This window comes from Daucus carota, chromosome 4 (genome assembly GCF_001625215.2).
Source record: "Daucus carota subsp. sativus chromosome 4, DH1 v3.0, whole genome shotgun sequence".
NCBI classification, from domain to species: domain Eukaryota; kingdom Viridiplantae; phylum Streptophyta; class Magnoliopsida; order Apiales; family Apiaceae; genus Daucus; species Daucus carota.
The window spans coordinates 49484925-49608023 of record NC_030384.2 but is presented as its reverse complement, the minus strand read 5'-3'; the positions used below and the strand labels follow the sequence as shown (position 1 = coordinate 49608023).

The window sequence follows — 123099 nt, the reverse complement described above, 5'->3', positions numbered from 1 at the left end:
TACTGAAACCCCATGTGTTATGTTACAATTGTTACTTTCGAGAATGGTTCTGATAAATAAGAAAAGGCTAAAGTCACAAAACAGAGACTTCACGTGCTAACTTATCACTGCCTCCATTATGTAAATCTCAGTGTTCTAAAAATCACCGAGTCGGCCGAGTACTCATTCCGAGTACTCGTTTTTAACCCCTCGTCCGATCCGAGTTCCGAGTAATCGGGTTCAAAACCGATTTATTAAAAAATCGGTCAAACTTCGGTTTGACTTCGAGTACTCGAGGTCATATCCGAGTTTGACTTATCAATTTTTTATTGTTTTATTTGAAAATTATTTCAAAAGAGACTAAACGTAAATTTGTATGTTTTGATCTTTTTTTGGTAAAGTATTGACATTAATTAGAAAGTATATGTGTTTTATGATTAAAACTTGTGAAGGATTATTATGTCAAAAACTATCAAACAATTAACTTATATTTGAACTTCATTATTTCAAGTGTTTTATTAAAATATTAATATTATTAGATAGTTTTATTATTAATCAGTATATAACTATATATGAGAGAAAAAAATTAATTAAAAAAATACCCGATTAGTTATCCGATTACTCATTCCGAGTACTCACCCGAGTTCCGAGTACTCATTTTTCCGGAACCAAACCGAGTTGGACCGAGTTCCGATTTTTACAACCTTGGTAAATCTAGTTAGAGCAAGTCCAACAGCTTGATCCAACAATGTCCTAGTGATGCCCTATATCACTAAGACAACTCATTCAACTCTATTTTTGAGGCTCTCTCTCCTTGCCCTATCCCATATTTTATAATAAATTTTTATCAACACTCTCTTTCTCTCTGTTTTATATTATGTTTTAATGATGAAAAAGAACTTTTAATAATAAAATATTAAACATATAGTGAAAATAAGGCACATTGTTGGAGTTGAAGTTAGTAGAATATGTCATAAACTACTAGGACATAATTTTTTATATTATATTTAGGGCTCCAACTAGGACACTGTTGGACTTGCTCTTAGGAATATAAAATACAACAGTAATATATTCTCTCCGTTTCAATTTACATGTTCACTTTCAAGAAAATTTTTTGTTTCAAATTATTTGTCTTTCAATGCAAAATCATATTTCTAAAATCAATTCTCCTCCACATACTATCTCTTGTTTATATTTCCTAGATCAACCTCACTCCACATATTTTGATCATTTAATGCAATTAATTGGTGAACATCCATTTTTCTTAAACTGTGTGATTTTTTTAAAGTGGACATCTAATTTGAAACGGAGGGGGTAATTTGTAATCTACCTGGCAAGATATCAAAACAGATTATCAAGTTATACGGGGAGAGACAATTGTCAAATATTTTTTTTAGGTTTTTTGGTTTTCTATTTTGGATTTTTTGGTTTTCTATTTTTCACTTAACAATGATTAAATCAATCGCTTTCAAGGTATATCGATTTATGTGTATGATAATTAGGTCGGATTGGTTATGATATGATAAAATATGTGTCCAAATCTGAATTATCATCATATACGGATCTTATCCGCGTCCGAAAATTAATACAAATCCGCCCCAACGAATTTAGATATCTCCGATTGGATTAAATACCCGAAAGCTGAAATTTATAATATTATTATTTAACAATAGATATTACAATAATGTGTATATTAATATATGATATAAAATATGATACATATAAGTAATATATACTCCGTTATCCTCATTTTTTATAATTATTATTCATCGGCATGCATTTTATGGTGTTTCTATATAAATATTTAAATATAAAAAATTATTTCAAATAATTTATAAAGTTATATTTCATAACAATCTTAAAATGCATGTCAAACCCCCTCCCTAAGATAAACAATTTGGGAAGAAAGAGGATGTGATAGATATTATATCCGGATTATTTTTTTCAAATATTGTATTTGGATTCAAATTTGTATATATGTAGTTCATATTCGAATTCAAATTTTTTCGATTTAAAATTATATTTGTATCAAAATTCAAATTCAAAAAATTGAGATCACGAAAATTCATTCGACTTGGGATAAAAGGGATTTATCGGGTATCATAAGGGATCGGGTTAAAGGCCGTCCCTCGTATGTGCAGGGGCTAACGGGGAGGAGATTTATCAAATACTTTTGGTGAATTATTCCTGAAGCTGGTTTGGGCTTTGGGGTAGTCCAAATTTCAGCCCACAAGTATCGTTGCGGACGAAATTTATCAAAGTAGTTTGGGGTCTTCCAAACTCTGGGCCGAAGAATTCGACTGGTGCTAACTACTACGGTCTCGACCATACTCAATTTTGATTTGGCCAGACTTCGTTGAGTAACCCCATTTAATCCGCAGACCGAAGGACTATGGGCTCAGTTTCGTTTAATGATGATCAATTCATGATATTGGAGTCCATGGTCCTGCAAGTAACCAGGTAATTGTGGGCTACATTCAGCTTCATTAAAGCCCAAGATACAGCTTCACATGGTTAATCATTTTTAATATTTTTTAAATTAATTTTCTCCCTCTGTCCCCCTTACTTGGGGACGAGAGTTCGGCACGCTACTAATGCTCCTAGAAAATATGGTTCTGTATTTTATTTTTTTATTTTTTTATTGATAAAAATTTGATGTTTGAATTTTTAGATCAAAGAATATGAATATTCTATTTGTTAAGCGATCTGAAAACAAAACGACTATTTGTTTAGTTCGTTCTTTTTTTCACACTTAGATTGTAGTTAATAGTTCGGGGGTTTGTCCCAGCTGAGTTTGCTATTCGTATTAATAAAATTTTTTGTTTGTCCAAAAAAACAAACATATAGGCCATAGGCTTGGAGTTGTAGAGTGGCATGTACATGATTGTGGGGTTGGGTCCTGGCCTCCTGCTATACGTGTTCCAATGTTATTGTGAACACCAAGACCAGGATGTATCAACAGATATTTCATGTAATAAAAGACAGAAGGAGTTAAATGAAGTGCAATGCACCCGGGCTGGCATAATGGGCAAGACACAAACTGAGGTTGCTTTCTTGTAGGAATAATACGAGGCCTTTTCCATGCCAGTGTGGGCGTGTGTGGGGTTCAACAATAATGTTCGCCATGTCCTTTTCTTATGGGCCTCTATTCATTCACCACCTCTTCGCCCATACTCTCCCAACACTACTGTCCACCTACAAATTGCTACTTATAAGTCTCATAAAAAGTCTGCAGATGTGCTTATTTTTGTGAAATTACGAAACTCTTTGATTAGATTTGAAAATAGATCTGGATTATTTGTGGAGAATATTAACGGACTGTCTATTTTATGATATATGTACATCAACAGAACTAATCAAACTCTTCAAAATGTTTGGCAGAAACTTGTTCGAATAGGTTTGGTTGGTATATCGGGTTATTTAGCTTAAATTTGGTTGGTTATGGAGCATGCTGGTGTGCTTCTATTATTAATGTTTAGGTTTTCTTTTGTGTGATTCTCCAGGGGGTTATTTTGGTTGTTAAACCCTGCTAGAGCTATGGCTTCAGCCTTGTAATTTTCTTTATTAATCAAGGTTTACCAAAAAAAAAAACTCTTCAAAATGTCACGTTTGAAAAGAAATTTGATAGACGTATAACACTGCTCCTAATTTTGTAAGTGTGATTATTCGATTCAATTCAAATTTTCAGGTTACTGATAATTTATTTATTTTTTAAAAAAATTTTAGGAGATGTCTGACTTCCCTTATTTTCCATAGACATATCTAATCTAAAGGAAAGTATATCAATATGTATTATTTCTAAAAATAATTACTTAATTTTACTAATACGAAATATAAATCAACTTTCTAATATTTAGGTTTCAAAATAATATACTTATAACTTTTTTCATAAAAAAATCTTCTATTTTGCCAATAAAGCTCAATTGAACACTCCGCACAGCCCGAATCACTTTCCCGTCTCCTAATATGATCAAAATACTGTAATATTATACATGTTTTTGTTCCAAATTAAATTAGTTACTATACTTTGAACATACACCTATTATCATTATTTAACTTTCTAATTTTTTTTTCGTTCAAAGAAACTTTACTGATTTATTTTGTAAAAAAATGTCATGTTTAATTTTTTATCTATAACTGAAGAAGATACATAATAGGTGTTCTGATACAACCTAGATATCGTGCGAGTGCGTGTGGCTGTGTTCTCCTTCTGCGTGCTTTCATCGGTCAAACCAGCCCCTTATTCGTTTTAGGGAATTATTTTCTTCTATATTTAATCCATATATCATCTAAGAAATATTATAATTTACCACGTCTATGACATATTATAATGATAAAATTTTAGCAAACAGTATTAAAAGGGTGGTATTTAGTTGAAGGTCAAACCTATAAAATTAACCAGCCAACAACATTATAAAGTAACAAGATAGATTCTTATAATTTAGCTTGGTTTCTACCTCAATAATGCAATTCGATTAGCATTATTTAATTACATGAAAACCATAAGACCAGCTGCGTGCTGGGGGTTATTTGTGTCCAGCACCACTGACCTAGCTAGCGAGATACTCCCTCTTCCCATTTAATTGTATACGTTTCTTTTCAACTGCTCGACACGCATTTCAATGCTCTTATAAAATATAGTTCTGTAACTTATTTTTGAATTTTTTTTTCTGAATAAAAATATAACATCCAAACTTTAATTCAGAAAAAAAAAAATTTAAAAATAAATTACACAACTACATTTTACAGGAGCATTAAAATCCGTGCCACGTCCCCGTCCCCCAATGTATACTATTCAGGGGGACGGAGGGAGTAATATACATAAAATTATAATTATTATTTATAATTGTAAATAATTGCAAAACAAGTATCTTTAACTTCCCTCCAACCAAAGCTAATCAGCTTGTCTAGTATGTCTCCGGACAATAACAAGGATAATGGATTTTATCTTAATTTATATGCTTACATTTTTATACATTTATATGTCTCGTGTGATGTATTCAACACGCAAAATCTTAACAGTGTACTGTCTATTTGTGTTGTTTTATAATTTTGCGTGTTTATTGCATATTACGGTGTATCTTTTCAAATAAAAGTATATTCACATTTTTTTCTCCAAGGAAATATAAACTATATAAATATACATATCAGTTATTTGGGATATTTAAATCAATTTAAAAGTAATTATTCAATTACTAAATAACAAATTACTTCTAATATGTCTGTTTAGACAAATCTATTGAGATTTACAACTCATTACGTGTAAAACTCGTAATAAAAAAACTATCAATATCATTTAGAGTAATATAAAATACTATTTACGTAAAATTTATATGTAAGGATTTTTGTATTTTGATGGAACCGACAGAATCAGTAATATTCTAAAAACAATATTTTACTATTATTCAGATTTATTATAAAAAATATTATTTTAATATATTAAACGATGATGTACATTTTTTTTACAAGTCTCTAAATGCTCGATAAATAATAAAAAAAGGAGGTTGATATCAATAGTAATGTTTCATTGGAGTTAAGAATTTTCAAAACAATTCCTAGAGGAGTTATTAACCAAAAAACCCAATCAACTTGTCAAATTTTTGCCAAAAAATCTTTAAACTTCTGTTTTCTTTAACAACCCCAATAAACTTTATTAAAAGTATAAAAATAAATACAAAATAAACCATGGTTAAATCTACCAATGTGACTTGTCATGTATATTTCCTTGATTTGTATCTTTTTATACACGTGTGTGCCACATAGCACCTAGTCATTTACAGGAATAATTTATAATATGATATTTGTTAGTTTAGATTTTAAAATTAAAATGAAAACAAGTGAAAATGTGTGATATCGGCAGATTATTGTAAAGGCTAAGTTGATGTTCGAAATAAATTAATGGGGTTAACATTTTGACGTAATCAGATGGTATGTGAAAAGATTAGCATATGTGGTGTTATTTCTGACTCCATTCAATACAAAATTCAGGAGATATAACAGTTTTTTATGTTTTCCTGAGTTCACAGGTTTGGTTGGGGGTGTCTCACGCGACTAATTTTTATAGAGTTTTAGGGTGTGTTTGTTTGGAGTTGCTCGGGACTATTGATTGGACAGAGTATATGGTTGAGTAATTTATTTGTATTTTGGTGGATTGTTTGTGCTAAGTGGTTAAAATATGTCTTACTCAATTCAGAGTTCCCATTCTGCTGCTTGATGTGCTGCACGGCTGCACCTTGAGCTTGGTTAACTGTTTATGCTCGAGTAGCTAAGCAAGGATTTCACACATTAATATACACCATAAGATACATTTTTTCTATATAGAAAATCAACCACTTAGAAACGAGGTGGATGAAATGCCTCAGAACCTTCAGTCGCAATAACTATGGCGGCAGAGCGGTTCTCAGTCTGAATGAGAGCCTATTACTTCCCTGTCTTAATGAGCTGCTGAGCTGATTTTAGTGCTGCTAATTTTTCGATTATTTTTTTTTTAATTTACCACATAAGATATGTGATGATCATGGTTAGTCCACAACAGCTATAAGTAACTCTAGTTAAATGTTTTTCAAAGATTTAATAAAGTTTATTGGGGTTATTGATGAAAAAAAGGTTTATAGGTTTTTTGGCAAAAAAATGACAAGTTAGTTGGGTTTTTTGGTTAATAGCTCTTCCTAGAGAGTTTAGTTATTGTATTTTTTATCTGTTTCAATTAAAGATTTTATATGGCTTGGTGATGTTGTCCGATTAGTTAACAAATATGGTAGGGGCGGATCTAGGAAGAGGCACCGGGACACGTGCCTCTCTAATTTTTTTTTACATTTTTTCACGATTCTAAATTTTACAAAATTATAGAAGTGCCTTTAAAATTTGAAAATATATAATTATTTTCCAAAAATTTACTTAGTACCCTCTAAGATTTTGTGTCTAGATTTCTGGTAAATTAAATTATGAAAGCAACTTGAAGACTTGAGACTTGAAAGTATAAAAGACTCACATTTCAACAATAATATTCGTCTGGTCTCATGTTAGCTAAGCAGGGTTAGTTGTTACTCCATCGCTCATTATAAAACTGTTCAAATCAAAGTGTTTGGATCTCTTCTTATCTAAATTACACTAATTAATGGTGCAAGTGGGAGTTAGATTCTGTGGATGCCTCATTCGTGTAGCCACAATTATTAAACAAAGTTTAATTCACCCCTAATGCTAGTCACGTATGTGGGAATAACGAGACATGGCAGCTACATCAAGTGCTAGCTCAAACACACCCATCAGACATGGAAGTATGTACATAAGTTGATATATATACAGTCGTTGAACTCTAAAAAATAGGGTTTTGGTTCTCTTTTTGATTGATTGGTGGGGATTTAAATAATATATTATATTTTGTCATTGGATAAATTCTTATACTGAGGCTATAATTAATTTTTGATATTTGACGTTTTAAAACTGTTGGATAGTTAAAATGGCTCTGTTCACTATTTAAAAAGCGTTGGACATGTAAGTACCCGCTCATCAGTTCAAAAGTGCTGAATATTTTAGAAAAAATGATAAGTCTAAGAGCGCAACAACTCATTCAACGGTCAAAAACCAATATATGTCAATTAAAAAATTCTCAACAATCACTTGTTAGGATTAGAATCCTTAAAAATAAACCTTTTATTACATAATTATTTTGTTATGAACAAACATATTCACACATTCAACTTGTTGCTAAAGGGAAACGAAAACGAGAAAAATATCATCTAATTGATAAGTTATTACTTCCTCTGTCTCACAATATATGTCTTTTTTGGACGAAATTTTCGTCTCATAATACTTGTCCACTTCTACTTTCCAATGCAAATATATTGACATTATTCCAAAATTATCCTTCTTGAAAGTTATATAACGATTAGCAAGGTTTGAATAGGTGTCTGCATTCATTTATTTATTAGGAGTACAAGTGAGAAATATTTATCTAATTAATGTTTTTTAAAAAAATGCGTAATTTTTTCAAAACAGACATGTATTGTGGGGCGGGGGTGTAATGTTTTTGGTTCTTATATATTTTAAAAAGCGTTGTTCTTCGAAAATTGATTATATTAACCTGATTTGTTGAAGTAGATATTTTTATTTTTATTTTTGTCAGAAAGTAGATATTTGATAATTCGGATGGAGCCTAAATAAACGAATAATACGAGGAGCGAGGTGAACCTTATCAACTAGTTCTTCACCCTTGGACATTAGGACATAAATATAAAATAATTAAGTCAGAAGCTTAAGTTCCAGTGCCATTGTTTACAGGATTAGTATCTGGTTAAGATGCAAGTTGAGTGAATATTTATACATATGGTGACGCGTTAATTTTAGGTTTTCGATAGAATGACGAGATCGCACGTTCATCAATGTGGGTAACGGTAGATTAATTACGTTTGATAAACCAAGATTTACAATATAAATGCATCGAACAAGCATCTTGAATTGTTAACTACTGCGTTCATTGATCAGAGACAGCTTGTTAAACACCAGTAGTGACATAGAATGTCGCACTGTTTGCTTAAAAAATTAAAATTAAAATAATCTCACGTGATAATGATCGCTGTAAATAGGAGTAGTTTTCTGCTTTGGCCTTAGAGTATAACGAGCCTAATAAATAAAAATGGATTTCAGTGACTTATATCTTAACCCCATATCTTAGATTATTTTTTGAATAATTTTATATTCTAGATATTATTTAATAATAAAAATAAATTAATAGTTATTTATTTTCAAGGATAGCAATATAAAGTATACATATAAACCGTTCCAAAAAAAAGTATACATATAAACTTGTGATGCTCGAAGATAATCTGAAAAAAAAAAAAATACTCGAAGAATAATTATAAACAGGCCATTTGTAGAGAAACTTTGTTTAAAAATTTGCGTCCGGAGAAAAACACGTTAAATATTAAAAGTAATTATCTTCTTATCAGCAAGATTGTAGACTAAAATTTAAGAATTAATGTCATTTAGTGGAAAAATTATAAATCATATGCTACCAAAATTATACATTCGAAATCCAGACCCTTACAAATTTTCGGATGAAATGTTTTGAACTTCGATAAATATATGAGATGTAAATTTCTTAAATTATAATATTTAAAATATATCTTTTCATATTTTTATATTATAAATATATTTTAAATTTAACCAAACTAATCAAACCCAATTTTCCCATTTATAAGTTTATAGATAGGTTTTCAAGTGATTTAATTTGGATATCATAAATTTCAGATTGTTCCCGAAAACAGGACTATGAACCCGGCAAAATACATTACAGTACTTTTTTTTTTCTTACAAATTAGTATCTGTTCTAACGATTCTCGGGGTGAGCCAGAGTCGAACCCGGGTGTCCCGGGACAACAGAGGATAAACCCACCACTGGGCTATCCAATCGTGCTCCATTACAGTACTTCATTAAGAGCATCTCCACCCATACAAATCCTTTAGCTAAAAAATGAGTTAGCATTCCAAATACAAAAAATTTAGCCAACATGTTGAAAAAATCATGCTCCAACCATTTGAACCTGTTGTCTATAATTTTAGCCAACCTCTTATGAATGACTATATTTGTCGACCATTTACATGTTTTTAAGAAATTTATAGGATGATTGCACATTATTTATTAGCATATTAAAGTGATATATTCTATTTTAACAAACTAAAATAATAATAACATTCTATTTTTAAATTATAGCCAATACCATTGAAGTACAATGTCTTATGGGTTCAGCAAATTTTACATAATGTCTTACAGATTCAATTTAGCTAAATATTATAGTCAACCCGTTGGAGATGCTATAATAAATTACTCCCTTCATCCCAATTTAGATGAACCTTTTGCTCTTTTTCCATCTTTGTCCATATTTATTGTGTTAACTTCTTATTGTATATTAGTTTGTTGTACATTGGAATGATAAATAACAAAAGGGTAAAGATGTAAGATGATTGATAAATATGCATTGACAACTATTTTGGGATAAAAAAATTTCCCAAAAAGCTAATCTAATTTGGGATAAAAGGAGTATCTTAAAAAAAGCTAAAATATCTTAATAGCATTGCGATAAATCATAAAAGTAAAAATTTGAAAAGATAAGAGTTAATTGCACTTTGTAACCCTTAGATTTGCTCCAAACGCAGTTTAGTACCTGAACTTTAAAACGTAGCAATATTCACCCTAAACTTAACATTCTCGTGCAAGTTGTAACCTCGAGTCACTATTTCGTCCAAATCTGCCGTTAATTTTAACTATTTGAGAGGTAACAGTGTGTATATTAGTTTATAACAGTTATTTTACCCCCTGTGACCCCTCAAAGTTTATGTATTATATTTTGAAATTATTTCCGGACACACAACTATGTAAAAAATTAAAATAATTTTTAAAATATGTACTTATTTTAAAATTTTAAAATAAGTTATATCGTTTATTTAAAAATAAATAAATTTTCAGATTCTAAATCTAGATACATATTTTTAAAATTATTTTAAATTTTTGTTCCCAAAAACAGGACTATGAACCCGACAAAATACATTACAGTACTTCATTAATAAATCATCTTAAGAAAAGCTAAAATATCTGAATGATATTGCGATAAATCATAAAAGTAAAAATTTGAAAAGATAAAGAGAAAGTGAATGAGAGTGATTAAACACATGAGTAGAGTATGAAGGGCTCCTTCAAATTTGTAACCACCCTGAACATGATCTTTGCAAAAATAACCACCTAAATTTTCACTTCACAAAACTAACCACCCTAATTATTTCACCCCTCGGGCGAACACAACTACAGCCAAAAAATTTCCAACGCCCCACCAAGAGGCGGACACATAAAGGCAGTATAACTGTGTTCGCCACATCCAGAGGCGAACACATATTTCCACATATTTCACTTCACTTCCCTTAGAATTTGAAATTTGTTCCTTTTGCATGCTACACCTGTATATGCTGTAACCATATCTTGTTCATTGCTGTAAATGATGCTCAGTGTTTAAGTATGACTCAACACGCCCAAAATGCGAGAAATTTATATGATTTCTGTGATTTTCTTGGCGGGGTTTTTGGTTTTTAAAGGAGAGGCTACTTTTGTTAACAGCGATAAGAAAGCATTGCTCAATTTTTTGAGTAATGTGATAGTTTTTTATTTTTTTAAAAATCAAAAACAGCGTTTATTTGATTTATAAAAAAATCAAAAAAAAATAAAAAAAATGTGATTTTTTTATTCATAAAAAATCAGAAAAATTATAAATTAAATGTGTTGTTTCGTAAATATTGAATTGAGTATTAATTGTAAATTAAATTTTTATTGTAAGAATAGCGGAGAAGAAATTATGAATTTATATGGATCGAAAAAATAGTAAAATTATTCATATATTATAAAGTAAGGCATCTAATATTAATTAATATGTGATTTTTTCGGTAATATGAATATTTTTTGAGTAAAAATATTCATAATATGAATATTTTTACTCAAAAAATATTCATATTAATTCATGTTATGAATTAATAATATTAAAATAGTAAAAATATTAATATTCATTGTAATATGAATATTTTTACTCAAAATAATATACTCAAAATATTTACTCAAAATAAAATGAGTAAAAATATTTACTCAAATATTCATATTGCATGAATTAATTCATGAATTAATATGATTTAATATTAATATTATTTAATATTACAAATTTTTTTTTTTGTAAATGAGTAAAAATGAGTAAAAATATTTACTCAAATTAATATTAATTAATTTTGAATAATATACTCAAAATATTCATTAAAATATTTTTTATTAAAATATTTTGAGTAAATATTCATTTTTTGAGTGAATATTCATTGTAATGTAATATGAATATTTTTACTCAAAAAATATTCATATTACCGAAAGATCACATATTAATTAATATTAGATGCCTTACTTTATAATATATGAATAATTTTACTATTTTTTCGATCCATATAAATTCATAATTTCTTCTCCGCTATTCTTACAATAAAAATTTAATTTACAATTAATATTCAATTCAATATTTACGAAACAACACATTTAATTTATAGTTTTTCTGATTTTTTATAAATAAAATAATCACATTTCTTTAGTTTTGTTTGATTTTTTTATAAATCAAATAAATGCAGTTTTTAATTTTAAAAAAATAAAAAATTATCACATTACTCAAAAAATTGAGCAATGCTTTCTTATCGCTGTTAACAAAAGTAGCCTCTCCTTTAAAAACCAAAAACCCCGCCAAGAAAATCACAGAAACCATATAAATTTCTCGTATTTTGGGCGTGTTGAGTCATACTTAAACACTGAGCATCATTTACAGCAATGAACAAGATATGGTTGCAGCATATGTAGGTGTAGCATGCAAAAGGAAGAAATTTCAAATTCTGAGAGAAGTAAAGTGAAATATGTGGAAATATGTGTTCGCCTCTGCATGTGGCGAACACAGTTATACTGTCCTTACGTGTTCGTCTCTTGGTGGGGCGTTGGAAATTTTTTGGCTGCTATTGTGTTCGCCCGAGGGGTGAAACAATTAGGGTGGTTAGTTTTGTGAAGTGAAAATTTAGATGGTTATTTTTGCAAAGATCATGTTCAGGGTGGTTACAAATTTGAAGGAGCCGAGTATGAAGCTTAACAAGGACGATATGAAAAGTTAAGTAAAGAAGGAGTTGGTACGTCAAATTTGAAAAAAGGAGCAGAAGACGTGGCAGTGGTGGGTACAGTTGTCAGGTGATAGCTTGATACAACTGTCGCTCGCAACTCACGAGGTGTTTGTGCCCCCTCCCCCTCTTGCTTTCATTTACTTGTAGGAAACTTGTGTGCCTGAGAGAGACCAGGCGCCTCATTACACACCTCGGATTCTTTTACCCTCATTAAAAATTAAACAGAAATATTAAATATTACTCTCTCCGTCCTTTTTTATCTGTCCATTTTGGAAAAAAAAACACATACCAAGGAATAATTGATTGTATAAACTTTTTCATTAAATACCTCTAATTAATATCTTGAATATGGTGAAATACCCCTACTTTATGTCTTGAAAACATGAATTCAACCAAGTTTTAAATAAGTCAAGCCTTGAAAATTGAAATTATGGAGATATATTTGAAAAACTATCATTAAATTAGTTTTGAAAGTATAAATGGACAGATAAATAGGGACAAATTTTTACTTCCAAAGTGGACAAATAAATAGGGACGGAGGGAGTATGAAATATTTTTTCAAATATGTGAATATATTGGTGTTCGGATGGTGTGGAAAATGCAAAAAAGATGTATGAGAATGAAAGTTGTATAAAATTTTTGAAGATGTTGAAAACCGAGCTAGTCAATCAAGCTCAAGGAAAACGGGACAGAGGGAGTAATTAGAGGATGTGAAATGAATAATTTATTCATCAAAAGGAAACAGAACTCTCATTCCATATCACAAAATAATTAATATAAATACCATCATATTTGTTTTTTAAATTTCTGATTCCTGTTAAAATGGATTCTTTAACTGCAAATCAAACGTCCTCCGATACTGTTGAAAGTTGATCGAATTTCATAAGAACGGATTTGTAAACAATTTCTTTGGAAGAATTTTTGAAAATATGTCAATAATTATTAGTGTATGATATGAACTAAAAAAACCAACTTCTACCTACATGTTTCTATAGGAATTTCTTAGAAATAAAAAACACCCAAAAATTCCTGTCCAAAAAAGAAAAGCACCCAAAAAATGAGCAAGTTTTAAAGACAAAAGAGAAAAAAAGGACATAACTCTCAACGGGCAAAAAATGCTGGTACACAGCTGGAGTTGCATTTGTATCCCCGCGTTCTCCCAAAATTGATAACCATACAGGCTGGACCTACTGACTCCCCTTCCCTCCCCTAGTACTTTCTCCCCCTATCTATACCTCTGTCTATCTATACTTCTATCCCTATCCCAAGTCCACCCACATCTTAGACTAGATGTGAATCATGTGATAAGTTCAAATCTTCCACTCCACACCTCCCCCAATTTTGACAGCTCCACAAATAATAATAAGTCTTATTACTATACATTAATCAGTATTCTAAAAGAAGCAAGTTTATTTTTTATATTCCTTTTATCTCTCTCATTTTTTTTATTACTTACGTGCATTTTAAGATGCATATAAAATATAATTCTTCTGTTTTGAAATATAAGTTATTTGATTATTTGACACGTATTTATAAGTCATTTAAAATCATTATTTTTAATAAAAATATACGGTTAATATTTTAAAATTAAAAAAAAAAGAAAAAATATAATTTTAACTATACAGACAAAAAAATCAAGACATGTGTTTAAAGAATTTAAGGGACTTATATTTCAAAAAAGAACGTAATAGTTTCGTAACTAATTTTTAAATATCTTTATATAGATATTGAAACACTAATCCTTTATTAAATTTTTTTAATAAGTTATAAATATATAATTTATAAATTTTTAAAATACATATTAAGACAAATCCTGGGAGTAAAAATTTGTGTGAATCATGATAAAAAAGACAGTGAAGCCCAGCAAAACAAAAAGTCCAATCAGCTGTAACTAAGCTGGAAGTGGTCCGTTGTGCAAGCTGAAATAAAAGCATTTAAACCAAAAGAAACGAAACGCGTTGTATACGTTTCTCCTCTCTCTCTCTCCTCGATTTCACAAAATCTCACCTCATCCCTCCTATAAATAAACCCCCTTTCTCTCATTCCCTACTCATCCACTCCCCTTCTCATCTCTCTCCCCCACAATCTCTCTGCATCAGAAAACAAAACAAACACAATGGCGCTTCTACAGCTCCTCTTTCTCGTACTAATCTCTCTCTCTAGCTTCACATTCGCAACCAGAACTCTCAACGCACTCGTTGAGGACCCCTCCAGCCAGCTGCAGTACCACAACGGCCCACTCCTCGCCGGAAAAATATCCGTTAATTTGATCTGGTACGGCAAGTTCAAGCCGGCTCAGCGAGCGATCATTTCGGATTTCGTGACGTCACTCACCTCCGCTTCATCTTCCTCGATGGAGCCCGCGGTGTCGACGTGGTGGAAAACAACCGAGAAATACTACAATCTTGCAAAATCCAACAAGAAGTTCACAAACCCCGGCTTATCTCTGAAACTTGGGAAACAAGTCATCGATGAAAAGTACACTCTCGGAAAATCGTTGTCGCAGAAACAAATTATCACTCTCGCTTCGAAAGGCGAGGATCGAAACGCAATCAATGTCGTTTTAACGAGCTCCGATGTCGTAGTTCCCGGCTTCTGCTCAAACCGATGCGGAAGCCATGGGTCATCGTCTCTCAATCAATTAAATTCGAAAGTAAAAAACTCAAAAGCAAAGAGCTACAAGTTCGCTTACATCTGGGTCGGAAACTCCGAGACCCAATGCCCCGGCTACTGCGCCTGGCCGTTCCACCAGCCCATCTACGGCCCACAAGCCGCTCCCTTAGTTGCCCCCAACAACGACGTGGGCCTCGACGGAATGGTGATCAACTTAGCCGCTTTATTAGCCGGAACCGCCACGAATCCGTTTGGAAACGGGTTCTACCAGGGCACGGCGGAGGCGCCGCTCGAGGCGGCGTCGGCTTGCACCGGTGTCTACGCGAAGGGGGCGTATCCGGGGTACGCCGGGGACTTGTTGGTGGACGCGACGACGGGGGCGAGCTATAATGCGCATGGGGCGAATGGGAGGAAGTACTTGGTTCCGGCGTTGTTTGATCCGGCGACGGCGGTTTGTTCCACTATAGTTTGATGAAGATGAAGATGTAGAAGCGGGGGATAGATGGTCCAAATATTCGTTTATTTTTTTGTTGTTACTGTGATGATGTATGGTTCGAGATGGAATGAAAGAGTAAACTGGTTCGGTTTGCTTTTGTTAATTAAATGAGATAAGATTTATATATTGCTGCCATTGATATTTTGTTAAGAGTTGGTAATAATATCCACGGATGATTTGAATTTAAAAATGATTGGCTGGCTATATAGCATAACCAAAGAGAAATGTGGCTGGGCTTAGTTAGAAAGGAGTCGAACTCCAATGAAAAAGTGGCTTATTATTTAAAATAAAAAGGTGAAATAAAATAAGAACCAAATTAATACTTATAAATTATTAAAGTGTTCGAGAAAAAGTAGATATTCGGAAAGAAAAGCTAAGAGCAAGTCCAATAGGTGTGCTAAATCAAGTCTTAAATCCAAAAATAGGGAATATGGGATAAAATTGCACTCCAACACTATGCTAGTGATGTGCTAAATCACTAGCACAAGCCTCCCCTTCCCTATTTTTAGAATAAGCTAGCCACTTCTAAACTATTTTTATCATTAAAATATTCATTTCTCTCTCTCCTCCACATCATTTCCCTCTCTCTTTTTCCCTCTCTCCTCCACTATTTAATATTATTATAATAATAGGGAATGGATATAGGGAGTAGTATTGGAGCTCATGTGCTAAATCTTGTGCTAAATCACTAAGACATATTATTTTATAATATTTTTAGGGAAGCTCTTAGCATAGTGTTGGACTTGCCCTAAGAGAAGTGTTTTTATTTGTTAGCCAAACATGCCCCGTATTTGTCTAGGGCGGCTTCTGCTCGATTCTCATTATCAGTTTGTATTGCTCTGTATATCCTGTAAAGATTGTAAATTACTTGTTTTTCATTTGTTTTGGGAAGAACTTCAGGAGATTAAAAAAATTTTGAGTCTCACTTTTTTGTTCAGTATGATCAGTGTTACTTTCAATCTCGAGAATCAGACCTAATCGATTGCTTTATCGATTTAGGATCAATCGAAAATCAGGGATTAATCTGGATGAAGATCGGATGTATTTTGATATTAAAATATTATTTAATATTTAGTTATTATTATATTAGTTATATATTAACTAAATCATAAATTCACAAGTACTCATAATCACAATAATACGATATTTTAATTTCACTATTTTTTATATGTATTTTGATTAAGAAGTATTTATTAGAATTAATCGGATTTCAAAAATCGAACTGATTAAATCGAGAATTTTTAGAACAATTAGCATGACTAGTCACCATCTCTTTTCTCTTTTGTAGTAATTATATAATGTTTTATTTCCCAAGTGTAATTATACTACCTCCATCCCAATTAGATGTCCCCTTTGAATTTGGGCACGTAACTTTAGGTGCATTGACCGTCTACTTCCGAAATTTATTTTTTTATTTTTTCTTTTATAAATGAAAATTTCATATTTAAATTTTTATTTGCAAAAATAAAATTTTGAAAATAAATCACGTATCCATGCGGTCAATGAACCTTAAATTATGTGTCCAAAGTCAACGGGTCATCTAATTTGGGATGGAGGGAGTATTATTTTAATTAACGGTTTTAGAGATGCTATCCAGTTTAGATGTTGTATAGAAGATGAAGTTGGACAACAATCTTGTAAATGCGTTTTTGGGTCTCGATCTTGTAAATGAGCTATTCTGATTTGAGCCCATTAGTGTATGGGCCTTTACTCGTTCTACACGTCATAATGTATGCAGCAGCCAGCAAGCAGAAACTAGTGAATAGGGATAAGGCTGATGCATTTCCATACATGAGCGCAAATCAGAAGTTTATTGCAGGTACTGGTGACAATTATCTAAACTAGTTTCAGCTGCAAGAGTGCACGTATAACCAAATCAAACTTCATTTTGTTTTCCGGCATAAGGTGTTCATATTTACATTATGATTTTTAATTTCTCGAAAATTCATATTATAAACCGAACCACATTGATGATACTTGATTTGGCATAAGAAAATTAGTATACTTTGAACTGATTAAGTTTTGTTTTAGAGTCTGTTCAAATGCCAGACTCGATTTACAGAATTCGACTCGTGGGACTGAGTTGAATTGTAACCAAGTTTTAAGCTCTAAAATTATCCACCAATTAGAATGTCTAAATCTAATCCAGTCTCCAGACCCTGTAAAAAAAATCAAATCCATTTATATGTAAATAGTATTATCACATCAAGACAATACCTTGCTTCTGCAGTTCTGCCTATTCAAGCCTGCATTATCGAGCTCGAATTTGAACCAAACAAGTAGAGTTTATTTTATAATCGATCACAAGTAATTTTTAGTAACGACAGAATTCATGACCTTGTCACAAATAATTTCTTTTAACAATCGGCAACTAAGAATACTCTTTTGAGCGATTCTTGACATGAGAAATTTAAAAAAAGAAGCTAAACACTTTAGTGTTTGAGATAGTTATCTTGCACATCCAAACATTGACATACAAATGTGATCCCCCACTTTATGCTCTTGGTCTTCCACTCAATGATCATCAATGTTATGTTCATGTTAAGGATAAAGGTGTTTCCCATTAGATTTGTCTTTCATACGTTAATATCCCGGAGGGATCGACCTAATTCACGTGTTCTATCCCAATTCCACACACTCCTCAACTGTAATCATGTCTCTTGCAGAATTAACCAAGACAGCTTCATTTGTTTTATCTGCATTCCACAAACTCTGCAAATATTTATCGCGACAGTAGAAAAAACTACTGTGTTATACATAGTGGTTGAAAGTCGTCTTTCTAGGAGTTCTGGTAACATTATTTTCAATTTAGTTTAATTTCTGCCAGTAGGGGCGGAACCAGAATTTTGAATGGGTGTCGGGGTTAAAAAAATAGAACTTATAATTTTGTAGACTAGTCAGGTTCCCGTTGTGGTGATCACTGTTGTCCACACATATTTGCCCACACCACGATTGTTGAAATATAACATAATATTCATTTGAGACATTCCTCTGACACCTTAAGATTTTAGATGGAATAGTTCTCAACATGATATCAGAGCTCAGATTTGACGGAGGTCTCAAGTTCGACTTCCATTTGAGGACTTCCTCTGACAAATTAAGGTCTTAGATTGACTGAGATAGATTAAGAGAAACTGGAACAGGGTGATATTTTGATGTTTTTGTTATTTTTTGAACAAAATTGCGGTGTGTCAGCACTAAGTAATTTGTTTCGGTATTTGATAATCTACTTTATTCCCCTTGTCATTTTCAGCTTTGATGGAGAGAAAATAGAGATTTTTGGAGGGAATCAGTGATTAGCACTTGAACGGTCTACTTTATTAGGGGAAAAGATAATGCTTGCTGGGCTTCAATTCAAAAGCTACTTTAATTCCCTGTTGTTTATCTTTTAGTCCTCATTGTGGTTCCCATGCAGTTATTTTCATTACCATTGCTGTGCTAGTTCTGTGATCACATTAACATCATTACGTAATTAAAGACGGTTAAGATCATTTTCGCTAGAGATCATTTTCATGACATGGTAATATTCGCGTATGTGTTTTGATTGTTGATCGAGTTTTCACCATCTCTGAGACTCAGACATTACCTGAACGAAAGCTCTTCCTCTTTATCTGTTGATTAAGTGAAGATTCCTAGGAGGCCACTAATACGAGTGTATGACCTATCAGTAACTGTTGCGGACATAAATAAAGGGCTTGTTTGGTGATTAGTTGTTAGTAGATTGAATTAGTTGTTTTAACTGGCAGAATGAATTAACTGTTTTGGATGAAAATGTTTGATAAATAGCTATTTGATTAATTTTATATAATTTAACTAAACACAAGTTAATCATCTGATTGATAAAGCTCCTCCAATTAACTTTTTCAAAATAAATAATTTGATTCCAAATCGCTATTTCAATCCACTAACTACCAAACACCAATATTAGATCGGATGATATATCCACGTGATCAAACCTCTGACAAGGCCCAAATCTTTAACTACGGAAATGGCCAGAAGGTTGGAAAAAATGCAGTACTCTTTAGTTAATGAGTGCTTGTGCGCGAAAGTTTATGGAGCAGGGAGGCATAAACCGAGTCCTAGGATAAGGTTAGGCGAATCATGTTCAACCCCGAGTAATCATTAACTAATAGACTTATCGATAAATGATGATATTACATGTCAACGACCAAAAACTTGTAGGTTTCTGCTCTTTCGTGCATCATTGGACATTTCGCGTATGGTGCACTGAGAGTCGGTCATAGTTTTAGTACTGTTTGTGGTAGAATGTTCTCGATGTGAGAACTCTAGATTGTAGTTACCAGATTTTTGCGACTTCAGAGCCATTAGTATCCTGTTAAGACAACGACAATGGTTGACTCTGAAGTCTGATCCTCCTGTTCCACTTAATATGTTCCGAAACAAAACATGATTATACTTTTTCAGGACTCTCAGTTAGAACTTGGAATAAGAATAGTCCACCACTGAGAGTGGAGTGGCGAAAGCTAGTGCCGAACATTGCATGTGCTTAATTGGTTCTGATATGCAGAAAGTTTTTGTTGATAAAAGTACTGGCTGAGACTTTGTAAACAGTCAGCTCACTTGTAAGAGATGATGCAGCAAAAGGCAATTTCTGTTCACATGTTATCTGCAACTGCAAGTTTGCTGTTCGATCTCTGATGTGCTGAATAGTGATGCACACTTTCTCACGTAATTCTTCGCTGATTGGCCTCATTCCAGAATCGAGTCGAAGTTGAACACGAAAAATACTTGATCAAAGGATAAGAGATTGAGGTGATGGTAATCTTTAAAATTGAACGAGACTGAGACGGTTTTCTCATCTTCGAGGTCAGATTAAGAAGAGGAAATTACAGAACTGTGGCTTAACTTTACCCATTTTTTGCATTTTGGGGCCGTAATTTGAGATTTGCAATATAGTAGCCAAACATTGCTTTTTATTTCAGAATGGTGACTAAGTACTACTTTTTTCGGAAAAAAATACTAATTTTTGTTCTTAAAAAATGACTTTGAGCCACCTTTTCGAAGAGTTAAAGCAATATTTGGCCACCATATTGCAAATTTGAAATTTCGGCCACGAAAATATGAAAGCGGGTAAAATTCAGCCATTATTTTGCAATTTACTCAATTAAGAATTAACATCTGGTTTTAGTTTTTTCTTTCGATTGTCATTTTTAGTACTTTTCAAGCAGTCTGTGCATGAAAATTTGGGGAATCAGCAGCAACATAAGTATGATTCCTTCCAAATAAAAAGCAAAGTTATTCCTGCTATCCAGAAAACATGTGATTCTGGAGTTACCACCATTAAACGACAGACAACCTTTTTTATAACATTGATTTACTTGTTGCTGCAGTCGTGATGATTTGAGATTTATATATCAAACCAAGCTAAAAGCTTTACTGAATCTATACTTCCTCCACTAGAGATTAGACATGACAATAGTGTCTTGTTAGATTAAGGAAAACAAACCAATATGATGTGCAGTAGAAGAAATGCATATACATATTGTCTGTCAAAACATGTTGAAATATAGCATAAGATCCATTTGGGACCTTCCTCTGACACCGTAAAGTTTTAGATGTATCAGAGCTCTGGTATTTCGTGATTTCAGTGACAAACTTGACTGGTATATCCAAGCTATAAACTTCCCTTCAAATAAAAAACTTCTAATTATGCAGTACTGAAAATTAACCGCGATTTTGTCATCCTAACTACTACTTTTTCATCATTATTAGTTTCGAGACCATTTCTAATGTTCTCAGAGGCTTAAGCACAGTTTCTCGTCTGCTACTTGTTAGATTTATAATATGATTAGGCTCTTCTCCGAACACCGGAGGATTTAGGAAAGCATTAAACACTTTTCGGCATGATTAGTGATTTCTTTGCATGAAAGATTCCACCAAGAGCCAAATCTTCTCGACAAAAACCGAATGGACATTATCAGTAAAGTGCCATTATAGATTTAAATATGGATTACTCAGGAACGACAAGGTGACCCGAGCAATACAATTTTATTAAAGTTTACTATACATGCAAATAATGGACTCACTGAACAAGCAGGCTAATGTTAATCTTTCATGTATTTTATACTAGAATGATGATGAACAACACAATTACAGGATACAAAATTATTGGTCAGGCTAGATCCTAACCATTCAGTTGCCTGATTCTATACGAAGTAATCAGAAACACGAAAAAAAATTAAAACTCACCCCTGCTACTAATTTACATCAAGATGGCATAACGCATGCTGTCGCTCACCATGAGATGATTCATCTCTGAAATACGTGCAATATCACCCGAAACCCAGACTCCATCAGTCCCACTGATATGAGGGTGAGACAGGCAAGACAGAAGCGAGAGAGGCGCCAGAACTATGCTACACAAAACAGAGAATCCATTCCATCCATGCCGCGCTCTGCCTGCATTAACCACTCCATTCCCCTGATCACCAAACATACTCTCATCCGCCACACGCGGACTCTTCCTCATGTTCTGGAGGTTCTGCCTCATTGTCACCAACATATGCCTCATCTTTTCCACCAAATTAAAAACCCGAAACCCTGAACCCTGAACTCTGAGTTGCAACTCTGGACTGAAGAGCAAGGCTTGTAAAGCCAGGCTTTCTTTATACCCTGTAATTATAGCAGGTAGTGGTGGTGCACATAGTGCTTGTGCTTATCACAAAGGTTTATTGGTTGGTTTTAAGGACATTCATATATGTTGTTTTTCTATTTCTGTGGGGTCTTTTAAGCCAACTTGCAACAAAAGCTACCTAACCTTGCTAACACAAGCTCTTTATTTCTGAATTATTTGGTTATGCAAAACAGAATATAGCATAGTTGAATGCTTGAATTGCATGCTAAAAGGGCCTAAACAAGATCTTGCTGCCAAAAGGTTAAGCTGAGGATCTTTAGCAGATAAACAATGTAATTATGGGCTAATTCAGCAGGTCTCGCAATCCAAGACAGATTATTGATAGATTACACGTACAATTACGGTTGATTTAGCCTTGTGATACAAGATCAAGAATCTAAGGTTGTCAGGAACTCATAAGAGAATCAATCCCCATGATATTATTATGAAAAAGACTGAAAGTTGGTACCACAAATTATTGTTCTACTTATATTGTCTAGTCTACTATCAGCCAAATATGCCTGCAAAAATAAATATATTTGTTCGCAAATACACATGCAGGTACGTTCGGTGAACCAGGAATTGCTAGCTTAGACTAAAATCCGACTGAACAAGAAAAATTAATAAATGATTAAAAGAACAGATTCTGACCCGGTCTAGGTCATATCAATTCATGATTCCGCTATAATTTGGGTTGAGTGAGCCGAGTTTTGAGTCGGATGTAATTCCAACCGAGGTTAATCGAGTTAGACGAGGTAGCTTGTTTAACTTGATCGAGTCAGAACCTCACCCCAAATACGACTCATTTAATTTCATAAGTCAAGTTGAACCAGCTCTTTTAATTGATCAAATATGAAATTTTGTTCGATTTCGGCTCATATACAAACTCGAGCCTGTCAGGTTCTATTAAACGAATTCGAGATCGAGCTTCCAGCGGCCCTGCTAGAATTACCGCCTACATAAAGTTTGTGCACAAATCTTTAACTAATATAAACTAAGAAGACATTTTATAATATAGAACCATTCATAATCAATGTTGAATACAGTTACAGGTCTTTCCTTCTAGAAAAGTTAATTAAAGAATGATGAATGAAAGCTTAAGCTTATAGAGGAATAAGTTCAAATTACCCAGAGAACCCTGTTAGCAGCCAATCATCCTTCAAAGAACATAGTAAAACCAATAAAATAACGAAAACAGAAATGTAATTTTACCGAATCGATCTTTCATTGTATCCATTCAGATTTTTATAGATTATCTCTAAGATGCATGTTACAGAATTTAAAAACACAGAAGAAGACACTGGAATCAGGAGAGCACTACTGCATGATTAGCAGTTTGTTGTACGCATTATATATTGAATAATGATTTTTTAACCCAGATCAGCATAATAATGTCCTTTTCATCGGGACGGAACTGGAATTAATATTATCCGGACTTGAATCCGGAAATAACATTTATTTATTAATTATTCGAGATAAAGAAAATAAGAGGTGTTTATATAAGAAAAATCATCCCTTTCTTTTGGGAGGAAAAAAAATCATCCATTTTAAATATGAAACAGAATAAAATTAAAATTAACTGATTTTTCTCATTTTGATGAAACTTCAAACTAAGGGGGTGTTTGGCCCCCTTTTAGCCGGACTTCTCGACTTATAAGTTAGAAGCACTTATTTCGTACCGTTTGTGTAAGAAGTCAAGAAGCACTTAAAAAAAGTTAGGAATGCTAACTTTTGTTTCAGGATTTCTACTTATTTCCCAAACACTTTAATCACTTATAAGTCTTATCTAGTTTCTAACTTCTACTCCATTTATTTATTTTAAGCAATAAGCATTTATTTTAAACTCACCCAAACGGGCCCTAAGAGTAATTTTAAATTACAGGGTTAAAGCTGTTTCTGATCTGAAAATTATCTGTTTGCGTAAGAAGATAGAAACTGATTTAAAATTAGAATTAAGTCAAAATTTGACATAACCAGAAGTTAGTTTGAAATACAATTTTTTGTGATTTCCAATCATTTTAAATAAAATTATCTATAAATAATCTTATAAATTATTTTTATTTTTATTTCATACTTTTAAAAATTTAGAAATTAATAATAAATCAAAATTATCTGAATAAACATTTTAAAATCCCAGTCACAAGTCCAACGCGTTCTAAATCAGTACACCAAGGTTTTGGTTTCTTCCTACATTTCTGAAATGGATTTTGATGCAAAGCACTAGCCACAAATTTAATAATATTTTATTATTAAAATATATAGAAATAACCATTTCAGGACTTGCCTACCTCCAATAATTCTTGTACCTAGAAATGGGTAACAGCAGACGCTTAGAGCAACACCAATGCAATTCCCTATTTTCAACCCCTAAAATATTATATATTAATGGTTACTTAAAATATTGGGGATCAAAAAGCTATTTTGCTCCAACGGTGTTCCCTATTTGATTCCCTATATTTTAAATCTATATATACAACTCAAGGAGAGAGAAAGATTGTACTAATAAATAACAGAAAAATAAGAGGAAAATATGAGCTGGTGATGACATGGAGCATATAGGGGGTTGCTTTTTCATCCCTCAAATAAGGGGTTGAACTTTTTCTCACCTAAAATTAATAGGGGATAGGGAGTTGCGTTGGAGGAGCTCTTTTTGTTCTCAACCCTCAAATTTTGTCCATGTAGATCAAATATAGGTAAGGAATGGGTGCATTGGAGTTGCTCTTAGGTTATTAAATTGGATTAGCAGAAAACACGCTATGCTAATCACCTATCAGGCCTTGAAAAATGTTATAGTATTGTCTCAACCCGATTTAAACGGGATTAAGATGTTAAAAGTTGAGGAGATTAGCAATGATTACAGAAGAGATTCTGCGTACAAAAACACCAGAGTCACTCCGTGAAATTTATCTTTTAACAGACTGTAAAATGATCTGGGTGATTCCGGTACCTCTCTACTCAAGTATGAGATCATATTATTTTTAGTTTGTCCAGATTTGGCTCTGAGATCGTTTTATTCGGATATAAACCGATCGCGGGTATTTGAGATTCGGATCTGAACGGAGATCCAGTATCGTATTTTTTATATTTTAACCGGGTAGTTTATGATCCACTAACATCAAATATCATTATTATTTCAATTGTTCAAATAATTATCATTTACTCTAAGTAAACATAATATTGTAAAGTATAATAATTTTAAATTAAAACTTATAATTATATGTTGGTATATATCATTTATTAAATATATATGAAGATTATAAGCATGATTACATTAAATAAATCATATTTTATGAATATATAAAATTAAATAAGATATTATAATTTTATAAAATGATGACTGTTTACTTGCAAATATGATGGTGTTAAAATATAATATGTATATGAGTTTGAATCGAATATGAACCGTGGATCATATTCGGTTATTCGGGTAGGATCATATTATGAAAAATTATATTGGACCGAATCTGAGCGGGTATAGGTGTGCTCATATCCGGGATCATATATTATACGAGCTTAATTTTTCCGCCAGATTTGGATCATTTTCAAAACGGATATGAGACATGTATCATATTTTTGAGTCGGATATGAGCCGAGACACCGGATAGTCCGTATCAATTTACAGCCCTAATATTTAAATATATTTGTTATTTACCACTTACAGCTGTAAGGCTAGTCATATTTGTAAAAAAAATAATTGTTAAATGCACTATTTTACTATTTACTTCCCAGGAAATTTATATCTTTGAGTAGCGTTACAAGGACTAGGTACCAGCCACAAAATTGGATTTGAAATTGATTCAATAAGAGAGATTAACATAGCTATAATAATGATTATTTATTTAAATTATAATTAACAAATATTTGGATTTTAGAAATATAAATTATTATTTTAATTTTTGTAAAAACGCATTTTTATTTCAAATAATTGCAAAATATATTTGTCATTATGAGAAAATACATGTTATATGTATATGTTTATAATGTTTTATTCTAAACACATAATAAATAAATAATTTATTAATATATTTCAAAGAGCATGAAATAACAAGATTAAACGTTTAACAACGATAAAAAAAAATATATGGATAATATCTCTTTTACACCCACATGTGGGCCTTTTCAAGTAATGGACTGGCTTTTGGACCAACACAACATATTTTTTATCTCAAAACATTGCAGACAGAAGTGTAGAAAGCTAGAAAGCCCAAAAGTTGGACCCAAAAAAAGCCCAAAAGTTGGACCTAAAAAGCTGAGATTCGAGCTCAAGCTGGATTTTAAACTTCAGCAGAGATCTCTTTTTTTTTTTCATATGGTATCTTCATGTTAAAATGTATTGAAAATTTGTTTTAAGCCGCAGTTAATCTTCAAAGTTAGCTTAATAAATTTTGGCCTTGCTTTTTCGTAATCTTACTTGGTGTTACATGATACCATCTAAGTTGCTTCTTGTGAGCCACCGTTTTTACTCATGAGAACAAAAACCCATGGAGAGGCCTCTAAAATTGCTGCAATACCAATGTATGTTGTTTTCAATTTTTTAGCCTGCTCCAATATGTCTATCCCTTCAAAAATTCTTATCAACTATCACATCACGCTTAACTGAGTAGATGTTTAGTCTAGCTTATTTTTGAAATATATGTACTTATCTATGAGAAAAACATGCTTCCTGAGGACCTGAATCGCAAAATTATCAATGCAATATACCTTACAGTCTTACACACATGTTAATACAAATTATCTTACACAACACATTCTTCATTCTTGTGCTGTTCGAGCACAAGAACAAATTTATATTACAATTTACAAACCTTCCTATGAATACCTCTTATTGGCTCTAAGTTTCTAAAAATATATTATTAAGGAGTTGCTGTGACTTGCAAAGTAGATTGATCACAAGCTAATGTATACTTCTAAACCAACTCAGGTCATGTGAAGTTATTACTGAGAGAGCTGTATCACAACAGAAACAGATGCATTGCATGATTTATCTACACTCAACACAGTAATCTGCACTTTTACCTAGCTAACCTAACTTAGCACATTTTAAAAACCATATTTTGATCTCCATTGTTGTTTAGCACCTCCGCGTGTCATGGCTCTAAGCTCACCATTTGCTGTTACATTCTCCATCTTCGCTTCCCTTTTCATCTTGTCCTCTGCTCAAACCTGCAAAAACTACACCTTCACATCAAACAGAATGTTCAATTCCTGTCTTGATCTTCCTTATCATCATGCTCATCTCCACTGGAACTATTTTCCATCCACAGATAAACTTGCTATGGCATACAGAGCCAGACAGGACTCGAAGGGGTGGGTTGCCTGGGCTATTAACCCGACTAAGACAGGCATGGTGGGAGCACAAGCACTCGTGGCCTTTCACAACAGCAATGGAAGTATGACAGTGTACCCGACACCAGTAAAGGACTACAATCCTTCGATGCTTCCTGGAACTCTTACGTTCCAGGTGGCAAACATCTCCGCGGAATATAAAAACAATGAGATGATTATTTTTGCTGTTCTAGGCCCCCTTGTTAACATAACCAAAGTTAACCATGTCTGGCAATCAGGATTTGCAGTTTCTAATAATGTCCCACAAATGCATGAAATATCCTCAACTAATCTCAAGTCATTTGGGGATCTAGATTTTCTGGCAGTGTAGAGATTAGATTCATGAGTGCAATTGCTTTCCTCTCTAGTTATAATTCTTACATGAATCATATGCAATATAATCTTAAATCTTTTCAATGTACTCAATGGTTTTGCCAGCTGATGTCTGATATACATTTTGTACTTTTTCAATGTGATTCTTTTTGTTAACTTTCCCGTAATTCCTACCCCCACATCTTCAAGATTATATCCACCCTTGCCCGATTGGCCCCAAATCCTTCAGATAGGAGGAAGGCGAGTGCAAAAGAAAACAAGAAGTGTCGCTAAAACTTTAGGTCCTCCATCACATTCTCATCAGGTATCAGCATACAAATACAAATTTATCCGAACTAACAAGCTGTGAATGGTACTAGTATATAACTGAAGTCATCGGATTAATCACTCTAAATTGACATATACCCACCCACCATTAAATTGACACGGTGACGAAGATATATAGAAATCATTAGTAGATAATATGACAGATATAGGATCCTAAATGCTGCAATTTCTTATTGACCGGAGCCTAACTTACATTATAGTTTCTTTTGTGAAGAGCAGTCAAGTAAGGCTTACCCCTCTGAAAACTTAGCCAAATTCGTGAAGTTGAGATAGAGAGACAGACTAATGAAAGCTTCATCTGATTTTCCAATTTTTGCACAAAATCTCGACAACAAACACTGTCATCAATAATATCTGATAACAACATCCTCACAAGTCCTTTCTCGCGACTAAGATACCAAAATTAAACATCATAAGAATGTTAAGGACCATACTATCACATTAAACAAGTGTCATGATTTCTCAAAGTCAAGAAGCACATCAGGATGTGTTTAAATTTGTAATAAATAATTTTTGCCAGAATGTGATAATAAAAATTATGAAAATTTCTAAACTAAGTCACAGGTGCATGTCGTTTTGAGCTGTTATTATCACCAGATGTATATTATAATTATTTTTCTTTTACATTTGTGATGATCTTCCCATTAAAAATCATTTTTTTCCTTCTATAATATCATTTAAATAAATACATAAAAGAAAAAGGAAATGCATGTAGCATATTTACCTCTGATTCAATTTCGTGAAAATATAATAGGATTATTTTGAACTTAAGAATATTGAAATTTATATATTGTGAAAATAAAATGATGGAAGTTTTTAAAATTCAACGGGAAAATCATGAGAAGAGTGGGATGAACTGTTTATCACTACATCTGTAGCTGGACACATCATTTTTTAATTACCTTTTCTTTCACGTTCTTCTCATTATAAAAATAAAAACTTCATTTTATTTTTATATTGTAATATAAATAAATAGATAAAAGAAAACCCAAATGCCATATTTAACTCCCATTCAACTTTTAGTGCTCAACTAGGATACTTTAGAAAATTTTTGACATTAAAATGATAATATTTTTGAAACAATTATAATGATAATATTGAAATTTATACTCAATAACTTTTTATTTTTTTTTATTTTTTTTGCCACATAGTCACTAATTTTTAAGTGAATGAAAATCATGAAAAAGGTTTTGAAAAATAATATCTTGCGGATAGTAGGAGAGTACTAGGCAACATGAAAACAATAATAGTCTCTCAAACAAACTCCGGGTCCTCAATCACATTTGATTTGAGGCATGTATTGTATTAGCATACGTGATAAGTCCAAAACGTATACGCGCAGCTTCTTAAAACGCCTTTTCCACTATACGATATACAAATATAAACGAACAAATTAACAAGCTGTGACTGGTAGTAATATGTAACTGAAGTCATGAGATTAATCACTCTAGATTGACCTATACCCACCCACCCATGAACCACCAACCGACTCACACATATATCATGTAAGCATACATGTATTCACATGTTCACCAAGGTAAAGAAATTATATGTTGGTAGATATAATTTTTAGAATAAATAATTGTCATTAAAATTGAAAAATAAAACAATTTTAAAAATAAATAAATAAATTTATTATACAATTAAAATATTTAAAATAATATGTTCAAAACCAAAACATCAAATAAAGACTGTGGGGTAGTATGCTTAGTTGCGTCATGACTAAACTCATGAAGTCATGGGTCCATGAAACATGTCTACTGCATGTTGCAAGGGTTCAAGGATCCGACCCTATCGCGGATCAATGTCGGATTTTACATCAGTTGTTTCCTTTGATTTTTTTTATGTTGGGTTATTAACGATTGTGATTGATTAGATATGAAATTTATAATTCACAAATTTTGTGGGAATGAAATGATATAATTTTTGAAAATTCCAGAAAAAGCATGTAAGGGGTGATTTATAATTATGTCACGATATGTGCGGACAAGTAATTTCAAGTTAATTATCGCCACAAGATTAATCACTTATGTCTATGTTGTATTATTGTTAAAGGGTTAACGAATTCGATCTTGTTGTCGACGAAATGGTCGGATTTTTTATCCGTTGTTGTTTTATTGGTTTTTTATTTTTGAATTATTATACATTAATATATATGATTATTAGATTTTATGATCAATTGACAATGTGTTTGTTTAATTTTTCGCTAAATTTTGGAGGAAATGAAACCATTAACTTTTTTGAAAATCACGACCGGATGGGAGAGAGTTGTTATGATCCATTTTATCATTACGCGAGAACGTAAATCATTATTATACGTTTATCCCGCTGAAATTTATAAACACTAAATTTTATCGTAGCGAAAAAATAACAATTTTCAAAATTTAAGAGAAAATCGTGGCGGGAGTGAAAAGAGTGGTTACGAACTCCGTGTCATTAAGGCATGGCGGGAGCGAAAGGAGTCGTTACGAGCCATGTGTCATTAGGTCATGGCGGGAGCGGAATAGTTCGTTATGACTTACTTAACTAATTAACTATGATACGCCTTTTAGCATATAAATAAGATTAATTTCAAGAGAAACGCGGGAGCGCGATGAGCGTTTTAACCATATTTATTCTCATCAATAACTTTACTTTTATATTTTTCCAATATGAAACTTTTTCTTGATAATGTAATTTAAATAAATACATAAATACTCTATATACCGTATTCAACTTTTAGCCCTTAAAAGGGGAAATAAATTTTTGGCTGTCAATTTTTTGAAACTTTTACCTAATATAAGAATACTTTGTTGGAAAAATTGTCTTTTGAATAAAAAAACACAAATATCTTTTGATATCGCCAAAGAACATAAGGTGCACATTTTGTTCCATCAACGGAAAGATAATTTCAAAAAATACTCATTACATTCAATAGATACGTTATCAACCTAAAACAGAACAATAATCTGATTTTTTTGTAATAAAAGTTGCCTATATATACATGCAACAAGATCAATTTTGGAGCTCTACAGACTCCAGAGGGCAGAGGCTTACAGAACTGAAGAAATTTGACTCGCTGCGCACAATCACAAAAGGGTCACTCTGAAAAGTAAGATAAACAAACCCCATCTTATCTTTTTATGTTTTCACTTTATTTTCTTGATTTTCTTGAACCTTTCAATTATTTAAACTCATTCTCTTTTGTTTGTCTGCCATGATTTCTTGACATGTGTTACTATTATTGATCGAAAGTAGGTGCTTTTATGGGAAGTCGTGTATGATTTTGATTAAAAATCTTTGATGGGTCCATGATTGTTTTTCTTGGCAAAAATTATTAAGTGTTTTTGTTTGGCTTGATTCTTGCAAAAAGTCCACATTTTCACTGTTTTGCCATCTTGGGTTTTATAAAGTTTGTGTCTTTTTCTGTGTCCTTGATTGATTAATTGTTCTTCTAGTCTTTTGGGTGTTTGTATGATATACAAATAAGTTCAGAGCTCAATTCTTGCCTGGTAAGTGTTATTTTTTAAGGTTTGTGTTTCAGTTGTTAAAGATTTTTTACATTTGGATTTGGTTCTAGAATGTTCTTAGATTTGGGTATATGATTTGCTGCAGAATTTTGGGTTTTTGGGTTCAGGTTTGATTATTTAGTGATTCTGGGTTTTAGGTTGCCACATTTATAGATAAGCTTCAGAAAGTTCTTGAATTTGGGAATTTGTTGTCTTTGGATTTTTAAAGTTTGGGTTTTGGTTCTGGTCTGGTTGGTGGTTCTGGTCTGGTTGGTACTTTTGGTTGAATTGTTTGTGGGATTTTGATTATGTTTCAGTAAATTGCGAATTTGATTTGGTGTAAAATTGGCATATTTAGAACTGATTATTGAACTTATGTTAATGTGAAATATGCTCCGGTTGATCAACTTTTTAAAGAGCTAACTACTAGTAATTTTTAATGTGAAATCGCGTTGCTATTAGTTTGTGTATGTCTAAGTGTTTTACTAATCGTTGTAACTGATACACTGCAGGAAATCATGTCGCCAGGTTCTTCTGTTGTTTCAGGCCTTCTTGAACCCGAGATGAATTTAGCTTTCCAGAAAGTGGGAAATCCATCTGGGCATGGCTTGATGGAGGGAGGAGTTTTAGAGAACTCGAAAGGTGTCATTGGTGTTGTTGATGTTTACTTGCACCAAGCAAGAGATATCCAGAACATTTGCATTTATCATAAGCAAGATGTGTATGCAAAAATCTGTCTGACGGATGATCCGGAGAAAAGTGTTTTAACAGAAGTTGTTAATGGTGGAGGGAGGGATCCTGTTTTTAATGAGAATCTCCAAATTGATGTCCGAAGCATTGAGACGTCTTTGAAATGTGAGATATGGATGCTTAGTCGGATCAAGAATTATCTTCAAGATCAGTTATTGGGGTTTGCATTGGTTCCTCTAACTGACATAGTCATTGAAAATGGAAAGTTGACGAAAGAATTTGCGCTCACATCGGATGATATGTTTCATTCTCCTACTGGATGTGTCCTATTGACTCTGGCTTACAATGGTGCATCACCAGAAGTTCTTGAAATTCCTCCAACTCACTCCTCTTTGACTGTGAGTACAGATGAACAAGGAAGTAGGGCACTCCGCTCTGTTCCCCGGGAATTTGAAATGATTGAGTTCCTGGACCCAAAGATTGCAAAGGAGAATGAAATGATGGTTACGGAGTATTATGCTATCCCATGTGTGAACCTGGACTCTGAGGACCCGAAGAGTATTGACAACATTATTCCTGATAAAGGTATTCATCCAGAGATTGATGCTTCAGGTCTGGCAGTAGACAGTAACGAGGTTACTGAAATTTCAAAGGTTCAAGCATCCCTAAGCAGCGTGTCAATCAATGAGTCTCCTTCAGGCCCAGTAGTAACAAACTCTTCATCTCCTTCACTCTCAATTGTGACAAGCTCTGCATCTGCTTGTGACACTCCTGGAGTTTTGAAATACGTTAATCAGGAGGAGATTGCACCTGAGGAAAAGAGGGAGGATGCTGCAAAGGTTTCAGAATTTGTGAAGCGCAATGGCAATGTGGTTTCACCTGAAGAGATGACACAAGCAAAGTTTTCACAATCTGTGAACAAGGACGTGGTATCAACCGGTGAGAAGACTGAGGATGTTGCAAAAACTTCGGACTTTGTGAATCAGGATGTGGTTTCACTCAGTGAGAAGAAGACAGAGGATGTCGGAAAAGCACCTGTATTCGACTTTACCTTGCCTGTATTCGACTTTTCCAAGCCACTTATCAGCGTGAACATAAAACCAGAAGAGGTGGCGCAACAAGATTACATCGACCTATACATGAGCAGCATGCAGCAATTCACTGAATCTCTGGGACAAGGACAGATGAATCTGCCAATGCCAATGGTAGCTCTGCCAAAGGAGAAAGACGGGAAAGACCCAGCTAAGAAGGGACAAACATCAAAAAATAGTGGTCCAAGGCCGAAAGTATTTTATGGAAGCAGAGCATTTTTCTAAGTTGGTTGTGAAGCATAGTTCTTCTGAATTGCTATTTGATATGTTCAGCAGAAACTACCCCTACTTTGCTTAATATTTCTATGTTGGATGTTATGGTTTCAAACTTTTCGTACTACATAAAACTTTTAGTACCTGAGTATTTCATCCAGTTTATTTCAACTCATTTCGCTTAAATTTATCTTGGATAAGCCGTACAGGTTTTCGGGTTTTGCTAATTGTTTACTGCCATGGCCCATGGCCAATCTGAACTTTCATGCTTTCTGTTCAGCATTTACATCGAATATCATATGCTACTATCTTGTTTTTCTTTCCTCAGGTACCAAAATGATGAATGATCCAGCTTGACTTGCTGGTCAACGTTTTGAAATGTTGGTTTGTTTGATTTTTAGAAAGTAATTTTAAGTTTTTTTAAAATCATTATTTTTGAAAAAAGGAAATTCTAATTTATAATATCAATCATATATTTTTTTATCAAAAAAATAATTCAAACTAATGATTTTAATAATACATATTACCTATATTTTAAGAGTGGGGATAATGACATAATGTACGTGTTTCAATTGAATTGATATGATACTTCTAATAATTATTCCTTAAATAGTTTCAAAAGTTATTCTTCAATTTTTTTTCCTCAACTAAAATCTAGTATTTAAAATGTTATTTAGAAAAAAAATAATGAAGTTAATGAAATTATACAGTCATGCACACCATATAATATATGTGCAAATTCAAAATTAGAAAAAAAATAACGATAAAAACAATTTAACTCTAGTGTTGAGCCTAGAACAAATTCTGAGATAGCAACAAAAACAGAAAAGTAAAATCAAGTTTGTAATTTGGGTTGGGCTTCATATAACATAGAGAAACATGAAACCGCCTCATCACCTGGTCTGGGCCTTTATCTATATCCCACTGCCTATATACCTAAACACACAACCAGCTGGGCCTATATAAACATCCCCAAACCACATCTTAAAACCCATCTCTTCATTCTCTTGTATCCTAGGGTTTAGCTTTCTTTGCCTTGCCGCATCAATCAAAACAATCAAATTGTAATCTCTCTCTCGATATCAAACAAACAATTTCTATAATCTCTCTCCCTCTCTCTCTCTATCTCTCTCTGACGATGAAGCTTATGAAATTGGAGCGGATGACTCAATATCCGCAAAATCCAATGATTCCTCATCGTCACAAATCGAGCTTCCGCTTCTCAATCGCAGTCGAGTCTTCGATTCCTGCGATCGAATGTGCAATAGAAGCAATCTCATATCCTATCGCCTTGTGGTGTAGCAGCTTCTGCAATTACCATTTGGGACTTGCCATGAGATCTACATTCAATTTATTTTCAATCATTATTTATTTTTATTTTTATTTTGTTGAAATTGATTGCCGAGGAGGAAACAAGAATTAAAAGAACACCATCTTTCGGGACTGAACGGGCCTTCGGGCTCTTTGTTGACTAATTCTGCAATTCTGAGGCTTTATTTTATTTTATTTTTGATTTTTTGTTTGTTTTGTTTTTGATTTTGTGTTTGTTAGGGTGCTTATGGACGGTCCAGTGCTGTTTAGAAAAAAAACCGGCAGTACTTAACATATTTCATAAGCTACAATTTTGGCCACCATTGTCTTTCAAGTTGTTCTGTTTATTTTAATCGGAATGGCTATCCGAGTTGTGGCACAAATTAAATTTTATATCAACTTTACTTGTGATTGTTGTTAATAATAAAGTCAAGAATTTGATAAACAAATTAAGCGGTCCGGTTAAATTAAAATTGGATTATGACAGCGGATAACACAGTTTAAACTTTAATATATCATATTTCAATGATAAACTTTGTTGGATGAAAGAAATCCTTGTTGCAGCTATTGTATCATACCTACAACTCATTTACGAACTCATTTACGAGTATGTAGATACGGACAAAAAAAAAAGATTTCAACGAAGAAAAGTAATATTTCCAAATTCAATAAAACATTTTTTTTTCATTTATGGTTATTATTTGATTGAAATTGTTTGAAATCTATTAAAATTAATTTTAAAATATTTAATTGAAATTTTAAATTATGGTAGTATTCAATCATAATTTTAAATCATAATCTAAAATACGAATGATAGATTGTATTTCAAGTTTTTTGAAATTCCGTCGTTGTGCTTGAATCATATCAACTATGTTTTTCAAGAATTCGCACAAAATTAAAATTATATACAACTTATATAGAACAATCAATCAAAATAATAATTGAAACAGAAATAATTTAAATTAAAATCATATAAAACACATATAAAACAATCTATCAAAATTCCAATTAAAAGAGAATTTTTTTTTCAGAAATCTCTCATCAAATCTTTAGAAGTGTAAGGAACTTAGAACTCAAATTGTGTTAACTGTGCTCTTTTTAGCCTAGCTTTTATGATATGTCATTATTTTTTAATTAAAATTGTATACATTTGTAATTTTATGGTGATCCTTGTTAAGATTTCAAGCAGATAAAAATTGATGACTATGTTAAAAATAAATTATGAAAGTACTTTGTCAGAATGCTGAATGACGTTTTACATGTATTACTCTTTTTTTTCCACCCAATTCTTTACATTGGTTTTGAATACGGAAGTTAATAAATATGTATAAAGTAGTGGAAAAGAAAAAAAAAAGTCGGTGAAATGGTGAGACTTGTTAACTTTTAATATATAAAATAGAGATAGTGGAGTAAAAATAGTATGAAAGGATTAAAAAGTTAAGAAATATGTATGATTTTTAATAGGGTTTGTCTGGTGTGTGCTGTGCCCATGAGCACATACCAAGTACCAAAATTTATAATTTTGATGAATTTTGATTGGTGTGGTTGATGAATTTGTATAAAAAAGAGATAGTGGAGTAAAATTAGTGTGAAAAAAAAGAAAAAATGAGAAAGTGGAGAGACTCATTTATTATTTTAGGAAAGTTTTTGTAATGTAAATAAATGAGTGGGACGTTAGAAGCGTCCTGGTTCTGTTAAGTGGGTATCATTATTTTGTGACAAAAAAAAAAGGGCATTTTGAGAGCAAAAAAATGCCTTTTTTTTTTTTTTTTGTATTATTTGTATAATTGTATCAGGTTAATCAGAAAGAACGGGTGATCCGGACATATACGGAGGCTCTCTCATTTTGTCCTTGTATGGCTTAATTCATTTTTATATATTCTGTCCTTTTCAATTATTTCAATTAGAACTCTAATAATAAGATATAATTTAATAAATTATTTTACTCTTTTTTTCTGAATAAAAATTTAATCTTTATATATTTGAAATCTAATCAAGATCTAATTCAATTTTGAAATTATATTTAAATCTTAAATAATTTATCATCAACTTTATAACATTTTATCAAGAGGTTCGTCCAAAATTAAAATTAGAAATAATTCGTTAAAATTCATGAATTGAAAATAATTCATTAGAACTTCAATTGAGTATACCCATAAAATATAAAATCTACAACACCTCTTCTAGTTGGTAAAAATGTTTAAAATTATCGACTAAAATTGTTGATTAAGATTTTATAACCGGTTAATTTGATTATGTATGTTTTTTTTAAGAAATTTTGAGTATGTATATTAAATGGTGGGAATTGCCCGGATAAGTGCTCTCACAATAGTGTATGAAATATATTATATTATCATCATTCCAATTATGTTTTATTGATATCGTAATAAATCTCGAATAATTCGAAAGTATTTGCCAATATCAAGAAAACTATTAAGATTTTAGTCAAAAAAATCTCGATAAAATATAAAAAATTTTAGACACCTTATTTGATTTAATAACGAGATTTCATCCCGATTTTAAACTATAAAAAGAGTTTTTTCTGAATATGATCTGCTGATCCAGTCTCATACATCTCTTTTCTCCGAAACGGATATTCTCTTCCTGTCGGAACTTAACTGGGTCCATTATAAAAGGGTTTGGCTAGTGTGTGCCCATGGGCACATGCTAAGCATTAACATTTATAAAATTGGAGAGTTTTCATTGGTGTGGTTGTTGCAATTGCAGGGGGTCCACCATTATTAAAGAAGGTAAGCCAATAGAAACCATCCAAATTTATAAGTTTCGGTGCTTAGTGTGTGCCCATGAGCACACACAGAAAAACCGATTATAAAAAGGTTATCGATCTTAAAGTGAAGTTTCTCCATTTGGCAAAAGAAAAACTCTCCCCTTGACCAGGCCCCTTTAATTTGGATTGCAATTTTATAAACGGGCTTATCAGATGCTCTTTATTAATTAATAAAAGTATCTGCAAATACATAAGCCCAACTTAGCAAAAAGCCCATCATTGTTTGTGAAAGACACTGAAAGGTAATATGGGCTCGGTAGAGACTGTTTTTGTTTTCATAAATATTTTAATTAATATTTGGAAAAGTTAAATTAAATATAAATTAAAATTAATACAAATTTAGAATATGAAATTTAGGGTCAGGTTCCACATAGAACCTCTTAATTTTAGAACCTTAGAACCTTCATTAAATGACAATATTTAATTACATGATTAATGTAAACTTTCCAAAATTATATAATTCAATCATATAATTTATAGGCTTGTACTGCTGCAGAATATTTGTTAAAGATCTTCAATACAAATTACTACGTCATACTGCTGGGGAACATATATTAATATAATTAAAAATGATTTTATAATACAATATTTTTGTAGGAAAATACGTCATACTGCTGCGGAACATACATTAATATAATTAATAATTTTACAAATTGTAGGATAATACAAATTATGCATATACTGCTGCGGAACATATATTAATATAATAGAAAATGATTTTATAATGCAATACATTTGTAGTAAAATGGAAATTACTACGTCATACTGCTGCAGAACATATATTAACATAAAAAAAAACAATTTTATAATGCAATATTTTTATAGAAAAATATAAATTACTACGTCATACTGCTGCGGAACATATATTAATATAGTAGAAAATTATTTTATAATGCAATATTTGTGTGGAAAAATACAAATACTGTTATAGCACGTAAATATTATAGACTAATATAATTTAATAATTATACCGATACTGCTCTAGTATGTTATCAACTAATATAACAAACGATTTGATTAGAAGGTAATAATTAAATTTTAATACATGCAATTAGAGCATTTAATGCATTCATTAATTACCTATAATCAAGTGAAAAAAGATACTAAATAACTAACATTAAATGCAGCATTTGATCATAACCATTGATTTAACAATAATCTAATGATTCTATATGAGTTCTAAGTTCTAATTTAAAATGGGTTCTAATTTGAACCTCACCCAATTTATTTTAATATAAGAGTTGAAATTTATATTTAATGCGGCTTTTTCTCACTTGAAATATATCTTAAAAAATTAAATATCAATTAAAATGTAAACTGATATTTATATATTTTGTAAAGTGGTAACTTCTTATGAAATATAAAATATTAGTTAAGATCTCAAAATATAAAATTCTAAAATCAGCCTTATTTTTTTTGTCATATAAATCAGCCTTATTTAAAAAACTATACATTGCCTTCATTTATAATAAATGAAAATATTTGGTTAAAAGGAAAAAAGATCTCTGAGAGTTGTTTCCTGAATCCGAAAGAGAGTACTTGTTCTCCCAATAATTAAAAAGTGTAGCATGCCTGAATCTAACTGGGGTTCGCGGTGGTGGAGGAAAAGTAAAGTTCCAACTAAATTATCTCAATTGAAGTAATGAGCTACATTAAAATACTGATATAAATTTCATACTCTATGATCTGTAATATTTTAAATTTCATACTCTATGATTGTAATTTTTTTCGATTTTAACACATTCCATGACAACTGAGATTTTTCTAAATTATATGAACTCGGAAATACGCATAAGAATGTTTGCATGTATGGCCCACCTAGTCTACAGAATTTGTGCATACACGTGAGAGCTTACCGGGTCCCACCAAAAACCCAACAGAAAACAATCCGACGGTTAACACGTTACTCATCAAACTAACACCCCTCACCTCACTCACAGCATCTAAATGAACATAAATATTGCTAATTCATCTATATTGTAAATTTAATTTCTTTACAAATATCGAGATATATAAATTATTTTATCAACTTTAAAAAAATTCTAAAAAGAATCATTAAATAGATTTAATAATATTGCAAGAAATCAATATATTAATTATACAAACAAATTACCATAACTAATTAAATATAAAAAAATAAAGGGGGAGTTACATTAATTAATTAAATTAATTAAGAGTGACAAGACCAAGCTTTCTCTCTCTAACTTGATTTCACTTCTTTCTCATCTCTCTCCTCACACATCTCTCTAGTCAATTCTCTCTCTCACACACACAATTCTCCGAGCTGCCGTGTACTACCTCCGTCGGCCGGCCGGCGACTCACCGCTCCGATCATCTCACCGGGGTTTTAATCTTCTAAATCAAGGTAATTTAATCTCCCTTCTTTTTAACTTTTTACTGAATTCTATATATGTTTCATCTCTTGCGTTTAATTTTAATTGCGATTCAGTTAATTGTGTACACACGCGCTCCTTGATCTGCTGTTAAACTAGCTTAATGTTTAATTTTAATTGTCATCCTTTGTTGATCTCATATGTTTGATAATTAATTAGAATTAATTACTGACGAAAATTGTATAAATTCACTGATTTTTATTGAGAATTATGAATTTTGAGGAAATACGAGCTTTTGTAGGCTTTTTATTGTGTAGATTATGACTGTAGTTCTGATTTTGACTCACCACGATTTTATTCCGGTTAAGGAATTTTCGGATACTGGAAATGGACTTAATGTCGCGCCAGTATTCTCGTTTTGAATATATATTTTGTTTAGCTGCTGTGATAATGAGATTTGCATCAAATTTTAGGGGTTTATTTAGTCCATGGTTTACACCTGGTTTGGCTCGTGTTTTGATTCTTTTTTAGCGATGTTTGTTTGAAGGAGTTTGTTTTAGATCAGTATGTATTTCCTAATTTGGTTGAGATGTGGTTTGTTTCTACTATATAAAAGTCATAAGTTACTGAACTGTAATTTAACACTCTTATTTTCTATAATTTTGTAATTATAATAATGATAATAATTTTTTGTTGCTTCTTAAACATTAAAATTCGCTTAATTCTTTAAACAATCATATCTGTTTGCTAATTTTAAAAAAGCAGTGTGTCATATAAACTTGTAATTCCTTGCTAACATGGGAATAATTCTTGCTGCTTAGTAGCACTATATATAAAATCCGACGCCTGCTCAGGTTGTCAGGGTCACATGAAGCTTCAAAAAGAATCCGACTGATAGCTAATATCAAAAATTAAAAACTTCACACGTATGGCTCTGAAGAGGTCTGTACGGTTGTACCAATAACATAAGATCTAGTTATGAAGAGAGGAGGAAAATCATACAACTCTAGGAACCTATGTTAATTTCTAGTTGATTGCATAGTCATTCACATGTCGAGCTCATTGGGTAACAAAGGAGGATGCTTATAGAGCCAGAAGGCCCAGAACCACATATATCACTAAGAAAGGGCTTCCAAGTTTGTGAGTCAGCTTGGCTTTTTTTTACAGCGAGATGCAATGCCAATCTCTATAATGGAACTTTGGAAGGTCTAACTTATATCAAATAAAAGATGAATATGCATAAATGGTGGAATTGTTGAAGAAACACTAAATGTAAACGGAGAAAGGAAGAAGTGTAAAACCACCAGAAAGCAACTGTATAATCTTAACTTTTAAAGGGACCTCTCAGGGGTTATCATTATAAATTCGAAAGGAAATCCATCACCAAATCAGCCCACACCAAATTGCTTATTATGTTTAATGTTCAACTGACTTCCATGAGCTATCAGTGAAACTGTACCGGACAATTATCTTCTTTCTTTAGATTGTCACCTTGGAACATTTTTTCTTCGCATCCACTCTTACAAATGTCTCGTCATATAGCTTTCAGTATCTTATTATGCTACTTGTTTTGTCTGATAGCTTTCTCCCTCATAGTTATCCTCTTACAACATCTTGACCATACCTCACAATCTCCTACTGCACATACTCCCTTTTGTTGGGGAATTTGTCAATTGATATCATTCCTCTTTGACAGCTGTTGTGAGTTTTGGAGGATATATATAATAGAGAAAAGCTACCCATCAGGAGATATAAACGCATGTGGGACTTCACAGATCACATATGATGAACCACTGTAGCCTTTATGTTTTACTAGAGGCGTTTTACCTAAATAAGGAATATGAAATAGGAAAGAACAAGGAGCTCATTCGAAGATCTCTTAGATTCTATTTAAATCTTCACAAACATTGTTGTATATAATAGATGAACCAATGAAGGTACAGAGCTCGGGATTAGGGATAGGTCCTGGGTGCTGTTTGCTTTATGTCTCTCCTTTTGTACGAGTGATGGATGTTTAATATATAATATATGATCCAATTAAGGGATCCTCCTAAGGTTTTAGGTATTAAAAGACCGGGTTGCTTAATAAACATCATATATTTTTTGGTATGCATGCATTATGGATTTTTTTTTACTTAATAAAGTGAATCCAACATACGAATATAGTGTTTTTTGACTTGGTTCATTCTATTACTTGCCGACCTGTTGGGTTAATAATGTTTCAGAATAAAGCTCCCTGGTGCTTCCATTCTGGATCAATTTGGTTTAATGAAAATCTGACCTGTTAAAACTTTGTTCACCTAGGATATTTGATCAACATTTCCATATTTTTCAACCACCACCTCCATTGTGTCATATTGACCGGCCTTCTGGTCACTGCATGTTAGTACTTAAATCCATTCATTCATTGATAGTTCAGAAGGGATCGCGTGTACTGATGCACTGTCTGTATCTACATTATTTTTTTTCATGAGATTAGGATAGCTGAATCCAGAGAAAGAAATTTCATGAGTTGTTGAAGTGTCCTTGTTATAAAGAGAGAGTTGCCTAATAACGTAAAATAAATAGTGGAATATGTTTTGGCCAGAAATCTCCTGTCCTTAACTTCCACTTTCTTTCCCGAGATTTGCCCAGTGTTCTTCTTTTTCTTTCCGATTCAGTTTTCAGTCAATACCTTACTTTTTTGCTTTCTACTTTATAATCGCCCTGTGACGTGTTCTTATTCTTTGATATGAATTTTAACTGTGTACTGGGAATACTCTTTCTTTAGATTTTGGACGGGTATTCCGGGGCTGATATATTGTAGATAATAGACACAACTTGACTGAAACTCTATCGCTCACTACCTGTAGACCCTAGTGAACAGAAAGTAACTTGTCAGAACCAAGATTAATGATTTTGAACATATCTATGTAATCAATAGATTAGTTAGTCTGCCTCATCGAATTATAGGTCATTAATCTGCAAGTTTTCTAATTGCGAGTAAGGACACATAAATTGCATTATTAGTTGCTTATACTTAAATAATTTGTTGACCTGCTCACTATACTGTAAGATTCTGCTTTTCAAGTATAGTTCTCGAATGTAGACCATTGCAATAGTTTATACAAGAAATTTCAAGTTTATCTAATGCAATAATTTTCCAATTCCTTAAATATAGTTTCTTCTTCTCTCTACAACTTATATCTGCTCTGATTCTTAGAATTTTTTCTGTTATATGCTTTAGTATAACCATATATTTACAGTATTTTTGTTCCATCTGACTCTAAATTTCTCGTATCGGTTTAATTCCTTGGTTGGCAGCTTCTAGGCATCCACCCCCCCCCCCCCCCCCCCCCCTCCCCCCGCGAAATGCCCCAACTAGTATCATATTCATAGCTGCCTTTGGTATTAGATTATATTCCTTACATAATTAATTATATTTTTAAATGCATTTGATCATAATATTAAATTTCTATTATTATAGAATATTTTAACATTATGTGCCTGCTTTTTAGGATTCTATATTGAACAACTGATTGTATGAGCCTTGTACTGAAGTCTCGAGTTAGTTTAGGTATAGTTTTTGAATCCATTTATTAAATTTAGCTATGAAAACAATGGTGCCCTAATACAAACTAATGTTCTATCAAATTTGTTACTGAAGGATGTTGAAAGCTCACGTGGTTACTTCTAGGGAAGGCATGCCTGATGCAATTTCTGTTGACAAGTATCAGCAAGGGGAGAACCCAGATGCTGTGTTTCATGACTCGGTGTCCAACCAAAAGGAAATCCCTCCCTCTGGAGTACATGACAAGGAAGAGCAAGGTAACCTGCAACAGAGACAAAAACCATCTGAAGCAGGGGCATCACAAGTCAGTCAAGAAGTCAGCATCGGTCGGGTGGAGTCAGAGAAGTTGCCAAATAATCTGAAACCAGTACAAAGCCTTGATGATATAACAGATGCATCACAGTCAAACCAAGATGGAAGCTCTATATCTATGGTGCATGAGACAGAGCCAGTCAGTTTGCATCAAGGGCATAGCTATGATAGTGCTATTCGAACATCAGAATCTTGTCAAGAAGGAAGTTCTCTCTCCACAATACCTGAGTTAGAGTTGGACAATTCGCTGCCCACACAGAGCCTTGGTACTATTATCTTGACCTCGAAAACCGCTGAACATGGAACGGCTCTTTCTACTGTGCCTGAAAATGTGCAGGACACATTGCAGCAAAATCAGGATCCTGATACTTGTCTCTCTGTTTCAAAGTCCGATCAAGAAAAGTCCAGTTTATCCATAATGCAGGAGAAAGTTCTGGAAAAATTACCCCTGCGTAGGAACCCTGATATCGGGGTACAACCATTACAGTCTGTTCAAGAAGGGAGTCCTCGTAGTAAACTGCCTGAAAAACCATCAGAAGATGGATATAATTGGAGAAAGTATGGGCAGAAACTTGTCAGAGGAAATCAATTCGTTCGGAGTTATTACAAATGTACATTTTTAAGTTGCCCAGCTAAAAAACAAGTGGAACGAACTCATGAGGGGAATATAACTAATATTAATTGCCGGGGTAACCATGAACATCCCAAACCTCAACAAAGTCCTCAAACACCTGTGCCACTTCAAGCAAAAAGACCTGAAAAGTCTCCTGTGACCAGAAGTGAAGGTACCTGATAAAATTACTTCTGTTTTTGAATTCCATCATGGTCTGTTTGGGAACTTGAATTCATTTGAAATTCTGGATTTGATCAAATGACATGTTTGGATACACAAAAAAAGTTAAATTTGGATTTCATTTGAAATCCGGACATTGAAATACAAGTATAAATCTGAGAATTTGAAATGAAACCTCATGTCATTTGAAATCCAAAATTTGAATTGAAATGCATGTTCCCAAATGCAATCTTAAGTTGTTTGACATGTTTACCCTTTATTTGAAGATGAAACCACTGACGTTCATAAGGAGATTCCTCATCAGATTGTGCTGATAGAAACTCCTAAGCCCTTGCGTGTTCAAGCAAGCGTTGATGTCATGGAAAGTTCTGCTTCAAAATCAAATAAAACAAAAGACAGGGTTGATCAGGATGCTGATCCGGAGTCTAAAAGACGGTAAAGAGATAAGCTCTTTCTATATTGTTGAAGCATGAAATGGACTTTTTGTATAAGTGTATTCTAATTTATATCTTATAAATCAGGAAGAGGGATAATTCTACCAGTGACGATGTTTTGTCTTCAGCTAATAGGACAAATGGTGGAACACGGATTGTAATCCAGAGTACAAGTCTGGTTGATATAGTGAATGATGGCTATCGCTGGCGAAAGTACGGACAAAAATTAGTGAAAGGCAATGCAAATCCAAGGTAATACTTCTGTGTAGTAGTTCTACTCAGCTGGCAATTACACGAGAGCACAGTGGTTGTGACAGTAGTTCTTGTTTATCCTCTCTAAACTTTGTGTACATGACAGTGTTTTGCCAGTTTGTTACACAGATATTCTTTGCCAGTAGGTCAATAATTTCATTTATTATGTGCACTATTAATAATTTCCTTTAAATTTATTCCAGTAGACTGGAGAAAAATGCCTTTTTATTTAGTTACCTATATCGTGCTCCTACACAATTTGATCTGGTTTTTGTAGCGGAGTTCAAACAAGTTCTTTTGGAACAAGACGCACTGCCTGTTTATTCTTTATCTAAAATACTTGTAAACTTAAATCGTGGCTTTTAACAAGATTTCTCGTCATGTGACTTGAACTAAAACGTATTATGAGTTGGGTCTAGAATTGGTCATTTCATTAGCGGACAGTTCACCCGCACACACATTGCACTTTATGACTGGCGTGTAAGAGGTATTAGGTCATCGAGCATGCTTTTAAATGATTGGAAGGCCATTGAGAATGCATAGGAAGTTAATATAGATAAGCCATTTCTGTGTGATGGCCAAATGTGTAAACCACTTCACCTCTTAGAATAATGTTTGCTATACATCATATGTTGCAAAATTAAGAAATTTCTATCTACCCAAAAGTGCAAAATACTTCATTTTTAGTTGTCTAAGAATTGGTCTTGTTTGGTTATTGAAAAGATATATGAAGGAGTCAGTGGAAGTGAACTATTTCATGTGTATTTATCTTGGTGCATGTTGGTATCATCAACCTATTAAGGTTTTCATGTGTATTTATCTTGGTGCATGGACTCCGGTATATACTTGCTCTTGCTTACCATATATGTAGTTCCAACTTCCAAGAAGCCTACTGTGATATATTTCTTATCCTCTCTTTCTTGTTTCCGGATCAGAATTGTGAGTATTGGTGCTAATAGGCTGTGATCTATGTCATGCTTATGTTGGGGCTGATGCCAAAAGCGATTATCGTATGCTTATATAATATATTAATAGCCAAAAAGAAACTATAAGCACTTCTGAGGATATTACGCGAAGAATGAGTTTTTCAAAAACAGTTATTTTATTTGGTAAAGCTGAAACTAACTTTTGTTCATGTTACCAGGAGTTACTATAGGTGTTCAAACACTGGTTGTCCTGTTAAGAAACATGTTGAGAGAGCTTCCCATGATTCCAAAGTCGTGATTACCACATATGAGGGGCAACATGACCATACAATGCCTTCTGCACGAACAGTTACTCACAACACATCAGGAGCTGATACAAATGCAAATCCCCAGAATGGTGAAGCAAGATCTGACACAGAAGAAAAGGAAACACCTACATCTGGTCTTGAAATGGTGGTTCATGTTGGTGCAAGTGAATAAGCACCGGCTTACTTCCGCAACATATCCAGAGCTTACAGGAATCCGCATAATATAATAATTTATGATAGTTAATTGACCTAGACAAGAGTACTTGTGCATTGAGGCACATTTTATCTTAGCTTCGTGTTTTATTTTTCTTTTTTTTGTTTACTGTATTGGGGTTGAAAAAGAAAAGGGGTGGAAGTTTGTTGACTTAAATTTAGGTGGGGGAGATTAGTAAGTTTATGATATTTATGGTAATTAAAGGTGTATGAACCTCTGTTGGTTGTAAAAATATTCCAATGAGGGATTACTAGTAACTTAAGGGATTCCTTAGACCTACTTAAATAACCATTGTTGCTGTCAGTATTAAGGGATTCCTTCGTATAATATTTTCTCTGCCTCCGTACTTTTAGATTGTTAGCACTTTTTTTTATATATTGCTTGACACGCGTTTTAAGATGTACATAAAATATAGTTTCATGTTTATTGCGGGCTGCTTGTTAATATTTTGTTAGTGATGTCTGATAGCTTGTGCACAAATCGTATTTGGTGTGGAAAGTGGCCGTGGTCTTGGCAATGCTACCTCCAGCAGTAGGCACTAGGCACTAGGCACAACAACCAGATGGTTTTCAATGGATTCAATGAATTGCTATGTTGAAAGAAAAGAAGAGAGACTTTTATACTCCATGCCATTTCTCATATACAAGAAACGGAATGGTTAAGGAAACACAGTATATTCTAACTTTTTTTTGAAATCTGACAGGTTTGTATTGAATTACGACTTTCTATACATACATAGAAAGTTCAAACAGGTTTGTATTGAACTACGACTTTCTATACATATATAGAAAGTTCAAAATTTTATGGAACTAGACTTCTAACTTAAAAATATTATAACATTCAGATTACACAAAATATGTATTTGTTTAACTTTAAAATAAATAAAAAAGTTTAAAAATAAAAAATATTAATATTTTTAGTAATGCAATCTTATATAATGGAATTCACTATTTTGATATGAAATATTTATTCTTGTTTCTTAAAATAATATTTTTTTAATAGCTTGTATTTGAATATTTTTTTTATCTATGTATTATTACTTTTTTCATTTAAATATATAATATTAAATTATGATTTTTGTCATATACTATAGTTATCATTTAACATGTCAAAATATACAATACTCCATTTATAAAGAAAATGTTATTATTTTTTAAATTACAGCTAATCGGGAGAAGATTTAAGTACTGCAAAGCATACATGATAGATCAAACCATTTATGAAGCCTACTTGAATATCCATTGTGTATAACTATTATTCTCATTTTTTTTCCTAACTGCTCAAGAGACTGCATGTCTTTTGTAATGCTACTTCCATAGTTCGCTTACTAGGTAAGATTTTACTCACAAGTCTACTCAAGACTCGAGCTAAAAAAAAAAAATAAACTTGTTGCAAATTGTCTGTAAGACTGTACCAATCTTCTTCTTCCCTATAGTTCAGCAGGAAGACGCGAAATCATCTGCTCCTCCATGACCGACTGAGTATCTAACTTAAATAAACAAGAATCTTCAAGACTAGAATGAAATTGTAGTTAGTCATCTGTAGTAGTATCGAAGCACCTGGTTTTGCTTGAATTGTCTGTCCTCTGTATACTTATAACCTCTTCTATTCCTGAACCTATGATACGGTTGAAATTCCACCGGCTACTGGAGATGCAAATGGACTATCCGGAAGATTTAGTCCCTGATTGCTGCAACGTTTGGAAAATCAAACAATAGCAACGGAACATGATGTTAGCCAGACATGGAAATGGCAATAAGAAAGATTATAAAAATTCAGTGTACCTCTCATGATCGTTGTATTTGGTCTCTATACACCTAATCGTCTCTTCACTAGTACCGGAACCATTATTCAGAACATCCAACAGATAATTAAATCCTTCAGTAGATGGTAAATCCGATTGGTCTTCATGTGCTTTTTAAATATATACAAAAAGCAAGAATCAGCAACAAGAATTTAAAAAGTAAGATGTGAAGGTTCTTAGTTTATCAAGTCTAATGCAAAACCTTCAGAGAGCTTCATTTCGTTTACATGACCAAAGTATGAATGAGGGTTCACAGATTTAGCTGCTAACTGCATTTCAGAGAAGCGCATTCTCTCAAACTCAAGTAGACATTCATTTTCTTCCATAGCTTGCTTCCTCAGGATCCTTGAATTATCATTAAATTTGTGACCTGCTGATAAATATTAAAACAAGGATCTCAACAGAAGTGCGCGCCATTAGTTAACCACACCTTATTTTTAATTATTTCATAAACTCACTTGAATGTATATCAGATTCTGCATCAAGAATATGAGACCCGTAGTGCATGGAATGGTAAAAATTTTCAGTACACTTCCTGCAGAAAAAGATGATATATTTAAAAAATAGATAAGACTTCAAACTCTAGAGTAATGGGATTGAGGATTACAGTCTCAAAGCGGAGGCAGAACAAATAGTGGAAATATGAAGTACATTACTCCCTCGTAAAATTAATTCAACATACCTCTCAGAAAGCCTTGACTTTTCCCTGTAAGGCTTTACAAGAACACGTGCTCCACATACAAAATGGGGATTCCCTTTAGCCAGAATCTGTTTAACTGACTCCGAGTAAACAAAAGTCACAAACCCAAACATTCTCCTCTGCTGGCAAGGAATCCTAACATCTTGAACAGGACCATATTTACTGAGAAAGATTAAAACAGATTAGAATTGCTAAATACAGAATAATATCTGGATGTATAGACAAGTACTGGTGATAATAATCTTGTCGTTTTTCTTACTTGAAGTAGTTGGAAACATCTTGCTCAGAGAAAGTGCTCTCAGCTGGAAAAGTTAGATATATTTGGCGAGAGCCAGCAAGGATTCCTCCATGCTCATTTCGTTCTCCATTGGATTCCATGTACTTCGGAAAATCTTTTGCTAGTATAACACAGTGCTGACCGTGAGGTCTGTAGCTAGATAACAATAAAAACAACAAATTAAAAAGTTAACTACTCTTTGAACACGAGGAACTGCAACACATTTTATGACTAACAGTTCATGAATTCCACCTGTCTATAAGTCTAATGCTGTTCTTCAGTCGGGCAAGAAGCTTAGTCAAGCTATAGCCAGCTTTGCCATGTCTCTGACTCTCTGTAAGATACCCCTCAGCCTGAAGGGTCTTTCCATATTTTTCATAATACAACATCGGCAAGGAAGCAATAGAAACTGGGAACCCTCTTCTCGATTTTAAAAGTTCAGTGATCTCCATTTCTAGCTTCTCAAGTGATCGTAGTGAAAAGTCTTGATCTTCATTTGTGATTTCGTTCGTACTCGGATTGAACATTTGGCCAAAGCTTTCTGGTATCAGGTGGCTGTGAAAGTAGCGACAGTTGCTTCCGTGCTTACAAAATCCTTTACTGAAATAGTGGCAGACCTTGACCGGAAACTCAGGCATACTTGGCGACCTTCTGCTGGCTCTCGGGCCGACTGCAGCTTTAGGCAGATAGTAACTACCTGAAGCGTCAGACTGATTTGAGTTCCCCACATCCATTTGATCTTCTAATGAGAAAAACTGAAGTTGGTTCTGAAAGCGATAATCATCAGGAGGAGATTCTGAGTACCCTACTGGGACATATTCCAAGTTACGAAGTGCCATCTGCTCAGCAGAAATTTGGGGATCCCAGTAGGGATTCAGTACTCTAATCGCTGAACTGAGAGATGAAAATGACTGGGATGGTGGAAAGGGAGTAAACTGCAAGGGAACCTCTGATATTGGTACAGGGCTCATTTGAGGAGGTGAAGCTGAAAGAGAAGCTACCGAATTGGATAACAATCCAGTTTTCGCTTTGTCAATCAAAGACAGTAGAACATTATCCGGGCTAAATGCTAATCTAATCATCTCCCTCTCACCATGATCTTGCAACAGGAGATAACCAACAATCTTAGAAACATTTTCGGGTTCTAGTTTCTGTATTCTATTAAAGACAACTTTTGTAGAATCCGTGAAGTCCATATCAAATCTTGACCTGACAAACCTTTTCACAAGACATACATTTATTTAGCCTTAGAACGTAACCAAACAAAGACACTGTCTAAAGATACAATCAATGCTAATCACACTATAACACACAAGTCTACCGCAGAACAGGGAATTTCTCTTATATCAAATATAAATTTTTTCTTTCGACCATATTTCGACTGTTAATACGATATATAAGGACCGCTACTACAAAGAGTATTACTACACCCTTGATCGTGAAATATCGATTGCTTGTTGAACCCTGCGAATTGCGTGAAAGTAGGATACTCCAAATTCGGGGGTCAAAAAGTTTTATAAAATGTTCTTGGTGGAAAAAAATGTGAATGAAAGATCCAGTCTTATCAATAAATTCTTGACAATAATGCAATTAAATCATGATAATTAACACGCATTCTAAAGTAATTTGTCCAGGTAATAATTTCAAACACTTTTTGAAACAGAACAATGGCCTCATTCAGAGATTGAATGACTAAACATATCAAAAAACCATAATTTTCAGTAAATAAAGCATGCATTCCACCGTTTAAAAACAGTGTTACAAAAATACCTAACGGCCTCTTGATCCCTTGTTATCTCTCGGTCCTTTAACGAGACGTCGAGGGTTCAAATCTCGACAAATATACTCTAATCAAGATTAGCATCTAATTTATGTCCAGAATCATCAAGTAACCAAAGAGACTGAAAATCCAAGAACTCAAGCTCAATTTTAACCAAAAAATAAGAGACCACCATAAAATTAATGCACAATTATAAGAAACTGCATACTCAACACTCTCACAGTGTGCTCACAAAATATATTCCAAAAAACAGTCAAAGTACATATTAAAATATTTCTTTAAAGAATACAAAAGACAGTTGAAAAACTGAAAACATGAGAGAGTAAAGATCTGACATACCCTGAAGACCACAAAAAATGAACAGAACTACTCCATTTCACTTTCTTTCTCTCTCTCTGAAGTCTGAGTTTAACAAGAACATGTAACAGAGATAAATGTATGTATAATATCTGTTGCAAATTATAAACTGCTGTGCCCCACTACCCAAAAAAACACAGCATTCTTAAAAATCCAAATGACAGATGTAAATGTATCTTTAAAGCACACTTTGTCTTTTACACAAACTTATAAATAAAATATTACTTCTACAGTTCTAGTTGCTCTCGTTCACATTTTACATGTACTCCCTCGGTATGTTCTTAAAGATGTACCATGTTCTTCTTATTTAATTTTATACGTTCATTATTTAACATTTATTTTGATATTTTTGTTAAATATGATTTTATAATTTATTTTGAGATTTTCATTTTCTAAACAAAAATATAGTAGTTAAGTTTTATTCAGAAATTTTTTAAAGAAAATTATAGAACTACAATTTAAAGGATTATTAAAGTTTGTGCTACCGGGACTACATTTAACACGCTACTTTGTACGTGTTTTAAATCTTTTATAAAATACTTTCAAAAAAAAAATCTTTTATAAAATATAATTTAATATTTTATATAATTTTAAAATACATGTCAAATAATAGAAAAATCCGTATAAAATTGAGTTTGTTGGAGGTAGTACGGAGTAAACAACTTTTATCTATTTAGCCAAAAAAAAACAACAACTTTGATCTGAGAGACTGACACTGTATATTTATTATTTTCGGACTTTGTCTTTTAATGTGGGGAAATAAAAAATGAACATGATTTGTTAAAAAAAATGAACATGATAAATAAAAATAGTTGCAGATATATACGGGAAACATAATGAAAATTTCGGCTTAAAATTCGAAATGGGATGAAATGGTCACATCTACTTGAGTTTCAAAAAAGTCATCGGGCCACTTATATCTCGACTAGGGGTGTAAACGAGCCGAGCCGAGTCGAACACTGTCAGGCTCGGCTCGAGCTCGATTGAAAAGTTCGGGGTTCGAGCTCGAGTTCGAGTTCGACCGAACCTTTAATTTCAAGTTCGAAACTCAGCTCGTAAATAGTTCGATAGGCTCGAGTTCGGCTCGAAAGCTCGAATCGAGTCACCAAATATTGACAAAAACTCGAAATATGAACGGTTCGACTCGAGTTCGATTTGATTAAATATATAAATTATAAATAAAATATTAAATATATTTATAATAAAAAAATTAAAAAATAATAGAGGCTCGATAAGGCTCGCGAACTTTATGAGCCGAGTAATTTGAAGCTCGAGCTCGGCTCGGTAAAACATTCGAATAGCTCGAGCTCGAGCTCGGCTCGATTATTACCGAATGAAATTCGAATATTTTCCGAACCGAACTCGAGTAACTCACGAATAATTTGATTTGTTTACACCCCTAATCTCGACAATTAGTTTCCAATTTTTATCTGATTTCTGATTTGTACACACACTCTAAGATAACGTTGTTACTCCTGAGTCCTGTGTCCCGTAAGGAGAGCGATCTAGGAAGAGGCACACGGGGATACGTGTCCCCTCTAAATTGTTTTTTTATATTTTTGCACCATTCTAAATTTTGCAAAATTATAGAAGTGCCCTCGCAAAATTTAAAAATATATAGGTGTTTTCCAAAAATTTGCTTAGTGCCTCCCTAAATTTTTTGTGCTAGATACGCCCCCGGCCGGCCATAAGTGTGAATTGTATTTGTAATTTTCTATACGTTGAGAGGGGTTGAGCACGGTTGGATAGCTCAGTGGTAAAGAGTTTATCATCTGTCGTCCCAGGGCCTGGGTTCGATCCTGTTTCACCCCGAGAATTTCAATACGTTGAGAGGGGTCTCTGCACATAGTTTTTATAAGATTTAATTTATTAAACAACTGAGCTTTTTTTTTTCCCCGAAATTTCTACAACATTTCCTCTGTGAACCAGTGTTTTAGTATAATAGAATCGCAACAGAAAACCTGACTTTTTTTTTCATAATTAAATATTTCGTAGGATAATACCATTGATATGAGAATTATCATTGTCATATTATGTATGAAAATTTAAATTGAATTTTAATTTAGTAATAATAGTACCTGGTCTCCCAAGAAAGTAGATTCATATCCAACATGCAGGGCCCTTTGACCAGCGGATATGTTGAGTAATCTCAACTGCTATCCTTATCCACTTACTCACTTTAACGGAACCCACTCCGATTTTTTAAATGAATTCACGTGCTATTTTGCCAGGTGCCATGTTTGGATATTGGTTTTGGGTTTGGTGGTACGTACTGTATACTCCCTCCGTTTCAATTTATAGGTCTATTTTAGAAAAAAAAATTGTCCCAAAACATTTGTCCCTCTCTTCTTTCAATACAAATTTATCTACATATTAATTGTGACTTTTTTGAAACTCAACATTATTTTCATTTCTCAATGCACTAAATCCCTATATTTATTGTGATTTTTTTGAAACTCAACTATATTCTCACTTATCAATATACTAATTAATGATACATGACATAAAATTCTATCTAACCAACTTTTTTCTTAATATGCGTGTTTATTCCAAATTGGACCTATAAATTGAGACGGAGGGAGTATTATTTTTTAAATAGATTAGATTTTATAGAATTTTTATTTATTATTTTGAAAAATATAAATTATTTTTTTAAATAGATTAGATATACTTTAGAACGGGATATATTTTTATTTTCTCAATTATATAAATTAATTTTTAGTGTATTATATAAACTTATGTTTATACTTATTTCAAAAAAAAAACTTATGTTTATACTGAAATGATTTATTATATTAATTTTATATATTTGTTTTTATATATTTATATATTTCTAAGATAATTCTGCCCAAAGAGGGAGTTTTATTGAGAAAATCAATTAAACAAACAACAACAACCAAAAAACACAAACACGTAATGTAACACTATAGTCCCACGTCGAGAAGAGTGGAGATATTTGTTCAGTTTATAAGCATAAATACTACTACTAATTGCACCAACAAATTATGATCTTTTGAGTCCTGTGGTGGGCTTGTGGGTTACCCAAGTTGTTGCAGTTGGGGCAGTTTATTTGAGCTTATTTTCGGATTCGAAGTTCGGGACTTGACCCGATTTTCGAAAAAAGTTCGGGATTTGACCCGGGTTGTTTCATATGGTATCAGAGCAGGCTCTCGAAAGCTTGATTCGTCAAGTTGTCGGAGGTGGGGACACGAAGGCTGGTGGTATTATCCTGCAATGGACAGAGATCCGGAAGCGGGGACACGAAACCAGGCTGGTGGTATTATCCTGCAATGGACAGAGATCCGGAAGCGGGGACACGAAGCCAGCCGGTATTATCCCACAATGGCTGGACAGAGATCCGGAAGCGGGGACACGAAGCCAGCTGGTATTATCCCACAATGGCTAAAGAGGTACGATCTGGGCCTATGAGCTATCCGTTTCGGCCTGACGAAGACGTCGGGAATTTAAGTGGGGGAGTTTGTAACACCCTAGTCCCACATCGAGAAGGGTGGGGATATTTGTTCAGTTTATAAAGTTTATAAGTATAAATACTACTACTAATTGCACCAACAAATCATGATTTTTTGGGGGCCTGTGGTGGGTTTGTGGGTTATCCAAGTTGTTGCAGTTGGGCCAGTTTATTTGAGCTTATTTTCAGATTCGAAGTTCGAGACTTGACACGATTTTCAAAAAAGACTCGGGATTTGATCCGAATTGTTTCACGTAAGTAAATAAAAATCAGTGAAAGCCTGTCGGAATGAGAAGAGAGGGAGCCGGTTAGGTAGAACCGTAGAAGTGTGCGTGATATTATCAAAAACAAATTTTTAAACAATACGTATACATTTATGATATAATTTTTTTTTATAATTACAATCACTTACTATATTATTGAATCTCTAAAAATGAAATGACACATCACTTACCATTACATTTAAATAATATATTCCATTAATAATTAATAATAATAAGAAAGAATAAAAACATAGTTATAATAAGTTTATTGTATTAGAGCACAATTATTTTCAAATTTAATAAACTTTAAATAAATTTTTACATGTATAATTTAGTCAAATATTTTTAGATATAAGACGGTCAGAGAAAAAATTACAGCAACTATACTATAAACATATAGCACGTACCTCTTTTTGATTGGTCAACATATTTGATCATAATTTTAAATATAGATTCACATATTTAAGCCTGTGATTTAAAAAAAAAAGAAAAAAAGAAAGATAGAAGCTGAAAAATATCAAAACAACAAGGCAAAAATGTGTAATTATTCAACACACAGTCCCACTGATACGACGTCGCTGTAATCATCCTGTTGGAAACGAATCGAAGACGACACGTACAGCCTGGTCTTCACTAACCTCTTCTCTCCATAGGCGTATACACACTAATACAGTATCAGATAATTACTGAGAAATGTACCAGTGGAGAAAATTCGACTTCTTCGAGGAGAAATTCGGCGGGAAAATCTCGCTTCCCGATGAAGTCACCGGAAAACTGCAGTGCTGTTCGAGCGGCAGAGGAAAAATCGCCGTCGGATGCGACGACGGCACCGTTAGTTTGCTGGATCGAGGTTTCAAATTCAATTACGGCTTTCAAGCTCATACTGCTTCAGTTCTACATCTTCATCTCCTCAAGGTCTTTATATTTTCGTGTTTTGGAGACGTGGATTGTTTTGAATTGAATTGAATTAGTTAATTATGTGATTTATCTGTGTAGTATGGGATAATTTGGCGATGATTAAGTTACGGAGTGATTAGGTTAGCTAGGTGATTGAATTTTAGGTTTTTTGTGTTGGGGAGGTTTTTTCGGAGAAAAATATTAGATCATAGTTGCTGACTTGCTGTTGTAGTGTTGAGCTGTGATTAGTAGGGAGACTGACTAGGTTTAGCGGATAAAGTTGATGTGTTTGACTGGGATGGACTTGTGGCTAATTGTAGTTGATTAGTAGATTGTTGTGGTTTGGTTGTCGATTAGTTGCTGCGAGGTACAGTTGGTGTGGTTGGATTTATTCAAGTTTGAGTAGTTACAATTTTGGTCTATCGGAGTGAGTTGGACTTGTAGGTAGTAATGGATCGGTTGATTGGCTGGAGTGACTCAACTTGAATTACGACCCGTGATGAAATTAATTGAACTGACTATGTTTTTATCATTTTGGGAACGGCATTTTGGAAGTGTTTTATTTTTTATGTAGTAACTACTTTCAGTTTTAATTTTTGAATACTTTGCTCCGCAACCTTTGGTAATATTTTAGACTAAATTTACATTATCCTGCCATAGTTAAATACACTGTAAGTAAAAAACATAAAGTCAGTGGATCTATCGGTTAGGGGAAAGTAAAGGTAGCTTGTTTTGACGGGAACTAATTATATATTTATATGACGATGTACCTGCGTGTTTGATGACTTCCTCTATATATATTGATATCGATTTTTTACGTAGTAGTTGTGCGGTCGACTTGATTACGTGGTGCCAATCTTGAATTCAGATAAATGTATCATTGGTAGGAAACCAAGTGATGCCGTATATATGTTTAAAAGATTTGAACAAAATTTTGTAGGATAAGTCATAATCTTGAGCATCTATTCATGCAAATTTAAAGAAGTTCTCATATAGTTATAATGTGTTGAATTACAATCTTCACCTATCCCATGATCAGCAACGTAACTTCCTAGTAACTGTTGGGGAAGATGAAGAGGTATCTCTGCAGAAACTATCATTTGTCCTGAAGGTTTTTGACCTTGACAAGACACTGCTGCCTGAGGGCCCAAGCACATCAAGTCCAGAATGTATACAGATATTGCGAATATTCACTGACGATTTTCCTGAAGCCAAGGTATTGTTCTGTATATTATAGTTTCTCAAAAACATTACTAGTTTCTTACTTGAAACATGTATGTTATAAGTGTACAATTACATGAGAAGTGTTCACACTGGCTCAGTTTTATTAATTTGATTTTGTGCAGATAACATCATTTTCAGTTTTAGAGGAAGCTCCACCAATTTTACTAATTGCTTTTGGGTTAGACAATGGCTGCATATATTATATTCGAGGAGATATTGCACGTAAGCAGATCAAACGTATTAAGCTTCAGGTGGAGGACACTCCGGATAAAAGCCAATTGCCAGTAACAGGCCTTGCATTCCGAGTTGATGGACAAACTCTTCAATTATTTGCAGTCACACCTACTTCAGTGAGCTTGTTTAACTTTAAAACTCAACCACCAAGTCGGCAAACCTTAGATAATATTGGATGCAACGTCAGTAGTGTTGCAATGAGTGATCGCTTGGTATACCCCTTGTTTAATCCTATAAAAAAGTTATTTTCTTTATGCTACCTGAGCTTGCAGTTTTATATCTATTCATCTTTCAGGAACTGATCATGGGTCGACCAGAGGCTGTATACTTCTACGAGGTTGATGGTCGAGGCCCTTGCTGGGCTTTTGAAGGTGAGAAGAAGTTTGTCGGCTGGTTTCGTGGATACCTTTTGTGCATTGTTGAAGATCAGAGAACTGGCCAGAATATTTTTAATGTGTATGATCTGAAGAACCGGCTTATAGCACACAGTATCTCGGTCAAAGAAGTTTCTCACATGCTTTGTGAATGGGGTAATGTAGTACTAGTGATGACAGACAAATCAGTTTTATGCATTGGGGAGAAGGACATGGAAAGCAAGTTAGACATGCTTTTCAAGAAGAATTTATACACTGTAGCTATCAATCTTGTTCAAAGTCAACAAGCTGATGCTACTGCAACTGCTGAGGTGCTAAGGAAGTATGCAGATCATTTATATAGCAAACAAGACTATGATGAGGCTATGTCTCAGTATATTCACACCATTGGCCACCTTGAACCATCATACGTGATACAAAAATTTTTAGATGCACAAAGAATCTACAACCTTACAAATTACTTGGAAAAGTTGCATGAAAAGGGATTTGCTTCAAAAGACCATACAACTCTTTTGTTGAATTGTTTCACCAAATTGAAAGATGTGGAAAAGCTGAATATTTTCATAAAAAGTGAGGACGGAGAGCGTAAATTTGATGTGGAAACAGCAATAAGGGTGTGTCGAGCTGCCAATTATCATGAGCATGCAATGTATGTTGCAAAGAAGGCTGGGAGGCACGAGTGGTACTTAAAAATCTTACTCGAAGACCTTGGCAGCTATGAAGAAGCATTAAAATATATTTCAAGTCTTGAACCAAGTCAAGCGGGGGTTACAATTAAAGAGTATGGCAAAATACTCATCGAGCACAAGCCAGTTGAAACAATTGACATACTTTTGCGTCTTTGCACGGAGGAAGGAGAAGCACCTAAAAGAGGGGCTTCAAATGGTACATATGTACCTATGCTCCCATCTCCAGTTGATTTTCTTAACATATTTATTCATCATCCCCATTCACTAATGAATTTTCTTGAAAAATACACCAACAAAGTGAAGGATTCCCCAGCTCAACTAGAAATTCATAACACACTTTTGGAGATATACCTGTCTAATGACTTGAACTTATCACCATCATCACAAGTTGATGTCGGAGAAAATGGTAAGCCTAGAGCTGAACAGTCATCAGCGAATGGAAAGTATGCAAACAAGGCAGAAGAGTGCCATGAGAAATTTCAAAAGGGACTCCTTTTACTTAAGAGTGCTTGGTTATCAGATCAAGAAACTCCAGTGTATGATGTTGATCTAGCTATAATTCTTTGTGAAATGAATGGTTTTAGAGAAGGACTCCTATTTTTGTATGAGAAGATGAAACTTTATAAAGAAGTGATTGGTTGCTACATGCAAGCACATGACCACGAGGGTCTAATTGCATGCTGTAAGAGACTTGGAGATTCTGGGAAGGGAGGTGACCCTTCACTTTGGGCAGACTTATTAAAGTACTTTGGTGAACTTGGTGAAGACTGTTCGAAAGAAGTTAAGGAAGTTCTATCTTACATTGAGAGGGATGATATTTTGCCTCCAATTATAGTTCTTCAGACTTTGTCAAGGAACCCATGTCTCACTTTATCTGTCATTAAAGATTATATAGCTCGGAAGCTTGAGCAGGAATCAAAACTGATTGATCAGGATCGTCGTGCGATTGATAAGTATCAGGTCGGATTATTTAACCTATCTCTCTTAATGAAATTATACAGTACATACATGTGTAATCCACTATCCGTTTAATTTTGTGTGTGTATAAAACAGAGAGTTTAAACCTGATTAGTAAATAAGAATTGTATCAGTAAACATGATATCTAAGTTTCTATTGATGAGAAGTGACATCTTCGTTTCGTTTTAGAATCAAGTTGCTTTGAATGTAATGTCAGGCTAAAGTAGAAATTGTCTTCTTGGTTTGCTAGCTGCAAAGTCTCATAAGTCATATCTCAATGCCTGAGCTTCTTTCTTCATCTTTAATCATATTAGCATAACTGGTGCTTGGCATTTAGTCATTATTAAAGTTTGTTCATTTCAGTTACTATCATTATCAGGCATATAACATATTTAGTTTTTCCATAATGAATTTTTGCTTAACTAAACTTTTTGTGTTTGATTTGCCTAGGAGTTTGCAGATTCCAATTTCAAAGTCTATGTCATGCTGTGTTTGTCATCTTGAATTATTGATCCTTCACTTGCGGTGTAGCTTATTAACAGTAGAATATCTATAGCACTTAACGAGGACCACAGACCTTAAATTCTCTATAATAACCCTAGTTTTATGGCTACAGAGTCATTAGTTTGGCATTTGGATGTTTTTTTTGGTGTATAAGAGTGATTAGGACTTAGGGTCCTGTTTGTGTGGGCTTTAAGCCCGGTCTCAAAGCTGTTTCTGAATTTATGTTGAAAAAAACTGATAAATGTATGTTTGTGTAATAAGCCAGAAATTGACTTAAAATCAAATATAAGCCAAAAACTGACTTAAAGCCAGAAGTTAGTTTGGGGTATTCTTTTCAGTGACCTAATTTTTTAAAACTTTTTTCTTTATAGAAGTTACCCATAAGTCATACGTAACCCATAAATCATTTTTTTTATTATTATTACATTTTTAATAATCCATAAGTTAGTAATAAATCAAAATTACTCGGACAGACATTTTAAGCTCCCAGCTTATGACATTAAGGCACATTAAGTCATAAGTCACAATTTTAAGTTTAGCCAAACGGGCTCTAGGACACAGGTAGTCACCGGTTTTTCTGAGCCTATCATGTGAAGTGTGTTGTTGCTGCAAATAACTTAAGTATTGGAAACACTAGTTGCTCGTTGCATTGGAAATCTCAAATTTCCATTTCCCTCCATTTATTTAACTGTTACCTTTTTCTTGTTATTAATGTTTCCTTGATAAATGTAGACAATAAGAGTCTGGCAGTAAAAAGAGTGTGGATGATTTGTAATAAAAAAATCTTCATATATCATTTGACAGGAGGAAACACTAGCCATGAAAAAAGAAATCCATGATCTTAGGACTAATGCAAGAATCTTTCAGCTCAGCAAGTGTACGGCTTGCACTTTCACCCTTGACCTGCCTGCCGTCCACTTCATGTGCATGCACTCGTTCCATCAACGTTGCCTCGGGGACAATGAAAAAGAGTGTCCAGAATGTGCTCCTGAGTACAGATCGGTCCTAGAAATGAAGAGAAGTTTGGAGCAGAATTCTAAAAATCAAGACCAGTTTTACCAGCAAGTCAAGAGTTCAAAGGATGGTTTTTCTGTGATTGCCGAGTATTTTGGGAAGGGGCTAATTAGCAAAACCACTATTGGATCTGTGGACAATACTCGCTGATCTGGCAACAAGCCTTCCTGTGGCAGGGTGGCTTCTGAGTACTTAATTATGATTTACTGCTCAGGTGATACATCCTTCCTTTGTGAATCTTCACATTATCTGTTAAGGTCTTAAGGATCAAAATCTCTTAGTTAGATCTGCAGGCTCAGAGTTTTTGCCCATGACAGCAACCTGGACCATAAATTGGCCTACAAATGTGATGATAGTTTGGGAAATGGGAAATGGTTGTACTTTTTTGTTTTCTTGGGATGTATTGTTGTGGTTTTGTGAGATGTCAATTTGATTATTCTTGTGCAAGCTTCCCAGTTATATTTCTTAGAGAATTTCAGCGTGGTATGGTATATTTTCTGAACATGAAACTTCACTTTGGTAACAGACTTCGAACTCCCAAGGCAGTATGGGTGTTCTGAATTAGGATGACAAAACAATCCGATTCGATAGATATCGATTCGTTCTTACCTGCTTCCAACTGGTTCTGATCCCTGTAAGAGATATTCGAGCTCGTAACTGAGGAGCAGAATCGGATCAAAGGTTGGCTAAATTCACATTAGATGTCTAATACGGTAATCATAACGCGAAGCTGAAGAGTAGGAACGCGTGACCACTTCAGGTATAAATCAGCTGTCGGCTGGCTTACGGCCGGTTGACTGAAGTTAGACTGAAGTTAAAATTGTGAAAAATATCATTTTGGATAATTTTAATTTCAATATTTCATGAATTATTAAATTATAATAATACAAATAAAAATAATTTATAAATAATTTATGACTTTTTAATAACCACTATAAATATTTTTTTAAAAATTTAAATCATTGGAAAAAATATATTTTAAGTTAGTTTTTGATTTGTTTGTAATTTTAAGTCTGTTTATTAGATAAACAGACACTTCCAATTTATAATTAATTTTTTTTAATAAAATGAACAGGAGACCATGTGAATGTGACCCGATATTTAAACCGGTTATTAGCCAATAATCATTGAATTAAAAAGTCAATCAAATCATTAATTTATCATCGAGCTGTTAGTAGCAATTAAAAAACAGTAATTAACGCAGTAATCGTGTATCATTACAAGTCAATCTTGATCATTGACAACCACAAAAGACGCATGCTACTTACATTTCAGAATATCCGCGACTATACAGAGAAGGAAAGGGCATGTGCAACATTGTGCAGTAAGATATCTGTTTTTGCAAAATCCTCACTTCTAATTCATAATTTTATGTATGTTTAAATATAATTTTTTTTAAATATATAAAATGAATGTATAGTTATTATCGCCTGAATAATTTATCTGAAAAATGGAGTATCTCTTCTTATCCTCTAAGATTGTAGAAGAAAAATTAATCTAAAATAAATTACGAATACTCATTTCAATTTTAATTTCATGCCAATAATTAATTTATAAATATTAGAAATCGTACAAAATTGTACTCGAGATATAAAATAATATCTTTTTTGGTCAATTTATTAAATAATAGTAAAAGATATTGACCGATCACATATTACTCAAATAAAAGATATTGGCCGATCACGTCAAAACTAAAACGATCTATTTTATCCTGATATCTTCGACACAATTTTGGTAACTTTTCTCATACCCAATTTAGTATTTACAATAACAATACACTTTCCTGATCAAAATAAAAATAAAATATAATAATAGACTAATAGTACTCATTTCTTCACTGGCATATCAATCTTTAATTAAATGATGATGAATTGATGATACATGAGTGCGTATATACACGATCTTCATGAAGGTAAAACAGTAAACACAAAAATAGAACAAATTCACCCCTATTTCTCTCTCAGTTCACAAGTGCAGAGAGAATGCTATAAAACAAACCCTAGTTTTCAATTCTACCATCTTTCACAAGGTAATTGCAATTTTAATTCAATTCCTCGTTTCCATATCACTAATATCCACAAACACACATGGGTTTATGATGATTTTCTTGATTGTGCGCAAATTGATTTCAGGGTGTATTGGGTATTTGATTCTTGGAGATGATCACTGCAGGCCCACCTGAGCCGTTGGATTTTTTCATCTGGACCGTTGAGGTTTGTGCTTCTAGATCTTGTTCATTTTGCTTTTTCAATTCAATTTAAGGTTTTGATGTTTTTTTTTTTTTTTTAATTTCTATGATCTTGGTCTTTTTGATTATGTTTACGCATTTTTTGGTATGAATACAGTTCTTTGTTTCTTTAAAAGTAATTTGGAAAGTTTGGATTTTATTACTATCTATTAATGCCCGGTGAGTATGGTTCTGTTTCGAGGTGGCATAGTATCTGTAGAATTTGTATGTTAATTTTTTTTTTTGTTTGAACCAGCAATGGGGATTGGGGTTTGGACAATTGGTGACGTATGGAATTTGGAATTTGGAACTTGGAACCTGGCGCTGTGGAATTTGTATGTTAAATATTGTTTAGCGTGAACTAGCAATGGGGATTGGGGTTCGAAAAATTGGTGATGTATGGAATTTGGAATTTGGCGTTTCATACTACTACGTATTTAATTTAACTAAAAGATATCAGAATTTACCTTTTAGTGGAATTTGGATTGCATAGTTGTTTCTGTCATATGTGAGCGATGGATAGCTGCTCTCCTACTTGTAAGCTGCTTGACGACTAAACCCGACTAAGAACCCCTATGTTCACATTTACTCTTTAAGTAGAACAAGTTGTGGGCAGTTAAACAGGTCCAATCTTGACTCACACAAGCCTATATATCATACAAATGCTTTGAAGAATTTGATCTTCCCATCTGCATAGCAACATTAGTACATATTAATGGTACATTTAACTAGATCATATCAGCATGGGTGTGTGGGCTTTATTATTATTTTTGTTCTCACGTCTGATGCTGTCTTGTTGCTTGAGGGTATCTAAATCTAGCGCCAACCTTAGCAAGCTGTGCCGAAGTCGAATATATAATAACAATATTAGTTATTCTCAGTCTCAAGTATGGTTCTAAATTAACAATAACTTATCAAGTTGTGGGCTTAAGTTAGAAGGTGACAAGCTTGTGGGTACACTTGATTTCTCATGAATGCATGAATTACCTGGCTAAAACACTGTTTCACATATTTCTTAGTTCATATTACTGTCTAACTAAGTAGTATACTATTTCATTTGTGACTTTTCTGTAAGTTATCATATTAATCACTGTTACAAGGGAATATTAGATCTGTGCAACCAGTCTGCACCAAACTGTCTATGCAAAACCTGCACCTTGCTCAGTGTTCCTTTCCATGTCAATTAAGAGTTAAGAATTAATTATATATGTCAAGGGGTTTAAGGCAATTCATTATGATTAGCTTCAAGCCTTCAACCGTGCAAGCAATATAAAGATGTTACATTGTTACTATATGGATCTGTTGTACAGTTAATCTCTTTCTGCATAATAATAACACAGTATATAGTCTGATAGATCACTGTTTTATTGTGCATGCATCTGATTTTGTTTTGCCAGGATGTAGGCTTGTGGTTGGAAGAGATAAATCTTGGTAGCTATCGTGAAATCTTCAAGGAAAATGGTGTCAATGGAGAATATCTAGAAAGCATGTCCATGTTTACGACTGAGCAAATACTTCGGTTTATCAGGCGGTGCCACATGAAATGGGGCGACTTTATAACACTTTGCAAGGAACTCAGGCAAATTAAAGGTCTTTCTCTCATTTGGCATTATAATCTGACATAAATCAATCATTTGTGCATTGCTCAAATGGAACTTTACGTCTTCCTAACCATTCTTTACTATTACTATCTATTCGTGTTCTTTCTAGGGTTGGGTAGTCTTGTTAGTATTTCTGGGTCATGTTAATTCATCAATTCATTCTCCATTACAAACTGTAGCTACTGCCTGCTCGTTTGTACTTACACATCTTGTAACTTTAACAATCAAAGGTTAAAGTTCGTTATAGTCACTATTGTATCCTCTTCTGTTCTGTAAAGTGTCAACCGCATGTTTTGTTTGATCACAAGCTTGTACAAAATGTCAAAATATAGTTAATTTTCTTTAATTTGCTGTTCCTAGATTAATCCCTTATGATCACCAAGCAAGAAAAATAATTAGGACAAGTAGAAATAAAAGCATACAAGAATTCAGGGGGTAATTAGAAGCTCTATTTTCAACTTGCTTCATGTCTTCATTTTCCACACTTGAGGCAGCTGTACCTGAAAATAATTAATGTCATTACTATGCCTATATGCACATTCACTTTTTATTGTCATGTCGTAATCTTTGTAGTGGATACTTGTGAAGCGTGAATTGTATGTTAAGATTGAAAAAGGAGGGCTTTGTACATAATTTTTTTTAACTATTCTTGTTTTCATTTTTCTGTTATTTGTTCTATTCTCTGAACTAATGCAAATATATGCTTAGTGGCTTGTTTGAAGGGAGAACAAAAAGTTCGTCGCCCTTGGTGGGCTCCATGTTGCCTCTCAGTAGTCTTCGTCAGAGCAGCAAAGCGCAATAGGCAATCAAGAGTAGTTTCCTTGAAGCTAGAACAATGATACGAGAGAGGGATCTGCCAGTATATGTGTATTACCCTACTAGTTTTTTCTTTGGAAATTGATAAAATAAGCTCCATCTTTTACGGATTAAGTTTGAATGTGCAACATTGTACGCATATAATGTAGTACACCTACAATGCATAGGTAGAGGTTAATCGGTAAAGTTTGGAGCTAATCTATCATTTTTTTGGCTAAAACACAATAAACATGAAACAACCCCTTTTTTACATTTTCTGTCGATCTGATGTGTAAAGTATGTCATTGTCAAGGTGGTGCTTTGTAGTGTTTACATGAAGATTCTTCTTTGATGTACAAAGCCCTCTTTGTCACATCTTATTGTGATTGAACTATATTGTGATTTTTTTCCAAATATTTACCGAGATACTATATATAACTGAATTATGATTGTAACACTCTGGCCTCTGCTTGGTTAGAAATATGGAATATAGACGGTATTACACCTTTGTATTGTGCTCCCCTACGCACACAATCTCCCACAACCCTTTAGCATATTAGGCAAAGTAAAATCATCCGGCACACAATCAGACCCATGAAGCATTTCATCAAATAGGTGGAGTGCATCATCGACCATTGGTTTTCGACATGACATCTGATAATGTAGTTTGAACTTTGAAGAAAACAAATTGGGTTGTTGAATATGATCAAAAACTAAACTTGCGTAGCTGAGATTGTTGATTTTGGGGTCAGCATAAAGGGATAGGAGCCTAGAAGAGACTAATGGGGGGTTTAAAGCTGCAGGATTGAAGAGGAGAGCGTGGAGCTGTGTGATTCCTTGCGGGGTCGTAGAGATTTTGGACAAGAACAAAGTCTAGGTTATGTAAGATGTCGTATTGTAGAGTTGGGGAGGGTACAAGCTGGGACATTTGGGAGGGTGTTTAATATTGTCTTGCTCTGTTTCAGTTCTAAGATAGATCACTTGATTTTTTTTAATTAAAAAAGTTAAATTACACTGGGGTGACCGTAATTTTTTTATTATATTTCAAAATATGTTGTCAACATTTGACATTCAAATTTTATTTTTGTTTCTTAAAAAATGAATCATGCTAATTTATAACTTGCGATGAGTTATTATTTTAAAAGATAAAAATAAAACACGACCATTGTTTTCTTAAAAAAGTTAAAAAAAAAATATAGATATTACTCTCCCATCCCGTTTTATAAGAGTTTTCTTATTAACGAAATTTTCAAAAAATTCATTTTTGACTTAATAAATGAGTGTTTGACCTAATTTCAATTAAAGAGAGTCAGTAAGATGTTAAATAAATATAGTTTATGAATGTATGGATTTTTTTTTTGATCAATTTGAATGTATGGTTATATTATAATAATTTTTAATATATGTTATAAGTGGCAAAGAAAAATTAAGGGATCTTTTTAAAAATACCCATCTGTAAAATTAGTTTTTTAAAAATACTACCATCTTTTTCATTGTTTTTAAAAATACCTTTTCATAAAATTTTTTTTTCAAAAATACGATTTGCAACTTTTGCAACCTCATTTGCAACCTTGGGCGGCGCAGCCGTAAAAGTTGCAAATGAGGTTGCAAAAGTTGCAAATGAGGTTGCAAAAGTTGCAAATAAAAATGGAAAGTTGCAACTGTTGCAACTGTTGCAACCTTGGGCGGCGCAGCCGTAAAAGTTGCAAATGAGGTTGCAAAAGTTGCAAATGAGGTTGCAAAAGTTGCAAATAAAAATGGAAAGTTGCAACTGTTGCAACTGCAATTGCAACTAGTTCAACTGAAAACTGTAAGTTGCAAATGAGGTTGCAAAAGTTGCAAATGAGGTTGCAAATGAAGTTGCAACTGCAGTTGCAACTTTTGCAACTGCAGTTGCAACTTCATTTGCAACCTCAGTTGCAACTAAATGCATCTGAAAACTATATATAGTTGCAAATGAGGTTGCAAAAGTTGCAACTGCAGTTGCAAAAGTTGCAAATGAGGTTGCAACTGCAGTTGCAACTTTTGCAACCTCAGTTGCAACTAAATGCAACTGAAAATGTAAGTAACAACAGATGTATGGTGTGCCCCTGGCGGGGCCATTAGATTACAATAGAATCAACTGAATGCAACCATATGCAACTGAATACAACCATATGCAACCATATATGCAATTACAAATCCTGATTTCAAGTTCCAGTTTTCAAATGTCATTTTCGACCTCATTTTCGGAATCGATGATGTACCAAGAACAATCCCGATGATAAAATACCTTAAAGATTAAAAACAAGATTCAGTAATCGACATCAAATAAACAATTTTAACACACAAATATAAATCAAATCAATTTTATCAAAACACCACACATACCTAAAAACAACAATTTCAATCATCCCATCTACTTTTTGAATGGATCTCCACCATAGCAATTGCATCGATACTTCCTTTGGAAAGGACCGTGCTGGTGATGTGATGACTTTGACTATGTATGTAGCTCTGTATAACATCTATACAGTACCCACATATGTAAAACAGATTGGAATTGAAAACTGGGAGTTCATTCTTTTTATCCCTAGATGGAGAGATATGTAGATTGGATGATATGAATATATAGGAACAATCTAACACTAAAGAAACTCCAGTTTCTATTAGTGATCTCAAAAGAGAAGTTAATTTCTTAAAATCAGAAATTTCTGATATAAAACAAAATAATTTTAATCTATCAAGAAGATTAACTTTATTAGAAACAAAATCTTCTGATAAAGATAAAAATTTAATCAAAGATAAAAACTTAATAGAAGAAAGTACTTCTAATGAAGAGTACTTACATCTTTTAAATCAAGTAACTTCACAAAAATGGTTTGTTAAAATTACTTTAGTAATTGATAAAAATTTCATTTTAAAAGATGAAATTGCTTTAATTGATAGCGGTGCAGATTTAAACTGCATAAAAGAGGGAATAATTCCCACTAAGTATTTTGAAAAAACTACCCGGTCGCTAACAGCAGCAGGAGGTAGTAAGTTAGATATAAATTACAAATTATCTAATGCGTATGTGTGTAACAAAGATGTTTGTTTACCCGCATTTTTTATCCTTGTAAAAAATATTACTCATAGGATAATATTAGGAACTCCTTTTTTGCATATGCTAATGCCGATTAATAAAATCGACACTAAAGGAATTCTAGCTACCATAAATGGTAAAGAAGTTAAATTTAACTTCATAACAGACCCTCAGACGCAAATGCTGAATGAGGTAAAAGATGTTCTTCTTAATAAAGAAAAACAATTAAATTTTCTTAAAGAAGAAATTAATATTTTAAGTATTAAAGAACAGCTTAATAAAAGCGAAGTTAAAGAAAAAATAAAAAATATTGAAAAGCAATTTCTTAGTGAAGTATGCAATGACTTACCAAATGCTTTTTGGAATAGAAAACAACATGTTGTTTCTCTTCCTTACATAGATGGTTTTAATGAAAACCAAATTCCTACTAAAGCTAGACCAGCTCAAATGAATAATGAGTATTTAGAGCTGTGTAAAAAAGAGATAAATTCTCTTTTAGAAAAGGGATTAATTAGAAAATCTAAATCCCCTTGGAGTTGTACAGCATTCTATGTTAATAATGCTGCAGAAAAGGAACGAGGTGTTCCCAGGTTAGTTATAAATTATAAACCCCTTAATAAGGTATTAAAATGGGTTAGATACCCAATTCCTAATAAAAAAGATTTATTAGATAGATTAAACAATGCTTTAATTTTCTCTAAATTCGATATGAAGTCTGGATATTGGCAGATTCAAATAAATGAAACTGATAAATATAAAACTGCATTTACAGTTCCATTTGGTCAGTATGAATGGAATGTCCTACCTTTCGGTTTAAAAAATGCACCTTCTGATTTTCAGAATATAATGAATGATATATTTAACCCTTACACCGAATTTATAATTGTGTATATTGATGATGTTTTAGTATTTTCTAAAACAATAGATCAACATATAAAACACTTAAAAATTTTTAAGGATTTAATTAGAAAAAATGGGCTAGTAATATCTGCTCCAAAAATGAAACTTTTCTATAATTTACTGAGTACTCGGTATAACTCGCGCATTCGTGTACAAACCAGTGCAGACGAAGTAACACGAATATCTCCGGTAGTCAGTCTATTTTCATCAGCCGGCCGGTGGGAGCGAGAAGTTTGGGATATGTTTGGTGTTTCTTCCATCAATCATCCGGATCTACGCCGTATATCAACAGATTATGGTTTCATCTATATATATATACATATATATATATATCGATTCCGAAAATGAGGTCGAAAATGACATTTGAAAACTGGAACTTGAAATCAGGTTGCAACACGGCTGGCGCCGCCTGTAGTTGCAAATGAGGTTGCAAAAGTTGCAAACAGTATTTTTGAAAAAAAAATTTTATGAAAAGGTATTTTTAAAAATAATTTTGGAAGGTAGTATTTTTGAAAACAATAAAAGAAAAGGTAGGTAGTTTTGTAGATTTCCCAAAAATTATCCGTATAAAATGTATAAAATGCGCCGAAAAGAGCGTAAAAATCAAAATTATTCATCAGTCCGACGCTTTCACGTATATGTAAAAAGAACTGGAGAAAAAGTTTGCTAAGCCTTTTCTGGTAAAGATAATCTTTACCGATTACGGAAAAAAATTTTAGAAGAAAAGATATCCACACGTTATTATTGTAAAATATAAGATATTACTTTTTCAAAAATCACAGATAAACATAAGAGATTAGCGAAATCGAGAAACTTTATTTTTTTATACGATTTCAAAAAATATCAATTATCAATTATCAACTAATATATATTCTTCTTTTTTGCTAAATAAATTTTAGAGAAGCTATTGTTTTATTTTCTGTAAAACGAATAACCTTGATCTCCCTCCCTCCCTCCCCTCTCTCTTTCTCTCTCTCGCTCGCGGCAGCTGAAGTGAACACGTTCACCCTCTACAAGTCGCTGCCATACACACACACATTACACACACAAAAGAAGCATAACAATTTCATCTATCTTTCATCTTCTTACTGAAACGATTAATGAACTCTCTCCTTCATTTGAATTCAAATGTTAAAGTATTACAAAACCCAATCACATCTCTTTCTCTCTACTTTCTCTCCAAGAATCATTGTCCCTTAATAAAGTTTCAATCTTTACTCAAATTTTCATCCCAGCCCAACAGTTTGTCCAATGATTTTCAAGAAAGTTTCAAGATTTTAGTATCTAAGTTTTGTGATGTTTTGAGCCAGCCCAACTGGCAATCCAATAAGGAACTCAAAATTTTGGGCCCGAATCTCAATACCCATTTGGTGGCCAAGATTATTGAATCCCATTTGAATACTAATTGTGTTTTGCAGTTTTTTTATTGGGTTTCTAAGAGGCATTTTTGCAAACATGATAGGGGCACTTTTGTGGCTATGTTGGATAGGCTTGTTGGAGATGAGGAGTTTAGGAGTGCAGATCATGTTAGGATAATGATGATTAAGAGTTGTCGAAATGCGGAAGATGTGAGATGGGTTGTTGAGTATTTGAATGGGCTTAGAAAGAAAGGTCTCCACTTTAGTTTGTATAGTTGTAATGCTTTGTTGATTCAGTTTGGTAAATTTGATATGGTTGATGCTGGTAAGGAATTGTATCTAAGAATGTTGAGTGATGGGATCGAACCGAGTTTATTGACGTTAAATATGATGATTAATATGTTGTGCAAGAGGGGGAGGGTTCAAGAGGCTCAAATGATTTTGTGTAGGATTTATCAATGTGATTGGGTTCCGGATGTGTTCACGTATACTTCACTTATTCTTGGTTATTGTAGGAAGAGGAATTTGGTTGCAGCATTTAGAGTTTTTGATAAGATGTTGAAGGAAGGTTGTCTTCCTAATGCGGCAACCTATTCCACTCTCATTAATGGACTTTGTAATGAGTCGAGGGTGGATGAGGCATTGGAATTGCTTAATGATATGATTGAGAAGAAAATTGAACCTACGGTGTATACGTATACTGTCCCGATTAATTCATTATGTGCTGCTGGGCGTGTGAAGGAGGCTATTGATCTTTTATTTAGTATGAGAAGAAGAGGTTGTTTGCCAAATGTGCAGACTTACACGGCTCTCATAAGTGGGTTGTCTCGAGCTAGGAATCATGAGTTGGCAGCTGGATTTTACCACAAGATGTTGATGGATGGCTTAGTTCCAAATACTATTACATACAACGTCTTGATAAATGACTTGTGTGCTGCAGCAGGCAGGTATAGTGATGCTTTAAGAATATTTGATTGGATGGAGAAACATGGTACCTTGCGCAATACCGGAACTTACAATGACATTATAAAGATCATGTGCTTAACTGGGCAATTAGAGAAAGCTATGATACTTTTTGACAAAATGCGAGATGTGGGTTCTCTACCAACAGTTGTTACATATACTACACTCATTGGTGGATACCTGAAAATGGGTAAGCTGAAGAATGCTACGAGATTACTGCAGGTGATGAAGGAGAATGAATGTGAACCAGATGAATGGACTTATTCAGAACTTGTTTCAGGGTTTTGCAAGGCAGGCAAACTTGATTCAGCTATTGCGTTTTTTGAGGAAATGATTGATCGGAATTTGAGCCCAAATCAGGTGAATTATACTACTTTGATAGACGGTTATTGTAAGGAAAAGAAATGTGATGCTGCAATGATCTTACTTGAAAAGATGGAAGCTAAGGGTTGCTTGCCGAGCATTGAGACTTACAATTCTGTTATATATGCTTTTGCCAGAGAAGGTAAGCTTGATGAAGCAGAAAAACTGTTCGAAGTGATATCAGAAAGAGGGTTGCTTCCAAACGTCATCACATACACAACTTTAATTTATGGGCTTTGTCGGAATGGTGGAACAAGTCTCGCTATCAAGGTTTTGCAGAAAATGACTAAAAGACATTGTTTCCCTAATGTGAACACATTTAACTGCCTCATCTATGGGTTGTGTCTAGAAGGCCAGGCTGAGGATGCAGAGGTATTAATAGAGGACATGCAGCGGAAAGGATTGTCTCCTGATACTGTGTCTTATACCTCTTTAATTGATGGATTTGTGATGTCGGACAAGTTAGATCATGCGTTTGTTGTTCTCCGGAAAATGGTTGCCATGGGCTGCAAACCTAATTATCGAACTTATGGTGTCTTGCTGAAAGGTTTGCAGAAGGAATACCAGTCTAATGTGGAAAAGATTGTTTCACAGCACGAATCAGTTTGCACTTCAGGTCCACATAACAAGGATGCTAGTTTTGACGTTATAAACAATCTTTTGGTAAGAATGTCAGAGAGTGATTGTGAACCAAATGTTGACACCTATTGCACTCTAGTAATCAGTCTGTGTAGAGAAGGAAAAGTTCACGAGGCAGGTCTGTTGGTTAATCATATGGAAGAGAGGGGCTTATGTCCTAACAAAGAGATCTACTGTTCTCTCTTATTTGCTTATTGCCGAAATATGAGAGTGGACACTGCTAAAGAAATTTTTAACTTAATGGTAAAGAAAGGGTTTACACCTCATTTATCCAATTACAAAGCACTAATTTGTGCTCTCTGCAAAGAAAATTTGGTTGCTGAAGCATTGAATGTGTTTGACAACATGTTTGAGACACCATGGAATTCTGATGAGGTTGCTTGGACAATCTTAGTTGATGGATTACTGCAGCAGGGTGATGCAGATGTATGCATGAAGCTTCTTTATAAAATGGAAAGCAAGGGTTTGGCTCCTAGTTCCCAGACATATAATTTATTGGCGAAAGAGTTGTCAAGAGTAGAAAAATGTCTGGATGCACGTCAGGTGTTAACTTAAGAAATCTGAATGATGATGCATTACATTGATTTTTTCTTCTTTTGTGAAGTAATTGGAATTTGGGTATTGCCACTTCATAACTCATTAGGCCTTTAGTTATCAGGCGTCCAGAAACTGGGTAAGAGGAACGGCATTACAAATGCTTTGATACACAGAAAGAAGTTGAGCTATAATACATCAGGTTAGATTTTCTCATATCAAGCTGTGGATGTTGACTATCTATAAATCGTCACGTCTCTGTTTGACTCTAGATTTGTAGAAATAGATGAGGCTTGGGCCGCTTGGGCTACCTGTAAATAAATGAGCAGATTATGCCCATTTTTAAGTTTATAATTATAATCATTTAGGTGCTTTTTCCAGATGCTCCACGGAAGAAATGTCTTTTAAGGACCAGCTTTGTACAGAAATCTAGCAGTTGGTCAATTTTCCAAATGATTTGGATATTGCAATAGCAAGGAGAAGTGTCTTGGTACCATTTAGAAGCTGGTTAGATTCAGGTATAACTATATATATATTCTACAACTGGTTATGTATTTCTTCTAAATTTATACAGGAGTATTACACACCAGTCATATTTTGGACATTCGCCTGATAAAGACCTGCAAATAAGATTTAGACTTTGATAGGAATAGTCTACCACCAGATACTTTGTCTGGTGCTTTCCGTAGAACTAGTCCACTGAATGTGCTAATCTGGATTACGTGCTTTCTTGTTTGTTTCATTAGAATTTAGCCTATGAACAACTTGAGACATTAATAAAACCTTCTCAGTAGTACTATTCCCTATTTTTGAGGCCATAGCATCAGAAAGAACAGAATTTCACATTTGAGTTGCTTGATTATGCATCACAGGTGAAAAGATATTTACATAGAGCGGGATACCGTCAGGATTGAGTTTTCTTCCCAATATAAATGCTGAACTTGACATTTAAGTGCTGAAAAGGTAAGTTTGTGTCATACTCAGCAGCTTCAGATAAGAAACTAGGGCGCACAATTTCATTGAGCCAGAAGCCAGAAGAAATCTGGTGTCAGTTTAAACTTAGAGACTATTCATGCCCACAAATTAAATTAGCACCATCTTTCCGACGTTCACTTGAGCACAACTGTATGCCCTCTACTTCATTTTCCTTGAATCATTGATCATTTATCTGATTTACACTCTTTTACATTGAAGTAGTTTCAGGACTTCTAAAAAACTAAAAATAGTCCAACCACTCAACATCTCCTCTGTAAAGTTTGCAGTTTACAGTCGTGCCTACATCACAACTCCTTTCTCTTGGGAAGGCAAGGTACTGATCCAACTAAAGTCAGTAGCTCGATTGCTCTACTGGAAGATAGATGCTGACAGCTGCAAAGGATGAACGAGTAGAGAGAGGAGCTAAGATAAGAACTGCAAAGATTTTGTTCTCTCTCTTTGGCTCTCGAATCACTCTCGGGTTAGGGATATACAGCAACAACGCAGACTCTCAAACGAATGCCAACGAATGTGCCCCTCTCTGCAAACTTATGTAATTATGTTCAACTGGTACAGCAGCAAAAGTCAGCCGATCTGAGATCTTGCTGTAGGCGAAGGGTGTTGTTCCTTACTATCACTTTTTCCGGAAAAAAGGCCCCAAATACCACTTCAGAGAGGATGACCTGACCTACCACTTTGTAATCTAAAACGTTTGATCGTGTAACGTTATCCCTCTTCCACCTCAAAATCTAGCATTTTGTAACCCTAAACGCTATTACATGTCGCGTTTCAACTCCAAAACGCCAGACCATCTAGTGTTTTATATTTAATTTTTAGACCTAAACACAACAAGATATAACATTTTTCTCCAAGAATCAAAACGCTGGATTATCTGACTTAATAAGTGATATTTTGGATATTTCTTATAATTCTGTTAGTTTAGATCATTTTTTATAATCTGTTATTTTGAACATCACTTATGAAAATTGTGACATATGGGTCTTTTCATGACCTCGCTAGTTTTTTAGTTATACACTGAGCCGTTCGTACTCTTCTAGTTCCTGTAAGAAAAAACAAGAGGAAAAAAAAACAAAAAACAAATATTGTTTCTGTATATTATGATCAATTTCATACTTGTTACATGTCTTGTCCCAGGTATAAGAACCACGATAGATATTCCATTTACCAACTGCAATCTACTCGTTAATTATCAATCAGTAATTCCGCAAAGCCCAGTTATAAAGCAAAAACTTAATTAATTAAAATATTACTGTATATAGTAATTAAGATAGCAAATATTTAGTTCAACTTATTTTCTTGAATTTAATTCAACAGTGGCCAAAAAATGATGACTTTATTTGCAAGAGGATTGCATTCTTGCCCTGTATATAGCACATTACATTACAGTAGTCTATTTCACTTCTGGAAAACTAAAGATAGTTTGACTAACCACTCAACATCTAATCCCTTTGAATTCTGCAGTATACATACAGTCTGTCTACAACCTTAAAACTTCCTTCTAGATGGGAAGGCAAAGTAAGATCCAACTAAAGTCAGTAGCTCGACCGTCCTACTACAAGAAAGATTCAGACAGATGCTAAGGGTGAAAGAGATGAGATGCAAGAGCTAAGGCTTTTCTCCAGATCTATACAGACTACGCAAGCCACATCTTCTAAGCCTGCCGGGATGAGCTTCCAAAATATACATTTTTCCTTTCAGACCACCTTAAAGATTCGCGCTCTGTTGGGCTAGAGATATACGGCGAAAGTGCAGACTTTCAAACTACGGATGTGTCTACTAATGTGTCACCCTCTACAAAATTATGGTATACTGGTGCAGCAGCAACAATCACCCGATCATACACCTTTGAAAAATCTGAAGTGAATACCTCACTTTGTCTGTAGACACACACAACCTAAATGATGTTTCAGTTTATCCACTGAGCCTTTTGTTCTCTCTTCTAGTTACTGTAAGAAAAAAAGAATTGGAATAAAAAGAAAAGATATCAGTTTCTATATATTTTGATTAATTTCATCTTCAACAATTACAGGGTCTTGTATAATGCTGCCGTTTGGTGTCCCCTCCTCATATATATCATCATCACTCTGGCCTGAATCTTCAGTATCTTTCCATTTCCGTTTCCAGATTCTAGGGATCATTCGAGTAATCTCTTTGGTATCCGTAGTTGAATCATGATTTTTCCGAGTGAATCGAACTGCTTTAACCTTTCTACAGTTTCCTGCCAATATCTGCACAACAGAGAAGTGAAAAAACAAATTAATTTTTGTTAACACGTAATATTCTGTACCAAATGCAAAAAAAGGGGCTTTACACCTGATATTATGGATTATGGTTATTAAGCTTTTCTTGCAAAGTTGGAGCACAGGAGAGATATAAATAAGTATCTTATTGGATAGGGTAACTAGTAGAGACTGGAGTATATGATTTCTTAGAGAGAATATACACAGAAGATTGTTTAATTACAGAAGAACTCTGGATAATAAATTACTCTAGAAAAAATCCGCAACAGCAAAATTAGTACCTCAAGCTTAAATGCTTGATGTGTATTCTTCTCATCATGACGCTCACTTTCTTCTTCATTGTAATCACTGCTCTCCTCTCTTTTTGCCTTTTCAAGCACTACATTAATACTTTCACCCGTTTTCGGAATATACCCAAACGTCTCACATATGAAACCTGATACCGTCTCATACTGATGTGCCTGTAATGTATAAGAAAACAGAAGAACTAATCACTGAACAAAATATCCAGCCGCTGTAGTACAAGCTTGTAAATACATTAACCATCATGTTCATGACTACCAATCTACCATGACAAGTGCATCCTCATTGACCGTGTTAACAAAAAGTTATGCTTGTGAAAGGTACATCCATTCAAATATAACCCGTATAATTAGCAAGAAATACAATGAACAAATGTAACTAAAATACCACATTGAAAAAGAAAATTAACTTATTGCTCTACAATTTCTCTTTGAAATGTTACTGTCCTCTCTACATGAAAGAAGAAAGTAGTATTCCTTTCTTCTGAAAGGTGCAGGAAAAATAATTCTGGTGACAGATGCACTTAATGAGAAGAGGACAAATATACATGTAGCAATATCTTTTGTGCATGGCGAGGAGGATTGAGGTAAAATATTATATAAAGAAAGCCTTTTCCCTTGTTTCAGACATAAAGATAGCTGCCTCTTTCAACAAATATAGCTAGCCAGTGTAAAGTTTAGTAATTTTTTTACAAAAACAAACCACATAAAACATAATTTTCCAACACCATTGTATATAAAAAGAAAGAAAGTAATGTTTAGAAACCAAGAGTTGATACAAACTAATAAGATATTATCAAGAAAAAACCTCTGGCAAAACAATATCCAGATCCTCTGAAAGTTGGTCGATTGATGTATTTGCATCAACATCAAAGACTCCTTCTGCTCTCATTACGACATAGCCAGTTTTCTTCTGAATTTCCTCCTACAGTAATTTGTATGTTGGAAATAGAAGTTGTTACCACATAGGAATTCAAATCATAAGCCCATAATAGCCACGTCTCAAACTTTTTTGGGTAGTCAGTCAGCCAACATTACATTGGGTTGTGGATCTTTTCTATAGCACATTTTGAAGTTAAAAATGCCGAAAATAGCATGTTCCGTAAAGTTGGCCCATCTTAACACCCAGGAAATGGATTAAGGAAATGTGCTATTCCCAAAACGTTTTACTGTTATAAACCTAGCAGATGTAACTCATTCATTATAGGCCTTACACATGTAACTCAAGTTCGAAATGTATTAATTGGGCAACACATATAGCAAAACTATTCTACGTGTTTTTTGTACTTCTTAAAACCCAACAGATGTAACAGATCACTATATTGTGTTTTCATGTACCACAACTTTCATATGCATTGAAAAGTTCTGCCAGTGCCTAGAATTCCATCTTTTCAGGAGTGCTATTTGGCACTAACCCTTTCATTATGTGCTAATTTGGTCATTTTGACTTTAATTCCCCCAGCCTCTCACATTTAGCATAAAATATTATTGTTGATGGTGATGAACATTACAGCCCAAGGTTGACTAGCAAGCAAGGAACGTTTATGATGTGTTTGATGCACAAATTAGGCCGATATGTGTTTGATACACAGATTAGGCCGATATGTGTTTGATACACAGATTAGGCCGATATGTGTTTGATACACAATTCGCCCTTTCTCCTGTCATTATTATCATACTGTAACGCGGGAAGTTGGTCAACTAACTATCTTGAAATATGTATACTTCAATTAAACAAGTCACATATGATACAAACTTTAGTTCTACTGAAAGTAAGTAAATGCTTATACTGCATATGATGCAAAAGCTGACATTTCCGTGCCCAAGAATCTCATCACAATTGATTAATACATGAATAATAATAGATCAATAGGCGATCAATTATGAGAAGTATTCGGCAATATAATATGACACAATAATTCATACACTACCTACCTTTGTGTCATTTTCATCAAAGATCTCACCAACAATTTCCTCGACAACATCTTCCAGAGTAACTATCTGCTTCAACCGAATTATAAAGACAATGTATAAGATCCAGTAAACAATAAAGAGATAAAGAGTGTTAAATACTCCCCCCGTTTCAAATTAGATGTCCACTTTCAAAAAAATCACACAGTTTAAGAAAAGTTATTGTTTACAAATTAATTGCATTGAAGGACCATAATATGTGGTATGATGTTGATCTAGGATATATAAATAAGAGATATGTGGAGTAGAAATGACTTTGGAAATATGATTTGCATTGAAAGTTTAAGTGGACAACTGATTTGAAACAAATTGTTTTTTCAAAAGTCGACATGTAAATTGAAACGGAGGGGGTAATAGATTTACAAAATACAGATCGTGCAGACGCAACAATAGTAGGTGGGGTTTGACCAATACTATTTTTATTCTGCTGAAGCTAGCTAAATGATTGAAAGAAAATTGAACTTGGGAGAGCTTTCATATTCTTTTTTAAGTTATATGATAGTATAGACGGAAATTATGTTTGAATGACTCAAGATGCAGGTGGCAGGAACTGGGATGGTGAAAATTTTAACAACGATCTATGCTTGTTGTTTTGCAAAAATTCCTCGTTATTTTTCGCTAAGGCCAATGCAGAGTGGAAAGCATATTTAACATATGCCATGCCTCACTCATGTCTGTTGCAGAAAGTGGTACTCCGCAATCAACATCTTTAGGTAGGTACCCTTAAAAAATCAACGGATTACTAGATATGACAGACAAAACTCAGAAAAAATAAAATTAAAAGCACACAGAGAAAAACATATCTATATAGGTCAATCAGAATATGCTTTCCAAGAAAATCTGCATTTTAACGAGATTTGGTAATTGTAATGAAGTTTCTAATTCTAGATGAGATAACAGATAGTCCACAGAGATATCATGAGTATGAACGTACTCCCACAGTTCCTCCATATTCATTAAGAACTACAGCCATGTGGACCTTCCGAATGCGAAACTCCCTAAGTAGATTCCAGACCGACATTGAATCTGCAACAGAGTCAAGACATGAATACAAATCTAGCATTGTAAAGAATAAAATAACAATTCAGTCTTCAACAACATTGGAGCATCATAGATCGGTCAGGATAAATTCCAAGCAGAATGCACAGATGTGTGTCTGTAATACAAGCTGACCAGTTTCTGCAAGAAAACACGTATTTAGCAGTCATTTTGGGCAATAAAATCATACCAGGAACAAAATATGCTGGTTTATGTGCAATATCTCCCACAGACGTGGTTTCCAGTACTTCTCCCTGCAAAATATATTATGTCAGATACATTACTATGAAAGCACTACATATTTTAGTAATAGAGATGTTCAACAAAAAAAATAACTGACATGCCTTCTGCAGATAGTCTAGTAGATCCATTGCATAAGAAATGCCCACAATATTATCAATACGCTGCTCAAACACTGGTACCCTACACTCAATTCAAGATCATCAGTCAATGGAAACAAAGGACTGTATCAAGTGTAACCTGATGAAACTTACATACCTGGAGTATGGATGAGTCACCCAAAACTTGTGGAAATCTAATAGTGTAGCACCTGCGTCAATAGCAAGTACGTCTATAAGGGGAGTCATCACCTCCCTGACATGTGTATCTTTTATCTCCAACACATTTTCAATCATATCCTGCAGCATTGATAATAGGTACAGAATTTTTCAAGTTGTAACTTTATCCGCTATGCAGCACAGGAGGTTAATACTTTTAAGGAATTTTGCATTTATCCAAAATGAGATACAATGCTGCAATGGCAAGATAGATATACGGAGGCAGTATATTTAGGCAGACTGAATCTGAAGGTCAAAATTTGCAAATTCCGTTTCATACTCAATCAGAACCTTCGTATCAGACTACTGCGGCACATTTTCATTTAGGCTGTGTTCAATATACACTAGAAGCCTGGAGAACTGTTATGCTGATTGATTGTTTTATTTCAACTACTCCTACCCACAACATATCACAACCTTGTTCAACTTTCAAATGACCCTGACTGAATATCTTCTTTTGTCATCTAAAATTTTGTCACTAATTTTTCACTACTTTATCCGATTGAAGAGTTTGCAGCTTATCTAAGGACACTTGACTATGAAACGTTTGGCTTTCTATAAACTGAGCCTCGCCTTAATCATTGAGTCCACTGCAGAAACTTTATGCAAGAGAGTTAACTGGTAAGTCAATTCCTCAAACAGTTCAGAAAAGATTGAATTATTTCATATAGGAACACTAGACATGCTTCTTTAAGATATTTACAAGACCACAAGGTTCTTGACAATTAGTCAGACCAAAATGCATCAGGTACAGTAATCTGAGTGGCAGATATAATTTAAGGAAATCAAGTAACATACTGATTATCGCGAGCACGGCTAGCCGCATATGATATGCTAAACATTTAATGTTATATATTACCTGTTCTTCTTCCTCAATTGCACCACTTGACTCAGCAACTCTTAGCATCAACTTGAGTTCATCTTCAGTTACATATGGATCGCTATAAATAAAAGAAAATATAACAAAAATTAGCAATCATGTAAATTAACAAACACTAAGCTTCACAACATAAATACACTCAACAAAATTCACTTATTCTATGTAATTGAAAGATATTACAAAACTTATATCAACAAAAGGTATATGTAATCTGATTTAAAATGTATTTTTCAGTTTTTCAAAATTAAAAGAGTAATTCAAAATTTTCAGTCAAACATTGGTTAAAAGTGAACTACTAATCTGAAACAGGAGTATATACTTATTTAGAATATTTAAAATATTTGCATCAAATGATTTTTGAAACTAGGCAAATTATTGTAGTGATTTAAGTATACAAAGTTGTAATGGTATTACATCCATGTCATGCGGCACCATTGGCATGACAATGATTTGTCACGATAGGAGCTTTGGCTATTTTTTATATTTGTGAAAAATACGCGGGTGGGAGACTTGTGATATGGGTCGATATTTGAACGTGAGGATGTATATGTACGTACCATGATGTATGTATTTGTTATGTGCTTTAAACTCATTATAAAATGTCCCAACTCCTCGCTTCTTCATCCTTGCTTAAATCAAAAATATTAATTTATTATAACTTTCAAATTATTATTTAGGACTTCCAGGTAGGGAACGGGTAATTCGGATACGGATCTGCTTGTATCCGCATCCATATTTGGATATAAATCCAAAATTATTCTGAAAAACCATATGAATCCAGATCCGTTTAAAATTAAGCAGATATTTTTTAAGATAATGGAGAAACAACTTGAATTTAAAAAAAAAACAAATAAGAGTTAAAATATGATTATTTTTTTTAATATAATAATATATTAGAGCATCTCCAATAGCCTCCAAAATCATTCTTTAAAAAAATTATAAAATATGGCTAAAAGTAGGTTAATTTATTGAATAACATGACAACTCCAGCACTACTCTTTATATTTGCTCTCTATTTATATTTTATTCTTATTAGAGAGAAAAGTTGGAGATAGAACTAGAGGAAAGTTAATATTATATTCATAAATAATAAGTTAGGAGCACTAAGATATTTTTTTAAAAATAGGAGCGAGAAGAGGCTCTTAGAATTATAAAAGAGCCTTGAAAGGAGTTAGGAGTGTATTGGAGCAGTAATTTTAGACGTCTTCTTTACATTTAGAGTAAAGAGCTTGTTTAAAAAATCATTGAATATGCTCTTAATATCTCATATTTATACTATACATATCTTAAAATGTCTACACATAAATATATCTCAAAAACAAAATATATATTATATATTAATATGCATCATATTATTACTTGATTGTAATGTATTATAATTATAACTATTATATATTAATATGTACTCCCTCCGTTTTATCTTAGATTATATCCGTTTTATCTTAGATACACATAAAATATTCGAGACAAATATCAGATATGCTAGGTTTTTTTTGACAGTCCTCAGCCTACTTTCCGGAAGACTCGAACCCCAGGCCTAGCACTAATAAACTCTGATACCATGTTAACTATCCAATTCATCTAAAACCTTAACATGTTAAAAGGGATCTTACGAAGATCATCCAATTCATCAAAAACCTTAAGGTGTTAAAAGGGAACTTACAAAGATCATGTATTATCCAACACTAACATACATATAACATAACACTACCACAGGTAAACAATAGTTAAGACTTCAAAGTGAATTACATAGAGTATATCCAAGAAGCTCCTAAATGAGCTATTAAATTAAAATATAAACAGCATGATTATGAATAAAGCTCTGAGAATTCTAGTTGCTGTTAATAGGCTTAAGAGCTTCTATCTCCTCTACTTTAAGAGCCACATATGGCTTTTAACTTATTTCTAATAATAAAAAATTGATCCCCTCTAATTTATCAAGTACTTTTACCACTCATATTGACATAATAGAGTTCACTATAAATAAAATATAAAATAAAGAGGGAGTATAAAGAGCATTGTTGGAGTTGACACTCTTACAAATTTATTAATTTGCTAAGTCGTATTATTTTATATAATATTTGAGAGCTAACTAGGAGGCTCTTGGAGATGCTTTTATATCAAAAATTACATATTAAAAGGGATTTCTTTAATGACACGCTTCAATGAAACTTGGTAGTGGTACTATAATATAAAATAATAAATTATTTTGGACTTTTTTTATTCATAACCACGTTTTCAATCTTATTTTCAAAAATACTACCTTCTCTAAAATATTTTCAAAAATACTGTGGTTGCATATGCAACCATATATGCAACTACAAATCCAAAGATGTGTATATATATATATATATATATATATATATATATATACATGGTTGTCATGTCGGTCGACTAGTCGCGACTAGTCGACGACTAGTCGACTAAGCGGTGAATGGATGTCGACTCAACTTGTCGACTAGCTGAATGTTGATATTTCGGTCGACTAGTCGACTAAGCGGTCGACTAGTCGACTAGTCGACCGACTAGTCGACTAGTCGAGCTGCTAAATTTCCTACTTTGGTTCTCTGATTATATTTTCTGCTCTGTTTTTCTGCAATCTGCACAATAAGTTCTGCATAACTCTGTATATATTAATCCTGCGCATATATGTTGCTTACTTGCTGCACTACCACATCACAGTATCACACAATTTTTATATATCAGTTGTTACATATTTTACTTTGTTTTATTGTTATTTGTTAACTCATTTCGCTTTTCCATCATTCTCTTTAAGTTTCCGATTCTTAATACCTTAGAATCTGAAATAAAACATTGTGGAAGATGTTGGAGCATAAAAATCTAATTTACATGATATGTGTGTGTGTGTGTCTATATATATATATATATATTATTTTTAATTTATAATAATATTTTTTTTGTCGACTAGTCTACGACTTGTCAACGACTAGTCGACTAGTCGATTAGACGGAGGTCCATCGACTCGCCTCGACTCATCGACGTGACAACCATGTATATATATAGTTAAGTTCTATGGAGTACATATAAACATTGGAGTATTGGAGTACAAATTATAATTTTTTAGTTTGATCATAAATAATATCTCTGATTATCCAAATTTATATATAATTTATCATTTATAAGTAGTATTAAACATAATTATCAATTAATCATTAATATCTTTTAACTTTAACAAGCATTAAGATTGTTGTTCTGCTTATAAGTTATATTGCAGAACATAATGTCCTACGATTTATAAAAGTAATTGTTCTATCTTTTGATTACAATGTTTATGTTGTTGAACATAATCTGCAGGTTGTCGGATGTTTACAAATATTGTAGAACACAAAAAATGAAGATTTTGGATGACTAGATTATATTGTATGAATCTTGTACTCCAATACTCCAATATTTTTTGTACTCCATAGAACTTGACTCTATATATATATATGGATTCCAAAGATGAGGTCGAAAATGACATTTGAATACTGAAACTTGAAATCAGGAATTGTAGCTGCATATGCAATCACCATATTTTTGGAAAATATTTTCAAAAAGATAGTATTTTTGAAAATATTTTAGAGAAGGTAGTACTTTTGAAAATAAGATTGAAGAAGGTAGTATTTTTTGAAAATAAGATTGAAAAAACAGTATACAAGATAATTCCCCAATTATTTTTTATTCAACAACACATTAAGAAATATAATTTAAGAAATTTTGGTGAAGATTACACAAGACATCCTTTTTTAGGAAAATGCATATTTATAATCTTGCGGAAATATCAAGAATGAATCTTTACAATCTCGCTTAAGGACAAGAATGAATATTTATAATCTCGCACGATTCAAGAAAGGATATATATAATCTCGCACAGATGTCAAGAATCAAAAAAGTATATTACAGATTTCTTAACATATAATTAAGAAATACAAAAGAATGCTATAAATTCGAATTGAATTGTATTGTTGATGTATATTGAAGAATGTTGACAAGAATAAAAAGTATTTCCACATATTGACTAAGGTATCCGATATTCCTTTTAATCCACCAACGGTCACAAAACTATCTATTTAAAGGCTACCCAACAACCCATTGTGACCAAACTTATCTCTTCCAATACCTCAATACACAAATCCCTTCTTCCAAATGTCGACATCCTCCTCTTCTGAGATAGTGCAGATTTCTGACGATCACTATCAATTGATCGGGGGGCGAAAGACCTATCCTTGTCGTTTTTGCAGCAGAACGTTCCCCACCCCGATGGCAGTGGCCGGCCACCACAATGTGCACAAGGTGCGAGCCCATCACACAAATTTAACTTTCGGTGGCGGAGCGTCTAGTGTCAACCCATTTTCTTCACCAGAAATAGGGGCGAGGTCCATAGGTCACCACCCATCTTTTGCGAGACCATCTTTTGTCAGACCAATAATGGAATCATCTTCCTACTCTGGGTATCTTGAGCGTTACATACAACAATTTAACCCTGAGACATCTCACCGTCCGTTAGCCCATTTGGCTCATCCGCCTCCTCCACCTCCACCTTCGCCTCCAACCAAGAGTACGATGTTTTTTGGTGTGCCGGACTTTTTTAAGCCTTCTGTTCCACCAACAAAGCCTCTTCAAGACAAGATATCTGCTTCTCCGTTGGCCCTTTTGGCTCCTCCGCCTCCAACCAAAAGTTCAATGTTTTTTGGAAAGTCGAACGTCTTCGAGACCTCTGTTCCACCCACCAATCCTCCGCGTCCAGCCACGAGTACGATGTTTTTTGGAGTGTCAGACTTCTTCAAGCCTTATGTTGCACCCACAAATCCATTAAGTGATGGAGCAAGCACCTCCATTGTTGATATTGTGAAAGGGGAAGATGAAGACGAAGATCTTGATTTAGATCTTAAACTTTAGATCTATATACCATATATGCTCCGTTGGTTTCTAATTAGTTTAATATCATGTTACTTGCTACATTCTGTCAATTGGATATTATAAGAATATTCAATTACTTTATATAGCAAGATTTGTTTGGTGCTCTTTATGTTTCTTTTGGTGGTCTTTCTGTTTCTTTTCAATGGTCACGGTCTTTGATTTTCAATATTAGTCAATTAAGTATTTATTTAAAGTTTTAATATCACATTTTGCTATCAATTTGTTCCACTTATAGTACGTTTGCATATTGTTAAACAAACTATAAGGCTCTAATTACAAATATGTATGTTTGGAAAAAATTATAGATAAGTAATTAGTCTCGTATAATCACTATCTTACCACATTGCACAGGTTTACTTTAAATTAATTATTTCTATTCTTCAAGTAAATTATATATAATTTTAAGGGATAATTAATTTATACGTCCTTGAACTTTGGTCCATTTTTGATTCGCATCCTTGAACTAAGTTTGTCAATTTATGCATCCTCAAACTTTGTAAATTTCCAATTCAGGTCCCTCCATCAGTTTTTGACTAACGGAAGTTAGTCAATTAGGGTTTTTAATTTGAGGGTTTTCGATTCGTTCATGGATTGATGAAATTGATGGTATGGGAAGTTTCGGGAGATCAAACCGAACAGATTAATGTAGGTTTCAATGATGGAGGATTGCCGGAATGGTGGCAATGTCTCCGCCGGCCGGAAAATGGCCATTGATTCCGGCCATCATTCCGGCAATCCTCCGCCATTGAAACCTACATGAATCTCTTCGGTTTGACCTCCCGAAACTTCCCATACCATCAATTTCAACAATCCATTAACGAGTCGAAAACCCCCAAATTCAAAACCCTAATTACTAACTTCTGTTAGTCAAAAACTGACGGAGGGACCTGAATTGGAAATTTACAAAGTTTGAGGATGCATAAATTGACAAACTTAGTTCAAGGATGCGAATCAAAAATGGACCAAAGTTCAAGGACGTATAAATTAATTATCCCTAATTTTAATGATATGGCAATTCAAATAATAAATTAAAATTTAAGTTAAATTTTAATGTAAATGTAAATAATAGATTATAATTTTAATAGGGATTTCAATATTAAAAATAAGTTATCAGAGAAGTATAGAGTTAGGTTTTTAAGTAGTCTACATTTAAGTGGGAGTCTTAAGAGTACCATTCATTATTTTTTTAATTTAATCATAAATAATGTCTTTGATTACAATACCAAAATTTATATATAATTTATCATTTGTAAGTAAACTTAAATATCATTATCAATTAATCACTACCATCCTTCAACTTTAACAAAAACAAATTCCAAGTAACAATCTTTAATATCATTGTTCTGCTTATTAGTTATATTGTGACATATAATGTTATGCGATTTATACTATACATATCTTAAAATGTCTACACATAAATATATCTCAAAAACAAAATATATATTATATATTAATATGCATCATGTTATTACTTGATTGTAATGTATTATAATTATAACTATTATATATTAATATGTACTCCCTCCGTTTTATCTTAGATAATATCCGTTTTATCTTAGATACACATAAAATATTCCAGACAAATATCAGATATGCTAGGTTTTTTTGGACAGTCCTCAGCCTACTTTCTGGAAGACTCGAACACCAGGCCTAGCACTAATAAACTCTGATACCATGTTAACTATCCAATTCATCTAAAACCTTAACATGTTAAAAAGGATCTTACGAAGATCATCCAATTCATCAAAAACCTTAAGGTGTTAAAAGGGAACTTACAAAGATCATGTATTATCCAACACTAACATACATATAACATAACACTGCCACAGGTAAACAATAGTTAAGACTTAAAAGTGAATTACATAGAGTATCTCCAAGAAGCTCCTAAATGAGCTCTTAAATTAAAATATAAACAGCATGATTATGAATAAAGCTCTGAGATTTCTAGTTGCTGTTAATAGGCTTAAGAGCTTCTATCTCCTCTACTTTAAGAGCCATATATGGCTTTTAACTTATTTCTAATAATAAAAAATTGATCCCCTCCAATTTATCAAGTACTTTTACCACTCATATTGACATAATAGAGTTCACTATAAATAAAATATAAAACAAAGAGGGAGTATAAAGAGCATTGTTGGAGTTGACACTCTTACAAATGTATTAATTTGATAAGTCATATTATTTTATATTATATTTGAGAGCTAACTAGGAGGCTCTTGGAGATGTTTTTATATCAAAAATTACATATTAAAAGGGATTTCTTTAATGACACGCTTCAATGAAACTTGGTAGTGGTACTATAATATAAAATAATAAATTATTTTTTATTCAACAACACATTAAGAAATATAATTTAAGAAATTTCGGTGAAGATTACACAAGACATCCTTTTTTAGGAAAATGCATATTTATAATCTTGCAGAAATATCAAGAATGAATCTTTACAATCTCGCTTAGGGACAAGAATGAATATTTATAATCTCGCACGATTCAAGAAAGGATATTTATAATCTCGCACAGATGTCAAGAATCAAAAAAGTATATTAAAGATTTCTTAACATATAATTAAGAAATACAAAAGAATGCTATAAATTCGAATTGAATTGTATTGTTGATGTATATTGAAGAATGTTGACAAGAATAAAAAGTATTTCCACATATTGACTAAGGTATCCGATATTCCTTTTAATCCACCAACGGTCACAAAACTATCTATTTAAAGGCTACCCAACAACCCATTGTGACCAAACTTATCTCTTCCAATACCTCAATACACAAATCCCTTCTTCCAAATGTCGACATCCTCCTCTTCTGAGATAGTGCAGATTTCTGACGATCACTATCAATTGATCGGGGGGCGAAAGACCTATCCTTGTCGTTTTTGCAGCAGAACGTTCCCCACCCCGATGGCAGTGGCCGGCCACCACAACGTGCACAAGGTGCGAGCCCATCACACAAATTTAACTTTCGGTGGCGGAGCGTCTAGTGTCAACCCATTTTCTTCACCAGAAATAGGGGCGAGGTCCATAGGTCACCACCCATCGTTTGCGAGACCATCTTTTGTCAGACCAATAATGGAATCATCTTCCTACTCTGGGTATCTTGAGCGTTACATACAACAATTTAACCCTGAGACATCTCACCGTCCGTTAGCCCATTTGGCTCATCCGCCTCCTCCACCTCCACCTTCGCCTCCAACCAAAAGTACGATGTTTTTTGGTGTGCCGGACTTTTTTAAGCCTTCTGTTCCACCAACAAAGCCTCTTCAAGACAAGATATCTGCTTCCCCGTTGGCCCTTTTGGCTCCTCCGCCTCCAACCAAAAGTTCAATGTTTTTTGGAAAGTCGAACGTCTTCGAGACCTCTGTTCCACCCACCAATCCTCCGCGTCCAGCCACGAGTACGATGTTTTTTGGAGTGTCAGACTTCTTCAAGCCTTATGTTGCACCCACAAATCCATTAAGTGATGGAGCAAGCACCTCCATTGTTGATATTGTGAAAGGGGAAGATGAAGACGAAGATCTTGATTTAGATCTTAAACTTTAGATCTATATACCATATATGCTCCGTTGGTTTCTAATTAGTTTAATATCATGTTACTTGCTACATTCTGTCAATTGGATATTATAAGAATATTCAATTACTTTATATAGCAAGATTTGTTTGGTGCTCTTTATGTTTCTTTTGGTGGTCTTTCTGTTTCTTTTCAATGGTCACGGTCTTTGATTTTCAATATTAGTCAATTAAGTATTTATTTAAAGTTTTAATATCACATTTTGCTATCAATTTGTTCCACTTATAGTACGTTTGCATATTGTTAAACAAACTATAAGGCTCTAATTACAAATATGTATGTTTGGAAAAAATTATAGATAAGTAATTAGTCTCGTATAATCACTATCTTACTACATTGCACAGGTTTACTTTAAATTAATTATTTCTATTCTTCAAGTAAATTATATATAATTTTAATGATATGGCAATTCAAATAATAAATTAAAATTTAAGTTAAATTTTAATTTTAATGTAAATAATAGATTATAATTTTAATAGGGATTTCTATATTAAAAATAAGTTATCACAGAAGTATAGAGTTAGGTTTTGAAGTAGTCTACATGTAAGTGGGAGTCTTAAGAGTACCATTCATTATTTTTTTAATTTAATCATAAATAATATCTTTGATTACAATACCAAATTTTATATATAATTTATCATTTGTAAGTAAACTTAAATATCATTATCAATTAATCACTACCATTTAACAAAAAAAAAATCCAAGTAACAATCTTTAATATCATTGTTCTGCTTATTAGTTATATTGTGACATATAATGTTATGCGATTTATAAAATAATTGTTGTAATTGTTGATTACGCTGTAGAACATAATCTTTAGGTTGTCGGATGTGAATGTAGAACAAAAAAAATTAATTAAAACCATTAGATTATTAACTATCCAATTTCCAAGAATGGGATTAAACATGTGGTTGATGGGATTCGAACTCTACACTGTTTACTAAATAAAAGTATTGTTTTTGACGACGAATGAAAAAAATAGTGTAATGAAAAAAATAAATTAATAATATCTCAACTTAGCTATCATAGTGTTTTTTTTAAATGGTATGGTTGACAAAACTCAATAATGATGGACACTTATCTTCATATTCTCTATAACTAAAACAAAAAACGGTCGATGTCATTTAAGCTTTATATGTCAGCCTCTCATTAAATAAATGAATGACATCGGTATGCATATGTGTCAATCCTCATTAAATCTCAACTTTTAAAATAATTATTCTCTATAATTTTATCCTCTTCCACCGATTCTCTCTCATACTCCACAAACTCTCTCTGTTTTCATTTCTCATTCTCCCCTGATTCTCTCTCCTTATTTCTCATTATTTTATTAATTCTCAATATTATTTGCACATATTAATTTATTTCATATTACTTAATAAAAATTAATTTATAATTTTAATATTTAAGCCATACTTTCTATTTTTGTATCACTTGATCTTTTGAACACTTATGTTGATGATTTGACCGCATAGTCAATATAATTAAAAAAAATTAAATATTATAATATTAATTTAATTAACATACATCACTTTTATTTTTTTAAATTAAATATTCTGAACTTAAATAAAATATAAATATTATCTAACCAGGCATCCAATATGATAATATATAATTAATTTTGTTTTGGGAATTTGGCAGAACTACCCATCTTGAACTACCCATCTTTGACATATATCTTTGACATATTAATTGCAGAGATACAGTTCTCCTGCTTTTCTTATAAATATACGATTACTTTCTCAAACAAATTCAAAAACTTGCAGAAGTACGATAGTTATTTGTTAAAGCTATACATAGAGTTTCTTTTTGTTTTGGATACTAAGAGGAGTCCCAACCCTTCCACCTCCACTCCGTCCTTTTCTGTTGGAGGTGGTGGTGGTCATAACAACTCATCTAACTTGGTGTTGATTTTCAAGGATAACCAAACTTTGATCGGGTCAGATCTACCTAAATTCGGCATCGGCTTCGTGGTTGTAATCGTCGCGAAAGATTGAGATTTGAGTTCCACAGAGACTGTAAGGTTTATTGGGCATTATTTCGAAAAGAATGGGGATGGATCAGGTGAAAAAGGCGGCATGAACATGGAGTTTAAGAGGCCAACGGTGAGAACGGAGTTGGAATTGAAATATGATCTAGGCAGAGGAGAGGGTGAAGGTGAGATCCAAGATTTGGTAGATGGCGGCGGGGGAGTAGCAAAGGTTATGTTTAATTGATTTCTTATTTTCTTTAAGTTGCTTTTGTGGTTGTTGGGCCACTCTTTTGGACATTTGCAACTAGTTGCAACTTATTATATTGTTAAATGTCATTTTCAAAAGATTTTTTTAAAGTTGCATTTATGGTTACATATATGGTTGGGAGCAGTTGCATATACAAACTCCGTATTTTTGCAAATATTTTTTGAAATATAGTATTTTTGCAATTTGTTTTAAAAAGTGACAATATTTTTGTAAAAATTCTTTTAGACTTGGGTATCTATGAAAAAAGCCCTTTGTTTTTTCATATAAAAGGTATTATACATTATATACATGCTTGAAAAGTGTCTCATAATAAATGGCTTAACACTTTATTACAAAAACATATGTATATTCTTTTTAAACTATGACCAAAAAATTAAAAGTAATTAAGAACATGTTGTTCCTAATACTATACATGAGACGTATATGGTCATGTGGTTTTATACTAAATAGAATTAAGTGCTTAAATCTACTTAAACGTTCACAACAACAATTTAATTAGCTCATTTCATCTTCGTAAACTGAAACGTGCTTATACAATTATGAATTAAGGTTTTTTAAATATGTGAAAATCCGAAATCAAACTTCTAGGTGAGTGGGTGAAATAATATGAGTACATCCCAATTTGTTCGAGTGACATATGTGTACATATGTTATAATTTATACCACATTTCAAAACAAATTTTTCATTAACTTGTGCATTCAAATTGTACAATTAAAATAAAGATATAAAAATATGTTGCAAGTAGCTTAGTCGAATAATTATAATAAGACTTGTCCATGTGATAATAGTAGTGAATAGTGATAATAGTGATTTAAAACGTAAACTGAATTTTTAATTTGATCAAAATTATTAGTAGGAATGTTAATTAATATACATTTCACAATACAGATATCAAAATTAATTTTTTGATCACCTACATTGATATATCAAGTAATTTCTTTGACAACTTTAAAAATACAATATAAATATCAAAACTAATCTTTTTAATGATCATATAAATATATTTCAGGGAAAAATCAAGTGCATGCATAAAATGTGTATTGAATAATCAATAATAGTATTAAATTGTAACATCCCAACCCCACAACCAAATGCATACCGGACCTAACAACCCACCATAGGTTAGCACAAAAGTGCTAGCAAATTGGAATACATTCGTTATTTGCTTGTGCATATAAAGGGCCCATATACTCTTTATGTAATCGATGTGGGATGTTACATAGATATCCAAATTTTAAAAAGGGCCATGCTTATAGGTTTTCTTACCCATCTATATAATATTAGTTATTAGTTCTTGCCTGTTACACAAAACATACTCATCTATATATTTATATTAGTTCATGGAATCATTCTTGCTCACCTATTTATTTATATTAATTCTTGCTTCTTGCCCGAGTTATTACATGGAATGAAAATAATAAGAATAGTAACATCACACCGAAAGTGCTTGTATAATAACATGATATAAAATGAATCCAAAAGGATGAACATATACAATTTAAAAAGTAGCTGTTAAATATTGTGAACAATTAAAATATATCATAATATCATTACGTCGTATGACGAGGATCAAAAAATAATAATATTCTTCTGCATAGTACTAAACCAGTTTAATAATTCAGTGAAAAGCTAGTGCTTTATAGTTTACTATTTCTACATGTATGTACCTTATTTATAATAAGCCCAGCCCTGGTACATATCATCATATAACACATGATTACTGGAATATATTAAATTATTTAATATTCTTCATAACTCACTCTTATATAATTATGCATCTGTAGGGGTAGAGCATCTTCTGCACAATTGAATCACTTTCACATTGTTAGTTTTTATTACATTTGTTACCAATGTGTTATTGTAGTGTTTCGGCTTGGACGAACATGTTATCTATGTCATTTGTATCTACTAAATTATTTTGAATAGCCATACTCAAAATATTTTAATATTGGCCAAAAGACTACATGCCATTAAACCAACTCAATAATATTCTAAACAACACTAATTCAGGTGTTCTGAACATATGATGGATCCTTTAAGACTCTTCATTCCTTGATTTGACAAGGTTAATTTTATGGCTGATGGATCACAAACTCCTCTCATGCCCAACATACCAAACTTTAGTAGTTTTTACTTCTTTTTGTGTTGGGTATCAACCCAATATGAATTGGATTCTGATTTGGGTTGGAAATTTCAGAATTAGACTCTAATTGGAGTTAAGTATTTCAGAATTAGACTATGATTTGGCTAAGTTTGAGATGGCTATATATACAGTCATATTGTTTTTTAAGTATGCACAAGATGTAGGCTTTGCTTGAGTATCTTAGTTTTGATTGATTGTATTATTGATAACGGTTTTGATTAATAATACAAGTTGGAACTTGGATTAATTTTGTGTGTGTTTTGCAATTAGAAGGTGTTACTCATGTTTTTATCCCTAACAATTTGTGCATACCATTTCATAATTTCATCCATTCACTCACCCTTTTATACTCTTTCCAACAAAGGTTCACTTAAAACTCAGTCTACAAACCTTCACTCGAAACAATTCCCCTTGTAATGTAGTATGTCTTTCACTTACACTAGCTTCCAAAATATGACAGATCATTACAATTCTTCAATATTTAACTCTCTTCTTTAAATTATATATATACGGTAAAAAGAACGTACAAGGGATCAATTCCTAAACCAGAAGGGTGTTTTAATCAGAACAGTTTACATAGATAAACTGAAAGTAGAAACCAAGTGGGGCCACTGGGTATTGTTCATCTAACATAGTTTTGAGGTGACGATTAGAAGACCTTACTACAGGTGTTTGAGGAAATTCAATCCTGCACCGCCTCATTAGCCATTTAGGATAACCACTTCACAGACATAAGAAGTGTTTAAATACAACACAGTTCATTCGTGATTATCCATGGAATGAGGTCAAGCCTCACCATGAAGAATTCTTGTTTCCATCTGAATTTCAGCTTGGTGCAGCTGACTAGTTTCTTTTTTTGGAATTTTTAATAAATGATCATCTTGAAGACTAGGCTCATTCAGGTATACGAACTTTAAATAATAGGTCAAAAGCTATCAAAAAAAAATAATTTTACAGATATGTTTGTGAATGATTGAAGTTAGTGATTTAGTTCAAATATATGATTGAAGTTGGTAATTTAGTTCAAATATAGGATGACTTTCAGTGTTAAGCATATACCGGCATAGAATAGAAAAGACCACGTTATCCAAAACCAATAGATGACTGAAACTACCTTTTTGCCTTCAAGCCAAGTAACTTGAGCATCCCCATTGATAGAAATGTTACAATTCTTCCGACAGGATACAATATCAGAGAAAGCCAGGCAACTGGCCTGACCTAAAGAGTTCACAAACAACTTTGTATTAGCAACAATGATCCCACAACTATCTGCACGAGTTATGGAAATCCACAACATGACGGAGTTAAGTTAAACTAATCATAAAAAACAATCCAGCATACCACAAATCGAGCAACTTCTGTAGCATGGTGCACCGCAATACTTTTTGGGGTGATTTCAGTAAGGAGCAAAATTGCTACCTGAAAAGTACAGGATATGTAAATTACATAAAAAGCCATGTAATGTTTAATTATTTGTTACTACGATTCAGATTTTATTTGTTTCCATTTGTGTGCCTTCTTGTGCTCAATTTTGTCCATGTGTTTGAAAGAGAATTAATCAGGCAAAAGTATTTGAGCAAAAGCCTGACAAGGAATATGTTAATTCTGAACCTAAGAATAGAAAAAATAATCAAAATATGTGCTGCATTTAGAAGGTAAAAATTGTTGTGAGTTTAGTAATACAAAAAGACATTCTAAGAACAATTACTTCTCTTGAGAAACTGCAATATCAGGAATATAACAAGTAATTATCTCAGACAAATAGTTCTCCTTATATTATATAAATGGGCAAAAGCAACAAAATTACTAGAGCTTGTCGTTTCAGATAAATTATTAGAATTGTTAAAATATAGAAGAGAACATATTTGAATTTAGTTGAAGTGTTATTAAAATCCTAAAAGCCCAAATTAAGCGCAAAACACAGCATAGTTGCTATCTTTGGTCTTTGCTTTAAGAAAGTCCAGCACATTAAAAAGCACCCACTGAAGACAATTATCAGAGAAGTGCAAAAGAAAAGCTCACAGAAGCATTCATATTTGAAGTTAAGAGCAATGACTCGATTTAAAAAGAACTCAAAACGTAGGCCCAATATTTCAGCTTATTGGGCCACATAGAATACACAACTAGCTCTATAATATAGTAGCTCTCAATGTGAACTAAATATAAGCCTTCTAGAATATTAGGGGTCATGTTGCCCGAAGCTGAATTAGATAATACATATTTCCAAAGGTTGGACTCGCTCTATTGGTTTCCCTTACCACACGTGCTAATTTTATTTCCCTTATCAGAGGCTGGACTGGCATATATTCGTTTCCCAAAGGCTGGTATGGTTAAATACTTAATTTCAAAGGCTGCACTTGTTAATGCATGTTAATGAAGGTTATTCTCACATGGGTCTATATCTTAAAAGTAAGTCTTAATCCAAAGGCAAGGCAAGCCAATCACCAAATCAATTGGAATTAAAATATAAGGGTAAAACAATCATTCATCAATACATTCAATGCATGAGGACAAAGGGTTTTATTAATATTAAAGACAAGGGCTTTATCATCAGTCCAAAAAAATATGTTGATTCTGAAGGCTAAATCAACCAATAACATTATAATAAGAGTTCCTTACAAAAGATGAGCCCAAACGAAGAACAAAGGAACCCATATAATGTTAGATCCTGAGCCAAAGACATGGTGAGGCCTAAAGCCTACGCGGCGGAAAGATATAATCAAGCATAAAAACTAATTCTATAACATACTTAAAGAGACTTTTCCCCTCCAAAAGAATAAGATATGTGTTGGACCTATATTCCTACCAAAAATACAATTCTAAATTGTGAAGAACTACATGGACTTGATCCCTATATATGAGTGTTATTAAAAGCCTAAAAGCCCAAATTAGAAAGTATCTAAGGACCATGTTCGTGAGATATTTGTAGATTGCGAGACTGAAGAAATAAAAGTGAGTGAGGATTATTTAGTTATAGTTACATAAAGTGTCACGAGTCCCTCAAAGCCGATCTAAACCAAGTATATATAACTATTTAAGAGAAATTATTTACAACCTCACTAAATTCAGAACCATTACAACCATAACTGATTATGCCATCAAAATATTACTGATACCGCTTTTCTGCAAGCAGTCTATTAGCTAGAAAGCAAAGCAATAGAATGGGTGTGTAAGAAAGGAAGGGCAGAGAAGTATTGCATATGTCAAGATATGTTAGAAACCGGTGCAAGCTTCGTTTTCATCTTCACGATGTACCTTGCTCCAATTATTTTATTTTTGTTATTAAATGGTTACATACCGTCATCACACCAGTTGCTGCAGTAATACCCGCCTCACCGAAAAGTGTTGTTGCAGCCTCTGTGACGAGTGCTGTTGCTCCAATATTAACAACACTGAAATCCAAATATAGATTTTTTTTGACCTTAGCAAATGCTAATTCATTGTGATTTGGAGCATAAATAATACAGCACTGAAAATTATGCAATTGAATAGAAGAAAAAATACGTAGTTCCGATAAGAATGGTTGTAAGAAAGCGAGTGACATCACTACGGAGCATTCTGAAGACACCATCATCTGGCTCTTTTTCAGCCAGCTCGCGCACCTGTAAGAAACTCTTGACTGTTCACAAAGATAAATATATGGAGAGGGGAGAGTAAATGGTTTCAGTAAGAAAAAGTTTGAGCACAAGCTCCCAATTTTTAAACATATATAATAGCCGTTCCTTGACAAACAATTAAGGAAAAAAAGTAATAATTTTTTATAAGGATGGCGTGTACTGATCATTCATCCTAAGATATGATATGCGACTACAACACCTTTTTGATTGCAGGGTATCTTTCTCTAAGAATGTGAACATGGGAAAACAGGATTTAAGAACATAAGCAGGCCATACACCACAATGCATGACAAGTACAAGGATGGGAGATAGAATGTACAATAATATAAGAATCTAATCAATGCTTCTTGTTTTCATTTGTTTGCAACAAGAAAATTCTTTAAGACAATCCAGAGTCTAAACACCAAGCAAATATCTTATTGGCGAAGTGAAAATAAAAAACATACCAATACGCTATGGTGAAGTGATCACAGGAAATGAGCTAAAATATATTATTTGCATCAAGAACCAAAAGAATAATCTCCTACTTTTTTAATCTAAGTTTGAGTACTATCACATTTAAGATTACATATATAAATGAATTTATCGAAAACATGCCTTCCAAGGCCACAGAGTAGTAATTGAAGTCTCCGCCATCGAGAAAAAAGCTGATAATCCCAAAAGCACAAACAAGATCAACCCTTGCTCCTTAAATACCCCCAATACCTGCAAAATCTTGGGCCAATTATCCTTCAAATAAACCTGACTCATGGCCACAAACCCTTCCCCAGCCAAAACCCTCTGACATTTTATCACACTATACCCCAAAACAGCAATCAAAACACCCCATTTCCCCAACCCCCCAAAACTCATCAAGTTCCCATCTTTTCCACTCTCTGCGGACTTCAATCGAACACCTGAGTTGCCTGAGCTACACACAACACCTCCCCGCACATTTCGCCAAATGGGTCGGCACCAAATGGGCCCACAAGATTGGTAGACTACTTTCTGAGGGGCCCTCGCCGGAAAATTCAGACGGCGGCGACTACATGAGCTGAAAAGTGGAGATATAAAAAGATGATGAGATTTCTTGAAGCTAAGAGATGAAGGGCTTGCCGTTAACTCCATGAATTGCTTAAAGAGACAAGATTGCACGCATATATATACATATATGTGTATGTATTGTATGTATATATGTAGCGTAGAGGAGTTGAAAGTGGTGATGGAGAAGACAGAGAGGAGAAAAAAGAAAGATTTTTAGGTTGGTGGGCTGAAAATCCAACTGGAATATTACTTTATGACATAACGAAATTACCCTTCTACCCTTTATATATTGTCTTTTTTATTAAAAAATAGTATATAAAAATCATTTTTGTAATATAAATCTATTTATATTATTTTCTTATTTGGCATATGAGTAAATTATAAAATATTATACCAAAATAAATGAGGGCTTACTTAAAATATATATTAGGATTTACACATTTTACCATTGATGAAACAAACCAATTGAGCAAGAAAATGTGCACTTTTTTTTAGAGAAACCCTGAGTCACAATTTCCTTTGATTTCTTGCTTAAAATGCATGCATGTTAAGAAACAGATTCTTGGAAAAGGGTATTAAAATTTTGGATCGATTAATGCACTTTCAAAATTCATGTCAATTCTTGATTCTTGTTTCTTGATTCTTGATTCTTGATTGATTTCTGGAGCATAAGATTGCTAAAAAAAAAAATTAGAGATCAGGAAAACGACGAATTTCTGCTAAAGATGTCTGGTTTCCTGGGAGCTGTGGTCTCTGATTCATTGCTTGAGAATCGAATTCCTCAGGTTGAGCTTCGTAACCTCGAATCCCAAGTGAGTAATTTTGTATGCATGTTTTGATCTTTTGATTATGATATTGAAGAGGGTGGGATAATTGGATTAGTGAGTGATCACATATGGAATTTTGCAGTTTCATTTAGCAAGGAATCAGTTAGGCCGCGTCACATTGGCAGATTTGTCAGCAGTGATGTTGCAATTAAAGAATTTCAATGAGCTATTTACGGAGCAGGAGGTTAAAGCAATTTTGAGTGAGTCAGACCTTAGCATGGATCAGGAAATTGATTACGAATCCTTTCTTCAAGTAAGTTCCTGATATGGTGTTTGCAAGTGCTTCTGTTCACTTGGACGGAATGAAATAATATGGATTTAGAACATTTTCTTGACATTTAATGCATTATATTCATTCGCACTTTCTACTGGTTCACCCCTTCTGATCTTGGAGGAAATGCTTGTTGTTTTTTCATACTCGTCCTCTTTGTAAACATTAAATCCGGCAGTGGACATGAATAAAATTAAGTTTGCAGTGGCATGATTGCAGGCATATATAAATATATACGAAGTAGCTCAAACTAAGTCAGGTGGCCAAAAGTTCACAGGTGCTACTTCATTCCTCAAGACAAGTACTACCACCTTTACCCAGTCGGAGAAAGCCTTCTATGTTTCGCACATTAATAGCTACTTAGGGGACGACTTATTTCTGATGGATTTTCTTCCTCTAGATCCATCTACCAGTGCTTTGTTTGATCTTGCCAAGGATGGTGTTTTACTATGGTACTTCTAATGGGACCACTTTCATATTTTTGTGAATCTAGATAGGTATTGTCTTTCTTTGTGTTTCTTGATATGGGATTTGGGGACATTGTTTTGCAGCAAGCTCATCAACATGGCTGTCCCTGGTACGATAGATGAGCGGGCTATTAATACAAAACGCATTCTTAATCATTTGGAAAAGACTGAGAACCACACTCTGTGCCTCAATTCTGCCAAGGCCATAGGCTGCAGTGTATTGAACATCAGCACGCAAGACTTAGCCGAAGCTAGAGTAAGTTAAGTTCGTGATACATGATTTATATTAAGGCATGGAATATGTTCCCACTAAAATGGATTACTTTAAAAATTTATGGTCCTGGTAATAAACATGACCTTATAAAAGATTAAAGGGAACTCCAAGTTCCAACTATGCAAACAAATCTGATTAAACCTCGAGCATGTATATGTATCAATATCTATGTTTGTTTGCCATTGTGTGAACATGCAATAAGGATCTTATCAAATTTAGAGGACAAAAACTTTATTTTTTAACTCTCCATGCCTCTGTTCTAAAGAGATAGTTACTACCAGCTAGAATATTCTGATAAAGTTTCTTTCTTTCTCGTCACTCTCTACAGCCCCATCTGGTACTTGGTTTAATATCCCAGATAGTAAAGGTATCTCCTATTTCTTAATTGTTTTTTGTCTGGATTTTTTCAAGAAATACATAGTAGTGGTTCACCGATATGGTCTGATATGTTTTTTACTTTCATGTATTGCGAATATCAGATGCAGCTTTTAGCTGATCTCGATTTCCACAGAACTCCTCAGCTATTGGAATTGGTGGAAGAAGACCAGGTTGCAAGATCTTCATTGGCTATGTACTGTTTATAATTATACTTATGTACTTGTTGGAGTAATTAATGTATAAGCAGTATATATAGAAGAATAAGAGATTCATCATATTCGCAGTATATGGAGGAGTTTTCGTGTTTAGCTCCTGAAGAGATTCTTTTAAAATGGATGAATTTCCAACTGAAGAAAGCAGGATATGAAAAAGAGGTTACAAATTTTTCATCCGATTTAAAGGTGAGGAAAAGTTTATAACTGTATCTTGGACAAAAAGCTACTGCAGATTTTCTGACATTGCTTAGTGACTTTAATGGCCGAAATGACACATATTAGTAGCTCAAGTTAGAGATAGGTCCAATATTCCACTAATGCATTAGCCTTTTTTAAAGTGTTTTAGTGTTTCCTTTGCTCTTAGAGAGCATAATCATCATTTCCACTTTTAGGATGGGATGGCCTATGCACACTTGCTTAATGTTCTTGCCCCAGAACATAGTACCACTGCCACATTAGAGGCAAAAAGTCCGGCTGAAAGAGCAAAATTGGTTCTTGAACAAGCAGAAAAACTTCAATGCAAAAAATGTGTTACTCCAAAAGATATCCTTCAGGGCTTGACAAATCTAAATCTTGCATTTCTTGCAAACCTGTTCCACAATAGGTAAGGTTATCTTGCATTTCCATTTGCTTGCTGCTTGTCATTACCAGTCTTTTCAACCGAAAGTACTCTCCTCCGCAGGAATGGTCTGTCACAAGAAAACGCAAAACATTCATTTGCAGAGATGATTACTGATGACTCTGAAACTTCAAGAGAAGAGAGATGTTTCCGGATGTGGATCAATAGTCTTGGAGTTGATACACATGTCAATAATTTGTTTGAGGACATTAGAAATGGGTGAGCTTAGATTTTTTTCCCGTACATTGATTTTCCCATGCAGCCTCTTGATATTTATTACCTCACCTGCAGATGGGTTATACTGGAAGTTCTTGACAAAGTTGCCCCTCAATCAGTCAACTGGAGGAAAGCAACAAAGCCTCCAATTAAGATGCCTTTTAGAAAAATTGAGAATTGCAACCAAGTTATAGATATTGGGGAGAAGTTGAACTTTTCCCTTGTAAGTGTTGATGGAAGCGATATCGTACAAGGAAACAAGAAGCTCATACTAGGTTAGTCACTTCATCCATTATTCCATTTAGTATTGGAGGGTGTTTCTTAAACATGTGAATCTTAAACTTCAGCTTGTGTTAGTCGTGTCTTGGTCGAGTTTGTGTCAATGTTGTTCAGTTTTGCATTTTCTCCGTTTCAGTAACTAACTGCCAGAGGACTTTCAGCATAATTACTGTCATTTCTCTCTTGTGAGCAATTTTATGATCATTGTTATTTGTTAACCTATAATTCTTGTCTTCAAAGTAATTGTATCATTGTTAATCGATCCAAAGGTTGAATGATACATTATTGACTTGTTTCCCCTTTCTTTCAGCTTATCTATGGCAGTTAATGAGGTTCAGTATACTCAAACTAATAAAGAACCTGAGATCTCACTCCCAAACAAAGGAAATAACTGATTCTGATATTATAAATTGGGCAAATAACAAAGTGAAAAGATCAGGCAGAACACATCAGATTGAGAGCTTTAAGGTGAGTGATAATTTCAATTTTTAACTAATTATAAAACACATGAACCTGGTTGATATATAATAATGTATGATAAAACTTTTATCAGGACAAAAGCCTCTCAGATGGGATTTTCTTTCTTGAGCTGCTTAGTGCTGTCGAGCCACGAGTTGTCAACTGGGCTCTTATCACTACCGGTGAAAATGGTATGCAGAAACAAACTTATAGAGACTGAATGACTTGGTAAAGTGTAATGAGGGTTTCTACTGCAGTTGCAGATGAGGATAAGAAGTCAAATGCAACATACATAATTAGTGTTGCGCGAAAGCTAGGGTGCTCGGTTTTTTTGTTGCCTGAAGATATCATAGAGGTAATTTATTCGTTCAAAGACACATTTGCAGATGCATGTTGCTTCTTCAAGAAATTTAATGTAGCAAAGTATTGATTTGATTTTAAGCAACCAGTTCTGTGTACTCTTTTGTCCGGAAGAAATGTAACAACCTTGTTTAACAAAGTTTCGTTTTGTAATATTTTTCGCAACCAACAGGTGAAGCAGAAGATGATCCTCACTCTGCTGGCTAGCATCATGTACTGGAGTCTCAACCAGAGGGGCAGGGCGAGACCCTCTTCCAAAGAGTTTGAGTCTGATACTCAAACTGCATCACTAGTGTATGAAGATAGTGACTGTGATAATAATCGGATTGATAATGCATCTGGGGAGATGCAAGAATCTGAAGAACCTTACAAGCGAATGCTAAAGGAACAACATTGACATATTTGTAAAAAAGACAAAAACAAAACTGAAATTGTATATTCTTTGTTCTGTGATTACTTCGGAGAAATTTATATACTTGTATGCTCCTCGGGTTACATGCTGCAGAAACAATCTCCGTTGATTCTAAATTTCTTTAGTAACGTCAATTTAGTCTAAATTTCTTTACTAACTTGAATTTAGCAAGAAGACCTGTGCCTTAGACGAGTTTTATGCTTGTTTATTTTATAAGACAGCAGAAGCCGTACAGAAAAAGCCATTTGTGTTTGATTGATTATAAAAAGAGTTCTACCAAAAATGTAGTATATTTGCAGTGTGATTTAGTAGAAAAAATACTGTACTGAAAATAATTGAATATTATTTCAGTATAATTATTCTCTCCCAATTAAATTAAATAGCTAATATATGCAGAACAACAAAATCTTCCTCAAGCATTATTATTGTCTGATAGTATATGAATATGCTCAGATGAGTTAGCAACAACAAGGCACTCTTTTCAGCCTAAATCAAAGTGATTGGATTGAATTCAAAAGTATCTGAGTAAATGTACACTATGAAACAAAGAGAGCTCTACACATGTTTTTCAACACTTCACAGAACTCGGCAATTGCCACAGCTGCCTACTTAGAGCCATCTTTGCTCATTCATCATTTACACTACCTTTGTCAGAGCTAGCACTTTGCTTAGATCTATGCCAGAGCTAGCACTACCCATGCCAGAGCTGGTTCTTCTGTTAGATCTATCTTTTCTCATTCATCACATATGCTACCTGGGCGATTTGTCATCTCTGGGCAGAGAATTTAGGCGTCTAAGTCTCTCATCCAGCTCTGCCATCACTACTGACTCCTGCTTTTTCCTTTGCTTTGATATATTTGTAAGTGCCATTGAACCAATCTTATCGTATGCAACCTGACATTTAAAATGTTTAAGCTTCACATGTTAAAATGTAGCAGGAAGACTCCTACAGACTGTTATGACAGCAAAATCAAATCATGTCATCAGGATGAAAATAGAAGAAAAGTGTATTAAACTAGAAGTTTCACCGTCAAGATGTCATCAGGATTAAAGAGACGATGTGTGGTCAAATGAATTCTATTGACTGCATCTCCAACATTTTGTGTAAGTACTAACTCGTCCTCTTTCATCTGTCAACATTAATAAACAACTTTCAAAAACTTATATATATCAAATTAAATTAATGTCAATTTACAGCTTCCAAACTAATTTAAAGAAAAACTTTTGGTTCAATATGAAGCTTGTTATTATTATATATAGATTTATATTATTTTCTGTCTGCAAACAGAGAGAGAGAAAACACTCACCATAAAAAGAGCCAAAGCTACGCGAAAAAGAACATTTGTGCCTTCATAGAAAAGGATATCCCACACCCGTAGGGTTGTCTGAAAATGTTGAGCAGGAATAAGAATTAAACTTATTAAGCCTAAAGAAGATAAAGAAAAGTATATATGTCTGAATGGATGGGTTTACTGAGGGAGAATGAGAAGTTTAACCTCTGAAGGTAAGCTCTTCGCGAAAAGACATAGAAACCACTCAGTGGCAACGATAGAAACATCAAATTCCAGGGTTTCTAGATGAGCACATAGCCTGCAATAAATTTTGAATGTTAAACCTACCAAGCATAAGCTATCATCATAATTATCAAAAAGCAGGAGAGTTAATACTTTGGACAATGTTTTATAAGCAGATCTTTGAACACCCTTTGTTCTACATGACATCCTGATAAATTACTTGTATAGCAATCATTTGCTAAAACATCCTCCAAGAGGACAGCTAGCATCCAAAAAGCTTCTTCTTCAGTTTTCATCACGAGCAACAACAATGCTGCTACATAATTTAATCCCTACATTAAAATTCATGCAACTCAGTATATTAAAATAGGGAATTTTTCCTTCTATTACGAGCAACGAACACAAAGGAAATAGGTACACATTTTGATACAACAAATCGTGATTCCGTGAGTTGAGGTGACAAACAAGAAATACATGTGAGATCTTAGGCAATCAGCATTGCAGATCAATGCAAAAGCAACATATTTAAGTACAGAGAATTAATCTATTATTACATGCACTCAAAATACAAACTGCGATAATATATCAAACAAGAATAGGTATTCTTTGTTAAACAAAGCATGAGTTTAATTAAACACACACATACACACACACAAAGCATGGGTTTGATGACACTAGAATTCCTAGTATCGCATATTTGACCCCTTCATCTAACCAGGAAGGTTAAAATTGATAAATGAAATCTTTTTCGGAGATTAATTTCAGTGCAGTAGTGAGGTTAGACATGAGCTGAACTTTCACCAACACAAATAACTGAACGCACCTGACAATAACCAACATTAGGATTACGGAAGGAATACCCAACCAGAACACGTTTAAGAGAAGCCTGACCCTCTTTAGTGTCCAAATATGGGTGGCCAGGATACGTCCGTGGTATGTCCTACATAATATCAACCAAGGTAAATAGGATAATTAGTATCATACTTTTAAAGGTAGAGAAAATTTAGCATTATTGAGCTTAATTCGGTGTATATATGATGAAGCAATTATGATCTCTAGTGGCCAGAAAGAGCGCTGCTGCTAATACAACTATCTTACACTTTCAGCTGCCAACACACAAATATATAGTGTGGATTAAAATAAAAAAAAACAGTTAACTTTGTGTATCACAAGACAGAAAGGAAAATAGAATGGTGATATTTGATGAGTTTTCTTTACTGATTCTTCATATATTCTAATTGAACAGGAGGTAAAAGCCTAAAAATCAAATGAGGAGGTCACCATGTGGGAAATGATAAACAACTGTGTTCCTCCTATACGTATCAAATAATCAGTTCTTAAAAGTTAAATATATAATTGTAGTTTTATCAAGCAATGCTTGCTGACAGTAGCATCAATTCTCTATTAGAAATACAACCCAAATCCAGGGCACTCTGTTATCAGTCACAGGTAACTAAGCACAAAATGAATATATGTTTCCGGAAGTAACTAGATGCTTTAATATGTGTAGAAAGGTAACCAAATGCTAGAATTTAGATTGCTATGATTTTTTGTTCATCTGTAACCTTATGATGAGATGTTTGAATAGGCGAGTAGTCCACTTTTTTGATACAACCCAAATCAAAATCACGTACGTATCAGTCACTTATATGTCTTGATATGGAGTCTATATCCTAAAAAACACTTTAATGCAGATAGTGAAAAATATGTACACCAATAATTTCATTCCGTGTCAAATAAGTCAGAGGAACATTCCCCTGTTTGCTCTAAAACGAGAGAGTAATGGCGTTTATTATAAATGCATGATATCTTAATTTATTGCAGCCTTGCACAGGATTCTCAGCAAAATTAGGGCACCACGACCACTTTATTAGAACTAATAGACAGAATCCGCTATTTTAAAGATAATCAACTACGCGACTAGCATACCAAAATGAAAAAACCACATTGTAAAACACACTAAAGCATCCAGTTCCAGTAACTTACATGATCAATCTGCTTTGTGTCAACTGTAACTTTACCCTCAGCCGCAGCGAGCAATTCATTGTAATAGTTATTTCGTTCAGTAGATTTCTTAGTAGCTGCCCCGGACACTGCAAACCACACCTTAGGCCTCAAAGACGGAGGAATTCCTTTCCTAATCATCCTCTTAAGAGTAATGGCATTGACCAACGACGAAAACTTTAGCGATGCCTTGAGGGGGGACGTTGCCTGAGTCTGCTTATACCAATCTGCACCTTTGCTATTATTCAATGCCCACCAGACTCTAGCGTGTTGCCTAATATTCTCTCGAACCTCATTCAATATATTCACATCATCTACATTGCCTTCCACTGTAAACCCGTAAATATCTTGAAATTTTACGACAAGGCTTGCCCTTCGAGAATGAATGCTTGGCCTCAAAATAGTCACTTGTGCTTGTGTTTCCAAAGCCAAGTCCCTTTTGCTTAGAGTTCCATACATTTTGCAAGATTACAATTCACAAGAGCCTGCCAATAATCAAACAGAGAACACCACACACCAATCTAACAAACACCCACAAATCACAATGTCATAAAATTGTCAATTACACAAGTCAAAAGCTCTAAATTTTAAATTCAAGAATTGGTTTTTTGTTTTTTTTAAAAATGGCAATCTTGGGTCAAAAGATTCACCAAGAACCTATTTCCCACAAAACAATATGATGAATCAAGTGTAAAGTTTTGAAACTTGATCCAAAAGGGTGCTTAAAAATTACAATGAAAGCAAGAGTCAAATAGACAATAGCCCAGATAAACACAAAGATCCCTTGTGCCACCACTTCTTTCTCCCTGCAGATATTAATCCACAGAGAGAAAAAAGAATGGGGCAAGGGTTTTGGTAAATGGACAAGGAAAAACAGATTTCTGAAAAGAAAGAAAGAAGAAGAAACTGGATCATATTGTGGCCTGCAGAAGACAAGCCCGAAAATTTAGGAAATTTTTAAAAATGCAGGAATGTGAGGGAAAATCGGAGATTGTCGAATACTACCTTTTTCTCCATTATTTATTTTTAGTTCTTGTACGAGAATTCAAATTTTACGGTATATTCTGACAAATAAAATGTTTGGGTTTGTACACGCGATTTTTACGATTCTAATATATTCATTAAAATATAAATTACCGTATATAAATAAGAATAGTGAGACGGGATGGATTCCGAGATGGGCGTAGAGTCGTAGACCGATGACATTTTTTTTTTTTTTTTGATAAAGACCGATGACTTAGAGTCAATAAGGTAAAACAAATAGTATATACAAATATACAACGTTACTATTGTTTTTGATGGAAAATCGAGTTAGGCTTGCAAAGTGCAAACTTATGAAACTTAGGTTGTACACAGTTATCCAAAAAAATATAAATACATACATAGAGTTAAGTTTAATGGAGATCACATTTTTTTTGGAGACCACCTATGTTCTGCAAGTAAAATATTTCATAAAAATATTGCAAAACGTATAGTTTTGCAAATCATGTTCAATGAAATCATTATTTCATTTAAAATCTTGGATATCATATAAGTTTTACATGTAGAACATTACAAAATGTTTTGTTCAATGAAATATGTTTAGTTTGCAGAACATTTGTTCAACTTGCAGAACATACATCATCAACTTATTAAACATAGATGATCTTCAACAATTTTAATGAATACATGATATTTGTAGAACATATTTTACAAAATAATATATTTTATAGTATTTTGATTGCTGAACATACGCGGTCTCCGAGGTCTCCGATGAAATAGCGATCTTCATAGAACTTTCCTTTACATACACATGTGTATATACAAGATATACGTAGATTTTTTCATGCAAAATTCGGATAATCTATTCAAATTTCTAGAAACTTTTCATTTAAAAAATTGTGTTTATAAAATGACTCGAGGAGATAAGTTATGTGGTCTCGGTTATTAAAGTCAGCGGAAAAACTTGTAGATAAGTCAGTTACACGAGATAATATTGATCGTGATATTTTTTTTATAATTATTCATATGTAAGCCGAAACATGTATGTATGTCAAAATAATTTTTATAATTTGATATTGACTCGAACTCTCGCTAGACATATAAATATACAGATTTCATAAATATTTGATCTTGACTCGAAACCTGTATGTATATTAAAATAATTTTTCATCTTATTGAAATATTTGTGGTACCTCTAACACGAATGGTTTTGATAGAAATCAAAATGAACATTTATGAAAATGTTTCACATACATAGATATATATATGTGTGTGTGTGTGTGTAAATAAGACACGTGACAACTTTATTATACATATAAAGTTTTATATTGTCTACGATTTATATTTCATGCATAAAATTGTTTTCAGTCTTTCGTATATATCGACAGACAAAATCTTTGAACAGAATTTACAGATAAGTGATAGATATGCAATAGTCAAATTTGTTACAACCTACCAAACATGACAATTTTTAATCCTTATAGATAAATCATGTATATCCGATTTTATAACTTTACTTCTCAAACAACCGAACAACTCTATAAATACACGTGAAGTGAAGAAGACTTATACATCCACACATATACATTTCAGTTCTTATATCGAACGTTTTACAATCATATAAGTCTACAAGTTAGTATTGTTCCTATGAAAATAACTCAAATATGAAGAATGAAGCGCTTTTGTTTACTGTTGTTCTTTATATTGTTCTTATCAGAAATTACTCAATTACAGCCAATCTTGATGCACCCACACATGAAGCTTTAGGTATGCACATATAACAATTTAAGCACTTGCAAGCTTACAAAGATTTTTGCATCAATACAAGAAAATACGGTTTAATCAATCAAAAAGTAGTTTATTTTTTATGCATACTAATATATATCTTTCTTTTTATTTGTGTAGCTACCGAGTATCCTGTTCGGTTGAGAGGTTACGAACGCGTTTATGGATGGTACCCTGGTGGTTATGATCACAAATGGAATCATAAGTGTCATCGTCACCATCGTACTGGTTACCATAATCATCATGATGGTTATAAGCATGAGTTGGGAGGACGAAGTGGTGGTAGAGGAAGAAGAGGTTGTAAATGGCCTGGTGGTCGTGGTGTTACAAAAGCCGTCTCAAAGAGGGGGGCGATAAAGAAGAATCCATAATACATATTTTGTTTTACAAAGATTTAGAGTTTTATTGTAAATCATATTGAAAAATAAATATACAATGAGCTCTATATTCCTTTTCAAGTCGCCGACCTTCACATTTTCATATTTTATTTCTTTAAATGTCGATCATATGCTTTTGACTTCTCAAGTTGCAAAATTAAGGAGTCATCGGTACACCTAATATTCATCATACAAAAAGATAAAACCATTTTTATGGATATGTACAGCTCTTGTTGACGTCAACCTTGATAAATATTGTTATTATACTCCCTCCATCTCACTTAATTGTTTTCATTGGGGGACGGGGGCTCGACACGCATTCTAAAGCTCTCATAAAATATAGGGAAAATAGATTTTTTTTGTCACTCAACTTATTGTGTGTTTAGAAACTTGCCACCCAACTATAATTTTTTTTATTTTGATCACTGATGTTAGGTTCGGTTTTTTTCTTGCCATTAAAGTTAGGTTCGGATTTGATTATTAGCACTATATTAATTCTTTGTAACATTATTAAATATAGTGGTAATTTGTAATATTGTGATAATTTGATATATGTCTATATCTTTATATATAGTATCTTTATGTACCCAGAATCGTTTACATTGGGTGATAAGAGTTTGACACGTATTTTACGGCTTCAAAAAGATGTAGTTTTATAAATTATTATTTTTCTTCCGAAAAAAAATTTAATGTTTAAATTTTAATACACAAAAAGAAAATCTCAAAAACAAGCTATGAAGCTATGTCTTGTAAGAGACTTAATGTACATGTTAAGTAGTGGAAAAAACGGTAAATAAATGAGAGGGATATAGGGAATAATAATAACATAAAATGATGCATTACAGAGGACAATCGTCGAATTTTAAGTTTTCCTCTCTATTTATTTATCTTTATCTTGAAAATTATAGTAAGAAAAAGTTATTAAATTTTTTGAAGATAAATTTGATAAATTTAAGAGAGATCCTAGGCTGAGCTAGTCGAGTGAAACTTTAATATCGAAAGATGAGGCATCATATCACTCAATTAGACTTTAGCTTATCAGGGAGGATGAATTGCTTGAAGTCATTGATTTTATATTGATGATTTAATGAAATTCTAGAATCCTAATTATGATTTTTCTCGAATTTAATATTTTATCGACTCATTTTATATTATTATTGTTATATATAAAGATATAAACATACGCCACATCATCAAAATATTACATACGGTCATTATGCATTAATGATGCTACAAAAAAAAATATCAAAATGCTAATAATTATATCCGAACCTAAGTTAGTGACTAAAAATAAATCCAAACCTAACATTAGTGAGTAAAACGAGAAAAAATTTAGTTAAGTGGTAAGTTTCTAAAAACATAATAAGTTGAGTGGCAAAAATATCTATTTTTCCTAAAATATAATTTGATAAATTATTTTGAATTTTTTTGAATAAATATTTACTATCTAAATTTTTTATACAAAAAAAATTCAAAAAAAAGTTATAAAACTATATTTTATATGTGCCTTAAAATACGTGCGGGGTAATGCAAAAAAAAGTGTAAATAAATGTGAGATAAATGAGAGGTACAAAAAGAGTATTGTTTATGAAGTCGTAGCAATGGATATAACCCTATGCACCCTCATGTAACAATTTGATCATATAATTGGAACCATCATTTAGTAGCAATGTAAATTATTATTTTTAAATGAATATAAAATGAAAGATTAGAAGAATATATTCAAGAATACATATTTTAAAAGTAAAATTTTAAACATAAAAAATGTCTTTTACTCATTGTAATATCATATCGTGTATCATCAATAATCAACGTCATGAACTTATGATCACAAATGATTATTTATCCAATTTAACGAAATATTATGAGTATCATTATTTTATTGAAAATTTTCAAAATCATGCATGTGATGTGATGCAAGTAAAAATTATTTTGTAAAATAATAGGACTTGTATTTTTTGATTGAAAATTTCTAAGTTGTTTAAAATAGTAACTAAAATTGCTTTATTCATAAAACATATTTTTAAAATATATTATGTTTATAATACATTACTTGCAGAATATATGATATTTACTATTTTTAACAAAATTGATATTCATATAACTTAATTATGTCTATGCATGACATTCTAATATAATTTTGTCAGTCTCAAACTAAAATTATATAAACAAGTTTTAGAGTTACATCTACATATATTTTTTCAAAATTGAATCATTTGTCAATAGATTTACATTCATCTTTATCTCAATATCTCATCTTATTAGAAAGAGAAAGTATTTTTTTATGAGAAACAATAAATTTAGTATTAGAACTTAAAAAATGTCAAAATAAATTACAAGATAAACTATACACAATATAATTTATTATCATTAGAAAAATAAATTGATTAATTTATTATTTAAAATATTAGAATAAGTAATAAAATTTCTACATTAGTAAGCCTAAATAGAATTATTCTTACCCGATATGTCGATTATTATACGACTAAATCTTTTTTATTAAATCGCATAATTTCTTTATCTGTATTTTTATTTTTCTAAATTAATTCACATAAGTTTTTTATTGATACGATTGTTTAGTAGCTAAAATATTAGGTGTGTATCCAACTTTGGGAATTTCGAATCAATTATTTAAATTAATAAATCAGTCCCTTTAGTTAATGTTGATATATTTTCTGATCATATTAGTTTTCTAAATTTAAAATTTTATATCATTCTACAACATTTAGTTCATATTAAAATAATATGATCATTTAAAAAGTTTGTTTTATATAAGTATGGAATTTTAATGATAATTTAATCTGATAACAATGAGTTATCTAAACAATATATACACTCCCTCAGTAAATTATTTGATAATATTTCAGCAAATTTTTTAGTAAACCTATTTTGATTAATATGTGATCAGAATAAAAATTTATTTAAATTACTTAAATAATTCATGAATTAATTAATATGCAAAGTCCCATAATTGTCCAAATTATTATAATATATTGATTTATGCAAATTTTTGGTGAAAAATTTAGAAATTCAAAAACATATACATAAAATAGATGATTTGTATATTATTATATAGAACTTCCAATATCTCATAACTAAAATCTATATATAAATTCTAATGAATTTGTATCAATTCATTTATACATATTTTGGTTATCCCGGGGTTAATAAATATGTTCTCGTGCCCCAATTTGATTGGAGTTATTCTCAATCGCACAGTTTCATGAATTCAACCACATATATAACAATGAAAATTCAAAACAACCATAATCTAAAGCCGATATATAAGATCAAAAGTAATAGATACATATTTATCAGTATACATTAAATTAAGAAAACTATCAAAAATGAAAAAAGAAATTTAATTATTTTTGTATATTTTATTAGTGTCCAACAACACGGACATCTCCTCCTGCTCTGTCTTTTTCCTGTCCGGACCTTCCAGTGGTTCCACGATTGTCATCTTCATCATGTTCGATCTCATACTGCTTGCCATGAGTATTCAGGTTTATCGCATCATCTCTAGCATCGATTTTTCGCATTGACATTGCAGAAACCAAGAGCATTACCAGGCAAAAAAGAAACAATCCTCGATGATTCAAGCTAGCCATTGTTAAAACTTGTGCAATATTATTGATAAGTAATTTTTTAAGTGTGCGATAATATGCACATATCTACTTATTTGAATAATTGTATGATAAGTTAAAATGGATGGTTTCTATTGATTTTAGGAGAAGTTGTGGTTGAGAGATGGGAGTGGGTCATTTATATATTAACGAGAGGTATGAAATTGCCGTTTGCCAATTTGGAGCTTTAAATTGTTTTCCAAAACCTAATTTAGCACACATAAATTTAAGTAATAAAAGCTTTTTATTAGATGACAACTTTTAATTTTTTTATTTTTTTTAATTTAGACTGGATGATTAGATCACACTTAATAATATGGTTATGCGGGGTATATTCGTAAGTTGGTTCACTCGTATAAAAAATTTAGAGTTTTTTTTTTTCCAATTATTGAGTACACAAAATTTGGTTTATGGACAATAAATTTTCCGGAAAAATGTAAGTTGGATTTATGGGCCTAACAATTGTCACTTCTTCTCTATAACGAAAGATCGATCCATCACCACTTCGTCAGTTTTTGATGGGTACTGATGGGCTCCTAGTAAGTGGATTGGGTCTTTAAGAAATGGGCTCTAAATGAATTGGACCAGAAGATCTGATCACTAAAGACTGAAGTTTAGGCCCCACCCCAGGCCAGTAAAAGCTGTTCGGAACCTATTTACCGAAAAAAAATTATATATTTTGAATTTAAACAATTTAAAAAGTCATTAATATTTAATACTGTGGACTCCATGTCCAGCCCTGTTCTAGCTCATCATATGCGGTTCATCAATATCGATCACGACACCAAATATATAGAAATACAAGTACTAATTTTTAAAGGTCATTTTCTTATTATTATACAAACTAAAATTGAAAAAAATGAGACAAAGTCGAATAAAATATTCTTTTGGGCAGACAACAATAGAGATTTAGGATCTATTTAAAACATCTTAAATTATTCGAGAGATGTGACTTAGAATTTCGGCGGGTATTAAATTGAACGTGACCGCTTAATATAAAAAACCGGGCCATCGTTTTCTACGCTTTGATAGCACAAGTAGATTTCTATCGCTAAATATGAAGGCATGCAAAGTTTGGTGAACCTATAAATTACTAGCGTAGCTCTGAATACGTGTAAGAAGAATTACGATCACCTGGAATTTTTTTATTTTTTTTTTTACGTTGAGAATTTGTATCAACTTGAGGAGAGCAATTCCAATACGATTGTTTATATTTAAAAATAATTTTTCAAATTATTGGAAGGAAAGTGTTGTGTCACTTCAACCAGGTTACCTATATTATTTACATCTTAAATATAATAGTTAATTAATATCGTAAATATATATCTTTTTCTTATATACACTAGTTGTCTAGGTTTGCTAATGGAGTTGATGTTTTGTGGTAAAGTATCTAAAATTATTTTGGCCACAAAAATATAGATATCCACGAATAAACTCAAAACATATTTTATATTCATCTTTATTATTTGGATTATTCCAAATACATGATTAATGATTATTAAGATTTTTCTAAATTTATATAGAGTATTTCATCTATTTACAAGTTTGTCGATTCTTCATTTTTACCACACATATAAATAAGATTGTCTTTCCTTTTTGAGAAATAATAATTCCAGTTTTACGATCAATATTCCTTAAATTTTGTGTTAAAAAATAAATAATAGTTATTTGATAATAGACGAAGAATATAATTTATATATCATAATTCCTCCACCGATCTCTTTTCTTTATCTTTTTTTGTTACTTGTCATAGGTACATATAAATATAATGGCATAATTAATTTTTGATTATTTATATAAATTTTTTAAATATAATTTTTATTAAAAACAATACTCTATAGGAGGCTTGAAATTCTAGTATTCAAGATAATGAACTGCATCGAACTCATTTAAGTATTTAACCGATATTTCAATCAATTCAATTTAATGTCCTGTACAACACGAACACAATCTACAAATACCCTGATTGCCTAGTCCTGCAGGTGCTCCTGGATTGACGAAGCTACCTTCTCCAGGTTTGAAACTTTCAGACCACCATAAATATAGCTCAACTAAATATTCAAGCCGATCCAAAATTAAAAGCTACTAACAAATTAGTTGAGCCTCTTTCAAGTAAGAAATGATGGCAATGCCATTTGTAAAAACAAAACATTCACTCATTTATAATGTCACCCAATATGTGTTTCTTTCCACATTTTTCAAACCATCCAGAAGAACGCCTTGCCATTAACTACACCACCTAATTCACAGTATTAATCACCCATTTATTATGGTGTTTAAGATTAGGTTTTTCTGGTGTGTGCACACGACACATGCCAAGCATCAACTCTTATGAAAATTGCTTAATTTGATTAGTGGAATTGGTGTGAATGCTTAGGGCAATCAACATTTAATATTCATTCACCAATCAGAAGTTAGTATTCTCGTGAGAATTATTGACCCCATGAGCGCACCATAGAAAATTCGTTTAAAATTTTATACGTAGTTAAAAGGAATGTTTATATTTTTAAATTTTGTCTTGACAAATGACCTGATAAATAAATGATTATTTTAATATGTTGATTTATATATATAGAAATTCCGTTACTATTAATATGAGTGAAATCAATCAAAAATTGCCTATCTAATATTTTTCTAGACAAAAAAATAAATTTTATACGGCCTCTGTCCCTAGTTTATCTTGGGGACAAGAGTTCGACACGTATTTAATGTTCTTAGAAAATATTGTTTCTTAATATAATTTTTTATCTTCTTTTTTTAAATAAAAAATTGATGTCTGAATTTTTATATAAAAAAAAATCTTACAAATAAATTACGAAATCATGTATTATAAAAATTTTAAAATACGTGTCGAGCAGTGAAAAAAAATCCGTAAAAAAATGAGGGACGGAGAGGATTAATTACTGTGTCTATCTCTACTTAGTAAAAATAAATTTTATTTGAACATGTCTGCCCATAATTAGATTTGTTAGCTCCTTCTGGGTTAGATAGAGAATTAAATGCATTTGTGAAAGGTGGTTTTTTTTAAATTATTTGTGGATGCTTATGATATTTTACTCCCATCTTTGGAGTACTATAAATATTAAAGTACTTCCCCATCTTTGGCATTTTAATCGGTTGGAAAGTTCACAAAACTTTAGAGATGGGTATACATCAATTAAAATTATGACATTACATATAAATGCAAAATTTTACAAATTTTTATAAAATGAGTATATAAGTTCATAAAATCTTTAGAGATATGCGGAGATCAATTAAAATTATAACATTAGGTATGAATGCATAAACTTCATTGAAATACATAAAAATCCAAGTAAAACTTACTAGTCATTAATAGCTTCCAACAAACTCTGTTCCAACTGATCAACTAAGTAACATTTCCACAACTATAAACTCTGCTCCTCCTCCTCACTCTACTATTAACAACAGCAAAAAAAAAACAGACAACATATAGCAACCATGCATAAGCCAATACTGTTTCTTCTACTTGTTCACATAATCCTAACTTTAGTCCCTGGTGCCACAGCCAAGGTGTCGGCTATCATCGTTTTCGGAGACTCTTCTGTTGATTCCGGAAACAATAACCAACTCTCGACTCTTCTCAAGAGTAATTTTCAGCCTTATGGCCGCGATTTTTATGGTGGTAAACCTACTGGAAGGTTCTGCAATGGTCGTATTCCGCCTGATTTTATATCCGAGGCTTTTGGACTCAAGCCTGCTGTGCCGGCCTACTTGGATCCCATGTACAACATTTCGGATTTTGTGGATGGAGTAAATTTTGCTTCTGCTGGTACTGGCTATGACAGTGCTACATCTGATGTTCTTGTAAGTCTTTCAACTGCTACATTTAATTCTACCAGATTTTACTACATTTTCTCTTGGTAAAATCAACTGGACCATGTAGCTGAATTTATTGATTTGTCTTTTATACTTATCTTTCGTATGGTAAATCAGATTTTCTGATGTATTTATCGACACAAAGTAGCAACCACTTTTTAGTTAGGAGACGGTTATGCAACGGCTGTTATATTTATTATGTCATCAGTTGCATATGTATAAATTAAAATTATTAAAACCAGTAAGCCACACAAATTATCCAGTTGAGTCAGAATTTTAATCAGAAGTATTTTTTTTTTTTGCGTCCCAATTTATCTGTTTTATTTGATTTTTCGTATTCAAACTGACCAAATTTTGATGCAAGACATTTAAGTCTATTAAATAACATGTCAAATATATAATGTAGCCTATAGGCAGTAATATGGCTACAAATTCAGATCATGCATGTTACTCTGCTATAGCCTAGCCCCCTGCATTAAAGATGACACAAGAAATTAATTAAGTAGCTTTATTTAATTTTTTTATCTGTGTTTGCAGTCTGTGATACCTTTCATGAGAGAACTTGAATACTACAAAGAGTATCAGAGCAAACTTAAAGCTCATGTTGGTGATGAAAAAGCCAAAGAAATTACAAGCGAAGCTCTGTATCTACTGAGCTTGGGAACAAATGATTTTCTCGAAAATTATTATACTATGCCTGACAGAAGAAGTCAATTCACTGTCGACAAATATCAAGATTATTTGAGTGGAATTGCTGGAAAATTCATAAAAGAATTATACGAGCTGGGAGCTCGAAAGATTTCTCTAGGCGGGCTTCCTCCAATGGGCTGTTTGCCATTGGAGAGAACTGCAGATTTTTTCAGAGGACAAGGTGGTGAATGTAACGAAAATTACAACCGAGTGGCTCTGAATTTTAATTCCAAGTTAAGTGGTCTGGTGAAAAATCTGAATCAGGAGCTTTCTGGTATCAAAGTGGTCTTGTCTAATCCATACAACATCCTGAAACAAATTGTCCACAAGCCTTCTTTATATGGTAAGTGTTTAAGCATATATTACTAATCCCGAATCAAATTATTAAGAGTAATGCTACGTACCCAAATTATGTTCCCAAATTATTTTCTCAAATGACGTAACAGATAGATAACTAAATTTTATTAGGTATTTGGGTGGTTCATGTCATGTGTATACGGAGGGTTACATTATTATTAGTATGTGTGAAACGAATCATACATTTCCAACTAGATTTTGGAAAATTTTGAAAACACGTTTCGGGGTACCTAGCATTTTCGAATTATTAATTTCGATACTGATTTGGTGACATTGTCTGTTTATGTACTGCAGGGTTCGAAGTTGCAGGAATTGCATGTTGTTCATCAGGGCTGTTTGAGATGAGCTATATGTGTGACAGGCTAAATCCATTTACATGCACTGATGCAGATAAATACGTGTTCTGGGATTCTTTTCATCCTAGCCAGAAAACAAACAAAATTGTGTCTGATTATGTAATTAAGAATGCTCTTCATGTATTTTTGTGATTCCAATGATACTATGTAGTATTCATATCAGTACTGGGAATATATATCATGTATCATTTGAGTACCCTGTTGATTTTCTGTTATATTGCTGTTAAATGTTCTGTATTTTTCTCGACGACTGTTGCTGTATTGTGTGAATTTTTCAGCTTAATTTCTTTATTTGATACGAGTATAAGATTCAATTAGAACAAATATTAACATTTTTTTTAAATAAAAGGAGCCTTTAGGATGGTACAAGTTATAAATGAGAGACTCGGAGCATCTCCGGTCACACTCCTAAATCAGCGATGAAAAATCCTTTCAGGAGACATATAATCGAATATAGTAATCTAAAGTGTAAAAAAAAACATCTTAAATGATATTTAATCACATTAATCGAATCAAAAAATAACTACTAAGCGATCATTACATCATTATTAATTACTATGACACCATCATCACCGGTGAAAAAGTCACATATTTTTTGTTGGTCAATATATATCAACAAATATAATCAAAAAGGAGGATGAAATAGAAGAACATATCAAAATTAAAATGATGACGATCAGGAATTCATATTTCTAAATAGGCAGGAACATTGGAATTTATGAGTGTGAATAACAAAGGTCCAACCTATTGACAAAGAAACTTGATTTATTTCATGATAAATATTTCATCAATAACCAATTGTTGTCACAAAGTATTAATATCTTTCTTCTTTATTTTGTTGTAATGTAGTGTTTATAGTGAACGTTTGTCTTGGTTGTTTCTATTGGTACTTGTGTGTACCATTTAGCTTTTGGTGGCGATCCCCTCTGGATGTATGATTCTCCGAGTTCTAATGCAATTTGATTATCAAAAAAAAACACTTTAGTGTACTTGAACGTCTCATTCATCTGTTTAGTACTCACTCTGTTCTGCAGACTGCAAGTATTTTTCCACAGCGTTTTGAATAACATTCGATCTCCAGAGGAGATGAGCGTAGCAATAGACATCAAATAAGTTTTTGTGATATGTACTGGTGATCAAAACAGTAACAGATTTCATTATTCTTCTTTACAGAGGCCGAATCAAAAATCTAAAAATACTAATTTTTTGCAAATTATTTGAAATCAGCCTGAGCTTCCTTCTAGCTTCCGGTAGTTCCTTCAATACAAATACTATACGATACAATAATACATGGATTAATAAAAAAATAAATAAAATCTTATATCGCTGTATGCTCTTGATGCCAGAATCATCAATGAATTCAGACTATTTTTAAGACTTATGCCATTGATATAACCACAAAATATTAATATAAATTTTCAAACACAATAAATTCTTTACACACAAGTACATAGATACAGATGATGTACAGAACTACAGATGGATTTCACCTAATTTTCGGTGCTCAGTTTCAGTAATTGTGACAGATCGTTTCGTTCTTTATTTGTTTACTATATATGTGTCACCTTGCGACCCCATATCTCATGTTCATTATTCACACATGCATGCATTAGATCATGGAGTCAGATGGGGAGGGAGCAGAGAAGGAGCTAGGATTTTAGGCGAGCGGATGTGAATAAAATTTCTGTTAATAATTTAATTTTGATGTCGTAAGTTGGATTCAACTTAACTCCACAATCATGGTGCAAAACAAATTTTCTATTAACAATGTATGAGATATATACATATATTATGAATGTCAGTGGGGGCAAGTATCTCCTATGTCGCCTCCGTCCCTGGAAGGGAGGGAAAAAAGAAATTCTCGGATGATATGTCATAGGTGACGTGATAGTGTGGACTATTTTAATCGGGGGATGTTGATATTGGGCATGTCAATTTTACTCAATTGCATGTGATGCATCCGATCGAGACTGTTACATGTGATTTGGGAACAAATTCGAGATCTTTTTTCGGGTCTAGAATTTTCCTGTACATATATGCACACACAGATGCATGAGCATTGAATTTAGCATCACCTACTTGATCATCAACAGACACATGAAAGAAAGAATGACAATGATGTGAATTTAATTTGGTGCAGCAGCCTCCGTTTCTGGTGAGCTTTCACGTCATTTAAGTAGCTGGTATAGTTCGATATTGAAAAACGATATGCACCTTAATTATCATCTTCATGGATCCATATTACTATGGAGCATGGACCATGTCTTTTTGGCCCATTTCGTTTTTCTAACTACCTCAAACAAGAAGTCACAAAAAGTGTTGCCAGTCGTGTGTGGTTCAGAAGACTTATTTCACGGGGCTCTCTGGCTTGTTTTATTCCCAACATTGTTAAGAACATAGATCCTGTTATACTATGTTGTTCCACTTCAAATGTCCTAATCTGCACAGTTAATAATCTAATCCACATCTAAAGATCTGGAACTACTTTGGAGGGGGACTAATGTTGGGCCTCAAGCCCCGGATCACCTTTGGACCTCCAGCCCAAAACTACAAAAGCCCAAGGAAAGTCCAAAACAAGTATATGCAGAAGAGATCACACGCAAGACACACACGGGAGGGCTATATATACAAAGCTCAGATCTGAAAATAAGGGGTTGGAAATTGAGAGAAAAGAGCCTCCATTTTAATGGCTCAACATTTGGCGCTAGAAGGAGGGGCTCTCGCTTTTCCAACCACAAAACTCATATCTCCGATCTGCAAAGCTACTATCGAAAACGAGGATGAGCTCTACAAATCGCCGCCAGATCCGGCGACGAGAGAGGTGCTCCCTGTTCCCGAGAAGCCATGTCCTGCATTCGAGATCTATACAACCATAAAAAATATATATACATACATCTATACACACACACTTCTGTTGGAATAATGAATCTCGATCTACCTACATTCGAGATCTCCAATGAAGAAGCTATGTTCCTGTATGCTCTACGTTACTTGGCGATTTGTTGTGTATGCTCTACGTTGCTTGGCGATTTGTTTTCGGATATTTTTGTCATTGTTGTTGAGCTAGGCGCCACTACGGTTGCTGATCTATGCGCCACCACGGTGGGTGATATACGAGCTGCCAAGCTAAGAGATCCGACGCCACCAAGTTTGATAGAGACTACATGAGGAAAATTAGATCTGAAAGAGGAACTGATATGGAGTGAAGGCTGCTTGGA

General features: G+C 33.1%; 13 protein-coding genes and 1 non-coding gene across 24 annotated transcripts; 10 read left to right on the top strand and 4 right to left on the bottom strand.

Annotated features, from left to right (window-relative positions):
- The first annotated feature begins 14689 nt into the window (after positions 1 to 14689).
- On the top strand, positions 14690 to 15901 carry LOC108215571 (protein PHOSPHATE-INDUCED 1). Its single transcript, XM_017388070.2, has one exon. It carries the CDS (start codon positions 14774 to 14776, stop codon positions 15740 to 15742), a length of 969 nt encoding a protein of 322 aa, XP_017243559.1. The 5' UTR covers positions 14690 to 14773; the 3' UTR covers positions 15743 to 15901.
- Positions 15902 to 21826: 5925 nt separating this feature from the next.
- LOC108217699 (uncharacterized) lies at positions 21827 to 22467 on the bottom strand. Its single transcript, XM_017390581.2, has one exon. The coding sequence runs from the start codon at positions 22296 to 22298 to the stop codon at positions 21990 to 21992; it is 309 nt and encodes a 102-aa protein (XP_017246070.1). The 5' UTR covers positions 22299 to 22467; the 3' UTR covers positions 21827 to 21989.
- Positions 22468 to 27489: 5022 nt separating this feature from the next.
- LOC108218161 (cytochrome b561 and DOMON domain-containing protein At5g47530) lies at positions 27490 to 28056 on the top strand. Its single transcript, XM_017391078.2, has one exon. The coding sequence runs from the start codon at positions 27490 to 27492 to the stop codon at positions 28054 to 28056; it is 567 nt and encodes a 188-aa protein (XP_017246567.1).
- A 3274-nt stretch (positions 28057 to 31330) lies between these two features.
- Positions 31331 to 34038, top strand: LOC108219606 (uncharacterized). Of its 2 annotated transcripts, none has more exons than XM_017393125.2 (2): positions 31331 to 31476; positions 32386 to 34038. In XM_017393125.2, exon 2 carries the CDS (start codon positions 32392 to 32394, stop codon positions 33877 to 33879), a length of 1488 nt encoding a protein of 495 aa, XP_017248614.1. In that variant the 5' UTR covers positions 31331 to 31476; positions 32386 to 32391; the 3' UTR covers positions 33880 to 34038. The 2 variants fall into 2 exon arrangements, with proteins under 2 accessions (XP_017248614.1, XP_017248613.1); XM_017393124.2 differs by lacking the exon at positions 31331 to 31476 and adding an exon at positions 31734 to 31876.
- Positions 34039 to 35265: 1227 nt separating this feature from the next.
- LOC135152540 (small nucleolar RNA SNORD96 family) lies at positions 35266 to 35361 on the top strand. Its single transcript, XR_010291715.1, has one exon. It is a non-coding gene; the product is annotated as a small nucleolar RNA SNORD96 family (small nucleolar RNA).
- A 4782-nt stretch (positions 35362 to 40143) lies between these two features.
- On the top strand, positions 40144 to 47417 carry LOC108219601 (WRKY transcription factor 1). Of its 2 annotated transcripts, XM_017393117.1 has the most exons (6): positions 40154 to 40331; positions 43797 to 43855; positions 43946 to 44946; positions 45221 to 45389; positions 45476 to 45640; positions 46785 to 47417. In XM_017393117.1, the coding sequence occupies exons 3-6, from the start codon at positions 43947 to 43949 to the stop codon at positions 47044 to 47046; spliced, it is 1596 nt and encodes a 531-aa protein (XP_017248606.1). In that variant the 5' UTR covers positions 40154 to 40331; positions 43797 to 43855; position 43946; the 3' UTR covers positions 47047 to 47417. The 2 variants fall into 2 exon arrangements, with proteins under 2 accessions (XP_017248605.1, XP_017248606.1); XM_017393116.2 differs by lacking the exon at positions 43797 to 43855 and having other exon boundaries at positions 40144 to 40331.
- Positions 47418 to 48273: 856 nt separating this feature from the next.
- LOC108216806 (zinc finger CCCH domain-containing protein 18) lies at positions 48274 to 52117 on the bottom strand. 4 transcript variants are annotated; one of them, XM_017389646.2, is made up of 8 exons: positions 51989 to 52076; positions 50122 to 51087; positions 49852 to 50019; positions 49575 to 49754; positions 49351 to 49427; positions 49095 to 49265; positions 48873 to 49002; positions 48274 to 48778 (listed from the first exon to the last, which is right to left on the bottom strand). In XM_017389646.2, exons 2-8 carry the CDS (start codon positions 51063 to 51065, stop codon positions 48706 to 48708), a joined length of 1743 nt encoding a protein of 580 aa, XP_017245135.1. In that variant the 5' UTR covers positions 51066 to 51087; positions 51989 to 52076; the 3' UTR covers positions 48274 to 48705. The 4 variants fall into 4 exon arrangements, with proteins under 4 accessions (XP_017245135.1, XP_017245133.1, XP_017245134.1 ...); XM_017389644.2 differs by having other exon boundaries at positions 48568 to 48778; positions 49852 to 50025; positions 51989 to 52117; XM_017389645.2 differs by having other exon boundaries at positions 48568 to 48778; positions 49095 to 49262; positions 49852 to 50025; positions 51989 to 52117.
- Positions 52118 to 56298: 4181 nt separating this feature from the next.
- LOC108218876 (vacuolar protein-sorting-associated protein 11 homolog) lies at positions 56299 to 62079 on the top strand. Its single transcript, XM_017392026.2, has 5 exons — positions 56299 to 56653; positions 57675 to 57851; positions 57982 to 58305; positions 58389 to 60116; positions 61423 to 62079. Exons 1-5 carry the CDS (start codon positions 56432 to 56434, stop codon positions 61780 to 61782), a joined length of 2811 nt encoding a protein of 936 aa, XP_017247515.1. The 5' UTR covers positions 56299 to 56431; the 3' UTR covers positions 61783 to 62079.
- Positions 62080 to 63521: 1442 nt separating this feature from the next.
- Positions 63522 to 66537, top strand: LOC108216240 (uncharacterized). Its single transcript, XM_017388947.2, has 4 exons — positions 63522 to 63661; positions 63765 to 63845; positions 65257 to 65449; positions 66169 to 66537. The coding sequence occupies exons 2-4, from the start codon at positions 63792 to 63794 to the stop codon at positions 66297 to 66299; spliced, it is 378 nt and encodes a 125-aa protein (XP_017244436.1). The 5' UTR covers positions 63522 to 63661; positions 63765 to 63791; the 3' UTR covers positions 66300 to 66537.
- Positions 66538 to 71131: 4594 nt separating this feature from the next.
- LOC108215860 (pentatricopeptide repeat-containing protein At5g65560) lies at positions 71132 to 75932 on the top strand. Of its 6 annotated transcripts, none has more exons than XM_017388457.1 (4): positions 71132 to 74278; positions 74458 to 74594; positions 74949 to 75039; positions 75339 to 75932. In XM_017388457.1, the coding sequence occupies exon 1, from the start codon at positions 71320 to 71322 to the stop codon at positions 74095 to 74097; it is 2778 nt and encodes a 925-aa protein (XP_017243946.1). In that variant the 5' UTR covers positions 71132 to 71319; the 3' UTR covers positions 74098 to 74278; positions 74458 to 74594; positions 74949 to 75039; positions 75339 to 75932. The 6 variants fall into 6 exon arrangements, with proteins under 6 accessions (XP_017243946.1, XP_017243945.1, XP_017243944.1 ...); XM_017388456.1 differs by having other exon boundaries at positions 75332 to 75932; XM_017388455.1 differs by having other exon boundaries at positions 74949 to 75201.
- Positions 75933 to 76386: 454 nt separating this feature from the next.
- On the bottom strand, positions 76387 to 99795 carry LOC108218672 (DUF21 domain-containing protein At1g55930, chloroplastic). The gene is made up of 14 exons (XM_017391719.2): positions 99152 to 99795; positions 98442 to 98539; positions 98236 to 98329; positions 96279 to 96356; positions 96052 to 96155; positions 82040 to 82121; positions 81122 to 81261; positions 80968 to 81046; positions 80814 to 80877; positions 80520 to 80611; positions 79550 to 79615; positions 78423 to 78539; positions 77594 to 77773; positions 76387 to 77300 (listed from the first exon to the last, which is right to left on the bottom strand). Exons 1-14 carry the CDS (start codon positions 99659 to 99661, stop codon positions 77064 to 77066), a joined length of 1941 nt encoding a protein of 646 aa, XP_017247208.1. The 5' UTR covers positions 99662 to 99795; the 3' UTR covers positions 76387 to 77063.
- Positions 99796 to 100047: 252 nt separating this feature from the next.
- On the top strand, positions 100048 to 104433 carry LOC108217534 (fimbrin-5). Its single transcript, XM_064092340.1, has 14 exons — positions 100048 to 100389; positions 100487 to 100657; positions 100895 to 101127; positions 101227 to 101398; positions 101745 to 101783; positions 101896 to 101964; positions 102079 to 102195; positions 102402 to 102613; positions 102692 to 102847; positions 102920 to 103119; positions 103434 to 103591; positions 103677 to 103773; positions 103840 to 103937; positions 104115 to 104433. The coding sequence occupies exons 1-14, from the start codon at positions 100303 to 100305 to the stop codon at positions 104337 to 104339; spliced, it is 2034 nt and encodes a 677-aa protein (XP_063948410.1). The 5' UTR covers positions 100048 to 100302; the 3' UTR covers positions 104340 to 104433.
- Positions 104434 to 104813: 380 nt separating this feature from the next.
- On the bottom strand, positions 104814 to 108761 carry LOC108218016 (uncharacterized). The gene is made up of 7 exons (XM_017390938.2): positions 107855 to 108761; positions 106692 to 106808; positions 106022 to 106200; positions 105851 to 105944; positions 105662 to 105739; positions 105383 to 105484; positions 104814 to 105248 (listed from the first exon to the last, which is right to left on the bottom strand). Exons 1-7 carry the CDS (start codon positions 108329 to 108331, stop codon positions 105105 to 105107), a joined length of 1191 nt encoding a protein of 396 aa, XP_017246427.1. The 5' UTR covers positions 108332 to 108761; the 3' UTR covers positions 104814 to 105104.
- Positions 108762 to 118007: 9246 nt separating this feature from the next.
- On the top strand, positions 118008 to 120128 carry LOC108216426 (GDSL esterase/lipase At2g04570). The gene is made up of 3 exons (XM_017389183.2): positions 118008 to 118466; positions 119016 to 119511; positions 119820 to 120128. The coding sequence occupies exons 1-3, from the start codon at positions 118101 to 118103 to the stop codon at positions 120011 to 120013; spliced, it is 1056 nt and encodes a 351-aa protein (XP_017244672.1). The 5' UTR covers positions 118008 to 118100; the 3' UTR covers positions 120014 to 120128.
- Positions 120129 to 123099: the final 2971 nt, after the last annotated feature.

Excerpts from the sequence above, each read along its gene's own strand:
- LOC108218876 (XM_017392026.2), top strand. The coding sequence starts at position 56,432 with ATGTACCAGTGGAGAAAATTCGACTTCTTCGAGGAGAAATTCGGCGGG. Across the intron at positions 57,852-57,981 it reads ACGATTTTCCTGAAGCCAAG|ATAACATCATTTTCAGTTTT; the intron begins GTATTGTTCTGT and ends GATTTTGTGCAG. Across the intron at positions 60,117-61,422 it reads GTGCGATTGATAAGTATCAG|GAGGAAACACTAGCCATGAA; the intron begins GTCGGATTATTT and ends ATCATTTGACAG.
- LOC108218672 (XM_017391719.2), bottom strand. The coding sequence starts at position 99,661 with ATGGAGTTAACGGCAAGCCCTTCATCTCTTAGCTTCAAGAAATCTCAT. Across the intron at positions 96,156-96,278 it reads CAGAAGTTGCTCGATTTGTG|GTCAGGCCAGTTGCCTGGCT; the intron begins GTATGCTGGATT and ends TGAACTCTTTAG. Across the intron at positions 80,878-80,967 it reads TACTAGACTATCTGCAGAAG|GGAGAAGTACTGGAAACCAC; the intron begins GCATGTCAGTTA and ends TATATTTTGCAG.
- LOC108216240 (XM_017388947.2), top strand. The coding sequence starts at position 63,792 with ATGATCACTGCAGGCCCACCTGAGCCGTTGGATTTTTTCATCTGGACC. Across the intron at positions 63,846-65,256 it reads TTTTCATCTGGACCGTTGAG|GATGTAGGCTTGTGGTTGGA; the intron begins GTTTGTGCTTCT and ends TTGTTTTGCCAG. Across the intron at positions 65,450-66,168 it reads GGAACTCAGGCAAATTAAAG|TGGCTTGTTTGAAGGGAGAA; the intron begins GTCTTTCTCTCA and ends ATATATGCTTAG.
- LOC108216426 (XM_017389183.2), top strand. The coding sequence starts at position 118,101 with ATGCATAAGCCAATACTGTTTCTTCTACTTGTTCACATAATCCTAACT. Across the intron at positions 118,467-119,015 it reads GTGCTACATCTGATGTTCTT|TCTGTGATACCTTTCATGAG; the intron begins GTAAGTCTTTCA and ends CTGTGTTTGCAG. Across the intron at positions 119,512-119,819 it reads CCACAAGCCTTCTTTATATG|GGTTCGAAGTTGCAGGAATT; the intron begins GTAAGTGTTTAA and ends TATGTACTGCAG.
- LOC108218161 (XM_017391078.2), top strand. The coding sequence starts at position 27,490 with ATGGCTCTAAGCTCACCATTTGCTGTTACATTCTCCATCTTCGCTTCC.
- LOC108218016 (XM_017390938.2), bottom strand. The coding sequence starts at position 108,331 with ATGTATGGAACTCTAAGCAAAAGGGACTTGGCTTTGGAAACACAAGCA. Across the intron at positions 105,945-106,021 it reads CTTATAAAACATTGTCCAAA|GCTATGTGCTCATCTAGAAA; the intron begins GTATTAACTCTC and ends AATTTATTGCAG. Across the intron at positions 105,740-105,850 it reads CGAAGAGCTTACCTTCAGAG|ACAACCCTACGGGTGTGGGA; the intron begins GTTAAACTTCTC and ends CAACATTTTCAG.
- LOC108215860 (XM_064092397.1), top strand. The coding sequence starts at position 71,320 with ATGAACTCTCTCCTTCATTTGAATTCAAATGTTAAAGTATTACAAAAC.
- LOC108219606 (XM_017393125.2), top strand. The coding sequence starts at position 32,392 with ATGTCGCCAGGTTCTTCTGTTGTTTCAGGCCTTCTTGAACCCGAGATG.
- LOC108217534 (XM_064092340.1), top strand. The coding sequence starts at position 100,303 with ATGTCTGGTTTCCTGGGAGCTGTGGTCTCTGATTCATTGCTTGAGAAT. Across the intron at positions 101,399-101,744 it reads AAGACTTAGCCGAAGCTAGA|CCCCATCTGGTACTTGGTTT; the intron begins GTAAGTTAAGTT and ends CACTCTCTACAG. Across the intron at positions 102,848-102,919 it reads TTTGAGGACATTAGAAATGG|ATGGGTTATACTGGAAGTTC; the intron begins GTGAGCTTAGAT and ends CCTCACCTGCAG.
- LOC108215571 (XM_017388070.2), top strand. The coding sequence starts at position 14,774 with ATGGCGCTTCTACAGCTCCTCTTTCTCGTACTAATCTCTCTCTCTAGC.
- LOC108216806 (XM_017389644.2), bottom strand. The coding sequence starts at position 51,065 with ATGGACTTCACGGATTCTACAAAAGTTGTCTTTAATAGAATACAGAAA. Across the intron at positions 49,428-49,574 it reads AAGTCAAGGCTTTCTGAGAG|GAAGTGTACTGAAAATTTTT; the intron begins GTATGTTGAATT and ends CTTTTTCTGCAG. Across the intron at positions 49,266-49,350 it reads AGAATCTGATATACATTCAA|CAGGTCACAAATTTAATGAT; the intron begins GTGAGTTTATGA and ends AATATTTATCAG.
- LOC108217699 (XM_017390581.2), bottom strand. The coding sequence starts at position 22,298 with ATGAGGCATATGTTGGTGACAATGAGGCAGAACCTCCAGAACATGAGG.
- LOC108219601 (XM_017393116.2), top strand. The coding sequence starts at position 43,947 with ATGTTGAAAGCTCACGTGGTTACTTCTAGGGAAGGCATGCCTGATGCA. Across the intron at positions 44,947-45,220 it reads TCCTGTGACCAGAAGTGAAG|ATGAAACCACTGACGTTCAT; the intron begins GTACCTGATAAA and ends CTTTATTTGAAG. Across the intron at positions 45,390-45,475 it reads GATCCGGAGTCTAAAAGACG|GAAGAGGGATAATTCTACCA; the intron begins GTAAAGAGATAA and ends CTTATAAATCAG.